The sequence below is a fragment of the Heterodontus francisci genome, chromosome 28 (assembly GCF_036365525.1).
Source record: "Heterodontus francisci isolate sHetFra1 chromosome 28, sHetFra1.hap1, whole genome shotgun sequence".
In the NCBI taxonomy this organism is placed as follows: Eukaryota; Metazoa; Chordata; class Chondrichthyes; order Heterodontiformes; family Heterodontidae; genus Heterodontus; species Heterodontus francisci.
In genome coordinates this window covers 10,249,607-10,393,785 of record NC_090398.1, presented here as the reverse complement: position 1 = coordinate 10,393,785, position 144,179 = coordinate 10,249,607, and the positions used below count along the sequence as shown (strand labels likewise).

The 144,179-nt window shown below is 47.6% G+C and overlaps 1 long non-coding RNA gene across 1 annotated transcript; it reads right to left on the bottom strand.

Annotated features, from left to right (window-relative positions):
- Window positions 1–27,919: 27,919 nt before the first annotated feature.
- Window positions 27,920–128,507, bottom strand: LOC137345282 (uncharacterized). Its single transcript, XR_010968554.1, has 3 exons — window positions 128,146–128,507; window positions 35,583–35,657; window positions 27,920–28,188 (listed from the first exon to the last, which is right to left on the bottom strand). It is a non-coding gene; the product is annotated as an uncharacterized lncRNA (long non-coding RNA).
- Window positions 128,508–144,179: the final 15,672 nt, after the last annotated feature.

Here is a 144,179-nt window from a genome sequence, read left to right as displayed (position 1 = left end):
TTTTGACAATATATAATTTGTGTTCACTTTCATACTAATGTCAAATTTATTTTATTTTCAGTCCAATAATAACAGGACATGTTTAAATATTCTTCATTCCAATAATCAGAGTGATTTGCAATTTACCGTTAACTCCAATAAACATGGTTTACATCCAATTTTTGTTTAGTTCAATAATTCCAGTAAATATCTAATTGTTGTTCATTTTAATGCACACAGAAAACATATAATTACTGTTCAGTGCAATACTCACAGTAAAGTCTAATTGTTGTTCAGCCCAATAATCACAGGAAACATCTCCTTATTCTTAAGTCCAAAAATCAAAGATACTATTTAATATTTTTAAGATATATTTTTAATATATTTTTCCATTCATGAATCGCAGTAATTACAGCCAGCTGAATAATCACAGTAAATATCATTATTGCTCAAACAAGTAATTAGAGTACAAATGTAAATTTTGGAAGTGCAATAAAACCAACAGATGTATCAAAATTATTCATTCCAATAATCTCTATAAATGTCTAAATTTTGCTCAGTCCAATAATCACAGGAAACCTCTTTGAATTGTCAATCGCGAAATCATAGTAAATATCTAATTATTTGTCATTCCAATGCATACAGTAAGTATCCAATCAGTTTTGTGTGCGATGAGGAGAGTAAACATCTAATTGCTTGTTCAGTTCAATAATCACGGTGAATGTCTAGTTATTGTTCAGTCCATCAATTGCAGGTCATATCTTTTAACATTTCAGTCCACAAATCTCAGTTCATATCTAATTATTGTCAGTCAAACTGCTTCGAAAACACCTATTGATTGCTCCCTTCAGTACTAACACTAAATACTTAGTTATTGTTATTCCAATAATCACACGTTATGTCTAAATGCTATCCGATCTAATGATTTTCAATTTAGTGCAAAATCTAATGAGCCATGTGAATACCCAATTATTGTTTAGTTCAACTATCACAGGAAATATCCAATTATTTTTCAGTCCATTCAATACAGAAAATATCCGCCTCTTTTTCAGTCCAATAAACATAGAGAACATCCAATCATCGTTCAGTCCAATAATCACAGTAAACATCTGATTATTGTTCAGTTCAATAACCACAGTAAAGATTTCAATATTGATCATTCCAATAAACAAAGTGAAGATCTTATTATGGTTCAATTGAATAAATGCCTTAAAAATCTGAATATGATTTGCCCAATAATCGGAGTAAAATTTCTAATTAATGTTTAGCCAATAATTACAGTTCTTTGCTGAATGTGATCCAGCCCATTAGTCACATTTTGTCTCTAACCATTGCTGAGCCCGCTCACCGCAGTTAATATCTTTTTTCCAGACATAAATTCTTGGATAACACCCAATATTCTTCAGTCACAATTTTCACAGTAAATATCTAATTATTCTCCCATCCAATAAACAGAATATATAAAAGCAAAATACTGCGGATGCTGGAAATCTGAAACAAAAGCAAGAAATGCCGGATTCACTCAGCAGGTCTGGCAGCATCTGTGGAAAGAGAAGCAGAGTTAACGTTTCGGGTCAGTGACCCTTCTTCGGAACAGAATATATATCTAATTATTGTCCAGTCCAAAGACCACAGTACATAGCTAATCATTTTTCATTCCAACAATCATTATAAGTATGTATATTTCACATTATTGCACAGCCAAATCACTGCAGTAAATATCGAATTCTTTTGTCAGTCCAAAATGCATCAAAATGATCTGATTGTTGTTCAGTCCAATAATCACAATAAACATAAAAATATTATCAGTTAAAACAATTTTGACAATATCTAATTATTGTACACTTCAATACTGACATTGAATATCCAATTATTTTCAGTCCAATAATAACACGATGATATGTGTTTTGAACCCATCAGAGTGCAAAGTTCACCCCTTCCCCACCCATCAGAGTGCAAAGTTCACCCCTTCCCCACCCATCAGAGTGCAAAGTTCACCCCTTCCCCACACATGAAAGTGCAGAGTTCACCCCTTCCCCAACCATCAGAGTGCAAAGTTCAGCCCTTCCCCATCTATCAGAGTGCAGAGTTCACCCCATCCCCCACCCATCAGAGTGCAGAGTTCACCCCTTCTGCTCCCATCAGAGTGCAGAGTTCCCCATTCCCCACACATCAGAGTGCAGAGATCACCCCTTCCCCCACCCATCAGAGTGCAGAGTTCACCCCTTCCCCCACCCATCAGAGTGCAGAGTTCCCCATTCCCCACACATCAGAGTGCAGAGTTCACCCCTTCCGCCACCCATCAGAGTGCAGAGTTCACCCTTTCCCCCACCCATCAGAGGGCAGAGTTCACCCCTTCCCCACACATCAGAGTGCAGAGTTCATCCCTTCCCCACCCATCAGAGTGCAGAGTTTACCCTTTCCCCCACCCATCAGAGGGCAGAGTTCACCCCTTCCCCACCCATCAGAGGGCAGAGTTCACCCCTTCCCCACACAACAGAGTGCAGAGCTCACCCCTTCCCCACCCATCAGTGTGCAGAGTTCACCCCTTCCGCTCCCATCAGAGGGCAGAGTTCACCCCTTCTCCACCCATCAGAGGGCAGAGTTCACCCCTTCCCCCACCCATTAGAGTGCAGAGTTCACCCTTTCCCCACCCATCAGAGTGCAGAGTTCACCCTTTCCCCACCCATCAGAGGGCAGAGTTCACCCCTTCCGCTCCCATCAGAGTGCAGAGCTCATCCCTTCTCCACCCATCGGAGGGCAGAGTTCACCCCTTCCCCCACCCATTAGAGTGCAGAGTTCATTCATTCCGCTCCCATCAGAGTGCAGAGCTCACCCCTTCTCCACCCATCGGAGGGCAGAGTTCACCCCTTCCCCACACATCAGAGTGCAGAGTTCACCCCTTCCCCACCCATCAGTGTGCAGAGTTCACCCCTTCCCCACACATCAGAGTGCAGAGTTCACCCCTTCCCCACCCATCAGTGTGCAGAGTTCACACCTTCCCCCACCCATTAGAGTGCAGAGTTCATTCATTCCGCTCCCATCAGTGTGCAGAGTTCACACCTTCCCCCACCCATTAGAGTGCAGAGTTCATTCATTCCGCTCCCATCAGAGTGCAGAGTTCACACCTTCCCCAGCCCATCAGAGAGCAGAGTTCACCCCTTCCCCACACATCAGAGTGCAGAGTTCACCCCTTCCGCCACCCATCAGAGTGCAGACTTCATCCCTTCCCCCACCCATCAGATTGCAGAGTTCACCCCTTCCCCACCCATCAGAGAGCAGAGTTCACCCCTTCCCCACCCATCAGAGTGCAGAGTTCACCCCTTCCCCAAACATCAGAGTGCCGAGTTCACCCCTTCCCCCACCCATCAAAATGCAGAGTTCACCCCTTCCCCACCCATCAGAGTTCATTCATTCCGCTCCCATCAGAGTGCAGAGTTCACACCTTCCCCAACCCATCAGAGAGCAGAGTTCACCCCTTCCGCCACCCATCAGAGTGCAGACTTCATCCCTTCCCCCACCCATCAGAGGGCAGAGTTCACCCCTTACCCACCCATCAGATTGCAGAGTTCACCCCTTCCCCACCCATCAGTGTGCAGAGTTCACACCTTCCCCAACCCATCAGAGAGCAGAGTTCACCCCTTCCCCACCCATCAGAGTGCAGAGTTCACCCCTTCCCCACACATCAGAGTGCAGAGTTCACCCCTTCCGCCACCCATCAGAGTGCAGACTTCATCCCTTCCCCCACCCATCAGAGGGCAGAGTTCACCCCTTACCCACCCATCAGATTGCAGAGTTCACCCCTTCCCCACCCATCAGAGAGCAGAGTTCACCCCTTCCCCACCCATCAGAGTGCAGAGTTCACCCCTTCCCCAAACATCAGAGTGCCGAGTTCACCCCTTCCCCCACCCATCAAAATGCAGAGTTCACCCCTTCCCCACCCATCAGAGTGCAGAGTTCACCCCTTCCGCCACCCATCAGAGTGCAGACTTCATCCCTTCCCCCACCCATCAGAGAGCAGAGTTCACCCCTTCCCCACACATCAGAGTGCAGAGTTCACCCCTTCCGCCACCCATCAGAGTGCAGACTTCATCCCTTCCCCCACCCATCAGAGGGCAGAGTTCACCCCTTACCCACCCATCAGATTGCAGAGTTCACCCCTTCCCCACCCATCAGTGTGCAGAGTTCACACCTTCCCCAACCCATCAGAGAGCAGAGTTCACCCCTTCCCCACCCATCAGAGTGCCGAGTTCACCCCTTCCGCCACCCATCAGAGTGCAGAGTTCACCCCTTCCCCCACCCATCAGAGGGCAGAGTTCACCCCTTACCCACCCATCACAGTGCAGATTTCACCCCTTCCGCCACCCATCAGAGCGCAGAGTTCATCCCTTACCCACCCATCAGAGTGCAGAGTTCACCCCTTCCCCACCCATCAGAGTGCAGATTTCACCCCTTCCGCTCCCATCAGAGTGCACAGTTCACCCCCTCCCCACACATCAGAGTGCAGAGTTCACCCCTTCCCCCCCCATCAGAGTGCAGAGTTCACCCCTTCCCCCACCCATCAGAGGGCAGAGTTCACCCCTTACCCACCCATCAGAGTGCAGATTTCACCCCTTCCGCCACCCATCTGAGCGCAGAGTTCACCCCTTCCCCACACATCAGAGTGCAGAGTTCACCCCTTCCCCACCCATCAGTGTGCAGAGTTCACACCTTCCCCCACCCATCAGAGAGCAGAGTTCACCCCTTCCCCACACATCAGAGTGCAGAGTTCACCCCTTCCGCCACCCATCAGAGTACAGAGTTCACCCCTTCCCCCACCCATCAGAGGGCAGAGTCCACCCCTTACCCACCCATCAGAGTGCAGAGTTCACCCCTTCCCGCACCCATCAGAATGCAGAGTTCACCCCTTACCCTCCCATCAGAGTGCAGGGTTCACCCCTTACCCACCCATCAGAGTGCTGAGTTCACCCATTCCCCACCTATCAGAGTGCAGAGTTCACCCCTTACCCACCCATCAGAGTGCAGAGTTCACTGCTTCCCACACTCATCAGAATGCAGAGTTCACCACTTCCCCAAACATCAGAGCGCAGAGTTCAGCCCTTCCCCATCCATCAGAGTGCACAGTTCACCCCTTCCCCAAACATCAGAGTGCAGAGTTCACCCCTTCCCACACCCATCAGAGTGCAAAGTTCAGCCCTCCCCCATCCATCAGAGTGCAGAGTTCACCCCTTCCCCCATCCATCAGTGCAAAGTTCACCACTTCCCCCACCCATCAGAGTGCAGAGTTCACCCCTTACGCACCCATCAAAGTGCAGAGTTCACCCCTTACCCACCCATCAGAATGCAGAGTTCACCCCTTACCCACCCATCAGAGTGCAGAGTTCACCCCTTCCCCAAACATCAGAGGGCAGAGTTCACCCTTTCCCCCACCCATCAGAGTGCAGAGTTCATCCCTTCCCCACCCATCAGAGTGCAGAGTTCACCCCTCCCCAAACATCAGAGTGCAGAATTCACCCCTTCCCCAAACATCAGAGAGCAGAGTACACCCCTTACCCACCCATCAGAGCGCAGAGTTCACCCCTTACCCACCCAAGAGAGGGCAGAATTCACCCCTTACCCACCCATCAGAGTGCAGAGTTCACCGCTTCCCCACCCATCAGAGTCTAGAGTTCATCCGTTCCCCACCTATCAGAGTGCAGGGTTCACCCCTTCCCCCACCCATCAGAGTGCAGGGTTCACCCCTTACCCACCCCTCAGAATGCACAGTTGACCCCTTCCCCCCACCCATCAGAGTGCAGAGTTCACCCCTTCCCAACACATCAGAGTGCAGTGTTCACCCCTCGCCCATCCATCAGAGTGCAGAGTTCATCCCTTCCCCCATCCATCAGAGTGCAGGTTTCACCCCTTACCCACCCCTCAGAATGCAGAGTTCACCCCTTCCCCCCATCCATCAGAGTGCAGAGTTCACCCCTTCCCAACACATCAGAGTGCAAAGTTCACCCCTTCCCCACACATCAGAGTCCAGAGTTCACCCCTTCCCCCACCCATCAGAGTGTAGAGTTCACCCCTCCCCCACCCATCAGAGTGCAGATATCCCCCCTTCCCCCACCCATCACAGTGCAGAGTTCACCCCTTCCCCACCATTCAGAGGGCAGTGTTCACCCCTTCCCCAAACATCAGAGTGCAGAGTTCACCCCTTCCCCCACCCATCAGAGTGCAGAGTTCACCACTTACCCACCCATCAGAGTGCAGAGTTCACCCCTTCCCCAAACATCAGAGTGCAGAATTCACCCCTTCCCCCACCCATCAGAGTGCAGAGATCACCTCTTCCCCACCCATCAGAGTGCAGAGTTCACCCCTTCCCCACCCATCAGAGTGCAGAGTTCACCCCTTCCCCCACCCATCAGAGTGCAGAGTTCACCACTTACCCACCCATCAGAGTGCAGAGTTCACCCCTTCCCCAAACATCAGAGTGCAGAGTTCACCCCTTCCCCACCCATCAGAGTGCAGAGTTCACCCCTTCCCCAAACATCAGAGTGCAGAGTTCACCCTTCCCCAAACATCAGAGGGCAGAGTTCACCCATCCCCCAATCATCAGAGTGCAGATTTCACCCCTTCTCCACCCATCAGAGTGCAGAGTTCACCCCTTCCCCACCCATCAGAGTGCAGAGTTCACCCCTTCCCCAAACATCAGAGTGCAGAGTTCACCCCTTCCCCCACCCATCAAAATGCAGAGTTTACCCCTTCCCCACCCATCAGAGTCCAGAGTTCACCCCTTCCCCAAACATCAGAGTGCAGAGTTCACCCCTTCCCCCACCCATCAGAGTGCAGAGTTCACCCCTTCCCCACCCATCAGAGTGCAGAGTTCACCCCTTCCCCACCCATCAGAGTGCAGAGTTCACCCCTTCCCCAAACATCAGAGTGCAGAGTTCACCCCTTCCCCCACCCATCAGAGTGCAGAGTTCACACCTTCCCCACCCATCAGAGTGCAGAGTTCACCCCTCCCCCCACCCATCAGAGTGCAGAGTTCACACCTTCCCCACCCATCAGAGTGCAGAGTTCACCCCTTCCCCCACCCATCAGAGTGCAGAGTTCACCCCTTCCCCAAACATCAGAGTGCAGAGTTCACCCCTTTCCCACCCATCAGAGTGCAGAGTTCACCCATTCCCCACCCATCAGAGTGCAGAGTTCACCCCTTCCCCAAACATCAGAGTGCAGAATTCACCCCTTCCTCAAACATCAGAGTGCAGAATTCACCCCTTCCCCCACCCATCAGAGTGCAGAGTTCACCCCTTACCCTCCCAAGAGAGGGCAGAGTTCACCCCTTACCCACCCATCAAAGTGCAGAATTCACCCCTTACCCACCCATCAGAGGGCAGAGTTCACCCCTTCCCCCACCCATCAGAGTGCAGAGTTCACCCCTTTCCCACCCATCAGAGTGCAGAGTTCACCCATTCCCCACCCATCAGAGTGCAGAGTTCACCCCTTCCCCAAACATCAGAGTGCAGAATTCACCCCTTCCTCAAACATCAGAGTGCAGAATTCACCCCTTCCCCCACCCATCAGAGTGCAGAGTTCACCCCTTACCCTCCCAAGAGAGGGCAGAGTTCACCCCTTACCCACCCATCAAAGTGCAGAATTCACCCCTTACCCACCCATCAGAGGGCAGAGTTCACCCCTTCCCCACCCATCAGAGTCTCGAGTTCATCCGTTCCCCACCCATCAGAGTGCAGGGTTCACCCCTTACCCATCCATCAGTGTGCAGAGTTCACCCCTTCCCCACTCCTCAGAGTGCAGAGTTCACCCCTTCCCCCCACCTATCAGTGTGCAGGCTTCACCCCTTACCCACCCCTCAGAGTGCAGAGTTCACCCCTTCCCCCCACCCATCAGAGTGCAAAGTTCACCCCTTCCCCACCCTTCAGAGTGCAGAGTTCACCCCTCGCCCATCCATCAGAGTGCAGAGTTCATCCCTTCCCCCATCCATCAGAGTGCAAAGTTCACCCCTTCCCCACCCATCAGAGTGCAGAGTTCACCCCTTCCCCACCCATCAGAGTGCAGTGTTCACCCCTTCCCTAACCCATCAGAGTGCAGAGTTCACCCCTTCCCTAACCCATCAGAGTGCAGAGTTCACCCCTTCCCCACCCATCAGTGTGCAGAGTTCACCCCGTCCCCCATCCATCAGAGTGCAGAGTTCACCCCTTCCCACCCATCAGAGTGCAGGGTTCACCCCTTCCCCCACCCATCAGAGTGCAGAGTTCACACCTTCCCCCACCCATCAGAGTCTAGCGTTCACCCCTTCCCCACCCATCAGAGTGCAGGGTTCACCCCTTCCCCCACCCATCAGAGTGCAGAGTTCACCCCTTCCCACCCATCAGAGTGCAGAGTTCACCCCTTCCCCCACCCATCAGAGTGCAGGTTTCACCCCTTCCCCCACCCATCAGAGTGCAGAGTTCACCCGTTCCCCATCTATCAGAGTGCAGAGTTCACCCCTTCCCTGCTTGGATAGAGGCCACTATCGAACGTCCCAAATATTCCTTTCAGGTGAAGCAGCGATTTACTTGTACTTCTTTCAATGTAGTATACTGTATTCGCTGCTCACAGTGTGGTGTCCTCTATATTGGAGAGACCAAACGCAGACAGGTGACCACTTTGCAGAACACCTCTGCTCAGTCTGAAAGTATGTCCCCGAGCTTCCGGTTGCTTGCCATTTCAACACTCCCCCCTACTCTCATGCTCATATCTCTTTCCTGGGATTGCTGCAGTGTTCCAGTGAACATCAACATAAGCCCGAGTAACAGCATTTCATTTACTGATTAGGCACACTACAGCCTGCCGGACTGATCATTGAGTTCAATAATTTCAGAGCATGACGCACACCACTTTTTATTTTTAGTTATTTTTTTATTTTTTATTTGTTCATTTTATTTTAATTTGTTTAGTTTGTTTCTACTGTGCCTAACCACAGTTTTTTTAAATGTTTGTGTTGGAGCCAGGGCTGTTCATTTTCTGTCCATCAACACCCTCTCTGCACTAATGCTTTGTCTTTCAGCACACCATTAACATACTGCTTGCCTTTGTCCTCCTGGTCAGTTATTCTCTGTGACCTTGTCCTATCTACACCTCTTTTGTTATCACTTGCCCGACCCCCCCCTTTACTTGCTTAAAACCTTTTACATTTCTAATATTTGTCAGTTCTGAAGAAGGGTCACTGACCTGACACGTTAACTCTGATTCCCTCTCCACAGATGCTGCCAGACCTGCTGAGTATTTCCAGCATTTCTTGTTTTTATTTCCGATTTCCCGCATCCGCAGTATTTTGCTTTTATTATCTGAATTTCAAATTCTTGTTCATCACAATTACCATCCCATTATTGTTCAGGGAGGCACAGTGGCGCAGTGGTTAGCACTGCAGCCTCACAGCTCCAGGGACCCGGGTTCGATTCCGAGTACTGCCTGTGTGGAGTTTGCAAGTTCTCCCTGTGTGTGCATGGGTTTTCTCCGGGTGCTCCAGTTTCCTGCCAAAAGACTTACAGGTTGATAGGTAAATTGGCCATTATAAATTGTCACTAGTATAGGTAGGGAAATATAGGGACAGGTGGGGATGTTTGGTAGGAATAGGGGATTAGTGTAGGATTAGTATAAATGGGTGGTTGATGTTCGGCACAGACTTGGTGGGCCGAAGGGCCTGTTTCAGTGCTGTATCTCTAATCTAATTCAATAACCACGTTAAATGTCTAATTATTTTTCAGTCCACTATGCGCAGGAACATTCAATTATTGTTTGGCAGGATGGAGTTTATTTTGTTCTCGGACTTTTAGAACTTAGTTGTAAGTATACCGGTTAAAATTGTACTTTGTCTGTAACGTAGCCACAAAACATGATGTTAGCTAAAGTTCTGGAGAAGTCATGACATGTCAAGAAGGGATGGAAAGGGTTAATTCAGACGATGTCAAAACCCTTTATTTGAAAGTTGTTAGACTGTGGATTAGCCAAGGGAGACTGTTAATTTTTTAATCCACATGGACTGCAGCAGTTCAAGAAGGCAGCTCACCACCACCTTCTCAAGGGCGATTAGGGATGGGCAATAAAACACTGGCCTGGCCAGCGACGCCCACATCCCATAAAATGAATTTTAAAAATGTAAATAATCCCTGTCTGGTCACAAAGCTGTAAAAAATGAGACAAGCCCATATCAATTCCATGTTCGCCCAGACTATTATTTAAATGGAGAGAGACTTCACAAAAGTACAGCACAAAGGGATCTGGGTGTTCTTGGACATGAAACACAAAAGGTTAGCATGCAGGTGCAGCAAGTAATTAAAAAGGCAAATGGAATATTTTCCTTTATTGCTCGGGGCTAAAAATAGGGAAGTCTTGTTCCAACTGTCCAGGGTGTTGCTGAGGCCGCACCCGGAGTACTGTGTACTGTTTTGGTACCTGTATTTAAGAAAGGATATTCCGGCATTGGAGGCAGTTCAAAACAGATTCACTAGGCTGATTCCTGGGATGAAGGGGTTGTCTTATCAAGAACGGCTAAACAGGTTAGGCCTTTATTCATCGCAGTTTAGAAGAATGAGGGGTGATCTTATCGAAATGTGCCAGACTCTGAGGGGGCTTGACAGGGTAGATGTTGAGAATATGTTTCCACTGGTGGGGGAATCGCGAACTAGGGGGCATAGTTACAGAATAAGGGGACACTCACTTAAAACTGAGATGCGAAGAATTTCTACTCTCTGAGGGTAGTGAATATCTGGAATTCTCTACCCCAGAGTGTTGTGGAGGCCAGATCGCTGAAAGTATTTAAAGAGGCGGTGGATGTATATTTGAAATATTGGTGAGTTGAGGGCTATGAGGAGCTGGCACGAAAGAGGAGTTGAGGTCTGGGGCAGATCAGCCATGATCTTATTGAATGATGGGGCAGGCTTGAGGGGCTGAATGGTCTACTCCTGCTCCTATTTCTTATGTTCTTATTCATTGGTGACTGTGGATGAATAACCACAGCAGGGTGACACCAGATAAAGATATGACCTTTTTGTAAAGGAATTCATAGAGACAAGAAAGCTCGAATCTGGAGCCTCCCCACACCGTCCCCCTCCCATCCCCGAATGACAAGCACAATGACCTAAACCAGGATCAAGGGTGGCACAGTGGCGCAGTGGTTAGCACCGCAGCCTCACAGCTCCAGTGACCCGGGTTCGATTCTGGTTACTGCCTGTGCGGAGTTTGCAAGTTCTCCCTGTGACCGTGTGGGTTTCCACTGGGTGCTCTGGTTTCCTCCCACAGCCAAAGACTTGCAGGTTGATAGGTAAATTGGTCATTATAAATTGCCCCCAGTGTAGGTAGGTAGGTAGGTGGTAGGGATGTGGGATTAATGTAGGATTAGCATAAATGGGTGGTTGTTGGTCGGCACAGACTTGGTGGGCCGAAGGGCCTGTTTCAGTGCTGTGTCTCTCTATAAAGTGCCATCATAGAAGGACAATTAGGTAATTACTGACCAATCAGATGGTCAGAAAGGGGGTTTTGCCTAATATGAGCCAAGCTGGGAAAGATGTATAAAACAAGGATTTGTAAAACATTAAGTGTGCATTGTTATTGGAAAGGTGGAAGATAGATTTCCACAAAGAGATGAGGTGTTCAGTTCACTGGAGGATGCGGACTGCTGTTTCATTGTGAACACCACTGCCCTGCGCTCAGTATCGCGATTTTGCACTTATTGTGGAAAATTTAATAAAGTCTGTGAAGCTTGTGAAAACACCCTCATACCCATGTGGTTTTGTATGCACTTTGAGCCGGACGTCTCTTTCAGATCTGCTCTCCCAACTTGGTCTTTCATTGTAATTGACCACAGTCTGACAACTAAATTAAAGCAAACCCCAGACCTTACAATTGGTGCCAAAACCCGGGACATTGACTCGTACTCAAATCAAGGGTGTTGAAGCAAGTAAAGGCCGGCTCGGGTTTGCAAATGAAACCCGACCCGAGCCCGACAGAAGCACATCCGACCCGAGCCCGACCCGTCCCGAGCACTTTCATTTTTTCCCGCACCTGACCCGACCTGACCCGACCAGCAGAATGCTCAGTTAACCTAGCTTCGGGTCCTGTCGGGTTTGGGTCGGGTAGCCATGCTGTAGAAGCACGTTTCACAAATATCGGGACTTTGTTTGGCCAGCGATAACTCTTACGGGGATAACCTCTCAGGAGGGGCGGAAGATTAAACTGACCCAGTGGCGTCTCTTTGAAGTCCAAGCTTTGTGGTGAAAGAAGGGAAAATTAGTCACTGAATGGAAATATAGATGGAATCCAGTCCCTGTTAGAAGAGTGCAGACAAAGGTATCAGCGAATTCCGTTCAGAGGAACAGTGGAGTTTATCCAGGTGCAGGTCTTGGCTAAATGTTGTCATAGTAACAGGGCTTTAAATCAAATCACAGATGCAGCATCACACTGTGTGCAGCGCGATGAGGAAGTGATACAGTCACAGGGGAAACAGACGGTCGCTCAAAGTGAACAGATCCAGCAGCAGCAGCAGACACAGCTGGAGATGTTGCAAAGCCTCGCTGCTCCAGCAGGGGGCAGACAAGCCCTATTCAGCCTCTGAACGACACCTCCTACAGAGAAACATCGAAAATAGGAGCAGGAGTAGGCCATTCGGCCCTTCGGGCCTGCTCTGCCATTCTCCCCATATCCCTTGATCCCTTTGGCATTAAGAAATATATCTACCTCCTTCTTATTTATTTTCTAAAAATTTTATTTAGAGATACAGCGCTGAAGCAGGCCCTTCGGCCCACCGAGTCTGTGCCGACCATCAACCACCCATTTATACTAATCCTCCGCTAATCCTATATTCCTACTATATTCTTGAATATATTTAATGACTTGGCCTCCGCTGCCTTCTGCGGTAGAGAATTCCACAGGTTCACCAACTTCTGAGTGAAGAAATTTCTCCTCATCTCAGTTCGAAATGGCACACCCCGTATCCTGAGACTGCGACCCCTTGTTGTGGACGCCCCAGCCATCGGGAACATCCTCCCTGCATCTAGCCTGTCTCGTCCTGTTAGAATTTTATAGGTTTCGATGAGATCCCCTCTCATTCTTCTAAACTCTAGTCAATGTAGGCCTAGTCAACCCAAATCTCTCCTCATACATCAATCCTGCCATCCCAGGAATCAGCCTAGTAAATCTTCTTTGCACTTCCTCCATGGCAAGAAAATCTATCCTCAGATAAGGAGACCAAAACTGCACACAATACTCCAGATGTGTTCTCACCAAGGCCCTGTATAACGGCAGTAAGACATCCTTGCTCCTGTACTCAAATCCTTTTGCAACGAAGGCCAACATACCATTCGCCTTCCTAACTGCTTGCTGCACCTGAATGCTTGCTTTCAGCGACTGGTCTACAAGGACACCCAGGTCTCGTTGCACCTCCCCCTTTCCCAATCTATCTCCATTCAGATAATAATCTGCCTTTCTGATTTTACAACCAAAGTGGATAACCTCACATTTATCCACGTTCTACTGCATCTGCCATGCATTTGCCCACTCACTCAACTTGTCCAAATCACATTGGAGCCTCTTTGCATCCTCCTCACAGCTCACAGTCCGCTCCCCAACCCCCCTCCACAGCTTTGTGTCATCTGCAAACTTGGAAATGTTACATTTAGTTCCCTCACCCAAGTCATTAATATATATTGTGAATAGCTGGGGCCCAAGCACTGATCCCTGCGGTACCCCACTAGTCACTGCCTGCCACCCGGAAAAAGACCCGTTTATTCCTACTCTCTGTTTCCTGTTTGTCAGCTAATTCTCAATCCATGCCAGTATATTACCCCCAATCCCATGTGCTTTAATTTTGCACACAAACCTCTTATGTAGGACCTCATCAAAAGCCTTCTGAAAATCCAAATACACCACATCCACTGGTTCTCCCTTATCTATTCTACTAGTTACATCCTCAAAATCTCCAGTAGATTTGTGAAGCAAATCTGACTGTGTCCAATCCCGTTTGTGCTTTCCAGGTGTTCTGCTATCACATCCTTTATAATAGACTCTAGCATTTTCCCCACTACTGATGTAAGGCTAACTGGTCTGTAATTCCCTGTTTCTCTCTCCCTCCTTTTTTAAATAGTGGGGTTACATTTGCCACCCTCCAATCTGTAGGAACTGCTCCAGAGTCTATAGAAGTTTGGAAGATGATCACCAATGCATTCACTATTTCCAGGGCCACTTCCTTTAGTACTCTGGGATATAGATTATCAGGCCCTGGGGATTTGTCAGCCTTTAACCCCATTAATTTCCATAGCACTTTTATTTACTAATACAAATTTCTTTCAGTTCCTCCTTCTCATTAGATCCTTGGTTCCCTAAAATTTCTGGGAGGTTATTTGTGTCCTCCTTTGTGAAGACAGAACCAAATGTGTTTAATTGTTCTGCCAATTCTTTCTTCCCCATTATAATTTCCCCCGTTTCTGACTGTAAGGCACCTACATTTGTCTTCACTAATCTTTTTCTCTTTACATGTTTACAGTCCGCTTTTATGTTCCCTGCAACTTTACTCTCATATTCTATTTTCCCCCGCTTAATCAACATCTTTGTCCTCCTTTGCTGAATTCTAAACTGCTCCCAATCCTCAGACTTGCTGCTTTTATTGGCAATTTTATATGCCTCCTCTTTGGATCTAATACTATCCCTAATTTCTTTTGCAAGCCACGGTTGAGCCACCTTTCCGGTTTTATCTTTGCGCCAGGCAGGAATGAATAATTGTTGTAATTCATGCACATGTTCTTTAAATATTATTCATTGCCTATCCACTGTCAACCCTTTTAGTAAAGCTCCCCCTCACAATGCCCTGCAGCCGCTCAGAGACATCCTTGAGCCTAGCACCAGGGAGGCAATCGACCATCCTGGAGTCTCTTTTGCAGCCACAGAAACACCTGTCTGTTCCCCTTACGATTGAATCCCCTATCACTATTGCACTGCCACTCTTCTTCCTTCCCTCCTGTGCAGCAGAGCCATCCATGGTGCCGTGAACTTGGCTCTTGCTGCTTTTTCCCCTGAGCCATCTCCCCCAACAATATCCAAAGCGGTATATCTGTTAGAGAGGGGATGGACACAGGTGACTCCTGCACTACCTGCCTTCCTCTACTCTGCCTGATGTCACCAATTCTCTTTCTGACTTTGCAGCATTTGCCTGCGGTGTGACTACCTCGCTAAACATGCTATCCACGCTGATCTCAGCACCGAGGATGCTCAACAGTGAATCCGCCCACTGCTCCAGCTTCATAATGAGGATTTCGAGTAGCTGCAGCTGGAGACACTTCCTGCACACATCTTCGCCCTGGCCTCCTAGCTACCTTTTGGGCAGTTAAGCATTTTATTATGTGACTGGCTGACAGAATCTATGATGAGGGAGTCCTCATCAGTATCCGCTACCCTCTTTCAAGATGGACCTGAGTCCGAGGACACAGAATCCTACAGCGTTTTATTGATCAGGGGTTTGATCGTATCAGTCTGTCCACTTATCAGTGTTCACTGTGTTTGATTGCTTAAGCCTACGGGTGGAGCTGCAGAGTTAAAAGTGAAACTAAAAGACACACAGCTCGGATCTTGTACAGGAACACTCACACTGGCTGCTATGCATAGGTATGTGCTGAGATCGTGAAAGAACTGGTATAGTTTAGACTGCTGTAAATAAACCAGTTGGTTATTCAATATTCAATACAAGTGTGATATCTGCATTGCACTGAGATCAATCAGCGATACATACTAAATTCAGCAACCTGGCGTAAACATAGAAAATCCCATTCCAGAAGCCTGAGATATTTACGCCGATTAATCACCGTATGTGCTGATGGAACATCGAAAACAGGATGTGCAATCGTAGACATGAAGAATCCTGATCAGTCTATGGAGTTCCAAATTCCTGTCCATTCATCACAACAGGCTGAACTAATCACAGTCCTCCTTGCCTCCCGCGAAACCCCATCAGATTCGACTAACATCTTGTCTAATATTGGCTATGTGTGTAATGCAGTTCTAGCATTACAACTCGATCACAAGAATGGGTACTGTTCATCAGATGGTAAAGCGCTACTAAACGCAAACCAATTACACACACCCTGGAATGTGCGCAAACAGCGGAAAGCTCCATGTCATGTGGGCAAGGTATCCGGGCATGGAGAAGCTTCCTCATCACACACGCAAAGTGACAACCAAGCTGGCAATCTAGCTAAAGAAGCAGCCGTGAAAGGTCTCACCGTTCCAGGGCGGGTTCGATCTAACCCGGCCGCAGAGGTTGCGGCTGTGTTGAAATAACTGAACCTGACATTTTTGAGTTACAGGACTCGGATGATACCCGACCGTAAAGACCTGGCTTCTGTCCGTTTCCGCAACCCCCACGCCATGGACCCATCTGACACGCATGCAAGCTCAGGGAGGTACTCCGCTCTGCTGATGGTTTGTCATAAAGAAGGAAATCTGGTTCTCTGAAGAGATTGGCATTGTTCCACTCTCACCCAGCAGCAAGTCATTCCTCAACTCCCACTGCACTCCAGAAGTTATCACATGTCTATTGGTGGAGGAGGATGTGGAGTAATACGTGAACCGATGTTTACAGTGTTTACAGATCAGTCCCCCATCTCGGTCCAACAGGGCCACGCTCAGGTCACAATCAGCCCGAGATGGACCCTGGACGCACTTGCAAATCGATTTTGCAGTCCCATTTTACTAAAGCTCAGGGGAATTATGAATATGCCTTCGCAGTCGCCGATCAATTCACGAAATGGGTCGAGGCATTTCCTACCAGGGATAAGGCGGCCCGAAGCGCGGCCTGCATCTCGCTCAGCGAGGTGTTCTGCAGGCGGGGAAATACCACTCCAAGTGGACAGCGAACAAGGTCCGCACTTTACGGGGGAGATTTTTTTAAAACCGGAGAACAACTGCTGCAGCTTCAGCATAAATTGCCACAGCCCACCATCCGTAATCCTCAGCGATTGTGAAAAGATGAAATAGGATTGTAACGACAATGCTGAGCAGGTTATGCACAGAAAACCCCACTAAATGGGCAGAGAAGCATTCGCTATGTCGAGCGGACAATAAGAATTTTCTTTGCTCGTTTGTGGGATGTGGACATCGCTGTCTCAGCCAGTATTTGTTGCCCATCCCCTAATTGCCCTTGAACTGAGTGGCTTCCTCGGCTTATTTCAGAGGGCAGTTGAGAGTCAACCACATTGCTGTGGATCTGGAGTCACATGTAGGCCAGACCGGGTAAGGGCAGAAGATTTCCTTCCCGAGAGGACATTAGTGACTCAGAAGGGTTTTTACGACAATCGACTTGAGACCACAGGTGCAGGCCCATGTGAGGCCATGACAACAAATGAAAATCCCAGGACACTTGACCGAGGGAGGGAACATCCGTTAACATTACAGCCATGCAGTCAGAAATGGCTACAGAATTTGACTGGGCGTGTAACCAATGTGCACAAACTGGTGGTGAGAAACACAGGCAAATCACAGAAACAAATCCGGACGTATTTTGACGGAAACGTGAACCCATTTGAGTATAAAGTAGGAGATCACGCGATGCTGTGAAACGACGCCCCCAAGAAACACTCATTTGATGTGAAATGGACAGAACCGTACACAACCATGGACAAATTCAATCTGGCCGTTTCCCTATTAAAGATTCCATTTGGGCCCAAGCAGGAACCAAAGTTGAAGTGGTCCCTCATTAATCCGTTAAAAACTGTGAAGAATGAATGCTGAACTCGGTTTTCTTTTGTAAGCAAGATGAAATGAGTTAACAATCTGGAGCAATCGCGGACAGGTTGTTATGCATCGGAATCAGGAGCCAAGGGGAAAACCTTCGATTGGGCCGACAGTTCGTCGTTGCTCCTAATGAAATACTGGGCTGGATTTAGTTCCCCACCAGGCGTTGGGGTCCGCGGTGGGAGGGCCTGAAGATGCCTCCGGGAGAGGGACGCCACGTCCCCCCGACGCCAGGGCTCGAGCAGAGGCGGCTGACGCCATTGCCCGGGGACGGACAGCCCACAACCTGCACGTGATCAGGCGGGGGTGGGGGGGTAGGCGGGGGGGGGCGCGGTCCGCCCCGGTTATTTAAATGAGCCGCCGCACGGAAGATTGCGGCGGCTCCGCGACATGCAGCCCGCACGGGTGGGCCACCGTTTCTCGCCCGTTGCCCTCATGGGCGGCGGGCACAGACGGCTCAGCCCACCCGCTTGTCACACCAACAGCCAAAGGGGTAGAGGACCTGTGGACGTTTGCAGGAGAAATGGGAGGTCCCAAAAGTCGTACGTGCACAGCAAGTGGTGAAAGAGTCCTCACATCGTGTACCGTTAACTGCACACTGAGATGTTCTACTCAGTCATGAGAAGCGAAAGAGGGACATGGAGTGGGAGTTTAAATGGGAAACCGAGAACAATTATGCCAAAATGTGAAGTAGTGAAGTATTTTTCTTCGGATAAAAACTTGGAAAAGGTGAACGGGAATCAGCAGGCTCCTGGCATCACTCCAACTCAAATTGTAATTTCATCCCCTATTGCTACCAGCTATGTATGCCTTCCAAATTACATTCTGCTAATTACACGTGTTGGCTTCGTGATAATTTTCCCCTCTCCATTACCTGAGAAATGGGCAATATTCAATGGGCTACCTTACACTTTGGAAGGTGATGTGAAGGGACAGACGGAGAGTGAGTAGCTGAAGGCCCCTGCCTTTTAAAATGGCCTATGTTAAGGGAAGCCTATCGCAACCAGAGGAGTCTCCTCCAGTAATGAAACGGGAGGATCGCAGCTCCTTTTAGCCCCCTCTATGCTGCTCCGTGAGCGAGGACTTTTGCACGGGCCTTGCCTGTCTGCAACCTCTCTTCATGGGTTACACAGGTAGTAAAGTTAGGAGCAGAACGGAAGCAATCAGCACGAGAGGGACAGACACCATTAGTAATGAATGCATCCAATGTACAGTACATCAACCTGGTCCACAAAACGTTGTTCTTCCCGCACACAAGACATTATGTAATAACGTACAGTACGAAGTTGGCCCCGTCATTGTCAATTTGACAAACCTGGGCCTACCAAGTTGGCGCCCCCGGGAACCTAGCGAGTCGTTACAACTCAGGCGGGAGGAGTGCACTGTTTATTTTAGTTCCACTTCTCCACGGGTCACAACATATATTTAAATTTACCCGCTGCTGATGCAATCAATCATCGACTCTATTTTTCCCCAGAATAAAATGCACCACCCAGGTTTCTTTAATGAACAAAAAAAAAATCATCAGTTTATTATAAAACAAATCTTAACCGGTAATGAAGTAAAGCATAAACACACAGATTGAAATATGAAAGTTCCCTTTTTACTTTGGCCCCTCACACTCACATTCACACACACACACACATTGGTTAACTGGGAAAATGAAAGGGATTTTTATTCAGAGCTCTGTAACAGACAAAAAACAAGACTTGGGCCGAATACTTGCTCATTCTTGAACAAAACAGCAGGTGAGATACATTGTGTTCCAAAATTGGCATATAGTCTAGCCTCCGAGTAAATGTAGATGGGTCACTAAGATCTTTTAGAACAGTTCTTTTCAGGCGGCGTTAAGAATTAATTTGGCAGGCTTTTCTTCAAAGACAGGAGATGAGATGAGTTGACACAGTGGACTTCTCAGGGTCTTTTAGAGAGGTGCTGGAAAGCTGAGCTGGGTTGTGGTCTTCTCTCCTTCTTTGGGAATTTTCTTCTCCTTCGGCAGACTTGGCTCTTAAACATTCAGCAAGAATCTGGTGTCTTCCTGTGTGACACTTCTTCAGCGCAGCTGCTAACTTTATCTCATTTCAGAAGGCAAGCATTGACAGAACAACCAAAAGCTTGCAAGCCTGCCACTCTCTCAGGTGCGCGCTGCTGCTCCCGAGCTTGTGCTGTAAAGGGGCGGGTGACTATCACTTCTCTGTACAGATCTTCCCAGTTACCAGGGTTTCTGTTCTATTTTTAACTTGAGTCATGCGACAACTAGCTATTGCCAAGCTAGTTATTTCAGTGTCCTCTTGACCCTTTTGAAAAGAAAACTGCTCTGACATTTCTTCATTTTGACTATGAATTCCTCAAAAAATATTTTTAACAAAAAACAGAAGCACTCTCATAACTGAGTTAATGGATAAAATGCTGAACGTATTATGAAAGGACTTTTGGGAACAAGCAGGCATCGCGGAAAAGGAAGATAAAGTAAAAGACATATATGGGGCTAGATTTTACACTGGGCAGACGGGAACTGGCCACCAACGGAGAAGCCAGTGGTGAACCCGCTTCTGCCCAGCCCGGGGATCCGACCCACATTTTACGGGTCCCCGGGCTTTAATTGTTCTGAGGCGGGACTTCCACCTGCTTGAGGGATGAAGTCTAGCCTCATCGAGCTGCCAGCCAATCATCGGCCCGCAGCTCTTAGTCCCAACAGCGCCACTGGGAGCGGTGGTCACTGCTGGCACTGCAGCCCTGCCGAGGACATGGAGCCAGGACTGGAGGTAAGTTTGGTTTGCCTGGCCGGGCAGATCGGTTGTGGCCATGCGAGGCAAGGGTGGTCATTTGGGTGGAAGGGAGGACATCGCGGGCTCTGAGGGTGGTTTGGGAAGCGGGGGCGGCCCTCAATCGCGCACCCTGTGCTCGATTGTCAGCCCCCCCACCACACTCCCTGGTGAGCTGAAAGGCCGCCAAGCATCACTGGATGGCCTTTCACGTCTACTGGACGCCCACTTGCCACAGGTAAAATACCCATGGAGGTGGGCAAAGGCCCTTTAGTGGTTGTTAAGTGGCCACTTAAGGGCCTTGATTGGCCTGGGGCGGGAAGCCCCCCCCCCCCATGGCCCATATAAAGTGTGGCAGAGGCGGGAGCGGGCCGGGAAAGTCTCCTGGAGCCCCCCCGCTCAATTTTACGCCAGCCCCCGCCACCATCCATCTCGCTGGGATGGCGGAAAAGTCCGGCTATCGCGTTTATCAAGCAGACAGACATTGTAACGTGAGTGGGTTGAATCTCACCAGAGTGAATAGAACTAGTAGTGTACAGAGAGGTCTTGTAAAGGATGTGGCCGCAGCCTTTAGCACCAGAGCCTCAGTATTTAATATCTGGGATATAGCATCATTAGATTATTCGGTTAAACATGTGAGAAATCGGTTAAAAAAAGTTAAACATCTGTTCAAAACACAAATGAATATGGTCGAAAATAAGAAACTGATTGAGGATGGAATCATGATAATACACTTAACAGATATTCTGGAAAGTCGAGAGTTCCACACACACAATCAATGAACTATTAAGGAGAGATAGAAATACATCTGATAAAGCAGTTGAAAGTGATGCGTGCAAAATGCATGGGTCATGGTTGAGAGAACAGACACGTTCTAACCTAAATAAAGTATTGAGTGGCTGATTGCCTTCTTGGATATCAATCATTTGAGGGCTTTACTGAAATTTAATCTCAGGAACACCATATGTATTACTGCTCAGTTCTATAATAAGAGGAAATGCTGACATACTCTCACTCCAATAACCAATCGATATGTCTCAACCTTGTTCAAGCTAACAATCATAATGAATTTCAAATTATTAAGTCCAATAAAAGCATTTAACATTCTATTCTTGTTTAGTTTAATAATCACAGTAACTACAATTATTTTGGGTCCAATAAACACAGAAAACATTGTTCGGTCCAATAATTGCAGTAAATATCTAATCATTTGTCAGTGCAATCCTTACTGTAAATATCTAACTTTGTTCAGTCCAATAATAATTACAGTTCATATATAAATATTATTTAGTGCAATAAGTGCAACAAATACCGAATTAATGTTCTGTTAAATAATAGCAGGAAATATCTAATTGTTGCTTTGCCCATCAATCAGTGGAAATCTGTTTTAATCATTCAGGCCATGAATCACAGTACATATCGAATTAGTTTCGGTCCAAACTGCTTTGATAATATTGAGTTATTGTTCAATTCATTACGAACATTAATTTCGAATTATTGTCAGCTGAACAATCAAAGTAAATCTCTTTTTATTGTTCAGTTTTATAATTACGGGAAATATCCAATTGTTTTCAATCCGATAATCAGGGTGAATTTCATCTTATTAAGTCCAATAACAGGTGAGCCGCATGGAAGATGGCAGGATCCCCAAAGACACATTGTACAGCGAGCGCGCCACTGGTATCAGACCCACCGGCCGTCCGTGTCTCCGCTTTAAAGAGGTCTGCAAACGCGGCATGAAGTCCTGTGACATTGATCACAAGTCATGGGAGTCAGTTGCCAGCGTTCGCCAGAAGCTGGCGGACAGCCATAAAGGCGGGGCTAAAGTGCGGCGAGTCGAAGAGACTTAGTAGTTGGCAGGATAAAAGACAGAGGCGCAAGGGAAGAGCCAACTGTGTAACAGCCCCGACAAACACATTTCTCTGCAGCACCTGTGGAAGAGCCTGTCACTCTAGAATTGGCCTTTATAGCCACTCCAGGCGCTGCTTCACAAACCACTGACCACCTCCAGGTGCTTACCCATTGTCTCTCGAGACAAGGAGGCCAAAGAAGAAGTAGTCCAATAAATAATATGAACATACAATTATTGTTTAGTTCAATAATCGCATTAAATAACTATGTTTGAGTCCAATAAACACAAAAATATCGAACGATTCATCAGTCCAATATGCACAGTAAATGTGAGTTTATTGTTCAGTTCAACAAATGCAGCACAAACTAATTCATTTTGAATCCAATAACTGCAGTAAATATCTAATTATTATGAACTACAGGTCCATTTTAATTATTGTTCAGTTCAATAATCACTGTAATTACAATTGTTTTCAAATGAACACACAGTAAATATGCAAATTTTTGGCAGTCCAAAGAAATCCTTGACTGACTAGTTATTGTTCAGTCCAAAAGTCATAGTAAGTATATAAGAACTGTCAGTCCAAAATGCATAGTAAATATCTAATTATTGCATAGTGGAATAATCACTGTAAATTGCGAGTTACTATTTGATCAAATAATCACAGTAAAATATATTATTGTTCTGCCCAATCATCACAGCAAATTTCAAATCAGGTTAGATCCAATAATCACTGTAAATACCAATTTGTTGACAGTCCAATAAACACAGTTCATATCTAATTATTATTCAGTTGAATAATCTCAGCAATAATCAGTCAGCTTTCCATGCAATACTCAAGGAAAATATCAAATATCTCTATTTTCTTTTAATCCTTCAATCTTATAATCTTTTTTATCATTAGTCCAATTGTCTGGGTGAATATCTAATCAATTTTGCTCCAATCATCACCGTTAATACCAATTGCCAGTCCAATATATGGACTAAAAGCCTAATTATTGTTTGGTGCAATAATCACAGATGATTTAGAAATTGTGTTCAATTCAAAGATCACTGTCAATATCTAGGAATTGTCAGATCAATGTTCAGTTCAACAACTGGGGGGCGGCACAGCGGCGCTGTGGTTAGCAACACGGGCTCACAGCTCCAGCGACCCAAGTTCAGTTCTGCGGAGTTTGCAAGTTCTCCCAGTGACCGCGTGGGTTTTCGCCGGGTGCTCCAGTTTCCTCTCACAGCCAAAGACTTGCAGGTTGATAGGTAAATTGGCCATTGTAAATTGCCCCGAGTGTAGGTAGGTGGTCAGAGAATGGTGGGGATGTGGTAGGGAATATGGGATTAATGCAGGATTAGTATAAATGGTGGTTGTTGGTCGGCACAGACTCGGTGGGCCGAAGGGCCTGCCTCAGTGCTGTATCTCTAAATAAATAAAATAAAAATAAATAAATAAAGAAGTGTCAGCCCAAAATCAAAGTAAATTTCTAATTACGGTTTGATCGAATAATTACAGTAAAATATGTTATTATTGTTCAGCCCAACCTTCCAAACCCGTGACCTCTACCAACTAGAAGGACAAGGGCAGCAGATGCATGGAAACACCACCAACTGCAAGTTCCCCTCCAAGCCACACACCATCCTGACTTGGAACTATATCACCGTTCCTTCACTGTCACTGGGTCAAAATCCTGGAATTCCCTTCCTCACAGCACTGTGGGTGTACCTACCCCACATGGACTGCAGCAGTTCAAGAAGGTAGCTCACCACCACCTTCTCAAGGGCAATTAGAGATGGGTAATAAATGCTGGCCTGACCAGTGCCACCCACATCCCATGGATGAATAAGAAAAAAATCACAGTAAATTTCGAATTATATTCCGTCCAAGAATCACTGTAAATACCAAATTATTGTCAGTCCAACAATCACAGTAAATATCTCATTATTATTCAGCTGAATGATCTCAGCAATAACAAGTCATAGTTCTAAGGAAAATATCTCTTTAATTTTCAGTCTTATAATCACAAAAAATATCTAATTACCATCAATCCAATCATCAGAGTAAATATCTACCAATTGTCAATCCAATTGTCAATCCTAGTCAAAAAGAAAAAGGAAGCATTTGTAAGGGCTGGAAGGCTAGGAACAGCCGAATCCCTTGAGGAATATAAAGACAGTAGGAAGGAACTTAAGCAAGGAGTCAGGAGGGCTAAAAGGGGTCATGAGAAGTCATTGGCAAACAGGATTAAGGAAAATCCCAAGGCTTTTTATACGTATATAAAGAGCAAGAGGGTAACTAGGGAAAGGGTTGGCCCACTCAAGGACAGAGAAGAGAATCTATGTGTGGAGCCAGAGGAAATGGGCGAGGTACTAAATGAGTACTTTCCATCAATATTCACCAAGGAGAAGGACTTGGGGGATGATGAGCCTAGGGAATGGAGTGTAGACAGTCTCAGTCATCTCATTATCAAAAAGGAGGAGGTGTTGGGCGTCTTGCAAAGCATTAAGGTAGATAAGTCCCCAAGGCCTGATGGGATCTACCCCAGAATACGAAGGGAGGCGAGGGAAGAAATTGCTGGGGCCTTGACAGAAATCTTTTCATCCTCATTGGCTACAGGTGAGGTCCCAGAGGACTGGAGAATAGCCAATGTTGTTCCTTTGTTTAAGAAGGGTAGCAAGGATAATCCAGGAAATTACAGGCTGGTGAGCCTTACGTCAGTGGTAGTGAAATTATTAGAGAGGATTCTTCGGGACAGGATTTACTCCCATTTGGAAACAAACGAACTTATTAGCGAGAGGCAGCATGGTTTTGTGAAGGGAGGTCATGTCTCACTAATTTGATTGAGTTTTTTGAGGAAGTGACAAAGATGGTTGATGAAGGAAGGGCAGTGGATGTTATCTATGTGGACTTCAGTAAAGCCTTTGACAATGTCCCTCATGGCAGACTGGTACAAAAGGTGAAGTCACACGGGATCAGCGGTGAGCTGGCAAGATGGATACAGAACTGGCTCAGTCATAGAAGACAGAGGGTAGCAGTGGAAGGGTGCTTTTCTGAATGGAGGGATGTGACTGGTGGTGTTCCGCAGAGATCAGTGCTGGGACGTTTGCTGTTTGTAGTATATATAAATGATTTGGAGGAAAAGGTAGCTGGTCTGATTAGTAAGTTTGCGGACGACACAAAGGTTGGTGGAGTTGCGGATAGTGTTGAGGATTGTCAGAGGATACAGCAGGATATAGATCGGTTGGAGACTTGGGCGGAGAAATGACAGATGGAGTTTAATCCGGACAAATGTGAGGTAATGCATTTTGGGAGGTCTAATGCAGGTGGGAAGTATACAGTAAATGGCAGAACCCTCAGGAGTATTGACATGCAGAGAGATCTGGGCGTACAGGTCCACATGTCACTGAAAGTGGCAACGCAGGTGGATAAGGTAGTCAAGAAGGCATACGGCATGCTTACCTTCATCGGTCGGGGCATAGAGTATAAAAATTGGCAAGTCATGCTGCAGCTGTACAGAACTTTAGTTAGGCCACACTTAGAATATTGCGTGCAATTCTGGTCGCCACACTACCAGAAGGACGTGGAGGCTTTGGAGAGGGTACAGAAGAGGTTTACCAGGATGTTGCCTGGTCTGGAGGGCATTAGCTATGAGGAGAGGTTGGGTAAACTAGGATTGTTTTCACTGGAACGTCGGCGGTGGAGGGGTGACATGATAGAGGTTGACAATGTTATGAGCGGCATGGACAGAGTGGATAGTCAGAAGCTTTTTCCCAGGGTGGAAGAGTCAGTTACTGGGGGACATAGGTTTAAGGTGAGAGGGGCAAAGTTTAGAGGGGATGTGCGAGGCAAGTTCTTTACTCAGAGGGTGGTGAGTGCCTGGAACTTGCTGCCGGGGGAGGTGGTGGAAGTAGGTACGATAGCGACATTTAAGAGGCATCTTGACAAATATATGAATAGAAAGGGAATAGAGGGATACGGTCCCCGGAAGTGCAGAAGGTGTTAGTTTCGGCAGGCATCAAGATCGGCGCAGGCTTGGAGGGCCGAATGGCCTGTTCTTGTGCTGTACTGTTCTTTGTTCTTTGTTCAATACACAGAGTAAAAACCGAATTATTGTTCAGTTTAATAAGGACATGGTCATTTTTTTAAATGATTTTACGTTGATAGGTTAATTGGCCATTGTAAAAATTGCCCCAAGTGTAGGTAGGTGGAGGAGAATTGGGCGAAGATGGGGCTGTGAGAGGGAAAATGGGATTCATGTAGAATTAGTATAAATGGTCGGCACGGACTCGGTGGGCCGAAGGGCCTGTTTCGGTGCTGTATCTCTCTATGCCTATTCTTCTTTGGCCTCCTTATCTCGAGAGACAATGGCTAAGTGCCTGGAGGTGATCAGTGGTTTGTGAAGCAGCGCCTGGAGTGGCTATAAAGGCCAATTCTAGAGTGACAGGCTCTTCCACAGGTGCTGCAGAGAAATTTGTTTGTCGGGGCTGTTACACAGTTGGCTCTCCCCTTGCGCCTCTGTCTTTTTTCCTGCCAACTACTAAGTCTCTTCGACTCGCCACACTTTAGCTCCGTCTTTATGGCTGCCCGCCAGCTCTGGCGAACGCTGGCAACTGACTCCCACGACTTGTGATCAATGTCACAGGATTTCATGTCGCGTTTGCAGACGTCTTTAAAGCAGAGACATGGACGGCCGGTGGGTCTGATACCAGTGGCGAGCTCGCTGTACAATGTGTCTTTGGCAATCCTGCCATCTTCCATGCGGCTCACATGGCCAAGCCATCTCAAGCGCCGCTGACTCAGTAATGTGTATAAGCTGGGGATGTTGGCCGCCTCAAGGACTTCTGTGTTGGAGATACGGTCCTGCCACCTGATGCCAAGTATTCTCCGGAGGCAGCGAAGATGAAATGAATTGAGACTTCGCTCTTGGCTGACATACGTTGTCCAGGCCTCGCTGCCATAGAGCAAGGTACTGAGGACACAGGCCTGATACACTCGGACTTTTGTGTTCCGTGTCAGTGCGCCATTTTCCCACACTCTCTTGGCCAGTCTGGACATAGCAGTGGAAGCCTTTCCCATGCACTTGTTGATTTCTGCATCTAGAGACAGGTTACTGGTGATAGTTGAACCTAGGTAGGTGAACTCTTGAACCACTTCCAGAGCGTGGTCACCAATATTTATTGATTGGGCATTTCTGACGTCCTGTCCCATGATGTTTGTTTTCTTGAGGCTGATGGTTAGGCCAAATTCATTGCAGGCAGCCGCAAACCTGTCGATGAGACTCTGCAGACACTCTTCAGTGTGAGATGTTAAAGCAGCATCGTCAGCAAAGAGGAGTTCCCTGATGAGGACTTTCCGTACTTTGGACTTCGCTCTTAGACGGGCAAGGTTGAACAACCTGCCCCCTGATCTTGTGTGGAGGAAAATTCCTTCTTCAGAGGACTTGAACGCACGTGAAAGCAGCAGGGAGAAGAAAATCCCAAAAAGCGTGGGTGCGAGAACACAGCCCTGTTTCACGCCACTCTGGATAGGAAAGGGCTCTGAGGAGGAGCCACCATGTTGAATTGTGCCTTTCATATTGTCATGGAATGAGGTGATGATACTTAGTAGCTTTGGTGGGCATCCAATCTTTTCTAGTAGTCTGAAGAGACCACGTCTGCTGACGAAGTCAAAGCCAGAAGCTGGCCGAGCGCGTCTACCCTGAGGCACAGTGTGGCTTTCCTGCAGAGAGATCGACCATTGACATGCTGTTCTCCCTTCGTCAGATACAGGAGAAATGCCGTGAACAACAGATGCCCCTCTACATTGCTTTCTATGACGATATGACTCTGTAATTGTTCAGTCTATAAAGCACAGTAAATATTTGAGATTGTAAGCCCAATTACCAAAGTACATACTTAAATATTGTCCGGTCCAAAATTAACATAAAATATATAATTATTATCAATCCAATAGTCACAGTAAATATGTAATTATTGTCCATTCCATGAATCATAATAAGTGCATTTTAATTGTTCAGTCCACTGATTACTGTGAACATTTATTAAACATTCAAACGGCTTTTATAATTATTGTTCTGTTCCCTCATCACAGTAAATATTATTATTTAATCAAATACTTGCATCAAATAGGATATATTTCTGCAATAAAACATGAAATTACTAATTATTGTTCAGTCCAATAGTCACAGTAAACATCTAAATAGTGTTCAATCAAATAATCATCGTAAATACTTGAATGAGCAAGGCATAGAGGGATATGGAATTAATGCGGGCAGGTGGGATTAATATCGGTAGGCATCATGGTCGGCATGGACGCGGTGGGCCGAAGGGCCTGTTTCAATGCTGTACGACTCTAAATAGTGAAGAAATTTCAATCCAAAATCACCGTAAATATCCAATTGTTGCATGTGGAATAATTACAGTAAATTGCTAATTACTGTTCGATCGAATAATTACAGTAAAATATGTGATTATTATTCAGGCCAGCAATCACAGTAAATTTCAAATTATATTCGATCCAATAATGAGTGTAAATATCAAATTATTGACGGGCCAGTAATCACAGTCAGTATCTAATTATTATTTGGTTAAATGCTCTCAGCAATAACAAGTCAGAGTTCCGTGCAATCGTTAAGGAAACCATCTCCTTATTTTTCATTCTTATAATCACAGGAACTTTCTTTTTTCCCATCAATCCAATCGTCAGGGTGAATATCTGATCATTTTTGCTCCAATCATCACCATAAATATCTACCAATTGTCAGTTCAATATACAGAGTAAAAACCGAATTCGTGTTCGGTGCAATAATCACAGTTAATTTATACATTGTGTTCAGTTCAAAGATCATTGTCAATATCTAAGAATTGTAAGATCAATTAATGTTCAGTTCAATAAGCATAGTAAATATTTAAAATTATAAGCCCAATTATCATGCTACATATCTAATTATTGCCCGGACAAGAAATAACATGAAATATCTAATTATTGTCACTCTAACAGTCACAGTAAACATATAATTATTATTCATTTCATGAATCGCAACAACTATGTTTTAATTATTCAGTCCACTAATGACAGTGAACATCTAACTATTATAAATTCAAACCACTTTGAAAATATCACTTTAATACCAACATTAAATGTATAACTATTGTCAGTCCAATAATCAAAGTAAATATTTAAATATCAACGCAAGCTCGAGGAACAGCATCTCATCTACCGATTAGGCACACTACAGCCTGCCGGACTGAACATTGAGTTCAATAATTTCACAGCATGACAGCCCCCCATTTTACTTTCATTTTTAGTTATTTTTTCTTTTTTTCTTTTTTACATTCTTTACAATCTTTTTTTTTGCATTTATTTCGTTTCATCTTAGTTTGTTCAGTTTGCTTACCCACGGTTTTTTTCATGTTTGCACTTGCTGCTGTTCAATATTCAGTGCATGAACACTTAATCTGTACTAATGCTTTGTCCTTCAACACACCATTAACATATTGTTTGCTTTTGCTCCATGACCTTTTGGTCAGCCATGTGGCCTTGTCCAATCAACACCTTCTCCTTTGTTATCTCTTGCCCCACCCCCACCTCACTTGCTTATAACCTGTGACATTTCTAATATTTGTCAGTTCCAAAGAAGGGTCACTGATCCGAAACGTTAATTCTGCTTCTCTTTCCACAGATGCTGCCAGACCTGCTGAGTGGTTCCAGCATTTCTTGATTTAATTTCAGATTTCCAGCATCCGCAGTATTTTGCTTTTATTTTAATATTTAAATATTGTTCAGTTCTATTGTCATGATCCGATTTTTTTTTCCGGGAAAAATGCGGTGTGTCTTTAAGACAGCAAAGGATCAGTACTGCTTTAAGAACAAGCAAGCCTCAGGAGTTACCGAGAAGGTGCATTGTGGTTGACGTTGGATACAACCATACTGAGAAGGAACCAACCAGTTTCAGAAGATGCATCCTGGTTGCCTTGGATACAGCCACTCAGAGATTGAGGACCGATATACAATGTTGACATTAAATTTTAAACTGGCTTTTTATCTGAGACAGACTGTTCTAACACACAGACAGCTGGGCCAACGTGACCTGAACAGAGATCTCTGTTAATTTAAACTGAAGGAAGAATTTAAAGTAACTATTTTTGACCCGAAAAATTATAAAGCCAGATTGATTCGATTAAAAGTGGTTGTGATTTGTTGATCTGAATTGCTGGAAGAAAGAGAAGTTTGTTTTCCTTTCCTCATCAGATCCTGGAAGAACGCGAGTGGAGTTTAATCAGTGGATTGTTCATCGGGAAGTGTAAATCTGTAAGGATGCTAATTTCTATTCCTATTTTTTTAAATGTTGTTTTTATCTTAGTAGTGTTTAAGAATTTATTTTTTTCTAATAAACAGTTAATTTGTTGATCGAAAGACACCTGGTTTGGTTTGCCTCATTCGGGGGTTAATAGATTGTTCAATTCGGCTGTGGTTTTGTTTAATTGGAAAGTTTAAAGTGATATGTTATGTGATCTGTGGAGTGACAGGACTGAATTCACAGTGCATTGCTCCCATTGCAATCAGAATCATATATTTTGATTGGGGGCTTTGGCTTGAGCGGTCGTGTCGTAACACAATAATTATAGGAAACATCTAATTTGTCTCAGTCCATTATTCAGACAATTTAGCCAAATATTATTCATTCAGAGCGAATTTCAAACTATATCTTTTCCTTTGGCCTCCTTGTCTCGAGAGACAATGGGTAAGTGGCTGGAGGTGGTCAATGCTTTGTGAAGCAGTGCCTGGTCAATTCTGGCCAATAAAGGCCAATTCTGCAGTGACAGACTCTTCCACAGGTGCTGCATTTAAAATTGGTTGTCGGGGCTGTTACACAGTTGGCTCTCTACTTGCGCTTCTGTCTTTTTTCCTGCCAACTGCTAAGTCTTTTCGACTCGCCACGCTTTAGCCCCACCTTTATGGTTGCCCGCCAGCTCTGGCGATCGCTGGCAACTGACTCCCACGACTTGTGATCAAAGTCACAGGACTTCATGTCGCGATTGCAGATGTCTTTAAAGTGGAGACATGGACGGCCGGTGGGTCTGATACCAGTGACGAGCTCGCTGTACAATGTGTCCTTGGGGATCCTGCCATCTTCCATGCAGCTCACATGGCCAAGCCATCTCAAGCGCCGTTGACTCAGTAGTGTATATGCTGGGGATGTTGGCCGCCTCGAGGACTTCTGTGTTGGAGATATGGTCCTGCCAGCTGATGCTAAGGATTCTCCGGAGGCAGCGAAGATGGAATGAATTGAGATGTCGCTCTTGGCTGACTTACGTTGTCTAGGCCTCGCTGCCATAGAGCAAGGTACTGAGGACACAGGCTTGATACACTTGGACTTCTGTGTTCTGTGTCAGTGCGCCATTTTCCCACACTCTCTTGGACAGTCTGCACATAGCAGAGGAAGCCTTTCCCATGCGCTTGTTTAATTCTGCATCGAGAGACAGGTTACTGGTGATAGTTGAGCCGAGGTAGGTGAACTCTTGAACCACTTCCAGAGCGTGGTCGCCGATATTGATGGATGGAGCATTTCTGACGTCCTGTCCCATGATGTTCGTTTTCTTGAGGCTGATGGTTAGGCCAAATTCATTGCAGGCAGCCGCAAACCTGTCTATGAGTCTCTGCAGACACTCTTCAGCGTAAGATTTTAATGCAGCATCATTAGCAAAGAGGAGTTCCCTGATGAGGACTTTCCGTACTTTGGTCTTCGCTTTTAGACGGGCAAGGTTGAATAACCTGCCACCTGATCTTGTGTGGAGGAAAATTCCTTCTTCTGAAGACTTGAACACATGAGAGAGCAGCAGGGAGAAGAAGATCCCAAACAGTGTAGGTGTGAGAACACAGCCCTGTTTCACGCCACTCAGGATAGGAAAGGGGTCTGATGAGGTGCTGCTATGCTGAATTGTGCCTTTCATATTGTCATGGAATGAGGTGATGATACTTAGTAGCTTTGGTGGACATCCAATCTTTTCTAGTAGTTTGAAGAGAGCCCGTCTGCTGACCAGGTCAAAGGCTTTGGTGAGATCAATGAAAGCAACATAGAGGGGCATCTGTTGTTCACGGTATTTCTCCTGTAGCTGGCGAAGGGAGAACAGCATGTCAATGGTGGATTTCTTTGCTCGAACGCCACACTGTGCCTCAGGGTAGATACACTCAGCCAGCTTCTGGAGCCTGTTTAAAGTGACACGAACGAAGACTTTCCCCACTATGCTGAGCAGGGAGATTCCACGGTAGTTGTTGCAGTCACCGCGGTCACCTTTGTTCTTATAGAGGGTGATGATATTGGCATCGCGCATGTCCTGTGGTACTGCTCCCTCGTCCCAGCACAGGCAAAGCAGTTCGTGTAGTGCAGAAAGTATAGCAGGCTTGGCACTCTTGATTATTTCAGGAGTAATGCTGTCCTTCCCAGGGACTTTTCCGCTGCCTAAAGAATCAATGGCATCACTGAGTTCCGATTTCGTTGGCTGTACAGTCCATTAAACACAGCAAACATCTGATTATTGTTCTAACAATAACCAGGGTAAATATCTAATTATTATTCAGTCCAATAATTACAGTTCTTTTCTAATTAATGTTCAGATCAATAATCTTGTTTGGCCTCCTTGTCTTGAGAGACAATGGGTAAGCGCCTGGAGGTGGTCAGTGGTTTGTGAAGCAGTGCCTGGAGTGGCTATAAAGGCCAATTCTAGAGTGACAGACTCTTCCACAGGTGCTGCAGAAAAATTGGTTGTCGGGGCTGTTACACAGTTGGCTCTCCCCTTGCACCTCTGTCTTTTTTCCTGCCAACTGCTAAGTCTCTTCAACTTGCCACACTTTAGCCCCGCCTTTATGGCTGCCCGCCAGCTCTGGCGATCACCGGCAGCTGACTCCCACGACTTGTGATCAATGTCACAGGACTTCTTCTCACATTTGCAGACGTCTTTAAAGCGGAGACATGGACGGCTGGTGGGTCTGATACCAGTGGCGAGCTCGCTGCACAATGCGTCCTTGGGGATCCCGCCATCTTCCATGCGGCTCACATGGCCAAGCCATCCCAAGCGCCGCTGGCTCAGTCGGGTGTATATGCTGGGGATGTTGGCCACCTCGAGGACTTCTGTGTTGGAGATACGGTCCTGCCACCCGATGCCAAGTATTCTCCGGAGGCAGCGAAGATGGAATGAATTGAGACGTTGCTCTTGGCTGACATACGTTGTCCAGGCCTCGCTGCCGTAGAGCAAGGTACTGAGGACACAGGCTTTACTCACAGTAAATATTATTATTCAATTGAATACTCGCAGCAAATATGATAAATTTAGGCAAAAAACATGAAACTACTAATTATTGTACAGTACAGTAGTCACAGCAAATATGTAAATTGTGTTGAAGCAAATAATCAAAGTAAATAGCTGAGAAAAGTGAATCCAAAATCACAGTAAATATCTAATTATTGCACGGTGAAATAATCACGGTAAATTGCTAATTACTAATTGCTAATAACATATGTAATTATTGTTCAGCCAAACAATCACAGTAAATTTCAAATTATTTTAGGTCCAATAATCACTGTAAATACCAAAGTATTGATAGTCCAATATTTACAATAAAGATCTAATTATTACTCAGTTGAATGATCTCAGTCATAACTCAGTTAGGCGGCATTGTAGACAGTCTAGACGATAGCACAAAATTGCAAAGAGATATTGACAGACCAGATGAGTGGGAAAAACTGTGGCAGATGGATTTCAATGCGGGCAAGTGTGTGTTTATCCATTCTGGACCAAAAAAGGATAGAGCAGGGTTCATTTTTAAATGGGAAGAGGTTACGTACAGTGGATGTCCCAAGAGACTTGGGGGTTCAGGAGTATAGATCTTTAAAATGCCATGAGCAAGTACAGAAAATAATCAGAAAGGCTAATGGAATGCTAGCCTTTATATCCAGAGGATTGGAGTAGAAAGACACAGAGGTTATGCTGCAGCTGTACAAAACCCTGGTTAGACCCCACTTGGAATACTGTGAGCAGTTCTGGGCACCACACCTTAGGAAGGATATATTGGCCTTGGGGGGAGTGCTACGTAGGTTTACAAGAATGATACCTGGACTACAGGGGTTAAGTTACGAGGAGAGATTACACAAATTAGGCCCGTTTTCGCTAGAATTTAGAAGGTTAAGGGGTGATCTGATCGAAGTCTTCAAGATATTAACAGGAAAAGACAGGCTAGATAAAGATAAACTATTTCCACTGGTTGGAGATTCTAAAACTGGGGGGAATAGTCTAAAAATTAGGACCGGACCGTTCAGGAGAGATGTTAGGAAGCACTTCTTCACGCAAAGGGTGGTAGAGGTTTGGAGCTCTCTCCCACAAACAACTGTTGAAGCTAGAACAGTTGTTAATTTTAAATCTGAGGTAGATAGATTTTTGTTAAGCAAAGATGTTAAGGGATATGGGCCCAAGGCAGGTATATGGAGTTAGGCCATGGATCAGCCATGATCTCATTGAATGGCGGGACAGGCTCGAGGGGCTGAATGGCCTGCTCCTGTTCCTATGTTCCGAGAGCTCAGTGTTCCATGCAATAATCAAGGAAAACGTCTCCTGATTTTTCAATCTTATAATCATAGGAGATGTCTAATTCACAGCAATCCGATAATCAGAGTAAATATCGAGTTATTTTTGCTCCAATCAGGAAATATCTACCACTTGCCAGTCCAATATACAGAGTAGAAATTATTGTTCCCGTCAATAGTCATTGTTAAATTCTAAATTGGGCTCAAGTCAAAGGTTTCTGCAAATAGCTAGAGATTGTCAGATCAATTAATGTTCACTTCAATAACCACACAGTCATTTTCTAGTTATTGTTCCATTCAATAAGCAGAGTAATTACCGAAGATTATAATTCCCATTATCAACATACATATCTATTTATTGTTCAGTCCAAAAACAACATGAAATATCTAATTTGTGCGTACTGGAAGCTACATACATTAAGATACAAAGCCTGTCTTTGCAGACTGAAAGAATATGTACACACATTGCGCCTGTTTCAGCTAAACAAAATAAGTGACAGCCATTCGTTGCTTCATTCCTCAGGGCAATGCCTTGACCAATCAGAGCCAAGCTGCCTGGTTTAAATTTCAAACAAAGCTTCACAGTTAACAGTCAGTCGCCATAAACTGGTGCATTCTCCATGGCAACACCTCTACCAATCAGAGTTCACTTACCAACCAATCAACACCCTTTTCTCGTACATTATAAAGTTGCTGCTTCTCCTGACAGTGGTATTCTTTCAGATTGTCCTGATGAGTGCAAGATGAAAAGTTTTGATAAAATCTCTATTTTCAGCAATACTCAAATATCTAATTATTGTTGTTCAAATAATCACAGTAAATTTTTAAATTAATTTTCATTCCATGAATTTCTGTAGCTATACATTCATTATTCAGTACACTAGTTACAGTAAATACCCAATTTTTATCAGTCCAAACCACTTTGAAAATATCTAATTATTGCTCACTTCAATAATAAGATTAGATATATAACTATCGACAGTCCAATAATCAGAGAGTCATAGAGTTATACAGCACAGAAACAGGCCCTTTGGCCCATCGTGTCTGTGCTGGCCATCAAGCACTGAACTATTCTAATCCCATTTTCCAGCACTTGGCCCATAGCCTTGTCGGCTATGGCGTTTCAAGAGCTTATCTGAACACTTCTGAAATGTTGTGAGGGTTCCTGCCTCTACCACATCTTCAGGTAGTGCGTTCCAGATTCCAACCATCCTCTGGGTGAAATTTTTTTTCCTCAAATCCCCTCCAAACCTCCTGTCCCTCTGACCCTCCGTACTTCCTAGGATCCTATTCCCTTTATAATCAAAGTAATTATTTCATTATTGTTCAGTTCTATAATGAGTTCTATAATGAAATATCTAACTATTCTCAGTCGGATAATCACACAATTTCTCTAAATATTATTCAGCCCAATAATCAGAGTGAATTTACAATTATTGTTAAGTAAAATAAACATCATTATCATCAAATTACTGCTCAGTTCAATAATCACAGTAAATAGCTAATTATTGTTCCATCCAATAAACACAGTAAATCTTTTCATTTTAGCACTACAACAAAGGCATGAAATGACAAGTTGTTGCTCAAACCAAGGGGACGGTAGGATCTTCTTTGGCCTCCTTGTCTCGAGAGACAATGGGTAAGCGCCTGAAGGTGCTCAGTGCTTTGTGAAGCAGCGCCTGGAGTGGCTATAAAGGCCAATTCTAGAGTGACAGACTCTTCCACAGGTGCTGCAGATAAAATTGGTTATCGGGGCTGTTACACAGTTGGCTCTCCCCTTATGCTTCTGTCTTTCTTCCTGCCAACTGTTAAGTCTCTTTGACTCGCCACTCTTTAACCCCGCCTTTATGGTTGCCCGCCAGCTCTGGCGATCGCTGGCAACTGACTCCCACGACTTGTGATCAATGTCACAGGACTTCATGTCGCGTTTTCAGACGTCTTTAAAGCGGAGACATGGACGGCTGGTGGGTCTGATACCAGTGACGAGCTCGCTGTACAATGTGTCCTTGGGGATCCTGCCATCTTCCATGCGGCTCACATGGCCAAGCCATCTCAAGCGCCGCTGACTCAGTAGGGTGTATATATTGGAGATGTTGGCTGCCTTGGGGAATTCTGCATTGGGGATGCGGTCCTGCCACCTGATGCCAAGGATTCACCGGAGGCAGTGATGATGGAATGAGTTGAGACGTCGCTCTTGGCTGACGTACGTTGTCCAGGCCTCGCTGCCATAGAGCAAGGTACTGAGGACACAGGCCTGATACACTCGGACTTTTGTGTTCCATGTCAGTGCGCCATTTTCCCAAACTCTCTTGGCCAGTCTGGATATAGCAGCGGACGCCTTTCCCATGTGCTTGTTGATTTCTGCATCGAGAGACAGGTTACTGGTGATAGTTGAACCCAGGTAGGTTAACTCTTGAACCACTTCCAAAGCATGGTCACCAATATTGATGGATGGATCATTTCTGACGTCATGTCCCATGACGTTTGTTTTCTTGAGGCTGATGGTTAGGCCAAATTCATTGCAGACAGCCGCAATCCTGTCAATGAGTCTCTGCAGACACTCTTCAGTGTGGGATGTTAATGCAGCATCATCAGCAAAGAGGAGTTCCCTGATGAGGACTTTCCGTACTTTGGTCTTCGCTCTAAGACGGGCAAGGTTTTTGTTTTGTTTTAGAGATACAGCAGTGAAACAGGCCCTTCGGCCCACACGCCTGTGCCGACCATCAACCACCCATTTATACTAATCCTACATTAATCCCATATTCTCTACCACATCCCCATAATTCTCCTACCACCTACCTACACTAGGGGCAATTTACAATGGCCAATTTACCTATCAACCTGCAAGTCTTTGGCTGTGGGAGGAAACCAGAGCACCCGGCAGAAACCCATGCGGTCACAGGGAGAACTTGCAAACTCCACACAGGCAGTACCCAGAATCGAACCCGGGTTGCTGGGGCTGTGAGGCTGCGGTGCTAACCACTGCGCCACTCTTGTTGAACAATCTACCATCTGATTTTGTGTGGAGGAAAATTCCTTCTTCTGAAGACTTGAACGCATGTGAGAGCAGCAGGGAGAAGAAGATCCCAAACAGTGTAGGTGCGAGAACACAGCCCTGTTTCACGCCACTCAGGATAGGAAAGGGGTCTGATGAGACGCCGCTATGCTGAATTGTGCCTTTCATATTGTCATGGAATGAGGTGATGATACTTAGTAGCTTTGGTGGACATCCAATCTTTTCTAGTAGTTTGAAGAGAGCACGTCTGCTGACCAGGTCAAAGGCTTTGGTGAGATCAATGAAAGTAACATAGAGGGGCATCTGTTGTTCACGGCATTTCTCCTGTAGCTGGCGAAGGGAGAACAGTATGTCAATGGTGGATCTCTCTGCTCGAAAGCCACACTGTGCCTCAGGGTAGATACGCTCAGCCAGCTTCTGGAGTCTGTTTAAAATGACAGTAGCAGAGCGATAACATTACTAGAGTAATAATTCAGAGACCTAATACAATACTCCAGAGGCTGGATTTTACAGGTCACCCAGACATCGGGGCTCTGGGCAGGAGGACCCTGGTAAATGGTTCCAGCAGAGGCCCACGATGGGCCTCGACCCTAGGAAGGCCCAACCCCATATTGCCGGTGGCAGCAAGGCCTTGTGGCGGCCTGCCCACCATTCGGCGACGGGAACAGCATTTCCATAATCAAAAACATGCAAATGAATGAATCAAATAACTACCTGCTCTCACCATCCCTTCCGGTGCCATACTGGTGGCTGCGGCCGGCACTCCCGCGTCTTCGGATCTCCGGAGATCCGATGCAGGACACTGGTGGGGAGTGGGGGAGGGGAAGAGGTAAGTATTTCAGTGCTGGGTTGGGGGAAGTTGTGGGGAAAGCGGGGTCATACTAATATGATTGGTGCAGGGGATTGTGGGCAGGGTTAAAGATAGAAGTTTGTGAACCTTGGGGGGGGTCGAAAGGTCAGTTTCACAAGTATTTTGGGGGACAGAGGGCAAGAAATGAACTGTCTGGTTGTTGTGGGGGTGGGGGGGAGGGAGGTGTGGGAGAGGGGATAGAAACATTTATTTAATTTTTTATTAACATTCACAATGCAGGCAGCTTTAAATGTTTATACAAAATGGAAGGCCTTAAAAATGGCACCAGACGCTATTGCTGGGGTGAACCACTCGCCCCCTCCACGTCATCAGGGGTTGGGGGTGGGGGGTAGGCGCGGCCATGTAAATGAGCTGCCGCATTTAATATTGTGGCGGCTCCGCAGAGTAAAGCCCCGCATCTGCGGGCTGATGCCGTAACATAAAATTCAGTCTTTGAATTCAATCCCCACCAGGGCAGCTCAGGGAATTTGAGCTCAATTATTTAATTAATCTGTAATAAAGTGCCAGTCTCATTAGTAATGATTATAAAATTGTCATTAAAAACCCACCCGGTTCACTAATGTCCTTCAGGGAAGGTAATCTGCCATCTGTACCTGGTCTGGCCTACATGTGACTCCGGACCCACAGCGATGTGGCTGACTCTTAACTGTCACGCAGTTGTATCGAACCACTACAGAAAAGAGCACTGTGGGTGTCCCCACGCCACATGGACTCACCTCACCACCACCTTTCTCAAGGGCAATTAGGAATGGTCAATAAATGCTGGCCTTGCCTGTGATGCTCACTTCACAAGAATAAACCAAAAACATTATTGTGAACGTCTGATTATTGTTTATTACAGTAAATATGCAATTATTTATTGGTCCAGGAGGCACAGCGAGTGCCTAATTATTGTTCAGTTCAATAATCTCAATAGTCATATTAAATATGTAATCAGTACAAATTGAATAACTACAGTAAATATCTACTTATCTAATGGGGCAGCACAGTGGTGCAGTGGTTAGCACCGCGACCTCACAACTCCAGGAACCCGAGTTCGATTCTGGGTACTGCCTGTGCGTAGTTTGCAAGTTTTCCCTGTGATCGCATGGGTTTTTGCCGGGCGCTCCAGTTTCCTCCCACTGCCAAAGACTTGCAGGTGATCAATAAATTGGCCATTGTCAATTGCTCCGAGTGGAGGTAGGTGGTCGGGAATAAGGGATTAATGTAGGGTTAGTATAAATGGGTGGTTCTTGGTCGGCACAGACTTGGTGGGCCAAAGGGCCTGTTTCAGTGCTGTATCTCTAAATAAAATAAAATTATTGTCCATCCCACTAATCACAGAAAATGTTAAGAACTATTGTCAGAAAAATAATCACAATAAGTAACTCGTTCTTGCTCAGTCCAATAATCACAATGATCAAATTAATGTTAGAAACATAGAATCAGAGCAAGTTATGGCACAGAAAGAGTCCACTTGGCCCATTTTTTCCGTGCTGGCTGAAAAAAAGAGCCACCCAGCCGAATCCCACTTTCCAGCATTTGGTCCGTAGCCCTGCAGATTATGGTACTTGAGGTGCATATCCAGACTCCTTTTAAATGAGTTGAGGGCATCTGCCTCAACTACCCTTTCTGCCCTTTCAGGCAGTGAGTTCCAGACCCCCACCGCCCTCTGGGTGAAAACCTTTTTCCTCATCTTCCCTCTAATCCTTCCACCAGTCATTTTAAATCTATGCCCCCTAGTCACTGAGCTCTCTGCTGAGGTGAATAGGCCCTTCACCTCCACTTTAGCCAGGCCTCCCACAATTTTGTACATCTCAACCAAATCTCCCCTCAGCCTTCTCTGTTCCAATGAGAACAACCCCAATCTATCCAATCTTTCCTCATTGCTGCAATTTCCCACTCCTGGCAACATTCTCATAAATTTCCTCTGTACCTGCTGAGTATTTCCAGCGTTTCTTGTTTTTATTTCAGATTTCCAGCATCTGCAGTATTTTGCTTTTGTATTTATTATTATTAAAGGATTCCATATGCCTTCTTAACCACCTTATCGACCTGTCCTGCTACCTTCACGGGCCTGTGGACATTCACTCCAAGGGGCCTCATTTCCTCCACACCTCTCAGTATCCTCCTATTGTTCATCATAATGAATGGCGGAGCAGGCTCGAAGGGCTGAATGGCCTACTCCTGCTCCTATTTTCTATGTTTCTATTTTTCAGTCTAATAATCACAGTTGTTGCAAAAGGTTTCTTTTTTGTACTAAAATCTTAGACTTCTGTGTGTTTAAAAACTGAAAAAAGGATCTTCAATAGATTTAGACACCTGCATCTAGCTGGAATTTTTGGATGTTGACTTTGTATGCAAGAAAGCAAGCAGTTTCAAGGAAACAGCCAGGGGTTTTGACCTCCTCTGAGCAACACTTTAAAGGACAGTGGAGACACTTTGTGTGGTCACATGATCAGCTCAGGAGGGCTTTTTTGCTTTCACTTTGGACTCTTAAAAACCAATAAATTGGACAAAGAGCAGGCATCTTTGAAACTCAGACATAACCAGCCTGGAGACCCAGAAAAACACCTCTCGCTGTAAGGGAGACTTACATCTCTTGAAAAGAAAGCTTGCATTTGAAAGGTCGCAGATTCCTATTGCCTCCTGTCTCTGAAGAATTTCTGCAACCAGTGAGATCCTTGTTGCCTCCTGTGTTTTGGGAAATCCTGGAACCTGAACAAATAAATCTTCTACTGCTGTGTTGCTGCTGTGAGTCCTTAGCAGATCAGTTGCTACACACCAGTGCAATGTCTGCTGTAGTTGAATTGCCTTAAACACCTACCCATCAAAGACTGTTCATCAACCTCACCTGGAGAGACTGCAAGTGGCATCTAATTATTCGACTCTGGGACACCTCACCCAACCGAAGATTTCCTACCAGAACGTGCCGAACTGATTTATTGTTATTATTCTTTCTATTTCTAAGAAACAGCTGTAAACCAAAAATCTTTTTTCCCTGTTAACCGTTTTTTAAAAATTTATGTGTGCATGCATGAGGACTAAGGAACTAAAGAGCTTTACATACATATATAGATTTATCTCATTAGTAATTAAAACATATTATTTCTTTTCTAATAAATAGTTAATGTTGTTGTTTAAAGAAACCTTGTCGATGTGCATTATTCAGGGGGACAAACAGAGTGTCTAATTTGGCTATTCTTCGCAAGGTGGGAAACTTTATTGATATGCTGTGACCTGTGGAGAAGTGGGACTGAATTAACAGTGCATTACTCCCACCTTGGCCATAATGCAGTTAAATATCTAATTGTCATTCAGTCTACTAAACAGAGCAAACAACCAATTACTGTTCTGTCGAATAATTACAGGAAATATCTAATTATTTTCCATTCATAAATCTAATGATTGTCAATCCAAAACACACAGTAAATACATAAATGGTATTCAGTCGAATAATCACACTAAATATTCCACAGTCCAATAATCACAGTACATCTGTTATTATGTTGCACTTCATCAATCGTAATAAATTGCAAATTTTTGTTCAGTCCATTACTCAGTAAATACCAAATTATTCAAAGCCCAATAAACACGGTAAATATCTAATTACTATCCAGTTTAATGATCTCTGAAATATCACTTCATTATTCTGTGCAATAATCAGAGAAAATATCTCTTCGTGCTTCAGTCTTATACTCAGGGGGAAATATCGAAATATTTCAATTTCAATCGGCAGTCCAAATACCTCATCATTTTTGCTCCAGTAATCACTGTAAATATCTGCCAATAGTCAGTCGAATGATCACAGTAAACAGATTATTGTTCAGTCCAATATGCAGAGTCAATGTAAATATTTAATTATTGCTCAATGCAATATTCACAGTAAATTTCTCAATTGTACTCAGTTCATGGATCACTGCAAATATCTGAGAAATATCAGATTAATTAATGTTCAGTTCGATAACCACACAACCATCTTCTAATTGTCGTTCAGTCCAATAATCACAATAGATATATAAGATTATAAGCCCAAATATTAATGTATATATCTGATCATTGTTCAGTGGGCGGCACAGTGGCGCAGTGGTTAGCACCGCAGCCTCACAGCTCCAGTGACCCGGGTTCAATTCTGGGTACTGCCTGTGCGGAGTTTGCAAGTTCTCCCTGTGATCGCGTGGGTTTTTGTCGGGTGCTCCGGTTTCCTCCCACAGCCAAAGACTTGCAGGTTGGTAGGTAAGTTGGCCATTGTAAATTTCCCCTCGTATAGGTATTGAGTTGGGGAATTGAAGGAAGGTGAGGATAAGAGAGGGTAATGGGATTAATGTAGGATTAGTATAAATGGGTGGTTGATGGTTAGTACAGACTTGGTGGGCCAAAGGGCCTGTTTCAGTGCTGTATCTCTAAATAATTATAAATAAATGAACAGGAAATATCCAATCATTGTCATTCCCTTGTAAATAACCAGTAATAAATAATCAGTAATCAAGAGTGCCAAGCCTGCTATACTCTCAGCATTACATGAACTGCTATGCCTGTGCTGGGACGAGGGAGCAGTATCCCAGGACATGCGCGATGCCAATATCGTCACCCTCTATAAAAACAAAGGTGACCGCGGTGACTGCAACAACTACCGTGGAATCTCCCTGCTCAGCATAGTGGGGAAAGTCTTTGCTCGAGTCGCTCTAAACAGGCTCCAGAAGCTGGCCGAGTGCGTCTACCCTGAGGTACAGTGTGGCTTTCGTGCAGAGAGATCGACCGTTAACATGCTGTTCTCCCTTCGTCAGATACAGGAGAAATGCCGCGAACAACAGATGCCCCTCTACATTGCTTTCATTGATCTCACCAAAGCCTTTGACCTCGTCAGCAGACGTGGTCTCTTCAGACTACTAGAAAAGATTGGATGCCCACCAAAGCTACTAAATATCATCACCTCATTCCATGACAATATGAAAGGCACAATTCAACATGGCGGCACATCATCAGACCCCTTTCCTATCCTGAGTGGCGTGAAACAGGGCTGTGTTCTCGCACCCACGCTGTTTGGGATTTTCTTCTCCCTGCTGCTTTCACATGCGTTCAAGTCTTCTGAAGAAGGAATTTTCCTCCACACAAGATCAGGGGTCAGGTTGTTCAACCTTGCCCGTCTAAGAGTGAAGTCCAAAGTACGGAAAGTCCTCATCAGGGAACTCCTCTTTGCTGACGATGCTGCTTTAACTTCTCACGCTGAAGTGTGCCTGCAGAGTCTCATCGACAGGTTTGCGGCTGCCTGCAATGAATTTGGCCTAACCATCAGCCTCAAGAAAACGAACATCATGGGGCAGGACGTCAGAAATGCTCCATCCATCAATATTGGCTACCACGCTCTGGATGTGGTTCAAGAGTTCACCTACCTAGGTTCAACTATCACCAGTAACCTGTCTCTCGATGCAGAATATCAACAAGCACATGGGAAAGGCTTGCACTGCTATATCCAGACTGGCCAAGAGAGTGTGGGAAAATGGCGCACTGACACGGAACACAAAAGTCCGAGTGTATCAAGCCTGTGTCCTCAGTACCTTGCTCTAAGGCAGTGAGGCCTGGACAACGTATGTCAGCCAAGAGCGACGTCTCAATTCATTCCATCTTCGCTGTCTCCGGAGAATACTTGGCATCAGGTGGCAGGACCGTATCTCCAACACAGAACTCCTCAAGGCGGCCAACATCCCCAGCTTATACACACTACTGAGTCAGCGGCGCTTGAGATGGCTTGGCCATGTGAGCCGCATGGAAGATGGCAGGATCCCCAAAGGCACATTGTACAGCGAGCTCGCCACTGGTATCAGACCCACCGGCCGTCCATGTCTCCGCTTTAAAGACGTCTGCAAACGCGACATGAAGTCCTGTGACATTGATCACAAGTCGTGGGAGTCAGTTGCCAGCGTTCGACAGAGCTGGCGGGCAGCCATAAAGGCGGGGCTAAAGCGTGGCGGGTCGAAGAGACTTAGCAGTTGGCAGGAAAAAAGACAGAGGCGCAAGGGGAGAGCCAACTGTGTAACAGCCCCGGCAAACAAATTTTTCTGCAGCACCTGTGGAAGAGCCTGTCACTCTAGAATTGGCCTTTATAGCCACTCCAGGCGCTGCTTCACAAACTACTGACCACCTCCAGGCGCTTACCCATTGTCCCTCGAGATAAGGAGGCCAAAGAAAAAAAAAAGTCCAATAATCCTATTAAGTATGTAACTATTGTTGAGTCCATTAATCACAGTGAATAACTAATTAAAGTTTCATCCATTAATCACAGTACATATCTAATTATTCTTCAGTCTGATCATCACAGCAAAAATCTAATAATTTTCAGAGTGAAATGCACAGTAAACATCGAAGGATTGTTCAGTTCAACAATCACAGCAATTTTTTTTTCCAGCCCAATAATCACTTGAAATATCTAATTACAGTTTATTCCAATAATCACTGTATATTCCTTATTCTCATTCAGTCCAGTTATCATTGTAAATATCTAAGTATTTTTTTGCCCCAATAGTCAAATAAATATCTATTTATTGTTACAATTAGAACAGTTATTTTTTAAATTATTGCTCATTCTACAAATCATAGTAAATATCTTAATACGTAACATTAAAATGGACTGTAAAAGCTTCTATCAATATGTAAAAAGGAGAAGATAAGCAAAAACAGATGTGGGTCCACACAATTGGTGACAGGACACTTTAAGATGCCCAATAATGAAATGGCAGAGAAGCTAAACAAATACTTTGTGTCTGTCTTCATGGAGGAAAATACTAAAAACTTCCCAGAAATAATGGCGAACCAAGGGACTAGTGTAAATAGGGAACTGCAAGATATAAATATTAGTAAATACAAATGTACTGGAGAAATTAATAGGACTTAAAGTAGACAAATGCCCTGGACCTGATGATCGACATCCCAAAATGTTGAAAGAGGCGGCAGTCGATATAATAGATGCAATGGTGGTCATCTTTCAAAATTCTATAGACTCTGGAATGGTTCCTGCAGATTGGAAGGTAGCAATTGTAACCCCACTATTTATGAAAGGAGAGAGAGAGAACACAAGGGACTACAGACCTGTTAGTCCAGCATCTTTCATAGGGAAAATGCTAGAATCTATAATATAGGATGTGATAAGTGGACACTTAAAAAATAATGGTAGGATTGGGCAGAGTAAACATGGATTTATAAAAGGGAAATCATGTTGAACAAACCTGTTGGAGCTTTTGAGGATGAAATTGCAGAATAGATAAGGGGGAACTGGTGGATGTGGTATATTTAGATTTTCAGAAAGGTTTTGATAAGGTCCCACACAAGAGGTTAGTAAACAAAATTAGAGCACATGGGATTGGGGAAATATACTGACATGGATTGGGAACTGGTTAATGGACAGAAAACCGAGACTAGGAATAAATGGGTCATTTTCAGATTGGCAGACTGTGATTAGTGGGGTACCACAAGGATCAGTGTTTGAGCCTCAGCTGTTCACAATCTATATCAATGATTTGGATGTAGAGATTAAATGCAATATTTCCAAGTTTGTAGAGGACACAAAACTAGGTGGAAGTGTGAGTTGTGAGGAGAATTCAAAGACGCTTCAAGGGGATTTGGAGATGCTCAGCGAGTGGGCAAAAATTGGCAGATGGAATACAATGTGCAGCAATGTGAGGTTTATCCACTTTGGTAGGAAAAACGGAAATACAGAGTATTTCTTAAATGCCAAGAGGCTGGGAAGTGTTGAACTTCAAAGGGACTTGGATGTCCTTGTTCATGAGTCACGAAAGCTAACATGCAGGTACAGCAAGCAATTAAGAAGGCAAATGGTATGTTGGCCTTTATTACAAGAGGATTTGAGTAGCGGGGTAAAAATATCTTACTACAATTATGCAGAGCCTTGGTGAGACCGCGCCTGGAGTATTGTGTGCAGTTTTGGTCTCCTTATCTAAGGAAAGATACACTTGCCATAGAGGGAGTGCAACAAAGGTTCAACTAACTAATTCTTGGATGGAGCGATTGTCTATGAGGAAAGATTAAATAGATTGGGCCTTTATTCTCTGGAGTTTAGAAGGATTGAGAGGTGATCTCATTTAAACATGCAAAATTCTTACAGGGCTCGACAGGGTAGATGGAGGAAGGATATCTCCCCTGTCTGGTCAGTCTAGAACCAAGGGACATAGTCTCAGAGTAAGAGGCAGGCCATTAAGGACTGAGATGAGGAGGAATTTCTTCACTCAGAGGGTGGTGAGCCTTTGGCATTCTTTGCCCCAGAAGCCTATGAAGGCTCAATCATTGAGTATGTTCAAGACTGAGATCGATAGATTTCTACATATCTAAAACATTAAGGGGTAGAGGGATAGTGCAGGAAAATGGTATTGAAGTAGAAGATCAGCCATGATCTCATTGAATGGCGGAGTGGAATCGATGGGCTGAATGGCCTACTCCTGCTCCTATTTCTTAAGTTCATATATTCTCATGCAATTTTAGACAAATTATCAATGCACGTATCTAATTATTGTTTGGTCCAAAAATCACTGTAAATGTCTAGTTATTGCTTAGTCTAATCTTCTTCTTTGGCCTCCTTGTCTTGAGAGACAATGGGTAAGCACCTGGAGGTGGTCAGTAGTTTGTGCAGCAACGCCTGGAGTAGCTATAAAGGCCAATTCTACAGTGACAGATTCTTCCACAGGCGCTGCAGATAAAATTGGTTGTCGGGGCTGTTACACAGTTGGCTCTCCCCTTGCGCTTCTGTCTTTTTTCCTGCCAACTGCTCAGTCTCTACGACTCGCTCCACTTTAGCCCCGCCTTTATGGTTGCCCGCCAGCTCTGGCGATCACTGGCAACTGACTCCCATGACTTGTGATCAATGTCACAGAACTTCATGTCGCGTTTGCAGACGTCTTTAAAGCGGAGACATGGACGGCCGGTGGGTCTGATACCAGTGACGAGCTCGCTGTACAATGTGTCTTTGGGGATCCTGCCATCTTCCATGCGGCTCACATGGCCAAGCCATCTCAAGCGGCGCTGGCTCAGTAGGGTGTATATGCTGGGGATGTTGGCCGCCTCGAGGACTTCTGTGTTGGAGATACGGTCCTGCCACCTGATGTCAAGGATTCTCCGGAGGCAGCGAAGATGGAAAGAATTGAGACGTCGCTCTTGGCTGACATACGTTGTCTAATAAAATTAGTCTAATAACCATAGTAAATATATAATTATGTTTTCACTGGAATAAAGACGAGTGAATGATTGTTCAGTCCAATAATCACAGTAAATATCTAATTATTGATAATTCAATAATCACAGTAAATATCATGATTGTTCAGTCTACTAAACAGAGCAGATATCTAATTAGATCACAGTTCAGACTAGTTTCCACTCTAAGTATCAGAGTAAATGTTTAATTTTAGTTCAGTCCAATAGAAATAGTCAATTTCTAAATTGCGTTGAGTCAAATGCTCACAGTAAATATGTAAAAATGATTGGTTGATTTATTACGGTAAATTTCTTATTATTGTTCAGTCCAATGATTGCAGTAAATGTCAAATTAGTGCTAAGCTCAACAATATCAATAAATCCCCAATTTCTGCCAGTCCGGTAATCGCAGTCGAGATCTGATTATATTCTTCAGTCCAATAACCACAGTAAATATCTCATTATTGCTCCATCTAATAATCACGGTAAACACCCAATTATTATTCAGTTCATAAACCATAGTAAGTAATTTAGGAAGAATGGCAATTCTCTGGAGTGGGTGCATGTGTGTTTCACTGAGATGACCCCGCTGAGGAAGCCACACTCCAGAAACTTGAGCGCAAAAACCCAAGCAGACGCTCCTGAGGCAAACTGGGGTTGTGTTGACTGTTGTAGGTGTCGACATTCAAAAGAGACCTTTTACGCGAGGCCCTGTCTACTCTCAAGTGAGTGTGAAAGATCCCATTGCACCATTCCAGCAAAGAGCAGGGGAGTTCTTCCAGGTGTCCTGGGGCTAGTATTTATCCTGTGACCGACATCACTAAAAAATAAACCTGGTCATTATTGCAGGCGTTTGCAGGAGCTTGCTGTGTGCAAATTGGCAATGGCCAGGCAATGACTAACTCAAACAAGAGAGTATCCAATCATCTCCCTTCACGTTCAATGGCATTACCATCGCTGAAACTCCACTATCAACATCCTGGGGGTTACCATTTGCCGGAAAATTAATCGGTCCAGCCACATTAATGCTGTGGCGACAAGAGCAGGTCAGAGGCTGGGATTTCCGCGGTGAGTAACTCACCTCCTGTATTCCCCAAAGCCTGTCCACCATCTACAAGGCACAAGTCAAGAGTGTGGTGGAATACTCTCCACTTGCCTGGATGGGTGCAGCTCCAACAACACTCAAGAAGCTCGACACCAAGAAGGACAAAGCAGCCCGCTTGATTGGCACCCCATCTACAAACATTCACTCCCACCGACGCACAGTGGCAGCAGTGTGTACCATCTACAAGATGCACTGCAGCAACGCACCAAGGCTCCTTAGACAGCACCTTCCAAACCCATGACCTCTGCCAACTAGAAGAACAAGGGCAGCAGATGCATGGGAACACCACCAACTGCAAGTTCCCCATCCAAGCCATGCAGCATCTTGACTTGGAACTATATCACCGATCCTTCACTGTCGCTGGGTCAAAATCCAGGAACTTCCTTCCGAACAGCACTGTCGGTGTACCAACACGCCAAGGACTGCAGTGGGGCCGAACTGCCTACTCCTGATGCTCGTTCATATGTTTGTACTTATGCTTAGCAGGTCAGGCATCATCTGCAGAGAGAGAAACAGCATTCATGTTTCATGTCCTTGACCTTTGATCAGAACGAGGAAGAGTTTGAAATCTATTGCGTTTTGAACAAGTGGGGGCAGGTGGTGGTGTTGGGAAGAAGAACAAAAGAGAAGTCTCCGACAGGATGAAAGGCAGGAGAGATTAAATGACAAGAGGTTAGATGGTGGAAGGTTAAAGGGAGTGGTACAGCCATCTGGACCCAACATTGATTTCAACTATTTAGAATCACAACCTCCATCTCCACTTGTTTGATATTTTCTTGCTGGTATTTTTTTCTCTTGTGTCTCTCCCATTTCCTTTTTTCATTCATTCATGGGATGTGGGCATCGCTGGCCAGGCCAGCATTTATTGCCCATCCCTAATTGCCCTTGAGAAGGTGGTGGTGAGCTGCCTTCTTGAACCGCTGCAGTCCATGTGGGGTAGGTACACCCACAGTGCTGTTAGGTAGGGAGTGCCAGGATTTTGACCCAGCGACAGTGAAGGAACGGCGATATAGTTCCATGTCAGGATGGTGTGTGACTTGGAGGGGAACTTGCAGGTGGTGGTGTTCCCGAGCATCTGCTGTTCTTGTCCTTCTAGTTGGTAGAGGTCGCGGGTTTGGAAGGTGCTGTCGAAGGAGCCTTGGTGCATTGCTGCAGCATCTTGTAGATGGTACACACTGCTGCCACTGTGCGTCAGTGATGGAGGGAGTGAATGTTTGTAGATGGGGTGCCAATCCAGCGGGCTGCTTTGTCCTTGTAGATGTTGGACAGGCTTTGGGGAGTCAGGTGGTGAGTTACTCATCACAGGATGCCTAGCCTCTGACCGGCACTTGTAGCCATGGCATTTATGTGGCTATTCCAGTTCAGTTTCTGGTCAATGGTAACTCCCAGGATGTTGATAGTGGGGAATTTAGCGATGGTAATGCCATTGAATGTCAAGGGGAGATAGTTAGATTCTCTCTTTGGGTTCGGATGGCAGCTATTCGAAACCCTGCCATTCACACCTCCTCCAGGCACATCTTTTGTTTCTTTACTTGTCCCATTACCACTCCCTTTGGCCTTGCACCATGACACTGTTTGCCATTTATTCTGTCCTGCCTTCCACCTGATCACAGCCCTTCCCTTTTGCTCTTCCTCCTATCCTCCCCGCTTTCACTTGCTCAAAACCTATTACATTTCCAACTTTTCCCAAATCTGACAAAAGGTCACAGACCTTGGGTGTCCAGGGCACAACTGCAAAATTTTCAGACGGCACTAAACTTGGGCGTATTGCGAACTGTGAGGAGGACAGATATAGACTTCAAGAGCACATCGACAAGCTGGTGGAATGGGTGGACAAGTGGCAGATGCAAGTTAATGCAGGAAAGTGTGAAGTGATTCATTTTGGTAGGAAGAACAAGGAGAGGCAATATAATTTAAAGGGTACAATTCTAAGGGGGGGTGCAGGAGCAGATAGACCTGGGGGTATACGTGCACAAATCATTGAAGGTTGCAAGTCAGATTGAGAAAGTGATTCGTAAGGCATACAGGATCCTGGGCTTTATAAACAGGGTCAGAAAGTACAGAAATAACGAAGTTATGATCAACCTGTATAAAACACTAGTTCAGCCTCAACATTCGCCACACTTTCAGAAGGATGTGAAGGCATTACAGAGGGTGCAGAAAAGATTCACGAGAATGGTTCCAGGGTCGAGGAACTTCAGTTACATGGGGATGGATTGGAGAAGCTGGGTCTGTTCTCCTTAGAGAAGAGAAGATCAAGAGGAGATTTGATAGAGGTATTCAAAATCATGAGGGGTATGGAGAGAGTAAATAGGGAGGGTTCAGGTTGATTGGGAAAAGCGAGCGCGACACGAGGGAAAGCTTTTTCTACGTAGCGAGTGTTTGGGATCTGGAACGCACTGCCTGAGAGAGTGATGGAAACAGATTCAATTGAGGCCTTAAAAAGGAAACTGTATAATAATCTGAAGGGGAGAAAGAAATTGCAGGGGCTGCGGAGAAAAGGCAGGAGAGCGGGGCTGGGTGAGCTGCTCCCGCAGGGAGCAGGAACGGACACGATGGGCCGAATGGCCTCCTTCTGTGCTGTAACCATTCTATGATTCTATGATCTATATGAAACGCTAGCTCTGTTTCTGTCTCCACAGATGTTGCCAAACCTGCTGATGACTTCCGGCATTTTCTATTCTTGCGGCCACGAATGGAAGAATTCCTTCAACAAGTGAGCACGGTGGGGGGAGGTGGGGGGGGGGGGTGGGTGATGTACATATAGAGGGCACAAGGACGAAGGGATGAATGGGGAAAGGGACTGAGGGGAGAGCTGTTTCAGAGAGAGGGCAGAGGGATGAAGGGGCCAAATATAGAGCAATGGGGCAAAGGGGAGAGCTCTTTAAGAGAGAAAGCAGCAGGGCCGAATGGAGCAATGGGTCGAAGGCGCGAGTTGTTTGAGAGAGCAAGCACTGAGGCCGTGGGCCGAATGGAGCCAGTGAACTAACGGGTGAGCCGTTCCAAAGAGAGGGGACAGAGGCAATCTGCGAAGTGGGAAAAGGGGAGGGGAGGGTGTCTCAGAGAGTGGGTCTGGGGAAGGTGGGTCAATGGGGCAATGGAGTTGAAGGGAGAACTGTTTCAGAGATAGACAACACAGAGGCTACTGGTTTACAAGACCTCTTGCAGAGAAAGAGAGAGAGAGAGAGAGTGCAAGTGCGATGGGCTGAAAGGGGAGATTGAAGGTTGCAGGGCAGGTTGAGAAAGTGATTCTTCAGGCATACGGGATCCGGGGCGTTATAAACAGGGGCATGAGGGAACAGATGCTGTAAAAGCCTCCAATTTGACGCTTCTATAAGCAGGGATTTGATTGCTACAGGGTTTGATACAGCTGGATTGCCCACCACAGACTGGGAGAGAGGACACTGGTGTAGCACATCCTGTATCACAAGTGTACATGCTAAGATATTTCACGGAATCACAAAATTGTTACAGCACAGAAGGAGGCCATTCGGCCCATCGTGTCCGCACCAGCTCTCCGAGTGAGCAATTCACTGAGTGCCATTCCCCCGCCTTCTCCCCATAACCCTGCACATTTTTACTTTCCAGGTAACTATCCAATTTCCTTTTGAATGCCTCGATTGGACCTGCCTCCACCGCACACTCAGGCAGAGCATTCCAGACCCTAACCACTCGCTGCGTGAAAAAAAGTGTTTCCTCTTATCGCCATTGCTTCTTTTACCAATTACCTGAAATCTGTGCCGTCTCATTCTTGATCTTTTCACGAGTGGGAGCCGTTTCTCTCTATCTACTCTGTCCAGACCCTTCATGATTTTGAATACCTCTATCAAATCACCTCCCAGCCTTCTATTCTGCAAGGAAAACAGTCCTAACTTCTCCAATCTACTTCACAACTGAAATTCCTCATCCCTGGAACCATTCTCGTGAATCATTTCTGCACTCCCTCCAGTGTCTTCACATTTTTCCTTAAATGCGGCACTCAGAACTGGACGCAATATTCCAGCTGAGGCCGAACTTGTGTCTTATACAAGTTCAACAAAACCTCCTTGCTCTTGTACTCGATGCCCCTATTAATAAAGCCCAGGATACTGTATGCTTTATTACCCGCGCTCTCAACCTGTCCTGCCACCTTTGTGAAACAGAAATTTGACCTTCTTTTAATCGAGTGTTAGCCATGACTCAGTGGCGAGCACTCTTGCTGTCGGCTCAGAAAGCTCTGGGTTTAAGACTCACTTCAAAAGACTTGAGCATAAAGTCCAGGCCAACACTGCTCAGTGTCAGTGCCAGTGCTGCTCTATCAGGGGAAAAAAAAAATCTATCACTATCAAAACTAAACTGAGGGGACCCTCTCAGGTGGATGCAAAAAGTCGTACAGCCGCTGCTCAAAAAAGAGCAGCAGAATTGTGTACCCTGTATCCTGGCTAATATTTACTCCTCGACCCTCATCACTAGAACGGATGATCTGATGGGAGCAGTTTGTGGCAGCTTGCTGTGCACAGATTGACTGGTGCGATTAGTAAAATGAGTGGACTTCAATAGTGGTAAAGCACCTTTTTGGCACCGGGAAAGGCCCATGAAAATGTAAATCGCTCTTTCTTTCTCTCTTGGACATCGCGGAATTTAAGTTCACTTGAACTTCCCGAGACCACCTTGTTCAACAAGTAGTCTGAGGGATTCTATTCCGAAAAGGTTTGCATTCAGCTTTCACGGTGCTGGGAGTTGCTGAATCGGGTAGGCCCGAGACTGGATGTGAACATGAGGCCTCAGTGTGATCGATGTCAGCACAGCCTTCGGAATTGTTTCCTTTTGAACTATTAGATAACTACGGTTTAGATATTCGGACTCTTGACCCAATTCACCTCCAAATGGTCTTTTTAAATCTAAGATTTCCAGTAAATTCTGTATATATTTTACTGTAATCTTTTTCTTTCTTTAAAAGTGTTTTTCTTTGTTATTCATCTAGTGAGGTGATTCAGTCCCAGGTGAAAGTGTCTCTCGGGCCTGATCACCGTGCATGAACAGCTTTCTCCGCCTGACAGATGTGTCACTTGCACTTGATAATGATGTAATCCTCATTATTGGCAGGCTTCGTGTTGACCTGAGCAAATCAGGCTTGCATTAAAGCGTTAACTATCTCGATGCCAAAGAGCAGCCACGTTGACAGGATAAGAATGATTTGAAAGGCCCAAAATTCTATCCATCAATAGACTTCCTCACTGTGAATGTCCAGAAACAGCCTTATTAATAACAAAGCCCTGTCAATCTCTACATTACGCCGGGCACTGTATCTCTCAGAGGGTTGAGAGTCTTTGAAATACTCTTCCTCAGAAGGCGGTGGAGGCAGAGTCTTTGAATATTTTTAAGGCAGAGGTAGAAAGATTCTTGAAAAGCAATGGGGTGGAACATAATCTGGGGTAGGTGGAAACGTGGAGTGATCAGTTCAGCCATGAACTTATTGAATGGCAGAGCAGGCTTCAGGGGTCACGTGGTCCACCCCTGCTCTAAATTCATATGTTCATTTGTTCGTATGGACACTACCCACCCTGCAAATACCCAGAACCTATCCCTATCTACACTACTGCCCCCAAGTTAATACCCAGACCCTATCCATCTCTACACTACTGCCCCCAAGTTAATACCCAGACCCTATCCATCTCTACAGTACCACCTGTTAAAACCCAGACCCTATCCTTCTCTACAATACCAACTGTTAATATCCAGAACCTATCCCTCTCTACACTACTGCCCCCAAGTTAATACCGAGACCCTATCCTTCACTAAAGTACCACCTGTTAAAACCCGGAACTTATCCTTCTCTACAGTACCACCTGTTAAAACCCAGAACTTATCCTTCTCTACAATACCACCTGTTAATACCCAGAACCTATCCCTCTCGACACTACTGCCCCCAAGTTAATACCGAGACCCTATCCATCTCTACAGTACCACCTGTTAAAACCCAGACCCTATCCTTCTCTACAATACCAACTGTTAATATCCAGAACCTATCCCTCTCTACACTACTGCCCCCAAGTTAATACCGAGACCCTATCCTTCACTAAAGTACCACCTGTTAAAACCCGGAACTTATCCTTCTCTACAGTACCACCTGTTAAAACCCAGAACTTATCCTTCTCTACAATACCACCTGTTAATACCCAGAACCTATCCCTCTCGACACTACTGCCCCCAAGTTAATACCGAGACCCTATCCATCTCTACAGTACCACCTGTCAAAACCCAGACCCTATCCTTCAGTAAAGTACCACCTGTTAAAACCCAGAACTTATCCTTCTCTACAATACCAACTGTTAATATCCAGAAACTATCCTTCTCTACAGTACCACCTGTTAATACCCAGACCCTATCCATCTCGACAATACCACCTGTTAATATCCAGACTCTATCCTTCTCTACGGTACCACCTGTTAATACCCAGACCCTATCCCTCTCTACAGTACCACCTGTTAATACCCAGACCCTATCCTTCTCCACAGTCCCACCTGTTAATACCCAGAACCTATCCATCTCTACACTACTGCCCCCAAGTTAATACCCAGACCCTATCCATCTCGACAGTACCACCTGTTAAAACCCAGAACTTATCCTTCTCTACAGTACCACCTGTTAATACCCAGAACCTATCCTTCTCTACACCACTGCCCCCAAGTTAATACCCAGACAATATCCATCTCTACAGTACCACCTGTTAATACCCAGAACACATCCTTCTCTACACTAATCCCCGTTAATACCCAGACCCTATACTTCTCTAAAGTACCAACTGTTAATACCAAGACCCTATCCTTCTCTACACTACTGCCTCCAAGTTAATACCCAGACAATATCCATCTCTACAGTACCACCTGTTAATACCCAGAACATATCCTTCTCTACACTACTCCCTGTTAATACTCAGACCCTATACTTCTCTACAGTACCACCTGTTAATACCCAGAACCTATCCCTCTCTACACTACTGCCCCCAAGTTAAACCCAGACAATATCCATCTCTACAGTACCACCTGTTAATACCCAGAACATATACTTCTCTACAGTACCACCTGTTAATACCCAGAACCTATCCCTCTCTACACTACTCCCTGTTAATACCCAGACCCTATACTTCTCTACAGTACCACCTGTTAATACCCAGAACCTATCCCTCTCTACACTACTCCCTGTTAATACCCAGATCCTATCCTTCTCTACAGTACCCCCTGTTAATACCCAGACCCTATCCATCTCTACAGTACCACCTGTTAATATCCAGACCCTATCCATCTCTACAGTACCACCTGTTAATATCCAGACCCTATCCATCTCGACAGTACCACCTGTTAATACCCAGAACCTTTCAATCTCTACAGTACCCCCTGTTAATACCCAGACTCTATCCATCTCTACAGTACCACCTGTTAATATCCAGACCCTATCCATCTCTACAGTACCACCAGTTAATATCCAGACCCTGTCCATCTCTACAGTACCACCTGTTAATACCCAGAACCTTTCAATCTCTACAGTACCACCTGTTAATATCCAGACCCTATCCATCTCTACAGTACCACCTGTTAATACCCAGAACCTTTCAATCTCTACAATACCACCTGTTAATACCCAGATCCTATCCTTCTCTACAGCACCAACTGTTAATATCCAGACCATATCCATCTCTACACTACCACCAGTTAATACCCAGAACCTTTCAATCTCTACAGTACCACCTGTGAAAACCCAGAACCTATCCTTCTCTACACTACCACCAGTTAATACCCAGACCATATCCTTCTCTACAGTACCACCAGTTAATACCCAGACCATATCCTTCTCTACAGTACCACCTGTTAATACCCAGATCCTATCCTTCTCTACACTACCAACAGTTAATACCCAGATCCTATCCTTCTCCACACTATCCCCTGTTAATATCCAGACTCTATCCATCTCTACAGTACGCCCTGTTAATACCCAGACCCTATCCATCTCTACACTACCACCTGCTAATATCCAGACCCTATCCATCTCTACACTACCACCTGCTAATATCCAGACCCTATCCATCTCTACACTACCACCTGCTAATATCCAGACCCTATCCATCTCTACAGTAGCCCTGTTAATACCCAGACCCTATCCTTCTCTACAGTACCACCTGTTAATACTCAGAACCTATCCCTCTCTACACTACTGCCCCCAGGTTAATACCCAGACCCTATCCATCTCGTCAGTACCACCTGTTAAAACCCAGAACTTATCCCTCTCTACAGTACCACCTGTTAATACCCAGACCCTATCCCTCTCTGCAGTACCACCTGTTAATACCCAGAACCTATCCCTCTCTACACTACTGCCCCCAAGTTAATACCCAGACCCTATCTTTCTTGACAGTACCACCTATTAATACCCAGAACCTATCCCTCTCTACACTACTGCCCCCAAGTTAATACCCAGACAATATCCATCTCTACAGTACCACCTGTTAATACCCAGAACATATCCTTCTCTACACTACTCCCTGTTAATACCCAGACCCGATACTTCTCTACAGTACCCCCTGTTAACACCCAGACCCTATCTTTCTCTACAATACCCCCTGTTAATAGCCAGACCCTATCCTTCTCTGCACTACTCCCTGTTAATACCCAGACCCTATCCATCTCTTCAGTACCACCTGTTAATACACAGACCATATCCATCTCTACAGTACCACCTGTTAATACCAGAACCTATCCTTCTCTACACGACTACCAGTTAATACCCAGACCATATCCTTCTCTACAGTACCACCTGTTAATACCCAGATCCTATCATTCTCTACACAACACCAGTTGATACCCAGACTCTATCCATCTCTACAGTACCCCCTGTTAATATCCAGACCCTATCCATCTCTACAGTACCACCTGTTAATATCCAGACCCTATCCATCTCTACAGTACCACCTGTTAATATCCAGACCCTATCCATCTCTACAGTACCACCTGTTAATATCCAGACCCTATCCATCTCTACAGTACCACCTGTTAATACCAGAACCTATCCTTCTCTACACTACTACCAGTTAATACCCAGACCATATCCTTCTCTACAGTACCACCTGTTAATACCCAGATCCTATCATTCTCCACACAACACCAGTTAATACCCAGACTCTATCCATCTCTACAGTACCCCCTCTTAATATCCAGACCCTATCCATCTCTACAGTACCACCTGTTAATACCAGAACCTATCATTCTCTACACAACACCAGTTAATACCCAGACCATATCCTTCTCTACAGTACCACCTGTTAATACCCAGATCCTATCATTCTCTACACAACACCAGTTAATACCCAGACCATATCCTTCTCTACAGTACCACCTGTTAATACCCAGATCCTATCATTCTCTACACAACAGCAGTTAATACCCAGACTCTATCCATCTCTACAGTACCCCCTGTTAATATCCAGACTCTATCCATCTCTACAGCACCAACTGTTAATATCCAGATGCTATCCTTCTCCATAGTACCACCTGTTAATACCCAGACCCTATCCTTCTCTACAGTACCACCTGTTAATACCTAGACCCTATCCATCTCTACAATACCCCCTGTTAATACACAGACCCTGTACTTCTCCACACTACCCCATGTTAATATCGAGACTCTATCCATCTCTACAGTACCACCTGTTAATACCCAGACACTATCCTTCTCCACACTACCCCCTGTTAATATCCAGACCCTATCCATCTCTACAGTACCACCTGTTAATACCCAGACCCTATCCCTCTCTACAGTACCACCTGTTAATACCCAGACCCTATCCTTCTCCACAGTCCCACCTGTTAATACCCAGAACCTATCCATCTCTACACTACTGCCCCCAAGTTAATACCCAGACCCTATCCATCTCGACAGTACCACCTGTTAAAACCCAGAACTTATCCTTCTCTACAGTACCACCTGTTAATACCCAGAACCTATCCTTCTCTACACCACTGCCCCCAAGTTAATACCCAGACAATATCCATCTCTACAGTACCACCTGTTAATACCCAGAACACATCCTTCTCTACACTAATCCCCGTTAATACCCAGACCCTATCCTTCTCTAAAGTACCAACTGTTAATACCAAGACCCTATCCTTCTCTACACCACTGCCTCCAAGTTAATACCCAGACAATATCCATCTCTACAGTACCACCTGTTAATACCCAGAACATATCCTTCTCTACACTCCTCCCTGTTAATACTCAGACCCTATACTTCTCTACAGTACCACCTGTTAATACCCAGAACCTATCCCTCTCTACACTACTGCCCCCAAGTTAAACCCAGACAATATCCATCTCTACAGTACCACCTGTTAATACCCAGAACATATACTTCTCTACACTACTCCCTGTTAATACCCAGACCCTATACTTCTCTACAGTACCACCTGTTAATACCCAGAACATATACTTCTCTACACTACTCCCTGTTAATACCCAGACCCTATACTTCTCTACAGTACCACCTGTTAATACCCAGAACCTATCCCTCTCTACACTACTCCCTGTTAATACCCAGATCCTATCCTTCTCTACTGTACCCCCTGTTAATACCCAGACCCTATCCATCTCTACAGTACCACCTGTTAATATCCAGACCCTATCCATCTCTACAGTACCACCGGTTAATACACAGACCCTATCCATCTCGACAGTACCACCTGTTAATACCCAGAACCTTTCAATCTCTACAGTACCCCCTGTTAATACCCAGACCCTATCCATCTCTACAGTACCACCAGTTAATATCCAGACCCTGTCCATCTCTACAGTACCACCTGTTAATACCCAGAACCTTTCAATCTCTACAGTACCACCTGTTAATATCCAGACCCTATCCATCTCTACAGTACCACCTGTTAATACCCAGAACCTTTCAATCTCTACAATACCACCTGTTAATACCCAGATCCTATCCTTCTCTACAGCACCAACTGTTAATATCCAGACCATATCCATCTCTACAGTACCACCTGTTAATATCCAGACTCTATCCTTCTCTACACTACCACCAGTTAATACCCAGACCATATCCTTCTCTACAGTACCACCAGTTAATACCCAGACCATATTCTTCTCTACAGTACCACCTGTTAATACCCAGATCCTATCCTTCTCTACACTACCAACAGTTAATACCCAGATCCTATCCTTCTCCACACTATCCCCTGTTAATATCCAGACTCTATCCATGTCTACAGTACCACCTGTTAATACCCAGAACCTTTCAATCTCTACAGTACCACCTGTTAATACCCAGACCCTATCCATCTCTACAGTACACCCTGTTAATACCCAGACCCTATCCATCTCTACACTACCACCTGCTAATATCCAGACCCTATCCATCTCTACACTACCACCTGCTAATATCCAGACCCTATACAGTAGCCCTGTTAATATCCAGACCCTAACCTTCTCTACACTACGCCCTGTTAATACCCAGACCCTATCCTTCTCTACACTACGCCCTGTTAATACCCAGACCCTATCCATCTCTACACTACGCCCTGTTAATACCCAGACCCTAACCTTCTCTACACTACGCCCTGTTAATATCCAGACCCTAACCTTCTCTACACTACGCCCTGTTAATACCCAGACCGTAACCTTCTCTACACTACGCCCTGTTAATACCCAGACTCTATCCATCTCTACACTACTGCTCCCAAGTTAGCCCAGACAATATCCATCTCGACAGTACCACCTGTTAAAACCCAGACCCTATCCATCACTAAAGTACCACCTGTTAAAACCCAGAACTTATCCTTCTCTACAATACCACCTGTTAATACCCAGACCCTATCCATCTCTACAGTACCACCTGTTAATATCCAGACCCTATCCATCTCTACAGTACCACCTGTTAATATCCAGACCCTATCCTTCTCTACTGTTCCACCTGTTAATATCCAGACTCTATCCTTCTCTACAGTACCACCTGTTAATACCCAGACCCTATCCTTCTCTACTGTTCCACCTGTTAATACCCAGAACCTATCCCTCTCTACACTACTGCCCCCAGGTTAATACCCAGACCCTATCCATCTCGTCAGTACCACCTGTTAAAACCCAGAACTTATCCCTCTCTACAGTACCACCTGTTAATACCCAGACCCTATCCCTCTCTGCAGTACCACCTGTTAATACCCAGAACCTATCCCTCTCTACACTACTGCCCCCAAGTTAATACCCAGACAATATCCATCTCTACACAACTCCCTGTTAATACCCAGACCCTATACTTCTCTACAGTACCACCTGTTAATACCCAGAACCTATCCCTCTCTACACTACTGCCCCCAAGTTAAACCCAGACAATATCCATCTCTACACTACTCCCTGTTAATACCCAGACCCTATCCTTCTCTAAAGTACCACCTGTTAAAACCCAGAACTTATCCTTCTCTACAATACCCCCTGTTAATATCGAGACCCTATCCATCTCTACAGTACCACCAGTTAATACCCAGACCCTATCCTTCTCTACAATACCCCCTGTTAACACCCAGACCCTATCTTTCTCTACAATACCCCTTGTTAATAGCCAGACCCTATCCTTCTCTGCACTACTCCCTGTTAATACCCAGACCCTATCCATCTCTACAGTACCACCTGTTAATACCAGAACCTATCCTTCTCTACACTACTACCAGTTAATACCCAGATCCTATCATTCTCTACACTACACCAGTTAATACCCAGACTCTATCCATCTCTACAGTACCCCCTGTTAATATCCAGACCCTATCCATCTCTACAGTACCACCTGTTAATATCCAGACCCTATCCATCTCTACAGTACCACCTGTTAATATCCAGACCCTATCCATCTCTACAGTACCACCTGTTAATACCAGAACCTATCCTTCTCTACACTACTACCAGTTAATACCCAGACCATATCCTTCTCTACAGTACCACCTGTTAATACCCAGATCCTATCATTCTCTACACAACACCAGTTAATACCCAGACTCTATCCATCTCTACAGTACCCCATCTTAATATCCAGACCCTATCCATCTCTACAGTACCACCTGTTAATACCAGAACCTATCCTTCTCTACATTACTACCAGTTAATACCCAGACCATATCCTTCTCTACAGTACCACCTGTTAATACCCAGATCCTATCATTCTCTACACAACACCAGTTAATACCCAGACCATATCCTTCTCTACAGTACCACCTGTTAATACCCAGATCCTATCCATCTCCACAGCACCAACTGTTAATATCCAGATGCTATCCTTCTCCATAGTACCACCTGTTAATATCCAGACCCTATCCTTCTCTACAGTACCACCTGTTAATACCCAGACCCTATCCATCTCTACAATACCCCCTGTTAATACACAGACCCTGTACTTCTCCACACTACCCCATGTTAATATCGAGACTCTATCCATCTCTACAGTACCACCTGTTAATACCCAGACACTATCCTTCTCCACACTACCCCCTGTTAATATCCAGACCCTATCCATCTCTACAGTACCACCTGTTAATACCCAGACACTATCCTTCTCCACACTACCCCCTGTTAATATCCAGACCCTATCCATCTCTACAGTACCACCTGTTAATACCCAGACCCTATCCTTCTCTACAGTACCACCTGTTAATACCCAGATCCTATCATTCTCTACACAACACCAGTTAATACCCAGACTCTATCCATCTCTACAGTACCCCCTGTTAATATCCAGACTCTATCCATCTCTACAGCACCAACTGTTAATATCCAGATGCTATCCTTCTCCATAGTACCACCTGTTAATATCCAGACCCTATCCTTCTCTACAGTACCACCTGTTAATACCCAGACCCTATCCATCTCTACAATACCCCCTGTTAATACACAGACCCTGTACTTCTCCACACTACCCCATGTTAATATCGAGACTCTATCAATCTCTACAGTACGACCTGTTAATATCCAGACCCTATCCTTCTCCACACTACCCCCTGTTAATATCCAGACCCTATCCTTCTCCACACTACCCCCTGTTAATATCCAGACTCTATCCATCTCTACAGTACCACCTGTTAATACCCAGACCCTATCCTTCTCTACAGTACCACCTGTTAATACCCAGACCCTATCCTTCTCCACACTACCCCCTGTTAATATCCAGACTCTATCCATCTCTACAGTACCACCTGTTAATACCCAGACACTATCCTTCTCCACACTACCCCCTGTTAATATCCAGACCCTATCCATCTCTACAGTACCACCTGTTAATACCCAGACCCTATCCATCTCTACAATACCACCTGTTAATACCCAGACCCTATCCTTCTCGACACTACCCCCTGTTAATATCCAGACCCTATCCTTCTCCACACTACCCCCTGTTAATATCCAGACTCTATCCATCTCTACAGTACCCCCTGTTAATATCCAGACCCTATCCATCTCTACAGTACCATCTGTTAATACACAGACCCTATCCATCTCGACAGTACCACCTGTTAAAACCCAGACCCTATCCTTCTCTACACTACTCCCTGTTAATACCCAGACCCTATCCTTCTCTGCAATACTCCCTGTTAATACCCAGAACCTATCCCTCTCTACACTACTGCCCCCAGGTTAATACCCAGACCCTATCCATCTCGTCAGTACCACCTGTTAAAACCCAGAACTTATCCCTCTCTACAGTACCACCTGTTAATACCCAGACCCTATCCCTCTCTACAGTACCACCTGTTAATACCCAGAACCTATCCCTCTCTACACTACTGCCCCCAAGTTAATACCCAGACAATATCCATCTCTACACTACTCCCTGTTAATACCCAGACCCTATACTTCTCTACAGTACCACCTGTTAATACCCAGAACCTATCCCTCTCTACACTACTGCCCCCAAGTTAAACCCAGACAATATCCATCTCTACACTACTCCCTGTTAATACCCAGACCCTATCCTTCTCTAAAGTACCACCTGTTAAAACCCAGAACTTATCCTTCTCTACAATACCCCCTGTTAATATCGAGACCCTATCCATCTCTACAGTACCACCAGTTAATACCCAGACCCTATCCTTCTCTACAATACCCCCTGTTAACACCCAGACCCTATCTTTCTCTACAATACCCCCTGTTAATAGCCAGACCCTATCCTTCTCTGCACTACTCCCTGTTAATACCCAGACCCTATCCATCTCTTCAGTACCACCTGTTAATACACAGACCCTATCCATCTCTACAGTACCACCTGTTAATACCAGAACCTATCCTTCTCTACACTACTACCAGTTAATACCCAGACCATATCCTTCTCTACAGTACCACCTGTTAATACCCAGATCCTATCATTCTCTACACTACACCAGTTAATACCCAGACTCTATCCATCTCTACAGTACCCCCTGTTAATATCCAGACCCTATCCATCTCTACAGTACCACCTGTTAATATCCAGACCCTATCCATCTCTACAGTACCACCTGTTAATATCCAGACCCTATCCATCTCTACAGTACCACCTGTTAATACCAGAACCTATCCTTCTCTACACTACTACCAGTTAATACCCAGACCATATCCTTCTCTACAGTACCACCTGTTAATACCCAGATCCTATCATTCTCTACACAACACCAGTTAATACCCAGACTCTATCCATCTCTACAGTACCCCATCTTAATATCCAGACCCTATCCATCTCTACAGTACCACCTGTTAATACCAGAACCTATCCTTCTCTACATTACTACCAGTTAATACCCAGACCATATCCTTCTCTACAGTACCACCTGTTAATACCCAGATCCTATCATTCTCTACACAACACCAGTTAATACCCAGACCATATCCTTCTCTACAGTACCACCTGTTAATACCCAGATCCTATCCATCTCCACAGCACCAACTGTTAATATCCAGATGCTATCCTTCTCCATAGTACCACCTGTTAATATCCAGACCCTATCCTTCTCTACAGTACCACCTGTTAATGCCCAGACCCTATCCATCTCTACAATACCCCCTGTTAATACACAGACCCTGTACTTCTCCACACTACCCCATGTTAATATCGAGACTCTATCCATCTCTACAGTACCACCTGTTAATACCCAGACACTATCCTTCTCCACACTACCCCCTGTTAATATCCAGACCCTATCCATCTCTACAGTACCACCTGTTAATACCCAGACACTATCCTTCTCCACACTACCCCCTGTTAATATCCAGACCCTATCCATCTCTACAGTACCACCTGTTAATACCCAGACCCTATCCTTCTCTACAGTACCACCTGTTAATACCCAGATCCTATCATTCTCTACACAACACCAGTTAATACCCAGACTCTATCCATCTCTACAGTACCCCCTGTTAATATCCAGACTCTATCCATCTCTACAGCACCAACTGTTAATATCCAGATGCTATCCTTCTCCATAGTACCACCTGTTAATATCCAGACCCTATCCTTCTCTACAGTACCACCTGTTAATACCCAGACCCTATCCATCTCCACAATACCCCCTGTTAATACACAGACCCTGTACTTCTCCACACTACCCCATGTTAATATCGAGACTCTATCAATCTCTACAGTACGACCTGTTAATATCCAGACCCTATCCTTCTCCACACTACCCCCTGTTAATATCCAGACCCTATCCTTCTCCACACTACCCCCTGTTAATATCCAGACTCTATCCATCTCTACAGTACCACCTGTTAATACCCAGACCCTATCCTTCTCTACAGTACCACCTGTTAATACCCAGACCCTATCCTTCTCCACACTACCCCCTGTTAATATCCAGACTCTATCCATCTCTACAGTACCACCTGTTAATACCCAGACACTATCCTTCTCCACACTACCCCCTGTTAATATCCAGACCCTATCCATCTCTACAGTACCACCTGTTAATACCCAGACCCTATCCTTCTCCACACTACCCCCTGTTAATATCCAGACCCTATCCTTCTCCACACTACCCCCTGTTAATATCCAGACTCTATCCATCTCTACAGTACCCCCTGTTAATATCCAGACCCTATCCATCTCTACAGTACCACCTGTTAATACACAGACCCTATCCATCTCGACAGTACCACCTGTTAAAACCCAGACCCTATCCTTCTCTACACTACTCCCTGTTAATACCCAGACCCTATCCTTCTCTGCAATACTCCCTGTTAATACACAGACCCTATCCATCTCTACAGTACCACCTGTTAATATCCGGACTCTATCCATCTCTTCAGTACCACCTGTTAATATCCAGACCCTATCCATCTCTACAGTACCACCTGTTAATACCCAGAACCTTTCAATCTCCACACTACCCCATGTTAATATCGAGACTCTATCCATCTCTACAGTACCACCTGTTAATACCCAGATCCTATCATTCTCTACACAACACCAGTTAATACCCAGACTCTATCCATCTCTTCAGTACCCCCTGTTAATATCCAGACTCTATCCATCTCTTCAGTACCCCCTGTTAATATCCAGACTCTATCCATCTCTACAGTACCACCTGTTAATACCCAGACCCTGTACTTCTCCACACTACCCCCTGTTAATATCCAGACGCTATCCATCTCTATAGTACAACCTGTTAATATCCAGACCCTATCCATCTCTACAATACCCCCTGTTAATACCCAGACCCTGTACTTCTCCACACTACCCCCTGTTAATATCCAGACTCTATCCATCTCTACAATACCCCCTGTTAATATCCAGACTCTATCCATCTGTACAATACCCCCTGTTAATACCCAGACTCTAACCTTCTCCACACTACCCCGTTAATATCCAGACCCTATCCATCTCTACAATACCCCCTGTTAATACCCAGACCCTGTACTTCTCCACACTACCCCCTGTTAATATCCAGACTCTATCCATCTCTACAATACCCCCTGTTAATATCCAGACTCTATCCATCTCTACAATACCCCCTGTTAATACCCAGACCCTGTACTTCTCCACACTACCCCGTTAATATCCAGACCCTATCCATCTCTACAATACCCCCTGTTAATACCCAGACCCTGTACTTCTCCACACTACCCCCTGTTAATATCCAGACCCTATCCATCTCTACAATAACACCTGTTAATACCCAGACCCTGTACTTCTCCACACTACCCCGTTAATATCCAGACTCTATCCATCTCTACAATACCCCCTGTTAATATCCAGACTCTATCCATCTCTACAGTACCACCTGTTAATACCCAGAGCCTATCCATCTCTGCACTACTCCCTGTTAATACCCAGACCCTATCCATCTCTACAATACCCCCTGTTAATATCCAGACTCTATCCATCTGTACAGTACCACCTGTTAATACCCAGACCCTATCCTTCTCCACACTACCCCCTGTTAATATCCAGACTCTATCCATGTCTACAGTACCAAATGTTAATACCCAGACCCTATACTTCTCCACACTACCCCGTTAATATCCAGACTCTATCCATCTCTACAGTACCCCCTGTTAATACCCAGACCCTATCCATCTCGACAATACCCCCTGTTAATATCCAGACTCTATCCATCTCTACAGTACCACCTGTTAATACCCAGAGCCTATCCATCTCTGCACTACTCCCTGTTAATATCCAGACCCTATCCATCTCTACAGTACCACCTGTTAATACCCAGAGCCTATCCATCTCTGCACTACTCCCTGTTAATACCCAGACCCTATCCTTCTCTACAATACCCCCTGTTAATACCCAGACCCTATCCATCTCTACAATACCCCCTGTTAATATCCAGACCCTATCCATCTCTACAGTACCACCTGTTAATACCCAGAACCTATCCATCTCTGCACTACTCCCTGTTAATACCCAGACCCTATCCATCTCTCCAATACCCCCTGTTAATACCCAGACCCTATCCATCTCTACAATACCCCCTGTTAATATCCAGACCCTATCCATCTCTACAGTACCACCTGTTAATATCCAGACTCTAACCATCTCTACAGTACCACCTGTTAATACCCAGACCCTATCCATCTCTACAATACCCCCTGTTAATATCCAGACCCTATCCATCTCTACAGTACCACCTGTTAATATCCAGACTCTAACCATCTCCACAGTACAACCTGTTAATACCCAGACCCTATCCATCTCTACAATAACACCTGTTAATACCCAGACCCTGTACTTCTCCACACTACCCCATTAATATCCAGACTCTATCCATCTCTACAATACCCCCTGTTAATACCCAGACCCTATCCATCTCTACAATACCCCCTGTTAATATCCAGACTCTATCCATCTGTACAGTACCACCTGTTAATACCCAGACCCTATCCTTCTCCACACTACCCCCTGTTAATATCCAGACTCTATCCATGTCTACAGTACCACCTGTTAATACACAGACCCTATACTTCTCCACACTACCCCGTTAATATCCAGACCCTATCCATCTCTACAGTACCACCTGTTAATACCCAGACCCTATCCATCTCTACAGTACCACCTGTTAATACCCAGAGCCTATCCATCTCTGCACTACTCCCTGTTAATACCCAGACCCTATCCATCTCTACAGTACCACCTGTTAATACCCAGAGCCTATCCATCTCTGCACTACTCCCTGTTAATACCCAGACCCTATCCATCTCTACAATACCCCCTGTTAATATCCAGACCCTATCCATCTCTACAGTACCACCTGTTAATATCCAGACTCTAACCATCTCTACAGTACCACCTGTTAATACCCAGAACCTTTCAATCTCTACAGTACCACCTGTTAATACCCAGACCCTATCCTTCTCTGCACTACTCCCTGTTAATACCCAGAACCTTTCAATCTCTACAGTACCACCTGTTAAAACCCAGAACTTATCCTTCTCTACAGTACCACCTGTTAATATCCAGACTCTATCCTTCTCTACAGTACCACCTGTTAATACCCAGACCCTATCCATGTCGACAGTACCACCTGTTAATATCCAGACCCTATCCCTCTCTGCAGTACCACCTATTAATACCCAGAACCTATCCCGCTCTACACTACTGCCCCCAAGTCAATACCCAGACAATATCCATCTCTACAGTCCCTCCTGTTAATACCCAGAACATATCCTTCTCTACATTACCCCCTGCCAATATCAGACCCTATCCATCTCATCACTACCCCAGTTAATATCAGACCCTTTCCATCTCTACACTACCCCATGTTAATATCAGACCCTATCCAACTCTACACGACCCCCTGTCAATATCAGACACTATCCATCACTACACTACCCCCAGTCAATATCAGACCCTATCCATCTCGACAGTACCCACTGTCAATATCAGTCCCTATCCATCTCTACATTACCCCCGTCAAAGTCAGACATTATCCATCACTAAACTACCCCCTCTTAATATCAGACCCTATCCATCTCTGCACTACCCCCTGTCAATATCAGACCATATCCATCTCTGCACTACCACAGTCAAAATCCGACCCTATACATCTCTACTCTACCCCCTGTCCATATCAGGCCCTATTCATCTCTACTCCACCCCCTGTCAATATCAGACCCTATCCTTCTCTACACTACTCCCTGCAAATATCAGACCACATCCATCTCGACAGTACCTCCTGTCAATATCAGACCCTATCCATCTCGACAGTACCACCTGTCAATATCAGTCCCTATCCATCTCTACATTACCCCCGTCAAGATCAGTCACTATCCATCACTACACTACCCCCTGTTAATATCAGACTCTATCCATCTCTACACTACCACAGTCAAAATCAGACCCAATCCATCTCTACTCTACCCCCTGTCAATAACAGACCCTATCCATCTCGACAGTACCTCCTGTTAATATCAGACTCCATCCATCTCTACAGTACTCTCAACAATATCAGACCCTATCCATCTCTGCAGTACCACCGGTCAATATCAGACCCTATTCATCTCTACTCTACTCCCTGTCAATATCAGACCCTATTCATCTCTACTCTACTCCCTGTCAATATCAGACCCTATTCATCTCTCCACTACCCATTGTCAATATCAGACCCTATTCATCTGTACCCTACCCCCCTGTCAATATCAGACCCTATCCATCTCTACACTACCACCTGTCAATATCAGACCCTATTCATCTCTACTCTACTCCCTGTCAATATCAGACCCTATCCATCTCTACTCTACCCCCTGTCAATATCAGACCCTATCCAACTCTACACTTCCCCCTGTCAATATCAGTCCCTATCCATCTCTGCACTGCCCCCTGTCAATATCAGACGCTATCCAACTCTACACTTCCCCCGTCAATATCAGACCCTATCAATCTCGACTCTGCCCCCTGTCAATATCAGACTCTATTCATCTCTGCTCTACCCCGTCAATATCAGACGCTATCCAACTCTACACTTCCCCTGTCAGTTTCAGACCCTATCCATCTCTACACTTCCCCCTGTCAATATCAGACCCTATCCATCTCTGCACTTCCCCCTGTCAATATCAGACCCTATCCATCTCGACACTACTCCCTGTCAATATCAGACCCTATCCAGCTCTGCACTACCCATTGTCAATATCAGACGCTGTCCATTTCTACCCGCCCCCCCCCGTCAATATCAGACCCTATCCAGCTCTACACTACCCCCTGTCAATATCAGACCCTATCCATCTCGACACTACCCTGTGTTAATATCAGACCCAATCCCTCTCTACACTACCCTGTGTTAATATCAGACTCTATCCATATCTACACTACCTCCTGTCAATATTAGTCCCTATCCATCTCTACATTACCCCCGTCAAAGTCAGACAGTATCCATCACTACACTACCCCCTGTTAATATCAGACCCTATCCATCACTACCCTACCCCCTGTCAATATCAGACTCTATCCATCTCTACTCTACCCCCGTCAATATCAGACACTATTCATCTCTATTCTACCCCCTGTCAATATCAGACCCTATCCATCTCTACACTACTCCCTGAAAATATCAGACCCTATCCATCTCTACAGTACCACCAGTCAATATCAGACCCTATCCACCTCCACACTACTCCCTGCCAATATCAGACCCTATCCATCTCTACAGTAACACTGGTCAATATCAGACCCTATCCATCTCTACACTGCCCCTCTTAATATCAGACCCTATCCAGCTGAACATACCCCCTGTCAATATCAGACCCTATCCATCTCTACACTCCCCCCTGTCAATGTCAGACCCTATCCATCTCTACAGTACCACCGGTCAATATCAGACCCTATCCATCTCTACAGTACCACCGGTCAATATCAGACCCTATCCATCTCTACAGTACCACCGGTCAATATCAGACCCTATCCATCTCTACAGTACCACCGGTCAATATCAGACCCTATTCATCTCTACAGTACCACAGTCAAAATCAGACCATAGCCATCTCTACACTGCCCCTCTTAATATCAGACCCTATCCAGCTCAACATACCCTGTGTCAATATCAGACCCAATCCCTCTCTACACTACCCTGTGCTAATATCAGCCTCTATCCATATCGACACGACCCCCTGTCAATTTCAGACCCTAACCATCTCTGCACTACCTCCTGTCAATATCAGACCCTATCCATCTCTACATTACCCCCGTCAAAGTCAGACAGTATCCATCACTACACTACCCCCTGTTAATATCAGACCCTATCCATCACTACCCTACCCCCTGTCAATATCAGACTCTATCCATCTCTACTCTACCCCCTGTCAATATCAGACCCTATCCATCACTACCCTACCCCCTGTCAATATCAGACTCTATCCATCTCTACTCTACCCCTTGTCAATATCAGACCCTATCCATCTCTACACTGCCCCTCTTAATATCAGACCCTATCCAGCTGAACATACCCCCTGTCAATATCAGACCCTATCCATCTCTACACTCCCCCCTGTCAATGTCAGACCCTATCCATCTCTACAGTACCACCGGTCAATATCAGACCCTATCCATCTCTACAGTACCACCGGTCAATATCAGACCCTATCCATCTCTACAGTACCACCGGTCAATATCAGACCCTATCCATCTCTACAGTACCACCGGTCAATATCAGACCCTATTCATCTCTACAGTACCACAGTCAAAATCAGACCATAGCCATCTCTACACTGCCCCTCTTAATATCAGACCCTATCCAGCTCAACATACCCTGTGTCAATATCAGACCCAATCCCTCTCTACACTACCCTGTGCTAATATCAGCCTCTATCCATATCGACACGACCCCCTGTCAATTTCAGACCCTAACCATCTCTGCACTACCTCCTGTCAATATCAGACCCTATCCATCTCTACATTACCCCCGTCAAAGTCAGACAGTATCCATCACTACACTACCCCCTGTTAATATCAGACCCTATCCATCACTACCCTACCCCCTGTCAATATCAGACTCTATCCATCTCTACTCTACCCCCTGTCAATATCAGACCCTATCCATCACTACCCTACCCCCTGTCAATATCAGACTCTATCCATCTCTACTCTACCCCTTGTCAATATCAGACCCTATCCATCTCTACAGTACCCCCTGTCAATATCAGACCCTATCCATCACTACCCTACCCCCTGTCAATATCAGACTCTATCCATCTCTACTCTACCCCTTGTCAATATCAGACCCTATCCATCTCTACAGTACCCCCTGTCAATATCAGACCCTATCCATCTCTACAGTACCACCTGTCAATATCAGACTCTATCCATCTCTACTCTACCCCCTGTCAATATCAGACCCTATCCATCTCTACAGTACCACCAGTCAATATCAGACCCTATCCATCTCCACAGTACCCCCTGTTAATATTAGACCCTATCCATCTCTGCACTACTCCCTGCCGATATCAGACCCTATCCATCTCTACACTACTCCCTGCCGATATCAGACCCTATCCATCTCTACACTACTCCCTGCCAATATGAGACGATATCCATCTCTACAGTACCACCGATCAATATCAGACCCTATCCATCTCTGCACTACCCCCTGCCAATATCAGACACTATCCATCACACCACAACCCCCTGTTAATATCAGACCCTATCCATCTCTACACGACACCATGTTAATATCAGACTCTCTCTAACTCTACACTGCCCCCTGTTTATTCCCAGACCCCATGCTTCTGTACACTACCCCCAGTCAATATCAGACCTCATCAATCTCTAATCTACCGCATGCTAATATCTGACCCTATCCATCTCTACACTAGCCGATTTTTATATCAAGACCCTATCCATCTCGACACAACCCCGTCAATATCAGACCCTATCCATCTCGACACAACCCCCTGTCAATATCAGACCCTATCCATCTCTATGTTACCCCACATTAAAAATCAGACCGTATCCATCTCGACACTACCACCTGTCAATATCAGACCATATCCATCTCCACACTTCTCCCCGTCAATATCAGACCCTATCCATCTCTACCCTACCCCCCTGTCAATATCAGACCCTATCAATCTTTCCACTACCCATTGTCAATATCAGACCCTATTCATCTGTACCCTACCCCCCTTTCAATATCAGACCCTATCCATCTCTACCCTACCCCCCAGTCAATATCAGACCCTATCCAGCTCTACACTTCCCCCTATCAATATCAGACCCTATACATCTGTACCCTACCCCCCTGTCAATATCAGACCCTATCCAGCTCTGCACTAACCCCTGTCAGTATCAGACTCTATTCATCTGTACCCTACCCCCCTGTCAATATCAGACCCTATCCAGCTCTGCACTACCACCTGTTAATATCAGACCCTATCCATCTCTACCCGATCCCCCTGTCAATATCAGACCCTATCCATCTCTACACTACCACCTGTCAATATCAGACCCTATCCATCTCTGCACTTCCCCCTGTCAATATCAGACCCTATCCATCTCTACCCTACCCCCTGTCAATATCAGACCCTATCCAACTCTACACTACCCTGTGTTAATATCAGACCAAATCCCTCTCGACACTACCTTGTGTTAATGTCAGACTCTATCCATATCTGCACGACCCCGTGTCAGTATCATACCCTCTCCATCTCTACACTCCCTCTGTTAATATCAGACCATATCCATCTCTACATTACCCCCTGCCAATATCAGACCCTATCCATCTCGTCACTACCTCAGTTAATATCAGACCCTTTCCATCTCTACACTACCCCATGTTAATATCAGACCCTATCCAACTCTACACGACCCCCTGTCAATATCAGACCCTATCCATCTCGTCACTACCCCAGTTAATATCAGTCCCTGTCCATCTCTACAGTACCCACTGTCAATATCAGACCCTATCCATTTATACATTACCCCCGTCAAATTCAGACACTATCCATCACTACACTACCCCCAGTCAATATCAGACCCTATCCATCTCTACACTAACCCCTGTCAATATCAGACCCTATCCATCTCGACACTACCCCCTGTCAATATCAGACCCTATCCATCTCTGCACTACCCCCTGTCAATATCAGACCATATCCATCTCTGCACTACCACAGTCAAAATCAGACCCTATACATCTCTACTCTACCCCCTGTCCATATCAGGCCCTATTCATCTCTACTCCACCCCCTGTCAATATCAGACCCTATCCTTCTCTACACTACTCCCTGCAAATATCAGACCCTATCCATCTCTACAGTACCTCCTGTCAATATCAGACCCTATCCATCTCGACAGTACCACCTGTCAATATCAGTCCCTATCCATCTCTACAGTACCCCCGTCAAGATCAGTCACTATCCATCACTACACTACCCCCTGTTAATATCAGACTCTATCCATCACTACACTGCCCTCTGTCAATATCAGACTCTATCCATCACTACACTACCACAGTCAAAATCAGTCCCAATCCATCTCTACTCTACCCCCTGTCAATATCAGACCCTGTCCATCTCTACACTTCTCCCTGCCAATATCAGACCCTATCCATCTCGACAGTACCACCGGTCAATATCAGACCCTATCCATCTCCACAGTACCCCCTGTTAATATCAGACCCTATCCATCTCTACACTACTCCCTGCTGATATCAGACCCTATCCATCTCTACAGTACTCCCTGCCAATATCAGACCATATCCATCTCTGCAGTACCACCGGTCAATATCAGACCCTATCAATCTCTCCACTACCCATTGTCAATATCAGACCCTATTCATCTGTACCCTACCCCCCTGTCAATATCAGACCCTATCCATCTCTACACTACCACCTGTCAATATCAGACCCTATCCATCTCTACCCTACCCCCCTTTCAATATCTGACCCTATCCATCTCTACACTACCCCCGATCAATATCTGACCCTATCCATCTCTACACTACCACCTGTCAATATCAGACCCTATCCATCTCTACACTACCCCCGATCAATATCAGACCCTATCCATCTCTACACTACCCCCTGTCAATAGCAAACCCTATCCATCTCTACACTGCCACCTGTCAATATCAGACCCTATCCATCTCTGCACTACCACCTAGCTGGGGGAAAAGGAAATTATGATGCGATTAGGCAAGATTTAGGATGCGTAGGATGGGGAAGGAAACTGCAGGGGATGGGAACAATCGAAATGTGGAGCTTATTCAAAGAGCAGCTACGACGTGTCCTTGATAAGTATGTACCTGTCAGGCAGGGAGGAAGTTGTCGAGCGAGGGAGCCGTGGTTTACTAAAGAAGTTGAAGCGCTTGTCAAGAGGAAGAAGAAGGCTTATGTTAGGATGAGATGTGAAGGCTCAGTTAGGGCGCTTGAGAGTTACAAGCTAGCCAGGAAGGATCTGAAGGGAGAGCTAAGAAGAGCATGGAGAGGACACGAGAAGTCATTGGCGGATAGGATCAGGGAAAACCCTAAGGCTTTCTATAGGTATATCAGGAATAAAAGAATGACTAGAGTTAGATTAGGGCCAATCAAGGATAGTAGTGGGAAGTTGTGTGTGGAATCAGAGGAGATAGGGGAAGTGTTAAATGAATATTTTGCGTCAGTATTTACAGTAGAGAAAGAAAATGTTGTCGAGGAGAATACTGAGATTCAGGCTACTAGGCTAGATGGGATTGAGGTTCACAAGGAGGAGGTGTTATCAATTTTGGAAAGTGTGAAAATAGATAAGTCCCCTGGGCCAGATGGGATTTATCCTAGGATTCTCTGGGAAGCTAGGGAGGAGATTGCAGAGCCTTTGTCCTTGATCTTTATGTCATCATTGTCGACAGGAATAGTGCCGGAAGACTGGAGGATAGCAAATGTTGTCCCCTTGTTCAAGAAGTGGTGTTGAAACAGCCCTGGTAATTATAGACCTGTGAGCCTTACTTCAGTTGTGGGTAAAATGTTGGAAAAGGTTATAAGAGACAGGATTTATAATCATCTTGAAAAGAATAAGTTCATTAGCGATAGTCAGCACGGTTTTGTGACGGGTAGGTCGTGCCTCACAAACCTTATTGAGTTTTTTGAGAAGGTGACCAAACAGGTGGATGAGGGTAAAGCAGTGGATGTGGTGTATATGGATTTCAGTAAGGCGTTTGATAAGGTTCCCCATGGTAGGCTTTTGCAGAAAATACGGAAGTATGGGGTTGAAGGTGATTTAGAGCTTTGGATCAGAAATTGGCTAGCTGAAAGAAGACAGAGGGTGGTGGTTGATGGCAAATGTTCATCCTGGAGTTTAGTTACTAGTGGTGTACCGCAAGGATCTGTTTTGGGGCCACTGATGTTTGTCATTTTTATAAATGACCTGGAAGAGGGTGTAGAAGGGTGGGTTAGTAAATTTGCGGATGACACTAAGGTCGGTGGAGTTGTGGATAGTGCCGAAGGATGTTGTAGGGTACAGAGGGACATAGATAGGCTGCAGAGCTGGGCTGAGAGATGGCAAATGGAGTTTAATGCGGAAAAGTGCGAGGTGATTCACTTTGGAAGGAGTAACAGGAATGCAGAGTACTGGGCTAATGGGAAGATTCTTGGTAGTGTAGATGAACAGAGAGATCTTGGTGTCCAGGTGCATAAATCCCTGAAGGTTGCTAACCAGGTTAATAGGGCTGTTAAGAAGGCATATGGTGTGTTCGCTTTTATTAGTAGGGGGATCGAGTTTCGGAGCCACGATGTCATGCTGCAGCTGTACAAAACTCTGGTGAGACCGCACCTGGAGTATTGCGTGCAGTTCTGGTCACCGCATTATAGGAAGGATGTGGAAGCTATGGAAAGGGTGCAGAGGAGATTTACTAGGATGTTGCCTGGTATGGAGGGAAGGTCTTACGAGGAAAGGCTGAGGGACTTGAGGTTGTTTTCGTTGGAGAGAAAGAGGAGGAGAGGTAACTTAATAGAGACATATAAGATAATCAGAGGGTTAGATAGGGTGGATAGTGAGAGTCTTTTTCCTCGGATGGTGATGGCAAACATGAGGGGACATAGCTTTAAGCTGAGGGGTGATAGATATAGGACAGATGTCAGAGGTAGTTTCTTTACTCAGAGAGTAGTAGGGGCGTGGAACGCCCTGCCTGCAACAGTAGTAGACTCGCCAACTTTAAGGGCATTTAAGTGGTCATTGGATAGACATATGGATGAAAATGGAATAGTGTAGGTCAGATGGTTTCACAGGTCGGCGCAACATCGAGGGCCGAAGGGCCTGTACTGCGCTGTAATGTTCTAATTCTAATTCTAATTCTAATTCAATATCAGAGCCTATCCATCTCTACACTACCACCTGTCAATATCAGACCCTATCCATCTCTACACCAGCACCTGTCAATATCAGACCCTATCCATCTCTACACTACCCCCTGTCAATATCAGACCCGATCCATCTCTACACTACCCCCGATCAATATCAGACCCTATCCATCTCTACACTACCCCTGATCAATATCAGACTCTATCCATCTCTACACTACCACCTGTCAATATCAGACCCTATCCATCTCTACACTACCCCCTGTCAATATCAGACCCTATCCATCTCTGCACTACCACCTGTCAATATCAGACCCTATCCATCTCTACACTACCCCCTGTCAATATCAGACCCTATCCATCTCTACACTACCACCTGTCAATATCAGACCCTATCCATCTCTACCCTACCCCCTGTCAATATCAGACCCTATCCATCTCGACCCTACCCCCCTGTCAATATCAGACTCTATCCATCTCGACCCTACTCCCTGCCAATATCAGATACTATCCATCACTACACTGCCCCCTGTTAATATCAGACGCTATCCATCTCTACCCTACCTCCCTGTCAATATCAGACACTATCCATCACTTCTCTACCCCCTGTTAATATCAGGCGCTATCCATCTCTACACGACCCCCCTGCTAATATCAGACCCTAGCCATCTCTAGACTGCCCCCTGAAATACAGAGACTCTTTCCATCTGTACACCGCTGTTTATACCCATGTCATATCCATCTCTACATTACCCCCTGTTAATACCCAGACCTTATCCATCACTGCACTATCCCGTTAATATAACACCCTATGCATCTCTACACTACCCCCTGTTTATTCCCAGACCCTGTCCATCTCTACATGACCCCATGTGAATATCAGACCCAATCCATCTCTCCACTACCCCCTGTTAATATCAGATCCTATCTAACTCTACACTATCCCCTGTTTAATCCCGGACCCTATGCTTCTGTACACTGCCCTCTGTCAATATCAGACCTTATCCACCTCTACTCTACCCCCATGTTAATATCAGACCTGATCCATCTCGACACTAGCCGATTTTTATATCAAGACCCTGTTTATCACTACACGACCCGCCTGTTAATATTAGACCCTATCGATCTGTCCACATTCCCCTATTAATATCAGACTCTATCTATGTCTACACGACCCCCTGTATATTCCCAGACCCTATCGTTCTCTGCACTACCCCGTTAATATCCAGACGCTATCCATCTCTAAACTACACAACTGTTTACACCCAGAACCTATCCATCTCTACATTACCCCCTGTTAATACACAGACCCTATCCATCTCTACACGACCCCCTGTTAATACCCAGACCTTATCCATCGTTACACTATCCCCTGTTAATTTAAGACCCTATGCATCTCTGCACTACCCCCTGTTTATTCCCAGACCCTATCTATCTCTACACTACCACCTGTTCATACCCAAACCCTATCCATATCTACATTACCCCCCGTTAATTCCCAGAGCCTATCCATCTCTACACTATCCCATGTTAAGACCCAGAGTTTATCCAAATCTACACTACTCACCCTGTTAATAACCAGATCCATCTCTACACTAACTTCTGTTAGTACACTGTCCCTATCCATTTATACACTTCACTACCTTTTAATACTCACTGACCCTATCCATCTCAACAATACCTGCCTGTTAATACTTAGACACTATCCATCGATGCTCCACCCTACGTTAATACTCAAACCCAATCCATGTATCCACTAACCCTGTGCTCATATCCAGATGCTATCCATCTCTACAATATCATCCTGTTAATTCTCAGACACTATCATCTATACACTACTCCCTGTTAATACCTGGACCCTAATCATGTCCACACTCCCCCCTTTTAAAACCTAAGCCCTATTTTTTTTCTACACTGTCATCCTTTTCTACCCAGACTTCTTTGGCCTCCTTGTCTCGAGAGACAATGGGTAAGCGCCTGGAGGTGGTCAGTGGTGTGTGGAGCAGCGCCTGGTGTGGCTATAAAGGCCAATTCTGGAGTGACGGGCTGCAGAGAAATTTGTTTGTCGGGGCTGTTACACAGTTGGCTCTCCCCTTGCGCCTCTGTCTTTTTTCCTGCCAACTACTAAGTCTCTTCGACTCGCCACACTTTAGCCCCGCCTTTACGGCTGTCCGCCAGCTCTGGCGAACGCTGGCAACTGACTCCCACGACTTGTGATCAATGTCACAGGATTTCATGTCGCGTTTGCAGACGTCTTTAAAGCGGAGACATGGACGGCCGGTGGGTCTGATACCAGTGGCGAGCTCGCTGTACAACGTGTCTTTGGGGATCCTGCCATCTTCCATGCGACTCGCATGGCCAAGCCATCTCAGGTGTCGCTGACTCAGTAGTGTGTATAAGCTGGGGATGTTGGCCGCCTCGAGGACTTCTGTGTTGGAGATATGGTCCTGCCACCTGATGCTAAGTATTCTCCGGAGACAGCGAAGATGGAATGAATTGAGACGTCACTCTTGGCTGACATACGTTGTCCAGGCCTCGCTGCCTTAGAGCAAGGTACTGAGGACACAGGCTTGATACACTCGGACTTTTGTGTTCCGTGTCAGTGCGCCATTTTCCCACACTCTCTTGGCCAGTCTGGACATAGCAGTGGAAGCCTTTCCCATGTGCTTGTTGATTTCTGCATCTAGAGACAGGTTACTGGTGATAGTTGAGCCTAGGTAGGTGAACTCTTGAACCACTTCCAGAGCGTGGTCACCAATATTGATGGATGGAGCATTTCTGACGTCCTGCCCCATGATGTTCATTTTCTTGAGGCTGATGGTTAGGCCAAATTCATTGCAGGCAGCCGCAAACCTGTCGATGAGACTCTGCAGGCACTCTTCAGTGTGAGATGTTAAAGCAGCATCGTCAGCAAAGAGGAGTTCCCTGATGAGGACTTTCCGTACTTTGGACTTCGCTTTTAGACGGGCAAGGTTGAACAACCTGCCCCCTGATCTTGTGTGGAGGAAAATTCCTTCTTCAGAGGACTTGAACGCATGTGAGAGCAGCAGGGAGAAGAAAATCCCAAAAAGTGTGGGCGCAAGAACACTGCCCTGTTTCACACCACTCAGGATAGGAAAGGGGTCTGATGAGGTGCCGCCATGTTGAATTGTGCCTTTCATAGTGTCATGGAATGAGGTGATGATACTTAGTAGCTTTGGTGGGCATCCAATCTTTTCTAGTAGTCTGAAGAGACCACGTCTGCTGACGAGGTCAAAGGCTTTGGTGAGATCAATGAAAGCAATGTCGAGGGGCATCTGTTGTTCACGGCATTTCTCCTGTATCTGACGAAGGGAGAACAGCATGTCAACGGTCGATCTCTCTGCACGAAAGCCACACTGTGCCTCAGGGTAGACGCGCTCAGCCAGCTTCTGGAGCCTGTTTAGAGCGACTCGAGCAAAGACTTTCCCCACTATGCTGAGCAGGGAGATTCCACGGTAGTTGTTGCAGTCACCGCGGTCACCTTTGTTTTTATAGAGGGTGACGATATTGGCATCGCGCATGTCCTGAGGTACTGCTCCCTCGTCCCAGCACAGGCATAGCAGCTCATGTCGTGCTGAGAGTATAGCAGGCTTGGCACTCTTGATTATTTCAGGGGTAATGCTGTCCTTCCCAGGGGCTTTTCCGCTGGCTAGAGAATCAATGGCATCACTGATTTCCGATTTGGTTGGCTGTATGTCCAGCTCATCCATGACTGGTAGAGGCTGGGCTGCATTGAGGGCAGTCTCAGTGACAGCATTCTCCCTGGAGTACAGTTCTAGGTAGTGCTCAACCCAGCGGTCCATTTGTTTGCGTTGGTCAGTGATTATGTCCCAATTTAGATTTGAGGGAGGCGATCTTCTTGATGGTTGGCCCAAGAGCTCTCTTAATGCCATCATACATTCCTCTGATGTTTCTGGTGTCTGAGGCCAGCTGAATATGACTGCATAGGTATTGCCAGTAGTCATTTGCGCAGCGCCTGGCTGTTCTTTGTGCAGCGCTTCTGGCTGCTTTAAGTGCTGCGGATGTTAAATCGCTGGGGGCTTTCTTGTAGTTCAACAGTACAATGCGCTTAGCGGCTATGACAGGTTCCAGCTCTTCATTATGAGATTGAAACCAGTCTGCATTTCTCTTTGCACGTTTGCCGTAGGTGGTCAAAGCTGACTCATCGATGGCATCTCTGATGTGGGCCCACTTGGTCTCAGCATCCCCTGTGGGAGTGTTTTGAAGGGCTGTTACAAGTGAATTTAGAAATTTTTGTAACAGCTGTGGGTGAGAAATTCTGCTCGTGTTGATGCGCGGGTGGACCTTCTGCTTGGAATGATGCAACTTCTTTGGTCTGAGTCTAACCTTGCTGCACACCAGGGAGTGGTCGGTGTCGCAGTCCGCACTGTGGAAGCTGCGTGTGATTTGAACACTGTTTAAGGCAGCTCGCCTTGTGACAATGAGGTCTAGCTGGCGCCAACGACGCGATCTTGGGTGCCTCCATGAAACCTGGTGACAGGGTTTAGTGTGAAAGAACGAGTTGGTGATGCAGAGGTTATGATAGGTACACAACTCAAGCAGTCTCTGCCCGTTCTCATTCATCCTTCCAATGCCATAGCGCCCAAGGCAGGAGGGCCATGAGTCATGGTCGGCCCCAACCCTGGCATTAAAGTCCCCCAGCAGGAATAGGTGTTCGGTGTTGGGGATGCTGCTAATGATATTATGGAGTTCCTCATAGAACTGATCTTTAGCTTCAGGTGGGGAGCAGAGTGTTGGAGCATAGATGCTGAGTAGGTGTACTGGACCAGAGGTGGTGAGCAGTCGGATAGACAGTATGCGGTCCGAGCCATTTGAGGGAGGCTCTATCATGCTGAGCAAAGAGTTTCTGATGGCGAAGCCCACTCCATGCTGTCTTGGTTCTTCAGGATCCCTACCCTGCCAGAAGAAGGTGTAGTCTTGCTCTGCTAGAGATCCACTCGCAGGAAGACGTGTCTCCTGAAGTGCTGCAATGTCTACATTGAGTCTACTGAGCTCGTTGTTCATGATGGCCGTCTTCCGAGAATCGTTGATTTATGTAAGGTCTTCCAACAGGCCAGGACACATAGTTCTGACGTTCCAGCTTGCAAAGCGAAGGGCTGGTACCTTCTTTCCTTTTTTCGTGTTGTTTGGTGCGGTGTATCAGTCCACCCTTCGGGCAATGACCCTGAGCTCCAAGCACCCATTGAAGCAGGTAGACTGTGGCGGGACAGAACCTTATTGACCGGGGGCCGCCCGGTTTGAGGCGGCGGTAGCTGTCCAGTGAGGTGCAATGACCTCTCCCACCGACAAAGGCAACCCGTGGCGCCCAGTTTCTACGCCAATTTATCTGGACTTATAACCCATAACTGCTGCCTTCCGTGTTGTTTCAGTCGCTGTGAGGCAACTATGGAGTGACCACTCCATGGCGCATGCCTGGGCGAATTTATGGAGGTTGGGAGTTGCCCAGTCGTCAAAACCCCCCTCTCGGCCTTTCTGGTGGGGTCCAAAGGAGTGCAGGGCACGACGTTTGGCACCAGTATGGCTGCAGGAACTGCCGGAAACATGCCAAAGGGGACACATGACCGCCTACGGGGTTCCGTTCCGGATTTTCTGTTCGGGTTTACTCCCTTAGCCTTGGTCTCTCCCGAGACGCCCACAAGGCAGTGGGGTTGTTCGGGCCCCTGCACAGGTGTCGGATGATGCCGGTGGGAGGAGGGGATGTGAGGGGGAGCTGGGAAGGGGGCTGTAAGGGGGTGGGGGGGGGGGTGCAGGGGAAGGGGGTGCGGGGGGGAAGATGGTGCGGGGGGGGCGGGGCTGGGACGGGATTGTGAGGGGGTGAGCTCAGAGGGTGGAGCAGGGAAGGGGATGGGGGGCTGGAAGGGGGGCCAAGGGGAGGGGAAGGGGAGGGGGAAGGGGGGGGGAAAGCGGGTGCAGTACCCAGCGGGTACGCAGACTATTTACATCTATACACTACCCCTCTGTCAATACCCAGAACATATCCATCAGTGCCAAAGATATTCTGTAAATAAATAAGCTACTTTTTAAACTGAACAGATCGGTGCAGCCTGGATAGTCTAGTGGTGGCCAAAAAAGAACAAAACTTTGTTTATTTTTATTTTTCAGGAAGAGAAAAGAAAAGGAGGAAAGTGTTAGCTTTCCTCTTGGGAATCGTGTGGACCGGAAGTGTGACCTGCGACCCAGTTTAGTGTTCTTCGATGGTCACCTACTGTGGAAAACAGACAAAGCTGAAGAATATTCTCAGGGACTGTATTTTTCATGTCCTTTTGACAGTAATAACATCTCTGAAAAAGGGGCAAAAGGACACAAGAATAATTTAGCTTTGAAAAAGGTGACAGCGGAAAAGACAGGGAGACCAAGTTTTGTAAAATGTAGCTTTGAGTCACCCAGGGATGGTAACAAGTGCACAAAACCTAAATGACATAATGCCACAGATTTTACACTGCTCGCGCTTGCACCGATAATGGAAAGGTTAAAGGTTAAATGTAGACCTGTCTGTATCTCTATGACGGTATGAGAACAGTCACTCTGTAAGTGATGGTATAGTCTACTGCTGGCTGAATTAGAATGGGCAACATGAAGGCAGATACATACGAACATACATGTGAACACACGAAGTAGGAGCAGAAGTAGGCCATTCAGCCCTGCTACCCTGCTCCGCCATTCAATAAGATCATGGCTGATCTGTTTGTGTCTCGAATTCCACACTCCCATCTACTCCTGATAACCTTCGATTCCCTTGCCTAACAAGAATCTATCTGCCTCCGCCTTAAAAATATTCAATGACCCCCACCTCCACCACCTTCTGAGGCAGAGAGTTCCAAAGTTGCTCAACCCTCAGAGAAAAAAAAAAGAAATTCCTCGTCTCTGTCCTAAAAGGGCAACTCCTAATTTTAAAACTGTGCCCCCTAGTTCTGGACTCACCCACAAGAGGAAACATCCTTTCCACATCCACCTTGTCAAGTCCGTTCGGGATCTTACAAACTTCAATCAAGTCTCCCCTCACTCTTCTAAACTCCAGTGAAAACAAGCCCAGTCTGTCCAACCTTTCCTCATAAGACAACCCGCTCATTCCAGGTATCAATCTAGTAAACCTCCTCTGAACCGCCTCCAACACATTCACATCCTCCCTTAAATAAGGAGACCAAAACTGCACACAGTATTCGAGATGTGGTCTCACCGATGCCCTGTATAACTGAAGCATAACATCCTTACTTTTATTTTCTATTCCTCTTTCATTCCATTCGCCTTCTTTATTACTTGCTGTACCTGTATACCAACTTTTTGCGACTCATGCACTAGAACACCTAGATCCCTCTGCACCTCAGAATACTGCAGTCGTTCTCCTTTTAAGTAACACTCTGCTTTTTTATTCATCCAGTTCCTTCCTAAGTCTTTCTTTTCGGGTTCTATTCACGCACTCTACACTCCCTGAGGACTGTGGATTATGACTTATCTGCCATTTCCCTTCAACACCCAGCAGTTTCAAAGTCACTTGCACTACTTGTCCAGTGAAGTATCTTCCCTGCACTGATCCCACAATCTGTGGTTGTTCCCATCTGGAGAAGACCTTCACCAGGATTTTCCAGGTAGTTAGGGTGGGAGCTGCCTTGCATGGAAACACCTCAACCCATTTGGAGAAGTTATCTCCTGGAACCAAACAACCCTTGTTCCCTCTGCTGGAAGTTGGGAGAGGTCTGTATCAAATCTATCTGCATGCACTGCCAGGGCCTGTCTGATCGTTGGTGCCTTTCTTCTCTGTGGGTCTTGATTATTGACAGCACAAATCAGATCATTCGGACCAAAAATCCTCCACGTCCTCTCTCTGATGAGGCCACCATCCCACTGCATTCACTCTTTTCCATGTTTCTTCTGCACTTGGATGTCCCATTTTCTGATTTAAATCCTCACTTTTCCCAAATTGCTGGAAACTCCGTCAGTGAGTTACAAACAAACATAGAATCCCAACAGACAGTATATGGTAGTGGGAATTTGGTTGGGTGGGTTCATAAATATGCTGTTTTTTTTCTATTCGTTCATTGGATGTGGGTGCCGCTGGCAAGGCCAGCATTTGCTGCCCATCCCTAATTTCCCTTGATCTGAGTGGTTTGCTCGGCCTTTGCAGAGGGCAGTGAAGAGTCAACCACATTGCTGTGGGTCTGGAGTCACATGTAGGCCAGACCAGGTAAGGACAACAGATTTCCTTCCCTAAAGGGCATTAGTGAACCTGATGGGTTTGACAACAATCGCAACTGAGATGAGCTTTTCAATTCCAGATTGTTATTAATTAACTGAATTTAAACTCCGCCAAGTTCCCATGGCGGGATACGAACCCCATGTCCCCTAATCTAGCAGGTTACCAATGCAGCAGCATTACCACTACGCCAACATCTCCCGCTGTGCTCACAGATGCGGCTGTCTCATTACTCAGATCCCAGATTTCCACATCCCGTCTGCCTTTTTCCCTTTCCCATATAACTGGATCCATCGACAAAGACGCCTCCACTCTGCGGGTGAATGCTATTCGCAAAGCCTCCATCTGTTTCCCGAGCCCCCTATAAAACACAATGATGTGGTTTTCCCCTCTCCCCCATATTTACTGCAAGGGCTGGGTGGTTCCATCTTCAGATCATAGGGTCCCACTAACATGGTACATCTAACAATAGGAGGGATGGGCACTGTCCCTTCTTAAACTCTCCCATCTACCAATAATCTCATTGGTGTACATCCCATTGTCCGGGTTATTGTGTGGCTCCCATAAATACAGCAAAGTGCCCGAGAAGATGTTTCGCACAGGATGTGTACGTCATTCCGACTGGAGCTCGTGTCCGATTGGTGTACGCTGCTGGTTTAAGTTTCCCATGGGACGTTTGTAAAAATTCTGCACTTAAACTAGCTTCTGTTGCTGTGCACTCCCGCCAGAAATTCAGTGAAGGGTCTATTGTTCCCAAAGGTGGGGCCGTTTGCCGCTTCTCCTGTAATGTGTGAAAAGCCCTCCGCCATTCCTCTGTCCACTCCCGTTTGGCTGACGTCAGTGTTAATGTACACAACGGTCGAGCTATCCCTGCGTAATTATCTAGAAACTCGGGGGAACATCCCGGCAGTCCTAAAAATGATCTTAAAGTCAAAAACAGCCTCCTGTGTTGCTAGCTCTTGTACCCCTCTCCTTTGTGCCTCATCTATGCCTCTCCCCCGCAGTCTCAGCATAAGCCCTAAAATGTTGTACCTCCTTTTGCCCTCGCTGGGCCTTCTTAGGACCTTCAACCCACATTGCAATAAGAGCTGCAGCAAACCCTTCAGCGGTAGCAGATATTGCTCAAGAGTCTGAGCGAATAGGAACAAATCACACACATACTGGATCAGCCTCTCCCTCCCACAGAATCCTTCTAAAGACTCAGCTATTTGCTGATGGACTATTGATGGGCTCTTTGAAACCCTTGTGACAGACGTGTCCACGTGTATTGTTGCCCATTAAAGATGAAGGCATGCTTGTACCAATCTGCTTGCCTCATTGGAATAGACCCAAACCCATTCTTCCTCTAATCTTTGGCCTCCTTGTCTCGAGAGACAATGGATACGCGCCTGGAGGTGGTCAGTGGTTTGTGAAGCAGCGCCTGGAGTGGCTATAAAGGCCAATTCTAGAGTGACAGACTCTTCCACAGGTGTTGCAGAGAAAATTGTTTGTCGGGGCTGTTACACAGTTGGCTCTCCCCTTGCACTTCTGTCTTTTTTCCTGCCAACTGCCGAGTCTCTTCGACTCGCCACGCTTTAGCCCCGCCTTTATGGCTGCCCGCCAGATCTGACGATCGCTGGCAACTGACTCCCACGACTTGTGATCAATGTCACAGGACTTCATGTCGCGTTTGCAGACGTCTTTAAAGCGGAGACAAGGACGGCCGGTGGGTCTGATACCAGTGACGAGCTCGCTGTACAATGTGTCTTTGGTGATCCTGCCATTTTCCATGTGGCTCACATGGCCAAGCCATCTCAAGCGCCGCTGGCTTAGTAGGGTGTATATGCTGGTGGTGTTGGCCGCCTCGAGGACTTCTGTGTTGGAGATACGGTCCTGCCACCTGATGCAAAGGATTCTCTGGAGGCAGCGAAGATGGAATGAATTGAGACGTCGCTCTTGGCTGACGTACGTTGTCCAGGCCTCGCTGCCGGAGAGCACGGTACTGAGGACACAGGCTTGATACACTCGGACTTTTGTGTTCTGTGTCAGTGCGCCATTTTCCCACACTCTCTTGGCCAGTCTGGACATAGCATTGGCAGCCTTTCCCATGCGCTTGTTGAATTCTGCATCGAGAGACAGGTTACTGGTGATAGTTGAACCTAGGTAGGTGAACTCTTGAACCACTTCCACAGTGTGGTCGCCGATATTTATGGATGGAGCATTTCTGACGTCCTGCCCCATGATGTTCGTTTTCTTGAGGCTGATGGTTAGGCCAAATTCGGTGCAGGCAGCCGCAAACCTGTCGATGAGTCTCTGCAGACACTCTTCAGTGTGAGATGTTAATGCAGCATCATTAGCAAAGAGGAGTTCCCTGATGAGGACTTTCCGTACTTTGGTCTTCACTCTTAGACGGGCAAGGTTGAACAACCTGCCCCCTGATCTTGTGTGGAGGAAAATTCCTTCCTCTGAAGACTTGAGCGCATGTGAAAGCAGCAGGGAGAAGAAAATCCCAAACAGTGTAGGTGCGAGAACACAGCCCTGTTTCACGACACTCAGGATAGGAAAGGGCTCTGATGAGGAGCCACCATGTTGAATTGTGCCTTTCATATTGTCATGGAATCAAATCCGCTGGGGCACGTACTGGAATGTTCTTATTTAACATCCTATAATCTATTGTCACTCTCCATGATCCATCTGGTTTCTTAACAGGTCAAATTGTTGAATTTACGTGTGTTGCCAGAGGTCTTTCCTTCATTGGCCGAGGTATAGACCACAAAAGCAGGGATGTAATGCTGGAACTGTATTCTTTCTTTGGCCTCTTTGTCTCGAGAGACAATGGGTAAGCACCTGGAGGTGGTCAGTGGTTTGTGAAGCAGCGCCTGCAGTGGCTATAAAGACCAATTCTAGAGTGACAGACTCTTCCACAGGTGCTGCAGATAAAATTGGTTGTTGGGGCTGTTACACAGTTGGCTCTCCCTTTGCACTTCAGTCTTTTTTCCTGCCAACTACTAAGTCTCTTCGACTCGCCACTCTTTAGCCCCGCCTTTACTGTATAAGAACTGTATAAAACGCTGGTTCGGCCACAGCTGGAGTATTGCGTACAGTTCTGGTCACCACATTACAGAAGTGACATAATTGCACCGGAGAGAGTACAGAGGAGATTTACAAAAATGTTGCCAGGGCTTGAAGGTTGCAGCAATGAGGAAAGATTGGATCGTCCAGGGTCGTTTTCCTTAGAATACAGGAGGCTGAGGGGCGACTTAATTGAGGTGTACAAAATTATGAGGGGCCGAGATAGAGTTGACAGGAAGCACCTGTTTCCCCTAGCGGAGAGGTCAATTACCAGGGGGCTACAGATTTAATGTGATTGGTAGAAGGATTAGAGGAAAAACGTTTTCACCCAGAGGGTGGTGGGTGTCTGGAATTCACTGCCAGGAGCGGTGATGGAGGCAGAAACCCTCGACTCATTGAAAAGGTACCTGGACATGCACCTGATGTGCTGTAATCTGCACGGCTAGGGACCAAGTGCTGGAAGATGGGCTTAGATTGGGCGGCTTGTTTTTTCAGCCAGCGCAGACATGATGGGCTTAATGGCCTCCTTCTGTGCTGTAACTTTTCTATGGTTCTATCCTTTGATCCATGATGGACTTTACTGCTACCTCTAAATCCCCGTCTGCTTCTTTGAGGTAAATATATTGCCTCTGTAGGGTTTTCATAGGTTCTCCTTCCACTCCTATCTCGACTCCTGGTCTTCTCCTGCAGTCATGTTTGCGTTGGACAAAAACTCCCTTCTCCTGTTTTACTTCACTCTGGACTGCTTTACACTAATGCCTTGCCGTCGTGTTCCCTCTTTCCTGAAATCTTTCCCTGCCCGTCCAGCAGACCGCACTATCCTTCATTCCCCATCCATGGTTGGCACCCTTCCATCTACAAAAAGATGGTGGACACACAGCAAACAATCCACTTCGGTGGGGGTGTCTTCTCCTGGTGCACCTTTGTTGATGGCTGTGAAGGCCAATCCTTGAGAGGCAGGTTCTCCCACAAGTGCAGCACGTGAAGCTGCCAAGTGACGTGGTGAGTTGTTTTTGACGTTGGCGCCTGTTGCCAAGCTGCTGTAGCACCTGGTCATCATGGTAGTGCACTCCAGTCCACAGGATGTGTCACCATTTCCCTCTTTCAAAGAACAAAGGGTGGCACAGTGGCGCAGTGGTTAGCATCGCAGCCTCACAGCTCCAGCGACCCGGGTTCAATTCTGGATACTGCCTGTGTGGAGTTTGCAAGTTCTCCCTGTGTCTGCGTGGGTTTCCTCCGGGTGCTCCGGTTTCCTCCCACAAGCCAAAAGACTTGCAGGGTGGTAGGTAAATTGGCCATTGTAAATTGCCTCTAGTATAGGTAGGTGGTAGGGAAAATATAGGGACAGGTGGGGATGTGGTAGGAATATGGGATTAGTGCAGGATTAGTATAAATGGGTGGTTGATGGTCGGAACAGACTCGTTGGGCCGAAGGGCCTGTTTCAGTGCTGTATCTCTAAACTAAACTAAAGAACAGTACAGCACAGGAACAGGCCATTCGGCCCTCCAAGCCTGTGCCGATCTTGATACCTGTCTAAACTAACACCTTCTGCACTTCCGGGGACTGTATCCCTCTATTCCCATCCTATTCATATATTTGTCAAGATGTCTCTTAAACGTCGCTATCGTATCTGCTTCCACCATCTCCCCTGGCAGCAAGTTCCAGGCACTCACCATCCTCTGTGTAAAAAAATTGCCTCGCACATCCCCTCTAAACTTTGCCCCTCTCACCTTAAACCTATGTCCCCTAGTAACTGACTCTTCCACCCTGGGAAAAAGCTTCTGACTATCCACTCTGTCCATGCCGCTCATAACTTTGTAAACCTCTGTCATCTCGCCCCTCCACCTCCGTTGTTCCAGTGAAAACAATCCGGGTTTTTCCAACCTCTCCTCATAGCTAATGCCCTCCAGACCAGGCAACATCCTGGTAAACCTCTTCTGTACCCTCTCCAAAGCCTCCACGTCCTTCTGGTAGTGTGGCGACCAGAATTACACACAATATTCTAAGTGTGGCCTAACTAAGGTTCTGTACAGCTGCAACATGACTTGCCAATTTTTATACTCCATGCCCCGACCGATGAAAGCAAGCATGCCGTATGCCTTCTTGACTACCTTATCCACCTGCCTTGCCACTTTCAGTGACCTGTGGACCTGTACGCCCAGATCTCTCTGCCTGTCAATACTCCTAAGGGTTCTGCCATTTACTGTATACCTCCCACCTGCATTAGACCTTCCAAAATGCATTACCTCACATTTGTCTGGATTAAACTCCTTCTGCCATTTCTCCACCCAAGTGTCCAACCGATCTATATCCTGCTGTATCCTCTGACAATCCTCGTCACTATCCGCAATTCCACCAACCTTTGTGTCGTCTGCAAACTTACTAATCAGACCAGCTACATTTTCCTCCAAATCATTTATATATACTACAAACAGCAAAGGTCCCAGCACTGATCGCTGCGGAACACCACTAGTCACATCCCTCCATTCAGAAAAGCACCCATCCACTGATACCCTCTGTCTTCTCTGAACGAGCCAGTTCTGTATCCATCTTGCCAGCTCACCTCTGATCCCGTGTGACTTCACCTTTTGTACCAGTCTGCCATGAGGGACCTTGTCAAAGGCTTTACTGAAGTCCATATAGATAACATCCACTGCCCTTCCTTCATCAATCATCTTCGTCACTTCCTCAAAAAACTCAATCAAATTAGTAAGACACGACGTCCCCTTCACAAAACCATGCTGCCTCTCGCTAATAATTTGTTTCCAAATGGGAGTAAATCCTGTCCCGAAGAATCCTCTCTAATAATTTCCCTACCCCTGACGTAAGGCTCACGGGCCTATAATTTCCTGGATTATCCTTGCCACCCTTCTTAAACAAAGGAACAACATTGGCTATTCTCCAGTCCTCTGGGACCTCACCTGTAGCCAATGAGGATGCAAAGATTTCTGTCACCAGCTAGTGACTCCCAGATGCGATATTCGGCGCTTAGGGCCTTCACGTCAGGCTTGCAAGCATTCTCGAAGCAGAGTTCAGGGCGTTCCACTGGTCGAGCGGCCCCGGCGACCTCACCGTACAGAAGGTCTTTGGGTACGCGACCACCTTCCATCCTGCGGATGTGTCCGATCCACTGAAGCCACCTCTGTTTGATTAGTGCTAACACACCTGGGAGCTCTGCCTTCGAGAGGACTGCCACAATTTGTGACTCTGTCCTGACAGGATATCCCCGTAATGGGCCACAGCCAGCAAAGATAGAAATTATTGAGCTTCTTTCCCTGGTAGCTGTAAGTCGCCCAGGTTTCACAGGCATACAGCAAGGTGCTGAGAACACAGGCCTAAGGGTCAGCTTGGTGTTATCCCATGCGCGTTCCGCCAGTCGGCCAAAGGTGGTAGCTGCTTTCCCTCTGCGTGTATCAAGCTCTGCATCAAGGGACAGATTGCCTGTCACTGTGGACCCAAGGTAACAGAATTTAATAACCACTTCCAGTGGGGTGTAATTTAGTGCGCTCGGGGGGGCGGAGATGCCACACCTTGTCACATGACCATGTTTTTCTTCTTGTTGAGCATCAAGGAGAACAGGTTTACATGCACGGGAGAGACGGTCCATGAGCCTTTGCAGCTGAGTTTCTGTATGACGAGCGTCTTCTTCTTCTTCTTTGGGCCTCCTTATCTCGAGAGACAATGGATACGCGCCTGGAGGTGGTCAGTAGTTTGTGAAGCAGCGCCTGGAGTGGCTATAAAGGCCAATTCTGGAGTGACAGGCTCTTCCACAGGTGCTGCAGAGAAATTTGTTTGTCGGGGCTGTTGCACAGTTGGCTCTCCCCTTGCGCCTCTGTCTTTTTTCCTGCCAACTACCAAGTCTCTTCGACTCGCCACAATTTAGCCCTGTCTTTATGGTTGCCCGCCAGCTCTGGCGAATGCTGGCAACTGACTCCCACGACTTGTGATCAATGTCACACGATTTCATGTCGCGTTTGCAGACGTCTTTATAGCGGAGACATGGACGGCCGGTGGGTCTGATACCAGTGGCGAGCTCGCTGTACAATGTGTCTCTGGGGATCCTGCCATCTTCCATGCGGCTCACATGGCCAAGCCATCTCAAGCGCCGCTGACTCAGTAGTGTGTATAAGCTGGGGGTGTTGGCCGCTTCAAGGACTTCTGTGTTGGAGATATAGTCCTGCCACCTGATGCCAAGTATTCTCCGAAGGCAGCGAAGATGGAATGAATTGAGACGTCGCTCTTGGCTGGCATACGTTGTCCAGGCCTCGCTGCCGTAGAGCAAGGTACTGAGGACACAGGCCTGATACACTCGGACTTTTGTGTTCCGTGTCAGTGCGCCATTTTCCCACACTCTCTTGGCCAGTCTGGACATAGCAGTGGAAGCCTTACCCATGCGCTTGTTGATTTCTGCATCTAGAGCGTACTCTTCCATAAACTAGGTCCATCACGAATCCAGTTGCTCCCATACAGTCTGATCCCAACACTCCTCACTCCTCATCCCAGCTCATTAATATGCATAACTACTTCCTTTCGACTGGCCCCACTCGTACAAGAAGAGCTTTTGACATCATGCCAGCCGCCGTATTTTGCGCCAATCCCCCCAAAATGTATGGCTCACTGTTGGACCAAATGCTACTTTGCATGGACCACAGTGTGCGATGCCCCTGTATCTACCAGGTCTTCCTCTTTCTTGCCTTCTACTATTAAATCTACGGTCGGTTTTCCATGGCTGTCATACCTGAGTGGGCACAGGGATAATAACTGGCTGATAAAGCCCTTTCATTGCTCAGAAGTTGCGGCGGGTTCCAGCCTAGTTTCCCCTTCGTCTCCTCCCTTGGTGGAACCACACTCTCCAGCATGGTTCACTACTTTCTCCGAGGCAAGGGCGAGTCACGCTATTACACCCCGAGATCCCCCACCCTCAGGATTCATTCCTGATCCTTCCCGATTCCTCAATAGCATTCCCGTGCCAGATGACCGAACTTCCTGAAATTATAGCGTTCCCAGCTATCTCTACCTGGCTGGGCACCTACCTTCGCTTTTCCGGCAGGTTTTGCTCCCTCATATCTCCACCGCCACCCCCGGCTCTGTTTAGGTTCTGGGTCTGGAGTTTGCTGGGGTTTCAGCTGCTGGACTTTTTCCTTTTGTCACCCCCCCCCCCACCCCACCCACTCCCAACTTTCTACCTTGATTCCTGTCCTGCTCGTCCTGTTTATCCACCCAAAGCCTAACCGACTTCCTCAGCCCCAGAGCTTCTGTCGTTCCTGCGTCTCCCAAGCCAAACCCAGACATGGCTGCATTCGTAAGGGCTTCTGTGGATCACCCCTTTCGTAGCCACAAGCTTCTCTAAAGTGTCACTTAGTATTGTCCCAAGTTACCGTCACTTGCCATCCTGGGTGTAGTACAGCCGGGACCGCCCTGCACAGATGCAAAAGCAAACACCTTTTTTATTCCTCGGGTTTGTTGAGACCTTGCATCTCAGCCATAATCTCTAAATGCAAAAAAGTGCCCTTCCACATCCCCAGCGAGTGGTGGTAAACAGTTACTTTTCAGACTGGAGGATGGTAGACAGTGGTGTTGCCCAAGGGTCAGTGCTAGGACCACTGCTGTTGTGATATATGTAACTTGGATCTTGGAATACAGAATTGAACCTCAATCTTGATAAGCAAGAAGGGGAGGGGGGAGGGTGAAAGGTTATCGGGGGTAGGCGGGAATGAGGCGTTGAGGTGACAATCAGATCGGCCATGATGTTGTTGAATGGCGGAGCAAGCTCGAGGGGCCGAGTGCTCTACTCCTGCTCCTAATGCGTATGTTTATATCTTCAAAACTTGCCGATGGCACCGAACTTGGAGGTGCGGCAAAGTGCGGAAGATATAAACCGCATGCAAGATCACACCGATAGGCTAGCAGAATGGGCAGAGAGGTGACAGGTGGAATTTAATACTGACCACTGTGAGGTGATGCATTTTGACAGAAGGAATAGGGGGAGACAATATATACTTAATGGCACTTTTTTTAAAGAGTGCGCAGCACTGTGGCCTCACAGCTCCAGGGACCCGGGTTCGATTCTGGCTACTGCCTGTGCGGAGTTTGCAAGTCCCCCCTGTGACCGTGGGGGTTTTTGCCAGGTGCTCCGATTTCCTCCCACAGCCAAAGACTTGCAGGTTGATAGGTAAATTGGCCATTGTAAATTGCCCCTGGTATAGGTAGGTGGTAGGGGAATTGAGGGAAGGTGGGGATGTGGTAGGAATATGGGATTAGTGTAGGATCAGTATCAATAGGTGGTTGATGGTCGGCACAGACTCGGTGGGCCGAAGGGCCTGTTTCAGTGCTGTATCTCCAGCTAAAATAAAATAAACAGAGGGTGGCGCAGTGGTTAGCACCACAACCTCGCAGCTCCAGCGACCCAGGTTCAATTCTGGGTACTGCCTGTGCGGAGTTTGCAAGCTCTCCCTGTGACTGCGTGGGTTTTTGACGGGTGCTCTGGTTTCCTCCCACAGCCAAAGACTTGTAGGTTTATCGGTAAATTGGCCATTGCAAATTGTTCCTAGTGTAGGTAGGTGGTAGGAGAATTGAGGGAAGGTGGGGATGTGGTAGGGAATATGGGATTAAATGTAGGATTAGTATAAATGGGTGGGTGATGGTTGGCACAGACTTGGTGGGCCGAAGGGCCTGTTTCACTGCTGTATCTGCATGTGACCTGGGGCTGCATGTGGATAGAGCTTTGAAGTTGGCAGGACATATTGAGAGAGTAATTAGTGAAGCATATGAGATCTTGGGCTTCACAAATAGAGGCAATGAGTATTGAAGCAGGGAAGTTATCCTGAACCTTTATAAAGCGCCGGTTAGGCCCCAACTGGAGTATTGCATCAAGTTCTGGTTACCACACCTCAGGAAGGATATGAGAGTCCTTGAGAGGGTGCAGAGGAGATTTACTAGAAGGGTTCCAGGGATGGAGGATTTTAGTTACCAGTTTAGGTTGGAAAAACTGGGTGCATTCTCCTTGGAACAAAGCAGATTGAGGGGAGATTTCATAGAAACGTACAAGATGATGACATGCTTAGACAAGTGAGACAAGGAAAAACTGTTCCCATTAACTAAGGAGTAGCGGACACAGATTGTAAGTTTTGGGTAAAAGATGCAGGGACAATCTGAGGAAGCATTTTTTTTTATGCAGCGGGTGATAATGACCTGGACCACAAGGGTGGTGGAAGTGGAGACGATCGATGGGTGCAAGAGGAAGTTGGACGGCCAGCTGAGAGAAATAGACGTGCAGGGACATGGGGATCGAGCTGGGGAGTGGGACTGACAGCAGAGCTCCGTGGAGAGCCGGCAGGGACTCGATGGGCCGAATGGCCCCCTTCGGTACCGTAAATGGCTCCTCCTGCCTGAGGATTCCTAAATCTCTTGCTGCCTCCCTTAATTGCGGGGGTGTATAAACTTCATCATAATCCCCCGGCTAACAGTGTTGTTTTTTGTGGGCCGTGACAGGCACATTACACCTCGCCCTACGTTCCAACCATCTTTCTCCTCACCTTCCACAACTTTGTCATCTCCCTTCTCCCACCATTTATCTAATGCATTCCCTTCTTCCACGGCTGCTGCCAGAGCCCAGGCAATAACGCTCTGTCTCTGCAGCTTGTGCTGAGGCCATTCTATTTCTTCCTTGCGTGGGGAACGATCAGCGCAGTTCCCAAAGTTCCTTGTGCTGCCCTTTCAGCCCTGGGAGCACTGCCTTTCAGCCTCCACAATCCTGAGACACTCGACTATTTTCTTCCCGTCCACTCTCCACTTCTTCCTGCCTTTGGCTGCACTCCTGTTGCAAATCAACTGCCTGCAGTTGCAGGTAGCTGCACCTTTTCTCCGTCTTGTCCCTTTCTCCTTCTCTCTCCTGTCAAGCCTCTGACAATCCTTTCGTCAATCCCGCTACGACTGCATCCTTCTCCTGCAAACCTTCCTTCATATCGCTGATGTTCCTGTGCGAACTGTTCCATTTTTCACCAGGATGCCAAACAACCACACATGATGTACCCATTTTGCCTTCCACTTGGTCATGGGAGTTTCCTCCTGTCCCTCAGTTTCTTTCAGAGGGTCGGACACAGCCATGGTGACTCGTACCCGTCCCTCTTTCAAAAGCAGTTTCATACCCACAGACTGCGCTTCCCTCTTTTCCATTTTCCCCGAATAGGCCCCATGTTGGGCACCACTAAATCTGTCAGTAGGTGAACCTGTACCTTGCCTCTTATACTCTTAAACACTGAAGTCTAACCTGAAACCGTCCCAGAGGGGAAAATGGTCAAGAAACACGACTCAATGCTCTGGGATGTTTTTTTTTTGTTGAACAGTTTATTGCACCAGCGATAACTCAGAATCAGTATGCTACTCCCTTCAGGTTAAATCAACACTCACGGACACTGTCCCATAATTTCTGAACTGCACTCACCCTGTCGATCACTCAGAGGACTATGTTCCTATCTGTGCAGTATGGTCCCACCTATGGTTCTCTTGATTTGTTGCTGCTCTTGTCCCTGAACACAGGTTCCTTATCCAACAAAAATAACACCAGAGACAATGATTGCCGCAAATCCCACCTGCTTTCCATTGTAACTTCTTAAATCTTGCAACAATTCCACATCCTGGTTCATGAATAGCTCTTTAACAAATGAAGGTATTTCAATAGGGAAGATATTGGTTTATCAGCACCATCAGACTGGTGGGCACATTTCACTCCATTGAAACAGAATTCAGGATTTTCATCTCCAAGGGGTGTGGCTGTCCACCCAGACATACTGGAACCCACAGCTTGTGAGCTCGCAAGTACTACTTACAGTTTGGCGACAGCGTTCAATTCTCACTTCAATCTGGAAAGATGCATACCGTTGTGTGGTCTGACTTCGTCAGCTGTCTCCTCACTGGCAGGTTCAGGAGGTCACTCCATTGTGTCAGTGCTTTATTTCAATTTCCAGCTTGTTTCTATCCCCCGCAAAGGTTGTGTTACAAAGTCTCGTGGGATCCTTGGCGCAAAACTTGGCCAATTCCTGACAATTATCTATTACAAACAGCCTTTTTGCAACACCATTACTTGAATGTTAAATACGGTATTGCTGAAGGAGTGATTACAATCAGACCCTATCAATCTGCACACTACCCCCCGTTAATACCCAGACCCTATCAATCTGCACACTACCCCCATTAATACCCAGACCCTATCAATCTGCACACTACCCCCATTAATACCCAGACCCTATCAATCTGCACACTACCCCCATTAATACCCAGACCCTATCAATCTGCACACTACCCCCATTAATACCCAGACCCTATCAATCTGCACACTACCCCCATTAATACCCAGACCCTATCAATCTGCACACTACCCCCATTAATACCCAGACCCTATCAATCTGCACACTACCCCCCATTAATACCCAGACCCTATCAATCTGCACACTACCCCCATTAATACCCAGACCCTATCAATCTGCACACTACCCCCATTAATACCCAGACCCTATCAATCTGCACACTACCCCCATTAATACCCAGACCCTATCAATCTGCACACTACCCCCCATTAATACCCAGACCCTATCAATCTGCACACTACCCCCATTAATACCCAGACCCTATCAATCTGCACACTACCCCCCATTAATACCCAGACCCTATCAATCTGCACACTACCCCCATTAATACCCAGACCCTATCAATCTGCACACTACCCCCCATTAATACCCAGACCCTATCAATCTGCACACTACCCCCATTAATACCCAGACTCTATCAATATGCACACTACCCCCATTAATACCCAGACCCTATCAATCTGCACACTACCCCCATTAATACCCAGACCCTATCAATCTGCACACTACCCCCATTAATACCCAGACTCTATCAATCTGCACACTACCCCCATTAATACCCAGACCCTATCAATCTGCACACTACCCCCTGTTAATACCCAGACCCTATCAATCTGCACACTACCCCCATTAATACCCAGACCCTATCAATCTGCACACTACCCCCATTAATACCCAGACCCTATCAATCTGCACACTACCCCACATTAATACCCAGACCCTATCAATCTGCACACTACCCCCCATTAATACCCAGACCCTATCAATCTGCACACTACCCCCATTAATACCCAGACCCTATCAATCTGCACACTACCCCCATTAATACCCAGACCCTATCAATCTGCACACTACCCCCATTAATACCCAGACCCTATCAATCTGCACACTACCCCCATTAATACCCAGACCCTATCAATCTGCACACTACCCCCCATTAATACCCAGACACTATCAATCTGCACACTACCCCCATTAATACCCAGACCCTATCAATCTGCACACTACCCCCCATTAATACCCAGACCCTATCAATCTGCACACTACCCCCATTAATACCCAGACCCTATCAATCTGCACACTACCCCCCATTAATACCCAGACCCTATCAATCTGCACACTACCCCCATTAATACCCAGACTCTATCAATCTGCACACTACCCCCATTAATACCCAGACCCTATCAATCTGCACACTACCCCCATTAATACCCAGACCCTATCAATCTGCACACTACCCCCATTAATACCCAGACTCTATCAATCTGCACACTACCCCCATTAATACCCAGACCCTATCAATCTGCACACTACCCCCATTAATACCCAGACCCTATCAATCTGCACACTACCCCCATTAATACCCAGACCCTATCAATCTGCACACTACCCCCATTAATACCCAGACCCTATCAATCTGCACACTACCCCCATTAATACCCAGAACCTATCAATCTGCACACTACCCCCTGTTAATACCCAGACCCTATCAATCTGCACACTACCCCCATTAATACCCAGACCCTATCAATCTGCACACTACCCCCATTAATACCCAGACCCTATCAATCTGCACACTACCCCCATTAATACCCAGACTCTATCAATCTGCACACTACCCCCATTAATACCCAGACCCTATCAATCTGCACACTACCCCCATTAATACCCAGACCCTATCAATCTGCACACTACCCCCATTAATACCCAGACCCTATCAATCTGCACACTACCCCCATTAATACCCAGACCCTATCAATCTGCACACTACCCCCATTAATACCCAGAACCTATCAATCTGCACACTACCCCCTGTTAATACCCAGACCCTATCAATCTGCACACTACCCCCATTAATACCCAGACCCTATCAATCTGCACACTACCCCCATTAATACCCAGACCCTATCAATCTGCACACTACCCCCTGTTAATACCCAGACCCTATCAATCTGCACACTACCCCCATTAATACCCAGACCCTATCAATCTGCACACTACCCCCTGTTAATACCCAGACCCTATCAATCTGCACACTACCCCCTGTTAATACCCAGACCCTATCAATCTGCACACTACCCCCTGTTAATACCCAGACCCTATCAATCTGCACACTACCCCCTGTTAATACCCAGACCCTATCAATCTGCACACTACCCCCATTAATACCCAGACCCTATCAATCTGCACACTACCCCCATTAATACCCAGACCCTATCAATCTGCACACTACCCCCCATTAATACCCAGACCCTATCAATCTGCACACTACCCCCATTAATACCCAGACCCTATCAATCTGCACACTACCCCCTGTTAATACCCAGACCCTATCAATCTGCACACTACCCCCCATTAATACCCAGACCCTATCAATCTGCACACTACCCCCTGTTAATACCCAGACCCTATCAATCTGCACACTACCCCCCATTAATACCCAGACCCTATCAATCTGCACACTACCCCCTGTTAATACCCAGACCCTATCAATCTGCACACTACCCCCCATTAATACCCAGACCCTATCAATCTGCACACTACCCCCCATTAATACCCAGACCCTATCAATCTGCACACTACCCCCTGTTAATACCCAGACCCTATCAATCTGCACACTACCCCCTGTTAATACCCAGACCCTATCAATCTGCACACTACCCCCCATTAATACCCAGACCCTATCAATCTGCACACTACCCCCCATTAATACCCAGACCCTATCAATCTGCACACTACCCCCTGTTAATACCCAGACCCTATCAATCTGCACACTACCCCTATTAATACCCAGACCCTATCAATCTGCACACTACCCCCCATTAATACCCAGATCCTATCAATCTGCACACTACCCCCATTAATACCCAGACCCTATCAATCTGCACACTACCCCCATTAATACCCAGGCCCTATCAATCTGCACACTACCCCCATTAATACCCAGACCCTATCAATCTGCACACTACCCCCATTAATACCCAGACCCTATCCATCTCTACACTATCCCCTATTAATACCCAGACCCTATCAATTTCCACATTACCCCTGCTGTTAATACCCAGACCCTATCCATTTCTACAGTACCCCCATTAATACCCAGACCCGATCCATCTCTACACTACCCCCTGTTAATACCCAGACCCTATCAATTTCCACATTACCCCTGCTGTTAATGTTCAGACACTATCCATCTCAACACTTCCCCCATTAAAACCCAGACCCTCTCCATCTCTACACTACCCCCCATTAATACCCTGACCCTATCCATTTCCACATTACCCCTGCTGTTAATGTTCAGACACTATCCATCTCAACACTTCCCCCATTAAAACCCAGACCCTATCCATCTCTACACTACCCCCTATTAATACCCAGACCCTATCAATTTCCACATTACCCCTGCTGTTAATGTTCAGACCCTATCCATTTCAACACTTCCCCCATTAATTCCCAGACCCTATCCATCTCTACACCACCCCGTTAATACTCAGACCCTATCCATCTCAACACTTCCCCCATTAATACCCAGACCCTATCAATTTCCACATTACCCCTGCTGTTAATACCCAGACCCTATCCATTTCTACAGTACCCCCATTAATACATAGACCCTATCCATCTCAACACTTCCCCCATTAATACCCAGACCCTATCAATTTCCACATTACCCCTGCTGTTAATACCCAGACCCTATCCATTTCCACGTTACCGCTGCTGTTAATACTCAGACCCTATCCATTTCAACACTTCCCCCATTAATACCCAGACCCTATCCATCTCTACACTACCCCCTATTAATACCCAGACCCAATCCATTTCCACGTTACCGCTGCTGTTAATACCCAGACCCTATCCATTTCAACACTACCCCCATTAATACCCAGACCCTATCCATCTCTACACCACCCCGTTAATACTCAGACCCTATCCATCTCAACACTACCCCCTGTTAATACCCAGACCCTATCAATCTGCACACTACCCCCATTAATACCCAGACCCAATCCATATCCACGTTACCCCTGCTGTTAATACTCAGACCCGATGCATTTCAACACTTCCCCATTAATTCCCAGACCCTATCCATCTCTACACTTCCCCCATTAATACCCAGACCCTATCAATCTGCACACTACCCCCATTAATACCCAGACCCAATCCATATCCACGTTACCCCTGCTGTTAATACTCAGACCCTATCCATTTCAACACTTCCCCCATTAATTCCCAGACCCTATCCATCTCAACACTACCCCCTGTTAATACCCAGACCCAATCAATCTGCACACTACCCCCTGTTAATACCCAGACCCTATCAATCTGCACACTACCCCCATTAATACCCAGACCCAATCCATATCCACGTTACCCCTGCTGTTAATACTCAGACCCTATCCATTTCAACACTTCCCCCATTAATACCCAGACCCTATCCATCTCTACACCACCCGTTAATACTCAGACCCTATCCACCTCAACACTACCCCCTGTTAATACCCAGACCCTATCAATCTGCACACTACCCCCATTAATACCCAGACCCAATCCATTTCCACGTTACCCCTGCTGTTAATACTCAGACCCTATCCATTTCAACACTTCCCCCATTAATACCCAGACCCTATCCATCTCTACACCACCCCGTTAATACTCAGACCCTATCCATCTCTACACTACCCCCATTAATACCCAGACCCTATCCATTTCCACATTACCCCTGCTGTTAATACTCAGACCCTATCCATTTCAACACTTCCCCCATTAATACCCAGACCCTATCCATCTCTACACCACCCCGTTAATACTCAGACCCTATCCATCTCTACACTTCCCCCATTAATACCCTGACCCTATCCATTTCCACATTACCCCTGCTGTTAATACTCAGACCCTATCCATCTCAACACTTCCCCCATTAATACCCAGACCCTATCCATTTCTACACTTCCCCCATTAATACCCAGACCCTATCCATTTCCACATTACCCCTGCTGTCAATATTCAGACCCTATCCATCTCTACACTACCCCCTATTAATACCCAGACCCTATCCATCTCTACACTACTCCCAGTTAATACCCAGACCCTATCAATCTCCACATTACCCCTGCTGTTAATACCCAGACCCTATCCATTTCTACAGTACCCCCATTAAAACCCAGACCCTATCCATCTCAATACTTCCCCCATTAATACCCAGACCCTATCCATCTCTACGCTCTTCTTTTGGGCCTCCTTATCTCGAGAGACAATGGATACGCGCCTGGAGGTGGTCAGTGGTTTGTGAAGCAGCGCCTGGATTGGCGATAAAGGCCAATTCTCGAGTGACAGGCTTTTCCACAGATGCTGCAGAGAAATTTGTTTGTCGGGGCTGTTGCACAGTTGGCTCTCCCCTTGCGCCTCTGTCTTTTTTCCTGTCAACTACTAAGTCTCTTCGACTCGCCACATTTTAGCCCCGTCTTTATGGCTGCCCGCCAGCTCTGGCGAACGCTGGCAACTGACTCCCACGACTTGTGATCAATGTCACAGGATTTCATGTCGCGTTTGCAGACGTCTTTAAAGCAGAGACATGGTCGGCCGGTGGGTCTGATACCAGTGGCGAGCTCGCTGTACAATGTGTCTTTGGGGATCCTGCCATCTTCCATGCGGTTCACATGGGCAAGCCATCTCAAGCGCCGCTGACTCAGTAGTGTGTACAAGCTGGGGATGTTGGCCGCCTCGAGGACTTCTGTGTTGGAGATACGGTCCTGCCACCTGATGCCAAGTATTCTCTGGAGGCAGCGAAGATGGAATGAATTGAGACGTCGCTCTTGGCTGACATACGTTGTCCAGGCCTCGCTGCCATAGAGCAAGGTACTGAGGACACAGGCTTGATACACTTGGACTTTTGTGTTCCGTGTCAGTGTGCCATTTTCCCACACTCTCTTGGCCAGTCTGGACATAGCAGTGGAAGCCTTTCCCATGCGCTTGTTGATTTCTGCATCTAGAGACAGGTTACTGGTGATAGTTGAGCCTAGGTAGGTGAACTCTTGAACCACTTCCAGAGCGTGGTCGCCAATATTGATGGATGGAGCATTTCTGACATCCTGCCCCATGATGTTTGTTTTCTTGAGGCTGATGGTTAGGCCAAATCCGGTGCAGGCAGACGCAAACCTGTCGATGTGACTCTGCAGGCACTCTTCAGTGTGAGATGTTAAAGCAGCATCGTCAGCAAAGAGGAGTTCCCTGATGAGGGCTTTCCGTACTTTGGACTTCGCTCTTAGACGGGCAAGGTTGAACAACCTGCCCCCTGATCTTGTGTGGAGGAAAATTCCTTCTTCAGAGGACTTGAACGCATGTGAAAGCAGCAGGGAGAAGAAAATCCCAAAAAGTGTGGGTGCGAGAACACAGCCCTGTTTCACGCCACTCAGGATAGGAAAGGGCTCTGAGGAGGAGCCACCATGTTGAATTGTGTAACTCACCTCCTGAATCCCCAAAGCCTGTCCACCATCTACAAGGCACAAGTCAGGAGTGTGATGGAATACTCTCCACTTGCCTGGATGGGTGCAGCTCCAACAACACTCAGGAAGCTCGATACCATCCAGGACAAAGCAGCCCGCTTGATTGGCACCCAATCGACAAACATTCACTCCCTCCACCACCGACGCACAGTGGCAGCAGTGTGTACCATCTGCAAGATGCACTGCAGCAATGCACCAAGGCTCCTTCGACAGCACCTTCCAAACCCGCGACCTCTGCCAAATAGAAGGACAAGGGCAGCAAATACATGGGAACACCACCACCTGCAAGTTCCCCTCCAAGTCACACACCATCCTGACTTGGAACTATATCGCCGTTCCTTCACTGTCACTGGGTCAAAATCCTGGAACTCCCTTCCTAACAGCACTGTGGGTGTACCTACCCCACATGGACTGCAGCGGTTCAAGAAGGCAGCTCACCACCACCTTCTCGAGGGCAATTAGGGATGGGGGATAAATGCTGGCCTGGCCAGCGCTGCCCAAATTCCACGAATGAAAAGAAAAGGCCCTATTCATCTCTACACTACCCGCTGTTAATACCCAGAACCTATCCATCTCCCCACGACCCCCTTTTAATACCCAGACCCTAACCATCTCTACACAACCTGCTGTAAATACCCAGATCCTATCCATCTCTACACTAACCCTTGCTAATCCCCAGATCCTTTCCAACTCTACACTACCCCCTGTTAATAACCAGACCCTATCCAGCTCTGCACCACCTCCTGTTAATTCGCAGACCCTATCAATGTCTACACTACCCCCTGTGAATACACACACCCTATCCATCCTCTACTAACCCTTGCTGATACTCAGATCCTATACATCGCTACACTACCCCGTTAATACACAGACCCTATCCATCTCTACACTACCCCCTGCTAATACCCAGACACTATCCATCTCTGCACTAACCCCTGTTAATATCCAGATCCTTTTTTTTTATTCATTCATGGGATGTGGGCGTCACTGGCTATGCCAGCATTTATTGCCCATGCCAGCATTTATTGCCCATCCCTAATTGCCCTTGAGAAGCTGGTGGTGAGCTGCCTTCTTGAACCGCTGCAGTCCATTTGGGGTAGGTACACCCACAGTGCTGTTCGGAAGGGAGTTCCAGGATATTGACCCAGCGACAGTGAAGGAACGGCGATATAGCTCCAAGTCAGGATGGTGTGTGATTTGGACGGGAACTTGCAGGTGGTGGTGTTCCCATGCATTTGCTGCTCTTGTCCTTCTAGTTGGTAGAGGTCGCAGGTTTAGAAGGTGCTGTCTAAGGGGCCTTGGTGCATTGCTGCAGTGCATCTTGTAGATGGTACACACTGCTGCCACTGTGTGTCGGTGGTGTAGGGAGTGAATGTTTGTGGATGGGGTGCCAATCAAGCGGGCTGCTTTGTCCTGGATAGTGTCAAGTTTCTTGAGTGTTGTTGGAGCTGCACCCATCCAGACAAGTGGAGAGTATTACATCACACTCCTGACTTGTGCCTTGTAGATGGTGGACAGGCATTGGGCAGTCAGGAGGTGAGTTACTCACCTCAGGATTCCTAGCCTCTGACCTGCTCTTGTAGCCACGGTATTTATATGGCTACTCCAGTTCAGTTTCTGGTCAATGGTAGCCCCCAGGATGTTGATAGTGGGGGGATTCAGCGATGGTAATGCCGTTGAATGTCAAGGGGAGATGGTTAGATTCTCTCTTGTTGGAGATGGTCATTGCCTGGCACTTGTGTGGCGCGAATGTTACTTGCCACTTATCAGCACAGGCCTGGATATTGTCCGGGTCTTGGGAAGAGAAGCAGAGTTAACGTTTCGGGTCACTGACCCAAAACATTAACTCTGCTTCTCTTTCTACAGATGCTGCCAGATCTGCTGAGTGGTTCCAGCATTTCTTGTTTTCATTTCAGGTTTCCAGCATCCGCAGTATTTTGCTTTTATTTTATTGTCCAGGTCTTGCTGCTTTTCTGCATGGACTGCTTCAGTATTTGAGGAGTCACGAATGGTGCTGAACACTGTGCAATCATCAGTGAACATCCCCACTTCTGACCTTATGATTGAAGGAAGGTCATTGATGAAGCAGCTGAAGATGGTTGGGCCTAGGACACTACCCTGAGGAACTCCTGCAGTGATGTCCTGGAGCTCAGATGATTGACCTCCAACAACCACAGCCATCTTCCTCTGTGTTAGGTATGACTCCAGCCAGTGGAGGGTTTTCCCCCTGATTTCCCATTGACCTTAGTTTTGCTAGGGCTCCTTGATGCCATATTTGATAAAATGCTGCCTTGATGTCAAGGGCTGTCACTCTCACCTCACCTCTTGAGTTCAGTTCTTTTGTCCATGTTTGAACCAAGGCTGTAATGAGGTCAAGAGCTGGGTGGCCCTGGCGGAACCCAAACTGAGCAGGTTATTGCTAAGCAAGTGCTGCTTAATGGCACTGTTGATGATACATTCCATCACTTTACTGATGATTGAGAGTAGGCTGATGGGGCGATAATTGGCCGGGTTGGACTTGTTCTGCTTTTTGTGTACAGGACATACCTGGGCAATTTTCCACATTGCAGGGTAGATGCCAGTGTTGTAGGTGTACTGGAGCAGCTTGGCTCGGGGCACAGCAAGTTCTGGAGCACAGGTCTTCAGTACTATTGCCGGAATATTGTCAGGGCCCATAGCCTTTGCAGTATCCAGTGCCTTCAGTCGTTTCTTGATATCTTGCAGAGTGAATCGAATTGGCTGAAGTCTGGCATCTGTGATGCTGGGGACCTCAGGAGGAAGCCGAGATGGATCATCAACTTGGCACTTCTGGCTGAAGATTGTTGCAAATGCTTCAGCCTTATCTTTCGCACTGATGTGCTGGGCTCCCCCATCATTGAGGGTGGGGATATTTGTGGAGCCACCTCCTCCAGTTAGTTGTTTAATTGTCCACCACCATTCATGACTGGATGTGGCAGAACTGCAGAGTTTAGATCTGATCCATTGGCTATGGGATCACTTAGCTCTGTCTATTGCATGATGCTTATGAAGTTTGGCATGCAAGTAGTCCGTATCCATCTCTAGTATACCCCCAATTAATACCCAGACTTTATCCATCTCTACTCTGCCCCCTATTAATACCCAGACCCTACCCATCTCAACACCAACCCCTGGAATTACCCAGATCCTGTCCATCACTGAACTGCCCCCGTTAATACCCAGATCCTATCCATCTGTACACTGACCCGTTAAGGCCGAAACACTATCCAACTCTGCACTACCTCCTGTTAATCCCCAGACCGAATCCATCGCTACAATAACCCCGGTTACTACCCAAATACTATCCATGTCTAAATTACCCCCTAATAATACCCAGACTCTATCCATCTCTACACTACCCCCAGTAATAGCCAGAACCTTTCCAACTCTAGATTAACCTCTGTTAATACCGAGACACTATCCATCTCTACTCTACCCCTGATAATACACAGACCATTTCCATCTCTGCACTACCACCTGTTAATACCCAAACACGATCCATCTGTACACTACCCCATTAATATCTAGAAGCTATCCATCTTTACACTAACCCCTGTTACTATCCAGACACAATCCATGTCTAAATTACCCCCTCTTAATATCCAGACCCTATCTATCTCTACAGTACCTGATGCTAATACCCAGACCCTATGCAGGTCTACCCTATCCCCTGTTAATACCCAGATGCTATCCATTTCTGCACTACACCCTGTTAACAGCGAGAGACTATCCACCTCAACACTAACCCCTGTTTATCCCCAGACACTATCCATCTCCACACTCCCCCTGTCAATATCCAAATCACGTCCATCTCCACACTCCCGCTATTACTACCCAGACCCTATCCATCTCTACCTGAACTCATGTTACTACCCAGACACTTTCCATCTCTACACTACCCCCTTTAAATCCATATACACAATCCACCTCTACACTCCCCCTGTTAATACCCAGACCCTATCTATCTCTACACTCCCCCTGCTAATACCCAGAACCTATCCATCTCTACACTCCCCCTGCTAATACCCAGAACCTATCCATCTCTACACTCCCCCTGCTAATACCCAGAACCTATCCATCTCTACACTCCCCCTGCTAATACCCAGACCCTATCTATCTCTACACTCCCCCTGCTAATACCCAGAACCTATCCATCTCTACACTACCCCCTTTAAATCCCCATACATAATCCATCTCTACACTCCCCCTGTTAATCCCCAGATCCTATCCATCTCTACACTACCCCTGCTAATACCCCGACCCTATCCATCTCTACACTCCCCCTGCTAATACCCAGAACCTATCCATCTCTACACTCCCCCTGCTAATACCCAGAACCTATCCATCACTACACTACCCCCTTTAAATCCCCATACATAATCCATCTCTACACTCCCCCTGTTAATCCCCAGATCCTATCCATCTCTACACTCCCCCTGCTAATACCCAGAACCTATCAATCTCTACACTCCCCCTGCTAATACCCAGAACCTATCCATCTCTACACTACCCCCTTTAAATCCCCATACATAATCCATCTCTACACTCCCCCTGTTAATCCCCAGATCCTATCCATCTCTACACTACCCCTGTTAATACCCAGACCCTATCCATCTCTACACTCCCCCTGTTAATACCCAGACCCTATCCATCTCTACACTCCCCCTGTTAATACCCAGACCCTATCCATCTCTACACGACCCCTGTTAATACCCAGACCCTATCCATCTCTACACTCCCCCTGTTAATACCCAGAACCTATCCATCTCTACACTCCCCCTGTTAATACCCAGACCCTATCCATCTCTACACTGCCCCCTGTCAATACCCAGACCCTACCTATCTCTACACTGCCCCCCGTTATTGCCGAGACCCTACCCATCTCTACACTACCCCCTAATACCCAGACCCGAAACACCTCTACACAAATCCATGTTAATTCCCAGACCCCACCCATCTCCACACGACACCGTTAATGCCCAGACCCCACCCATCTCCAGACGACACCGTTAATGCCCAGACCCCACCCATCTCCACACGACACCGTTAATGCCCAGACCCTACCCATTTCTGCACTTCCCCCCGTTAATGCCCAGACCCCACCCATCTCTACACTGCCCCCCCGTTAATGCCCAGACCCGACCCAACTCCACACTACACCCTAATACCCAGACCCTAACCATCTCGACACAAATCCGTTAATTCCCAGACCCCATACATCTCCACACTGCACCGTCAATGCCCAGACCCCACCCATCTCTACACTGCCGCCCGTTAATGCCCAGACCCTACCGATCTCTAAACTGCCCCCCCGTTATTGCCCAGACCCTACCAATCTCTACACTACCCCCCAATACCGTGACCCGAACCATCTCTACACAAATCCATGTTAATTCCCAGAGCCAACCCATCTCTACACTGCCCCCCGTTAATGCCTAGACCCCACCCATCTCTACACTGCCCCCCGTTAAGACCCAGACCCTACCCATCTCCACACTACCGCCTAATACCCAGACCGTAACCATCTCTACACAAATCCATGTTAATTCCCAGACCCCAGCCATCTCTACACTGCCCCCCGTTAATGCCCAGACCGCACCAATCTCTGCACTGCCCCCCGTGAATGCCCAGACCCCACCCATCTCTACACTGCCCACCATTAATGCCCAGACTCCACCCATCTCTACACTGCCCCCCGTTAATGCCCAGACCCCACCCATCTCTACACTGTGCATCGTTAATGCCCAGACTCCACCCATCTCTACACTGCCCACTGTTAATGCCCAGACTCCACCCATCCCTACACTGCCCCCCGTTATGCCCAGACATTACCCATCTCTACACTGCCCCCCGTTAATGCCCAGACCCTACCCATCTCTACACTGCCCCCGTGAATGCCCAGACCCTACCCATCTCTACACTGCCCCCCGTTATAGCCCAGAGTCTATTCATCTCTGCACTACCCCCTAATACACATACCCTAACCATCTCTACACAAATCCATGTTAACTCCCAGACCCCACCCATCTCCACACTACACCGTTAATGCCCAGACCCCTCCCATCTCTACACTGCCCTCCGCTAATGCCCAGACGCGACCCATCTCTACAATGCCCAACGTTAATGCCCAGACCCCACCCATCTCTACACTGCCCACCCTTAATGCCCAGACCCGACCCATCTCTACACTACACCCTAATACCCAGACCCTAACCATCTCGACACAAATCCATGTTAATTCCCAGACCCCACCCATCTCCACACTACACCGTTAATGCCCAGACCCCTCCCATCTCTACACTGCCCTCCGCTAATGCCCAGACGCGACCCATCTCTACAATGCCCAACGTTAATGCCCAGACCCCACCCATCTCTACACTGCCCCACGTTAATGCCCAGACCCTACCTGTCTCTACACTGCCCACCCTTAATGCCCAGACCCGACCCATCTCTACACTACACCCTAATACCCAGACCCTAACCATCTCGACACAAATCCATGTTAATTCCCAGACCCCATCCATCTCCACACTGCACCGTCAATGCCCAGACCCCACCCATCTCGACACTGCCCACTGTTAATGCCCAGACCCTACCCATCTCTGCACCTCTCCCCATTAATGCCCAGACCCGACCCAACTCTACACTGCCCTCCGTTAATGCCCAGACCCTACCCATCTCTACACTGCCCCCGTTAATGCCCAGACCCGACACATCTCTGCATTGCCCCCGTTAATGCCCAGACCCGACACATCTCTACACTACCCCCGAATACCCAGACCCTAATCATCTCTACACAAATCCATGTTAATTCCCAGACCCCACCCATATCCACACTACACCGTTAATGCCCAGACCCCACCCATCTCGACAGTGCCCCCGTTAATGCCCAGACCCCACCCATCTCCACACAAATCCATGTGAATTCCCAGACCCCACCCATCTCCACACTACACCGTTAATGCCCAGAACCCACCCATCTGTACACTGCCGCCCGTTAATGCCCAGACCCCACCCATCTCTACACTACCCCCTAATACCCAAACCCTAACCATCTCTACACTACCCCCTAATACCCAGACCCCACCCATCTCTACACTACACCCTAATACCCAGACCCTAACCATCTCCACACAAATCCATGTTAATTCCCAGACCCCATCCATCTCCACACTACACCGTCAATGCCCAGACCCCACCCATCTCCACACTACACCGTCAATGCCCAGACCCCACCCATCTCTGCACAGTCCCCCGTTAATGCCCAGACCCCACCCTATTCAACACTGCCCCCCGTTAATGCCCGGACCCCAAACATCCCTCCACTGCCCGCCGTTAATGCCCAGACCCTACCCATCTCTGCACTGCCCCCCATTAATGCCCAGACCCTAAACATCTCTGCACCGCCCCCCGTTAATGCCCAGACCCGACCCATCTCTACACTGCCCCCCGTTAATGCCCAGACCCTACCCATCTCTGCACTGCCCCCCGTTTATAACCAGGCCCAACCCATCTCTACACTGCCCCCCGTTAATGCCCAGACCCCACCCATCTCTACACTGCCCCCCGTTAATGCCCAAACCCGACCCATCTCTGCACTACCCCCTGTTAATACCCAGACCCGATCCATCTCTGTACTGCCCCCCGTTTATACCCAGGCCCGACCCATCTCTGCACTGCCCCCCGTTAATGCCCAGACCCCACCCATCTCTGCACTGCCCCCCGTTAATGCCCAGACCCGACCCATCTCTGCACTGCCCCCTGTTAATGCCCAGACCCCACCCATCTCTACACTGCCCCCCGTTAATGCCCAGACCCGACCCATCTCTACACTGCCCCCCGTTAATGCCCAGACCCTACCCATCTCTGCACTGCCCCCCGTTTATAACCAGGCCCAACCCATCTCTACACTGCCCCCCGTTAATGCCCAGACCCCACCCATCTCTACACTGCCCCCCGTTAATGCCCAAACCCGACCCATCTCTGCACTGCCCCCTGTTAATACCCAGACCCGATCCATCTCTGTACTGCCCCCCGTTTATACCCAGGCCCGACCCATCTCAGCACAGCACCCCGTTAATGCACAGACCCGACCCATCTCTGCACTGCCCCCCGTTAATGCCCAGACCCAACCCATCTCTGCACTGCCCCCCGTTAATGCCCAGACCCGACCCATCTCTGCACTGCCCCCCGTTAATGCCTAGACCCCACCCATCTCTACACTGCCCCCCGTTAAGACCCAGACCCTACCCATCTCCACACTGCCGCCTAATACGCAGACCGTAACCATCTCCACACAAATCCATGTGAATGCCCAGAACCCACCCATCTCTACACTGCCCCCCGTTAATACTCAGACCCGACCCATCTCTGCACTGCCCCCCGTTAATACCGAGACCCCACCCTTCTCTAAAGTGCCTCCCGTTCATACCCAGACCCTACCCATCTCTGCACTGCCCCCCGTTAATACCCAGACCCGACCCATCTCTGCACTGCGCCCCGTTATTGCCCAGACCCGACCCATCTCTGAACTGCATCCCGTAAATGCCAAGACCTGACCCAGCTCTGCACTGCCCCCCATTAATGCCCAGACCCGGCCCATCTCTGCACTGCCCCCCGTTAATGCCCAGACCCTAAACATCTCTGCACTGCCCCCCGTTAATACCCAGACCCGACCCACCTCAGAACTGCATCCAGTTCATGCCCAGACCCGGCCCATCTCTGCACTGCCCCCCGTTAATGCCCAGATGCTAAACATCTCTGCACTGCCCGCCATTAATACCCAGACCCGACCCATCTCTGCACTGCCCCCCGTTAATGTCCAGACCCCACCCATTTCTACACTGCTCCCCGTTAATTCCCGGACCCCACCCATCCCTCCACTGCCCCCCGTTAATGCCCAGACCCTACCCATCTGTGCACTGCACCCCATTAATGCCCAGACCCTAAACATCTCTGCACCGCCCCCCGTTAATACCCAGACCCGATCCATCTCTGCACTGCCCCCCGTTAAGACCCGGACCCGACGCATCTCTGCACTGCCCAGCGTTAATGCCCAGTCCCGACCCATCTCTGCACTGCCCCCCGTTAAGACCCGGACCCGACCCATCTCTGCACTGCCCCCCGTTAATGCCCAGACCCTACCCCTCTCTACACTGCCCCCTAATACGCAGCCCCTAACCATCTCTACACAAATCCATGTTAATTCCCAGAGCCCACCCATCTCCACACGACACCGTTAATGCCCAGACCCCACCCATCTCTACACTGCCCCCCGTTAACGCCCAGACCCCACCCATCTCTACACTGCCCCCCGTTAATGCCCAGACCCTACCCATCTCTACACTGCCCACCGTTAATGCCCAGACCCCACCCATCTCTGCACTGCCCCCCGTTAATGCCCAGACCCTACCCCTCTCTACACTGCCCCCTAATACGCAGACCCTAACCATCTCTACACAAATCCATGTTAATTCCCAGACCCCAGCCATCTCTACACTGCCCCCCGTTAATGCCCAGACCACACCAATCTCTGCACTGCCCCCCGTGAATGCCTAGACCCCACCCATCTCTACACTGCCCCCCGTTAAGACCCAGACCCTACCCATCTCCACACTACCGCCTAATACCCAGACCGTAACCATCTCTACACAAATCCATGTTAATTCCCAGACCCCACCCATCTCTACACTGCCCACCATTAATGCCCAGACTCCACCCATCTCTACACTGCCCCCCGTTAATGCCCAGCCCCCACCCATCTCTACACTGTGCACCGTTAATGCCCAGACCCTACCCATCTCTACACTGCCCCCGTTATAGCCCAGAGTTTATTCATCTCTGCACTACCCCCTAATACACATACCCTAACCATCTCTATACAAATCCATGTTAACTCCCAGACCCCACCCATCTCCACACTGCACCGTTAATGCCCAGACCCTCCCATCTCTACACTGCCCTCCGCTAATGCCCAGACGCGACCCATCTCTACACTGCCAACGTTAATGCCCAGACCCCACCCATCTCTACACTGCCCCCCGTTAATGCACAGACCCTACCTGTCTCTACACTGCCCACCCTTAATGCCCAGACCCGACCCATCTCTAAACTACACCCTAATACCCAGACCCTAACCATCTCGACACAAATCCATGTTAATACCCAGACCCCATCCATCTCCACACTGCACCGTCAATGCCCAGACCCCACCCATCTCGACACTGCCCACTGTTAATGCCCAGACCCTACCCATCTCTGCACTTCTCTCCATTAATGCCCAGACCCCACCCATCTCTACACTGCCCCCCGTTAAGGCCCAGACCCGACCCAACTCTACACTGCCCTCCGTTAATGCCCAGACCCCACCCATCTCTGCACTGCCCCCCGTTAATGCCCAGACCCTACCCCTCTCTACACTGCCCCCTAATACGCAGACCCTAACCATCTCTACACAAATCCAAGTTAATTCCCAGACCCTACCCATCTCTACACTGCCCCCCGTTAATGCCTAGACCCCACCCATCTCTACACTGCCCCCCGTTAAGACCCAGACCCTACCCATCTCCACACTACCGCCTAATACCCAGACCGTAACCATCTCCACACAAATCCATGTGAATTCCCAGACCCCACCCATCTCCACACTACACCGTTAATGCCCAGAACCCACCCATCTCTACACTGCCCCCCGTTAATGCCCAGACCTCACCCATCTCTACACTGCTGCCCGTTAATGCCCAGACCCCACCCATCTCTACACTACCCCCTAATACCCAGACCCTCACCATCTCTACACAAATCCATGTTAATTCCCAGACCCCACCCATCTCCACACTACACCGTTAATGCCCAGAACCCACCCATCTCTACACTGCCCCCCGTTAAGGCCCAGACCCGACCCAACTCTACACTGCCCTCCGTTAATGCCCAGACCCCACCCATCTCTGCACAGTCCCCCGTTAATGCCCAGACCCCACCCTATTCAACACTGCCCCCCGTTAATGCCCGGACCCCAAACATCCCTCCACTGCCCGCCGTTAATGCCCAGACCCTACCCATCTCTGCACTGCCCCCCATTAATGCCCAGACCCTAAACATCTCTGCACCGCCCCCCGTTAATACCCAGACCCGACCCATCTCTGCACTGCCCCCCGGTAATACCCAGACCCGACCCATCTCTGCACTGCCGCCCATTAATGCCCAGACCCGACACATCTCTGCACTGCCCCCAGTTAATGCCCAGACCCGACACATCTCTACACTGCCCCCCCTTAATGCCCAGACCCCACCCATCTCTACACTGCCCCCCGTTAATGCCCAGTCCCTACCCATCTCTGCACTGCCCCCTGTTAATACCCAGACCCGATCCATCTCTGTACTGCCCCCCGTTTATACCCAGGCCCGACCCATCTCTGCACTGCCCCCCGTTAATGCCCAGACCCCACCCATCTCTGCACTGCCCCCCGTTAATGCCCAGACCCGATCCATCTCTACACTGCCCCCCGTTAATGCCCAGACCCGACCCATCTCTACACTGCCCCCCGTTAATGCCCAGACCCCACCCATCTCTGCACTGCCCCCCGTTAATGCCCAGACCCGACCCATCTCTACACTGCCCCCCGTTAATGCCCAGACATTACCCATCTCTGCACTGCCCCCCGTTTATAACCAGGCCCGACCCATCTCTGCACTGCCGCCCATTAATGCCCAGACCCGACACATCTCTGCATTGCCCCCAGTTAATGCCCAGACCCGACACATCTCTGCACTGCCCCCCGTTAATGCCCAGACCCGACACATCTCTACACTGCCCCCCGTTAATGCCCAGACCCCACCCATCTCTACACTGCCCCCCGTTAATGCCCAGTCCCTACCCATCTCTGCACTGCCCCCTGTTAATACCCAGACCCGATCCATCTCTGTACTGCCCCCCATTTATACCCAGGCCCGACCCATCTCTGCACTGCCCCCCGTTAATGCCCAGACCCGACACATCTCTGCACTGCCCCCCGTTAATGCCCAGACCCGATCCATCTCTGCACTGCCCCCTGTTAATGCCCAGACCCCACCCATCTCTACACTGCCCCCCGTTAATGCCCAGACCCGACCCATCTCTACACTGCCCTCCGCTAATGCCCAGACGCGACCCATCTCTACACTGCCCAACGTTAATGCCCAGACCCGACCCATCTCTACACTGCCCTCCGCTAATGCCCAGACCCTACCCCTCTCTACACTGCCCCCTAATACGCAGACCCTAACCATCTCTACACAAATCCATGTTAATTCCCAGACCCTACCCATCTCTACACTGCCCCCCGTTAATGCCTAGACCCCACCCATCTCCACACTACCGCCTAATACCCAGACCGTAACCATCTCTACACAAATCCATGTTAATTCCCAGACCCCAGCCATCTCTACACTGCCCCCCGTTAATGCCCAGACCGCACCAATCTCTGCACTGCCCCCGTGAATGCCCAGACCCCACCCATCTCAACACTGCCCACCGTTAATGCCCAGACTCCACCCATCTCTACACTGCCCCCCGTTAATGCCCAGCCCCCACCCATCTCTACACTGCCCCCCGTTATAGCCCAGAGTCTATTCATCTCTGCACTACCCCCTAATACACATACCCTAACCATCTCTATACAAATCCATGTTAACTCCCAGACCCCACCCATCTCCACACTACACCGTTAATGCCCAGACCCCTCCCATCTCTACACTGCCCTCCGCTAATGCCCAGACGCGACCCATCTCTACACTGCCCAACGTTAATGCCCAGACCCCACCCATCTCCACACTACACCATTAATGCCCAGAACCCACCCATCTCTACACTGCCCCCCGTTAAGGCCCAGACCTCACCCATCTCTACACTACCCCCTAATACCCAGACCCTAACCATCTCTACACAAATCCATGTTAATTCCCAGACCCCATCCATCTCCACACTGCACCGTTAATTCCCAGACCCCACCCATCTCCACACTACACCGTTAATGCCCAGACCCCACCCATCTCCACACTACACCGTCAATGCCCAGACCCCACCCATCTCTGCACAGCCCCCCGTTAATGCCCAGACCCCACCCTATTCAACACTGCCCCCCGTTAATGCCCGGACCCCAAACATCCCTCCACTGCCCACCGTTAATGCCCAGACCCTACCCATCTCTGCACTGCCCCCCATTAATGCCCAGACCCTAAACATCTCTGCACCGCCCCCCGTTAATACCCAGACCCGACCCATCTCAGCACTGCCCCCCGGTAATACCCAGACCCAACCCATCTCTGCACTGCCGCCCATTAATGCCCAGACCCGACACATCTCTGCACTGCCCCCCGTTAATGCCCAGACCCGACACATCTCTACACTGCCCCCCCTTAATGCCCAGACCCCACCCATCTCTACACTGCCCCCCGTTAATGCCCAGTCCCTACCCATCTCTGCACTGCCCCCTGTTAATACCCAGACCCGATCCATCTCTGTACTGCCCCCCGTTTATACCCAGGCCCGACCCATCTCTGCACTGCCCCCCGTTAATGCCCAGACCCCACCCATCTCTGCACTGCCCCCCGTTAATGCCCAGACCCGATCCATCTCTGCACTGCCCCCCGTTAATGCCCAGACCCGATCCATCTCTGCACTGCCCCCTGTTAATGCCCAGACCCCACCCATCTCTACACTGCCCCCCGTTAATGCCCAGACCCGACCCATCTCTACACTGCCCCCCCTTAATGCCCAGACCCCACCCATCTCTGCACTGCCCCCCGTTAATGCCCAGACCCGACCCATCTCTACACTGCCCCCCGTTAATGCCCAGACATTACCCATCTCTGCACTGCCCCCCGTTTATAACCAGGCCCGACCCATCTCTACACTGCCCCCCGTTAATGCCCAGACCCCACCCATCTCTACACTGCCCCCCGTTAATGCCCAAACCCTACCCATCTCTGCACTGCCCCCTGTTAATACCCAGACCCGATCCATCTCTGTACTGCCCCCCGTTTATAACCAGGCCCGACCCATCTTAGAATTAGAATTAGAATTAGAATATTACAGCGCAGTACAGGCCCTTCGGCACTCGATGTTGCGCCGAGCTGTGAAACCATCTGACCTACACTATTCCATTTTCATCCATGTGTCTATCCAATGTCCACTTAAATGCCCTTAAAGTTGGAGAATCTACTACTGCTGCAGGCAGGGCATTCCACGCCCTTACTACTCTCTGAGTAAAGAAACTACCTCTCACATCTGTCCTATATCTATCACCCCTCAACTTGAAGCTATGTCCCCTCGTGTTTGCCATCACCATCCGAGGAAAAAGACACTCACTATCCACCCTATCTAACCCTCTGATTATCTTATATGTCTCTATTAAGTAACCTCTCCTCCTCCTTCTCTCCAACGAAAACAACCTCAAGTCCCTCAGCCTTTCCTCGTAAGACCTTCCCTCCATACCAGGCAACATCCTAGTAAATCTCCTCTGCACCCTTTCCATAGCTTCCACATCCTTTCTATAATGCGGTGACCAGAACTGCACGCAATACTCCAGGTGCGGTCTCACCAGAGTCTTGTACAGCTGCAGCATGACCTCGTGGCTCCGAAACTCGACCCCCCTACTAATAAAAGCTAACACACCATATGCCTTCTTGACAGCCCTATTAACCTGGTTAGCAACCTTCAGGGATTTATGCACCTGGACACCAAGATCTCTCTGCTCATCTACACTAACAAGAATCTTCCCATTAGCCCAGTACTCTGCATTCCTGTTACTCCTTCCAAAGTGAATCACCTCACACTTTTCCGCATTAAACTCCATTTGCCATCTCTCAGCCCAGCTCTGCAGCCTATCTATGTCTCTCTGTACCCTACAACATCCTTCGGCACTATCCACAACTCCACCGACCTTAGTGTCATCTGCAAATTTACTAACCCACCCTTCTACACCCTCTTCCAGGTCATTTATAAAAATGACAAACAGCAATGGCCCCAAAACAGATCCTTGCGGTACACCACTAGTAACTAAACTCCAGGATGAACATTTGCCATCAACCACCACCCTCTGTCTTCTTTCAGCTAGCCAATTTCTGATCCAAAGCTCTAAATCACCTTCAACCCCATACTTGCATATTTTCTGCAATAGCCTACCGTGGGGAACCTTATCAAACGCCTTACTGAAATCCATATACACCACATCCACTGCTTTACCCTCATCCACCTGTTTGGTCACCTTCTCGAAAAACCCAATAAGGTTTGTGAGGCACGACCTACCCGTCACAAAACCGTGCTGACTATCTCTAATGTACTTATTCTTTTCAAGATGATTATAAATCCTGTCTCTTATAAACTTTTCCAACATTTTACCCACAACCGAAGTGAGGCTCACAGGTCTATAATTACCAGGGCTGTCTCTACTCCCCTTCTTGAACAAGGGGACAACATTTGCAATCCTCCAGTCTTCCGGCACTATTCCTGTCGACAATGATGACATAAAGATCAAGGACAAAGGCTCTGCAATCTCCTCCCTAGCTTCCCAGAGAATCCTAGGATAAATCCCATCTGGCCCAGGGGACTTATCTATTTTCACACTTTCCAAAATTGCTAACACCTCCTCCTTGTGAACCTCAATCCCATCTAGCCTTGTAGCCTGAATCTCAGTATTCTCAACAACATTTTCTTTCTCTACTGTAAATACTGACGCAAAATATTCATTTAACACTTCCCCTATCTCCTCTGATTCCACACACAACTTCCCACTACTATCCTTGATTGGCCCTAATCTAACTCTAGTCATTCTTTTATTCCTGATATACCAAGAGAAAGCCTTAGGGTTTTCCCTGATCCGATCCACCAATGACTTCTCGTGTCCTCTCCTTGCTCTTCTTAGCTCTCCCTTTCGATCCTTCCTGGCTAGCTTGTAGCTCTCAAGCGCCCTAACTGAGCCTTCACGTCTCATCCTAACATAAGCCTTCTTCTTCCTCTTGACAAGCAGAAGTAACTTCTTTAGTAAACCACGGCTCCCTTGCTCGACAACTTCCTCCCTGCCTGACAGGTACATACTTATGAAGGACACGCAGTAGCTGCCCCTTGAATAAGCTCCACATTTCGATTGTGCCCATCCCCTGCAGTTTCCTTCCCCATCCTACGCATCCTAAATCTTGCCTAATCGCATCATAATTTCCTTTCCCCCAGTTATAATTCTTGCCCTGCGGTATATACCTGTCCCTGCCCATCGCTAAGGTAAACCTAACCAAATTGTGATCACTATCACCAAAGTGCTCACCTACATCTAAATCTAACACCTGGCCGGGTTCATTTCCCAGTACCAAATCCAATGTGGCATCGCCCCTGGTTGGCCTGTCTACATACTGTGTCAGAAAACCCTCCTGCACGCACTGGACAAAAACTGACCCATCTAAAGTACTCGAACTATAGTATTTCCAGTCGATATTTGGAAAGTTAAAGTCCCCCATAACAACTACCCTGTTACCCTCGCTCCTGTCGAGAATCATCTTCGCTATCCTTTCCTCTACATCTCTGGAACTATTCGGAGGTCTATAAAAGACTCCCAACAGGGTAACCTCACCTCTCCTGTTTCTAACCTCGGCCCATACTACCTCAGTAGACGAGTCCTCAAATGTCCTTTCTGTCGCTGTAATACTCTCCTTGATTAACAATGCCACACCCCCTCCTCTTTTACCATCTTCTCTGTTCTTACTGAAACATCTAAATCCCGGAACCTGCAACATCCATTCCTGCCCCTGCTCTACCCATGTCTCCGAAATGGCCACTACATCGAGATCCCAGGTACCAACCCATGCTGCAAGCTCACCCACCTTATTCCGGATGCTCCTGGCGTTGAAATAGACACACTTTAAACATCTCTGCACCGCCCCCCGTTAATACCCAGACCCGACCCATCTCTGCACTGCCCCCCGGTAATACCCGGACCCAACCCATCTCTGCACTGCCGCCCATTAATGCCCAGACCCGACACATCTCTGCATTGCCCCCAGTTAATGCCCAGACCCGACACATCTCTGCACTGACCCCCGTTAATGCCCAGACGCGACCCATCTCTACACTGCCCTCCGCTAATGCCCAGACGCGACCCATCTCTACACTGCCCTCCGTTAATGCCCAGACCCGACACATCTCTACACTGCCCTCCGCTAATGCCCAGACGCGACCCATCTCTACACTGCCCAACGTTAATGCCCAGACCCCACCCATCTCTACACTGCCCCCGTTAATGCCCAGACCCTACCTGTCTCTACACTGCCCCCCGTTAATGCCCAGACCCTACCTGTCTCTACACTGCCCCCCGTTAATGCCCAGACCCTACCTGTCTCTACACTGACCCCCGTTAATGCCCAGACCCTACCTGTCTCTACACTGCCCACCCTTCATGCCCAGACCCGACCCATCTCTACACTACACCCTAATACCCAGACCCTAACCATCTCGACACAAATCCATGTTAATTCCCAGACCCCATCCATCTCCACACTGCACCGTCAATGCCCAGACCCCACCCATCTCGACACTGCCCACTGTTAATGCCCAGACCCTACCCATCTCTGCACTTCTCCCCATTAATGCCCAGACCCGACCCAACTCTACACTGCCCTCCGTTAATGCCCAGACCCTACCCATCTCTACACTGCCCTCCGTTAATGCCCAGACCCTACCCATCTCTACACTGCCCTCCATTAATGCCCAGACCCCATCCATCTCCACACAAATCCATGTGAATTCCCAGACCCCACCCATCTCCACACTACACCGTTAATGCCCAGAACCCACCCATCTCTACACTGCCGCCCGTTAATACCCAGACCGTAACCATCTCTACACAAATCCATGTTAATTCCCAGACCCCATCCATCTCCACACTACACCGTCAATGCCCAGACCCCACCCATCTCTGCACAGCCCCCCGTTAATACCCAGACCCCACCCTATTCAACACTGCCCCCCGTTAATGCCCGGACCCCAAACATCCCTCCACTGCCCGCCATTAATGCCCAGACCCTACCCATCTCTGCACTGCCCCCCATTAATGCCCAGACCCTAAACATCTCTGCACCGCCCCCCGTTAATACCCAGACCCGACCCATCTCTGCACTGCCCCCCGGTAATATCCGGACCCGACCCATCTCTGCACTGCCGCCCATTAATGCCCAGACCCGACACATCTCTGCACTGCCCCCCGTTAATGCACAGACCCGACCCATCTCTGCACTGCCCCCCGTTAATGCCCAGACCCAACCCATCTCTGCACTGACCCCGTTAATGCCCAGACCCGACCCATCTCTGCACTGCCCCCCGTTAATGCCCAGACCCGACCCATCTCTGCACTGCCCCCCGTTAATACCCAGACCCGACCCATCTCTGCACTGCCCCCCGTTAATAGAGAGACCCCACCCTTCTCTACACTGCCTCCCGTTAATACCCAGACCCTACCCATCTCTGAACTGCATCCCGTAAATGCCAAGACCCGACCCAGCTCTGCACTGCCCCCCATTAATGCCCAGACCCGGCCCATCTCTGCACTGCCCCCTGTTAATGCCCAGACCCTAAACATCTCTGCACTGCCGCCCGTTAATACCCAGTCCCGACCCACCTCTGAACTGCATCCAGTTAATGCCCAGACCCGGCCCATCTCTGCACTGCCCCCGGTTAAGACCCGGACCCGACGCATCTCTGCACTGCCCACCGTTAATGCCCAGTCCCGACCCATCTCTGCACTGCCCCCCGTTAATGCCCAGACCCGGCCCATCTCTGCACTGCCCCCTAATACGCAGACCCTAACCATCTCTACACAAATCCATGTTAATTCCCAGACCCTACCCATCTCTACACTGCCCCCCCGTTAATGCCTAGACCCCACCCATCTCTACACTGCCCCCCGTTAAGACCCAAACCCTACCCATCTCCACACTACCGCCTAATACCCAGACCGTAACCATCTCTACACAAATCCATGTTAATTCCCAGACCCCAGCCATCTCTACACTGCCCCCCGTTAATGCCCAGACCCTACCCATCTCTACACTGCCCACCGTTAATGCCCAGACTCCACCCATCTCTACAGTGCCCCCCGTTAATGCCCAGCCCCCACCCATCTCTACAGTGCCCCCCGTTAATGCCCAGACCCCACCCATCTCTACACTGCCCACCGTTAATGCCCAGACTCCACCCATCTCTACAGTGCCCCCCGTTAATGCCCAGCCCCCACCCATCTCTACACTGTGCACCGTTAATGCCCAGACTCCACCCATCTCTACACTGCCCACTGTTAATGCCCAGACTCCACCCATCCCTACACTGCCCCCCGTTATACCCAGACATTACCCATCTCTACACTGCCCCCCGTTAAGGCCCAGACCCGACCCAACTCTACACTGCCCTCCGTTAATGCCCAGACCCTACCCATCTCTACACTACCCCCTAATACGCAGACCCTAACCATCTCTACACAAATCCATGTTAATTCCCAGACCCCATCCATCTCCACACTACACCGTCAATGCCCAGACCCCACCCATCTCTGCACTGCCCCCCGTTAATACCCGGATCCGACCCATCTCTGCACTGCCCCCCGTTAATGCCCAGACCCCACCCATCTCTACACTGCCCCCCGTTAATGCCCAGTCCCTACCCATCTCTGCACTGCCCCCTGTTAATACCCTGACCCGACCCATCTCTGCACTGCCCCCCATTAATACCCGGACCCGACCCATCTCTGCACTGCCCCCCGTTAATGCCCAGACCCCACCCATCTCTACACTGCCCCCCGTTAATGCCCAGTCCCTACCCATCTCTGCACTGCCCCCTGTTAATACCCAGACCCGATCCATCTCTGTACTGCCCCCCGTTTATACCCAGGCACGACCCATCTCTGCACTGCCCCCTGTTAATACCCAGACCCGATCCATCTCTGTACTGCCCCCCGTTTATACCCAGGCCCGACCCATCTCTGCACTGCCCCCCGTTAATGCCCAGACCCGACCCATCTCTGCACTGCCCCCTGTTAATACCCAGACCCGACCCATCTCTGCACTGCCCCCCGTTTATACCCAGGCCCGACCTATCTCTGCACTGCCCCCCGTTTATACCCAGGCCCGACCCATCTCTGCACTGCCCCCCGTTAATGCCCAGACCCGACCCATCTCTGCACTGCCCCCCGTTTATACCCAGGCCCGACCCATCTCTGCACTGCCCCCCGTTAATGCCCAGACCCGACCCATCTCTACACTGCCCCCCGTTAACGCCCAGACCCCACCCTTCTCTACACTGCCTCCCGTTAATGCCCAGACCCTACCCATCTCTGCACTGCCCCCCGTTAATACCGAGACCCCACCCTTCTCTACACTGCCTCCCGTTAATACCCAGACCCGACCCATCTCTGCACTGCCCCCCGTTATTGCCCAGACCCGACACATCTCTGAACTGCATCCCGTAAATGCCAAGACCCGACCCATCTCTGCACTGCCCCCCGTTAATGCCCAGACCCGACCCATCTCTGAACTGCATCCAGTTAATGCCCAGACCCGGCCCATCTCTGCACTGCCCCCCGTTAATGCCCAGACCCGACCCATCTCTGAACTGCATCCAGTTAATGCCCAGACCCGGCCCATCTCTGAACTGCCCCCCGTTAATGCCCAGATGCTAAACATCTCTACACTGCCCCCCATTAATACCCAGACCCGACCCATCTCTGCACTGCCCCCCGTTAATGTCCAGACCCCACCCATTTCTACACTGCTCCCCGTTAATTCCCGGACCCCACCCATCCCTCCACTGCCCCCCGTTAATGCCCAGACCCTACCCATCTGTGCACTGCACCCCATTAATGCCCAGACCCTAAACATCTCTGCACCGCCCCCCGTTAATACCCAGACCCGACCCATCTCTGCACTGCCCCCCGTTAAGACCCGGACCCGACCCATCTCTGCACTGCCCACCGTTAAGACCCGGACCCGATGCATCTCTGCACTGCCCCCCGTTAATGCCCAGTCCCGACCCATCTCTGCACTGCCCCCGGTTAATGCCCTGACCCGACCCATCTCTGCACTGCCCCCCGTTAATGCCCTGACCCGACCCATCTCTGCACTGCCCCCCGTTAATGCCCAGACCCGACCCATCTCTGCCCTGCCCCCGGTTAATGCCCAGACCCGACCCATCTCTGCACTGCCCCCCGGTTAATGCCCTGACCCGACCCATCTCTGCACTGCCCCCCGTTAATGCCCGGACCACACCCTATTCAACACTGCCCCCCGTTAATGCCCAGACCCTACCCATCTGTGCACTGCCCCCAGTTAATGCCCAGACCCGACCCATCTCTGCACTGCCACCCGTTAATGCCCAGATCCGACCCATCTCTGCCCTGCCCCCGGTTAATGCCCTGACCCGTCCCATCTCTGCACTGCCCCCCGTTAATGCCCAGACCCGACCCATCTCTGCACTGCCCCCAGTTAATGCCCTGACCCCACCCATCCCTCCACTGCCCCCCATTAATGCCCGGACCCCACCCTATTCAACACTGCCCCCCGTTAATGCCCAGACCCTACCCATCTGTGCACTGCCCCCCATTAATGCCCAGACCCGACCCATCTCTGCACTGCCCCCCGTTAATGCCCGGACCCCACCCTATTCAACACTGCCCCCCGTTAATGCCCAGACCCTACCCATCTCTGCACTGCCCCCCGTTAATGCCCGGACCCCACCCATCCCTCCACTGCCCCCCATTAATGCCCAGACTCTACCCATGTCTGCACTGCCCCCTGTTAATAGCCAGACCCGATCCATCTCTGTCCTGCCCCCCGTTTATACCCAGGCCCAACCCATCTCTACACTGCCCCCATTAATGCCCAGACCCCACCCATCTCTAAACTGCCCCCCGTTAATGCCCAAACCCTACCCATCTCTGCACTGCCCCCCGTTAATACCCGGACCCGACCCATCTCTGCACTACACCCCGTTAATACCCAGCACCTACCCATCTCGACACTATCCCGTTAATACCCAGGCCCTATCCATCTCTGCACTACACCCGGTTAATACCCAGACCCTGTCCATCTCAACATTAATCCATGTTAATTCCCAGACTGTATCCCTCTCTGCACTACCCCCTTTTAATACCCGGAGCCTATTCATCTCTCCACTACCCCTTGTTAATTCCCAGACCCTATGCTACTCTACACTACCCCCCTTGTTAATATCCACAAACTATACATTTCTACAATACCCCGGCTGTCTTGAGTGAGAGATCCAAAAGAGACACCTTCAAAATCCGAATTGGGGTCAAGCAAAGCTGTGTGATGGAGCCCAATCTATTCCCAATCTGCCTGACAGTGACTATTCACCTCACAGAATCACAGAAGTACAGAATTATTACAGTGCATAAGGCGGTACAATGGTTAGCACCGCAGCCTCACAGCTCCAGGGACCCGGGTTCGATTCTAGGTACTGCCTGTGCGGAGTTTGCAAGTTCTCCCTGTGTCTGCGTGGGTTTTCGCTGGGTGTTCCGGTTTCCTCCCACAGCCAAAAGACTTGCAGGTGATAGGTAAATTGGCTGTTGTAAATTGCCCCCCGTGTAGGGAGGTGATAGGGAATATGGGATTACTGTAGGGTTAGTATAAATGGGGGTTGTTGGTCAGCACAGACTCGGTGGACCGAAGGGCCTGTTTCAGTGCTGTATCTGTTAAAAAAAAAATAAGGAGGCCATTCGGCCCGTCATATCCGCTCCAGATTTCCGAAAGTGCAATTCACCACATCAAAGTTCACCTGCCCGCTGGGGCGAGTATTAAATACTATCTAGCTGGAAAGCTCTTTAACCTCGGTTGCCTTTGTGTCAAAACTAAACCGACCACCACAGATATCGAGGAGCTACAGTTTGTGGATGACTGCAGTGTCATTGCCCACTCTGCACCCGATTTGCTCACCACTGTCGATCTCTTTGATTGAGCTTCCAAGAAACTCGGCCTGTTCTTCAATGTTGTCCAAACAAAACTCGTATTAACCCACACCAGGACAGTCAAATATTTCACCTCCCATATATGTTGAAGGTGAGTCTTTGGAATATGTTGAGCATTTCCCATACCTTGGCAGTTACCTCTCTCAGAAGGCCACCATTGATGAGGAGAACCAAGACCAGATCAGCTGCACTCCGAGGTGGGCTTTGGAGTGTCGTTGGTGCGTTGTCTTTGTCCTCACCTGGAACGCTGGCATTGAGGGTTGTGAGAACAGGACCTGGCGTGGGAGATTTTCAGCCATGCAGACACAGTGCCCACGCCATCGGAGTTGAATTTGCCGGAGTATTGCCTGAATGCCTGAGGATGCGGCTTCAAGAAGGAGATGAATGTTTGTTCGCCAGTCCTCCCACTGAATCCGGAGGATGTGCTGGAGGCATTCCGAATGGAACTTCTCTAGTGCTCTTATGTGTCACTGAAAGACAGTCCAGGTCTCACTGCAGTACAGGAGTGTGGTGACAACAATTGTCCTGTACACTAGGACTTTTGTTGATTTGTGGTGAAGCACTTGCTGTCGTTGACCTTTATGACTGGGAGGAGCTTGTTAGCAATTGCTGAGAATGGTGACAACCTGCCCAGCAAGCTGCAGCAATCTCCGAGAACCAGCAGCAGCAGAGAAGGGAAAAAAGGAGAAAATTCTTCACTCCGGATCCCACTACCTTGTTAGATGTCCTGTCCCATCTGCCCAAAGATCCGGGGGTTACAATTTGGCCTGAAGACCCATGACAGAAAATCACAATGAGGAGTAGACATCATTCTCGAGGGACAGCTGACGAACCCCTGTTAATACCCAGACCCCATCCAAATCTACATAACCCTCTGTTAATACCCAGACCCCATCCAAATCTACATAACCCTCTGTTAATACCCAGACCCTATCCAAATCTACATAACCCTCTGTTAATACCCAGACCCCATCCAAATCTACATAACCCTCTGTTAATACCCAGACCCCATCCAAATCTACATAACCCTCTGTTAATACCCAGACCCTATCCAAATCTACATAACCCTCTGTTAATACCCAGACCCTATCCAAATCTACATAACCCTCTGTTAATACCCAGACCCCATCCAAATCTACATAACCCTCTGTTAATACCCAGACCCTATCCACATCTACATAACCCTCTGTTAATACCCAGACCCTATCCACATCTACATAACCCTCTGTTAATACCCAGACCCTATCCACATCTACATAACCCTCTGTTGATACCCAGACCCTATCCACATCTACATAACCCTCTGTTGATACCCAGACCCCATCCAAATCTACATAATCCTCTGTTAATACCCAGACCCCATCCAAATCTCCATCACCATCTGTTAATACCCAGACCCCATCCAAATCTACATAACCCTCTGTTAATACCCAGACCCCATCCAAATCTACATAACCCCCTGTTAATACCCAGACCCCATCCACATCTACATAACCCTCTGTTAATACCCAGACCCTATCCACATCTACATAACCCTCTGTTAACACCCAGACCCTATCCACATCTACATAACCCTCTGTTGATACCCAGACCCCATCCAAATCTACATAACCCTCTGTTAATACCCAGACCCCATCCAAATCTCCATCACCATCTGTTAATACCCAGACCCCATCCAAATCTACATAACCCTCTGTTAATACCCAGACCCCATCCAAATCTACATAACCCCCTGTTAATACCCAGACCCCATCCACATCTACATAACCCTCTGTTAATACCCAGACCCTATCCACATCTACATAACCCTCTGTTAACACCCAGACCCTATCCACATCTACATAACCCTCTGTTGATACCCAGACCCCATCCAAATCTACATAACCCTCTGTTAATACCCAGACCCCATCCAAATCTCCATCACCATCTGTTAATACCCAGACCCCATCCAAATCTACATAACCCTCTGTTAATACCCAGACCCCATCCAAATCTACATAACCCCCTGTTAATACCCAGACCCCATCCAAATCTACATAACCCTCTATTAATACCCAGACCCCATCCAAATCTCCATCACCATCTGTTAATACCCAGACCCCATCCAAATCTACATAACCCTCTGTTAATACCCAGACCCCATCCAAATCTACATAACCCCCTGTTAATACCCAGACCCCATCCAAATCTACATAACCCTCTGTTAATACCCAGACCCCATCCAAATCTCCATCACCATCTGTTAATACCCAGACCCCATCCAAATCTACATAACCCTCTGTTAATACCCAGACCCCATCCAAATCTACATAACCCCCTGTTAATACCCAGACCCCATCCAAATCTACATAACCCTCTGTTAATACCCAGACCCCATCCAAATCTACATAACCCTCTGTTAATACCCAGACCCTATCCAAATCTACATAACCCTCTGTTAACACCCAGATCCCATCCAGATTTGCCTAACCTCCCAGTTAGTGCCCAGACCCTATCCTCAGATGCATCTCATCTGGTCCTGGTGTTTTATCCACTTTAAGTGCCACCAGCCTATCCAATACTTGCTCTTTTATCAATTTTAAACCCCTTTCGTGTCTGACATACCTTTGGTCGGAAGGATGAGTGAGTGGCACTGTCAATGGCTGAGCGATTGAAAGGTCTGCTGTTTGGTCAGGTTGTTGAGTTTTTTCAGAAGGATATTTGGAAGGTCTGCTGGATGGGAAGTTGTTGAATGGATGAATGATTGGTTGGCCCAATGGATAGGTGAATAATGAATTATTGAACAGAGAAGATGAGTGGATGGGTGAGTGCTTGAATAAGTAGGGAATATTGGATGATTGGAAATCATTGGATGAATTGATGAGTGGGGGGGGGGGGTGGGGGGGTGATGTTGGATGGTGAGGTTTTTGAATTTATGGAGGGATGAAAGAACAGAGGGTGTGCTGGGTGGATTGAGAGTCAAATTAATAGAGTGTAGAATTGAGAAGTGGGTGGATGATTGATTTCAAGTTATTGTGTGATGGGCAGGTAAAGTTGCCTGAATAAGGGGATGACTGATTTAAGGGAGTGATGGTTGGAGGTTTGTTTATGTGTATGGAAGAATGAATGAATCGAGATCATGTTGGATAATTGGGTTCTTTAATCAATGGCATTGTCAATGAATGGATATAGAATTTAATGGATAATTGCTTGAAGTGAACTATCCTTTCCCATTCAATAATCAATCTATCCACTGAAAGTTCCATTTATCAAACTTTGCCTCCAATAATCAATACATCCAATAATTTCCAATCATCCGATGCTCACCGCAACCATATATGTGGCCATTGAACAATTCATCCATCCAATACCTTTCATTCAATAATCCATTAATCTATCCATTAGCACAACCATCCAGTCACTCAACGCCTCTCCATCCAGTACACATTCCAAATGTCCATCTATCCACAACCACCTGTTCATCCAGCCATTGAACCACCCATCCAACCCTGCAGCCATCTATTCATCCACTCAACCAGTCTCCTACCCAACAAAATCCATTGCTTCAATCAATTCTGCATTAAGCTCTCCACTTACCACCTTAAATATTCAATTCCCTCATTCAGGAGTGTGACGGAATACTCTCCACTTGCCTGGATGGGTGCAGCTCCAACAACACTCAGGAAGCTCGATACCATCCAGGACAAAGCAGCCCGCTTGATTGGCACCCAATCTACAAACATTCACTCCCTCCACCACTGTCGCACAGTGGCAGCAGTGTGTACCATCTACAAGATGCACTGCAGCAACGCACCAAGGCTCCTTAGACAGCACCTTCCAAACCCGCGACCTCTACCAACTAGAAGGACAAGGGCAACAGATGCTCGGGAACATCACCACCTGCAAGTTCCCCTCCAAGCCACACACCATCCTGACTTGGAACTATATCACCGTTCCTTCACTGTCACTGGGTCAAAATCCTGGAACTCCCTTTCTAACTGGCACTGTGGGTGTACCTACCCCACATGGACTGCAGCGGTTCAAGAAGGCAGCTCACCACCACCTTCTCAAGGGCAATTAGGGACGGGCAATAAATGCTAGCCTGGCCAGCGATGCCCACATCCCATGAAATTAATAGAACAAAAATGTGATCACATGGCTAATATTACATCGATTAGAATGGAACTAGGCAACAGCAATCCCACCCAGGTGGGCAATAGTGGTGAGGCGTTGGAGTAGGATGGTGTACTCAACTGTGTAAAGACTGTAGACAGGTCAAGAAGGACGAGGTGGGAAAGTTTACTGCAGCTGGATGTCAATTGAGACTTTGATAAGAGCCATTTTGTTGCTGTGGCAGGAACAGAATCATGACTGGACGGATTCAAACATGGAGTTCTGGGAAAGATGGGAACGGATTTGGGAGGCAACGGGTTCTGATGAAAGGTCATCGACCTGAAATGTTGGCTCTGTTTCTCTCTCCACAGACACTGCCTGACCTGTTGCACGTTTCCAGCATTTTCGGTTTTTACAATGCATTTGAGGACTTTGGAGAGGAAAGAGGGATTGGACAGGAGATGAGGTTTGCAAGGACGGTGGGGCAAGGATTGTTTTTATTTTGAGGAGAGAGGTGCTGGTGGCAGATTTGAAGGAGGGAGAAAGAGAGAGAGAGACTGTAATTGAAGACAGAGAAAGTTAATGCGATCAGCTAAAATGGGAATCAGGAGGGGACGTTGGGCTATCAGCAGTTCAGTGGGAATAGGGTCGAGGGAGCAAGAGGTGGGTCTCATGAGCAAGCTGAGATCTGAGAGGACATGAGGAGAGACAGGATAGAAACTGGAGAACAATGAGAATTCAGGGTTAGGGGGAGGGGGGGGGGGGAGCTTTAGAGGACGTTTGGCCTGGTGCACTATGGGAAGTGACAGAGGCAGCTGATTGGATGGTTTCTAGCTTAGTGATAAAGATGTCCATGAGCTCCAGCGAGGGTCCCTATGCCGCCAACCTCCACCGCTGGGACCTCAGGACGAACCCGTTATCCGCTTGTGGGGAGACACAAACAATGCTGCACATTACCGAGGAATGTCCCCTCTACAAAGTGGCGAAATAATCAGCTGAAATTCAGCAAACGCTTGGCTCTGGAGATACGCATTTGTTAAATAAATAAATAATGAGCTCCTCAGCTCCATGAGTTTATTGTTAGGGGTGAGGGTGGAGGGGAGAGGGTTTTAAGAAGATGGCTTGCAACAGAGAAGCAAAGCCAGATTGATCCCGGAATAGTGAGCAGTTTTAGCGGATGACAGCAGGACCCAAAATTGCTTCAAGTGGTCCAGCGAGAGCTGGCACAGACTGGTTAAACCAGTCTTCCGCCACATACCATTCAATTCTGCGTCCCTTGGACTTAATGGAGCGGAGGTGAGGCCCGTACTGGGCGAACAGCCAGGGTGAGGTTGATAGAGGTGTTCAAAATCGTGAGAGGTCCGGCGAGAGTAGATAGGGACAAACTGTTCCCACTCGTGAAAGGATCGAGAACGAGAGGGCACAGATTTAAAGAGTTTGGTAAGAGAAGCAGAAGCGACATGAGGAAAAACCTTTTCACGCAGTCTGGAATGAGCTGCCTGAGAACGTGGTGGAGACAGATTCAATTGAAGCATTCAAAAGGGAATTAGACAATTGTATGAAAAGGAAGAAAGCGCATGGATACGGGGAGAAAGCGGGGGAATGGCATTAAGCGAATTGCTCTTTCGGAGAGCCAGTACTGACACGATTGTCTGAATGGTGATGTAACAGTTCTGTGATTCTGTGAGAGAGAGAGTGATGGTTTTACTGGAGGCTAGGGCATCAAAGTTGGAGGTGAGGGTGTGGTTGAGCAAAACAATAGCTGCAGAATTGTTGTGGTAAATGGAGGGCCAAAGGCATATCCTTGTATTCCTTTCTCCCTCTGTACTTAAAGTGGATAAGACACCAGGACCAGATGAAATGCATCCAAGGATACTGAGAGAAGTGAGGGTGCAAATCGCAGAGGCACTGGCCATAATTCTTTGGGCTTACTTAGACTCGAGGGTGGTGCCAGAGGACTGGAGAATTCCAAACGTTACACCCTTGTTCAAAAAAGGGTGTAAAGATAAACCTAGAACTACAGATCAGTCAGTTTGACTTCAGTGGTGGGAAAGCTTCTAGAAAAAACAATTTGGGACAAAATCAATAGTCACATGCACAAACGCCAGTTAATTAAGGAAAGCCAGCATGGATTTCCGAAGGGAAAATCATGTTTAACTAACTTGCTGGAGTTTTGTGAGGAGGCAACAGAGAGAGTTGATGAGGGCAATGCTGTTGATGTGGTGTACATGGACTTTCAAAAGGTGTTTGAGACAGTGCCACACTACAGACTTGTGAGCAAACTTGGAGCTCATGGAATAAAAGGGACGGTAGCAACATGGGTACGGAATTGGCTGAGTGACAGGAAACAAAGAGTAGTGGTGAATGGATGTTTTTCGGGCTGGAGGAAGGTTTGTAGTGGAGTTCCCCAGGGATCAGTGTTGGGACCCTTGCTTTTCCTAATATAATGACCTAGACCTTGGTGTACGGGGCGCAATTTCAAAGTTTGCAGATGATACGAAACTTGGAAGCATTGTGAACTGTGAGGAGGATAGTGTAGAACTCCAAAAGGACAGAGACAAGTTGGTGGAATGGGCAGACAGGTGGCAGATGAAGTTCAATGCAGAGAAATGTGAAGTGATTCATTTTGGTTGGAAGAACATGGAGACACAATATAGAATGAAGGGTACAATTCTATAGGGGGTGCAGGAGCAGAGGGATCTGGGTGTATATGTGCATAAGTCATTGAAGGTGGCAGGGCAGGTTGAGAGCAGTTAATAAAGCATACAGTATCCTGGGCTTTATTAATAGGGACATAGAGTACAAGAGCAAGGAAGTTATGTTGAACTTGTATGAGACACTAGTTTGGCCTCGGCTGGAGTATTGCGTCCAGTTCTGGGTGCTGCTCTTTAGGAAAGATGTGAAGGTATTGGAGAGAGTACAGAAAATATTCATGAGAATGGTTCCAGGGATGAGGAATTTCAGTTCTGAAGATAGATTGGAGAAGTTAGGACTGTTTTCCTTGGAGAAGAGAAGGCTGAGAGGTGATTTGATAGAGGTATTCACAATCCTGAGGGGTCTGGACAGAGTAGATAGAGAGAAACTGTTCCCACTCACGAAAGAATCGAGAATGAGAGGGCACAGATTTAAAGTATTCGGTAAGAGAAGCAGAAGTGAGATGAGGAGAAACTTTTTCCCGCAGCGAGTGGTTAAGGTCTGGAATGAGCTGCCTGAGAACGTGGTGGAGGCAGGTTCAAATGAAGCATTCAAAAAATGAATTAGGCTGTGATATGAAAAAGGAAGAAAGTGCAGGGTTACAGGGAGAAGGTAGGGGAATGGGACTGTGTGAATTGCCCATTCAGAGAGCCGGTGGGGTCACGACGGGCCGAATGGCCTCCTTCTGTGCTGTAACAATTCTGTGATTCTCTGAGAGAGAGCAGTGGTTTTAATGTGGACTAGTGCATCAAAGTTGGAGGTGAGGCTGTGGTCGAGCAAATCAGTAGCTGCAGAAATGTCGTGGTAAATGGAGGGCGAAAGGCCCAAAGAATTTTGAAAATGCAGTTGTAAGTGAATTGGGGATAGTTTTATTCCAGGTGCCTTTCAGCATATCCTTGTATTCTTGTCTCCCTCATGTACTTAGCTTGCCTCTTCTTAAATCCAGCTATGCTATCCACCTCAACCACTCCGTGTGGTAGCGAGTTCCACAATCTAATCACTTCATCAGTTAAAGAAGCTTTTCCTGAATTCCTTATTAGATTTAGCAGTGACTATCATATGTCGGTCAACAGGAGTATTGCATCCAATTCTGGGCACCATGCTTTCGGAAAGCTGTGAGAGATTTAGACAAGGTGCAGAAAAGATTTATGACAATGGCACCAGGGATGAGGAACTTCAGTTGCCTGAATAGATTGGTGAAGCATGGGTCTACATCCTTCGAGAAAAGAGGGTTGAGAGGAGATTCGATCGAGGTGCTCAATACCGTGAGGGGTCGAGAGAGGGTAGCAAGGGAGAAACTGTTCCCGTTGGCCTGAGAGTCGACAAGGAACCAACTGGAGGAAACATTTTGTTATGCAGCGGGTGTTTAGGATCAGGAAGGCACTGGCTGAGATTGCTGTGGAGGCAGATTCAATCGAGGCCTTCAAAAGAGAATTGGATAAGCTGCTGAAGGGACAAAAGTTGCAGGGGTACGGACGGGGAAAGGGTGGACGACTGGGGCTAGCTAAATCACTCAACAGGGAGTCAGCAGGGACCCAACCAGCCAAGTGGCCCAACCAGCCATTCTATGCCTTCCTCTAGGCTTAGGATTTGCTCAATATTTCAGTGCCATTTAGCTGAGTGGATAAGTTCTGGCAGTTATCTGGTTAACGCTCTCTCTTTGCCTGCACTGAGCCTCCCCGATGGTGTAATCAGCGTTAGGTAATCGCCTGAGTGAGACGTGGCAAGCCTTCAGGGCTCCAGTCCGGGCCGACTCGGAGAAACAGGAGCCAATCAGCACTCAGCTCCGCGCGGACTGGGAACTGATTGATTGGGCCCAGTGGGAAAGCAAGCGAGAGGCAAACATGTTGACTTGCAAAAGTTTGAGAAAAGAGAGCAGATGTGCCCTCTCAAACTTTCTATTTCAAATACAGATATTAAAACCTTTAGCTTTTTATGTACTGATAACTGTAGAATGTGCTTCCACTGTAATAGGGCTCAGTTCTAGGTGGTCAGTAATACAGTGATCAAGGAATGACAGCTCCTTGTCTGTTAACATTGGGTTTTACAGTCTTAAAGTTTCAAGTCCGGTTACTGTAAACAAGAGGCCTTGTTTAAAAGGCATTCACAATGTCTGATTTGTAAGGGTGATCTGTCGCTTTAAAATATGCATTAAGCTTCCTTTGAAATGGCCCATTCAACACTGCCAGGGTAGGTAGAGCATGGGGGAGAACATAAGAACATAAGAAATAAGAGCAGAAGTGGACGACATGACCTTCCAGCCTGCTCTACCATTCACTAAGATCAGGCCTGATCTTCTATGACAAATTCATTTCCCCCCCACCGCCTTGTCTCTTGTTTCCCTTTTTGTCCACTAAGTTAGAAACAGAGTAGGGCTGCCTCTACACTGTCCTTTCAAAGGTGCCCAGGACAGGCCGAGCATTAGTTAGATGTAAACATCCCTCATTAAAACCGCCTAACTTTTCTTCAGTCTCTCCCCATAACTCAGTATGAATCTCAAAGTAATCTCACTGTCCCCAACACTCTCCATAGCCCTGTACTAATGCTAAACTAATACTGCTGCTCCACTCTCCCCCCATATCCCTGTATCAATCCCAAATTAATCCCACTGCCCCACTCTCTCCTCATAGCCCTGGATCAATCCCAACCTAATCCCACTACCCTGCTCTCTCCCCATAGCCCTGCAACAATCCCAAACTAATCTCACTGCCCCACTCTCTCCCCATAGCCCTGTACCGAAAACCAAACTAATCCCACTGCCCCACTCTCTCCCCATAGCCCTGTACCGAAAACCAAACTAATCCCACTGCCCCAGTCTTCCCATGGCCCTGTATCAATCCCACACTAATTCCACTGCCCCGCTCTCTCCCCATATCCCTGTATCAATCCCACACTAATCCCACTGCCCTGCTCTCATCCCATAGCTTTATATCAATCCCAAACTAATCCCACTGCCCCACTCTCTCCCCATAGCCTTATATCAATCCCAAACTGATCCCACTGCCACCCTGCAAAGCCCTGTATCAATCCCAAACTAATGCTACTGCCCCGCTCTCTCCCCATAGCCCTGTACCAATCCCAAACTAACGCCACTGCCCCACTCTCTCCCCATAGCCCTGTACCAATCCCAAACTAACGCCACTGCCCCACTCTCTCCCCATAGCCCTGTACCAATCCCAAACTAATCCCACTGCCCCGCTCTCTTCCCATAGCCCTGTATCAATCCCAAACTAATCCCACTGCCCTGCTCTCTCCCCATAGCTCTGTATCAATCCCAAACTAACGCCACTGCCCCACTCTCTCCCCATAGCCCTGTACCAATCCCAAACTAATCCCACTGCCCCGCTCTCCTCCCATAGCCCTGTATCAATCCCAAACTAATCCCACTGGCCCGTTCTCTTCCCATATCCCTGTATCAATCCCAAACTAATCCCACTGCCCCGCTCTCTTCCCATATCCCTGTATCAATCCCAAACTAATCCCACTGGCCCGTTCTCTTCCCATATCCCTGTATCAATCCCAAACTAATCCCACTGTCCCGCTCTCTTCCCATATCCCTGTATCAATCCCAAACTAATCCCACTGCCCACCCCGCATAGCTCTGTATCAATCCCAAACTAATCCCACTGCCTCAATCTCTCCCCATAGCCTTATATCAACCCCAAACTAATCCCAATGCCACCCCGCATAGCCCTGTACCAATCCCAAACTAATGCCACTGCCCCGCTCTCTTCCCATAGCACTGTATCAATCCCAAACTAATCCCACTGCTCCGCTCTCTCCCCATAGCCTTGTATCAATACCAAACTGATCCTACTGCCCTAGTCTTCCCACATAGCCCTATATTAATCTCAAACTAATCCAACATTCCCACTCTTTCCACAGAGCCCTGTATCCATCCCAAACTAATCCCACTGCCCCACTCTCTCCCCATAGCCCTGTATCAATCACAAACTAATCCCACATTCCCACTCTTTCCACATAGCCCTGTATCAATCCCAAACTAATCCCACTGTCCTAGTCTTCCCACATAGCCCTGTATCAATCTCAAACTAATCCCACATTCCCACTCTTTCCACATAGCCCTGTATCAATCCCAAACTAATACCACTGCCCTGCTCTCTTCCCATAGCCCTGTATCAATCCCAAACGAATCCCACTGCCCTGCTGCCTCCCCATAGCTCTGTATCAATCCCAAACTAATCCCACTGCCCTACTCTCTTCCCAAAGCCCTGTATCAATCCCACACTAATACCACTGCCCTACTCTCTTCCCATAGCCCTGTATCAATCCCAAACTAATCCCACTGCCCTACTCTCTTCCCATAGCCCTGTATCAATCCCACACTAATACCACTGCCCTACTCTCTTCCCATAGCCCTGTATCAATCCCAAACTAATCCCACTGCCCTACTCTCTTCCCATAGCCCTGTATCAATCCCAAACTAATCCCACTGCCCTACTCTCTTCCCATAGCCCTGAATCAATCCCAAACTAATCCCACTGCCCTACTCTCTTCCCATAGCCCTGTATCAATCCCAAACTAATCCCACTGCCCTACTCTCTTCCCATAGCCCTGAATCAATCCCAAACTAATCCCACTGCCCTACTCTCTTACCATAGCCCTGTATCAATCCCAAACTAATCCCACTGCCCTGCTCTCTTCCCATAGCCCTGAATCAATCCCAAACTAATCCCACTGCCCTACTCTCTCCTCATAGCCCTGTATCAATCCCAAACTAATCCCACTGCCCTACCCTCTTCCCATAGCCTTGAATCTATCCCATACTAATCCCACTGCCCTACCCTCTTCCCATAGCCCTGTATCAACCCCAAACTAATTCCACTGCTCTACTCTCTTCCCATAGCCCTGTATCAATCCCAAACTAATCCCACTGCCCTACTCTCTTCCCATAGCCCTGTATCAACCCCAAACTAATCCCACTGCCCTACTCTCTTCCCATAGCCCTGTATCAACCCCAAACTAATCCCACTGCCCTACTCTCTTCCCATAGCCCTGAATCAACCCCAAACTAATCCCACTGCCCTACTCTCTTCCCATAGCCCTGAATCAATCCCAAACTAATCCCACTGCCCTACCCTCTTCCCATAGCCCTGAATCAATCCCAAACTAATCCCACTGCCCTACTCTCTTCCCATAAACCTGTATCAACCCCAAACTAATCCCACTGCCCTACTCTCTTCCCATAGCCCTGTATCAACCCCAAACTAATCCCACTGCCCTACCCTCTTCCCATAGCCCTGAATCAATCCCAAACTGATCCCACTGCCCTACTCTCTTCCCATAAACCTGTATCAACCCCAAACTAATCCCACTGCCCTACTCTCTTCCCATAGCCCTGAATCAACCCCAAACTAATCCCACTGCCCTACCCTCTTCCCATAGCCCTGTACCAATCCCAAACTAATTCCACTGCCCTACTCTCTTCCCATAAACCTGTATCAACCCCAAACTAATCCCACTGCCCTACTCTCTTCCCATAAACCTGTATCAACCCCAAACTAATCCCACTGCCCTTCTCTCTTCCCATAGCCCTGTATCAACCCCAAACTAATTCCACTGCCCCACCCTCTTCCCATAGCCCTGTACCAATCCCAAACTGATCCCACTGCCCTACTCTCTTCCCATAAACCTGTATCAACCCCAAACTAATTCCACTGCCCCACCCTCTTCCCATAGCCCTGTATCAACCCCAAACTAATTCCACTGCCCCACCCTCTTCCCATAGCCCTGTACCAATCCCAAACTAATTCCACTGCCCTACTCTCTTCCCATAAACCTGTATCAACCCCAAACTAATCCCACTGCCCTACTCTCTTCCCATAAACCTGTATCAACCCCAAACTAATCCCACTGCCCTACTCTCTTCCCATAAACCTGTATCAACCCCAAACTAATCCCACTGCCCTGCTCTCTCCCCATTACCCTGTGATCTTATTGAAATATATAAGATCCTGGGGGGGGGCTTGACAGGGTAGATGCTGAGAGGATGTTTCCCTTCATGGGGGTTTCTAGAACTAGGAGGCACAGTTTCAGAATTATTCGTCTCCCATTTAAGATGGAATGAGGAGGAATTTCTTCTCTCAGAGGATCAGCAATCTTTGGAATTCTCTACCCCAGTGAGCAGTGGAGGCTATATATTCGATGCTGAGCTACAGACGTTTGATCGACAAAGGAGTCAAGGGTCATGGAGAGCTTGGGTTGCGATTAAAGTGGAGTTGCGGCCGTGATCAGACCAGCCATCGTCTTATTGAAGGCACAGCAGGATCGAGGGGCCAAATGGCCTTCCACCTTCTCCTCCTTCTTATGTTCTTATGTTAACATGATCACACACATTGACGCCAATGATTTCACAGTCACGGAGCCTCGCTGACTCACACGCACACAACTTTACACACTCGTCCTCTCACTATTTCTCTCACACTTTCTCGCTCTCTCCCACATTCTCACTCTCGCTCTTATGCACACATGCTCCAGTAGAGGTCGCTGGTCCTCGCACGGATATTCCCTCCATTGCTGCAGGTGGGGGGGGGGGGGGTGGGGAATGAGGTTAATTAGATGAAACAGGTTGTGCGTGTGTTGATTGTGTACGCACTGCCAAGATGCCTCCAATGCTGCATATCCAGTTACTGTTTTTCTTCGAGTTAGTAATTACCTCTCAGCACCTGGCGTGTTTACTGCTCAAGGATTAAGACAGAGAACAGATTGCCAGCGTCAGGAAATCTGACACCATTGTCACCTCAGAGACACGACGACCAGAAGCCTGAGTTGGAACACGATCAAAATATTCCTGTTCCTAGCCGTTAAGAATAGCTGGCAATCTGCACTGTGTCCTCTGACATCTCATCGCCTGGGGTACAGCGATCGGAAGAAAGCCCCTGGATGGCGACTTCCATTGAGATCAAAAAAGTAAGAAATAGGAGCAGGATTGACCATCCCGGCCTCGGTCATGGCTGATCTGGGACCTAACTCCATGGGCGGATCTTGTGCTCGGCCTGCTGTCAGATTCTGAGATGGTCGGGGGAGAGCGGGGCGGCGGGGGTGGGGGGTGGGGGGGCGGTGGTTTAGCCGGAGAATCAGAGCGGCAGTGGACGCCGTGGAATCCGATGCCGTGATTGCCGGTTCCGATCTTCCCGGGAGGGGACGGGGAAACTCCGTGGTGGCCCCTCCGCCGCTCCGCGACGGGGCCCCGAGTTAGAAGATTTAAAATACCTCCCTGCATAAACTTCAATGTCATCCTCCCCGATCTTCCCATCTGTTCCCGACCCTCAGCGCAGCGTGCGGCACTCAGGGGCTGTCATTTTCCCACCCACCAGAAGCTGGCGCCACCGAGGAGGGGAAGGGAAGGGATTGCCTGCATTCTGTGTAGAGATGGGAGGCGGGGAGGGGCCAACTCTACATTCTGTGTATTGTCATGCTCAGTCCCCGCCTGCCAAGAATGCGGCACATTAATTTTGCCATAAACTTTGATTTTAAACTGTTACTGGAGTGAAGAAAGGACTTGTTAAACTGATCAGCCGTGGCTGGAAAAGTCATTTGCATATTAACCGACGGCGATTGGAAGGACAAATACCATTCCCTGACACATTCAGCCCACATTGGACCTTAACCACAAGGTATTGTGTCAGAGGAGCATTCCAGAGACTGCTAAGGTGATACAATCCAGGACATGGTCCGATCAGTTGGTCACATAACTAACCTGCTTGGGAACCTGGGTTTTTCTGAATTGTACAAACAGTTTGAACTGAGAGTGTCTGTTTGCTCCTGGACTGAGAAAATCTCTCCTGTCTGCTCCCATGCCTTTCTCACAAGCCTCTGAATACACTGAAGACACATGAACCCCAATAGAGAAAAGTCTGCTAAAGCGAACAAGGTTTAAGAAGAATACAGGGCCCCAATGAAAAGCAAGATCTACCTACAATCAAGGATTCTGCAGTGAGCTCGAAGAACTACAATAAAACTCTTCAGAGGTTGCCTCAAACTTTTCCGCTTTATTTTTCTTCTCTTTTCTGTCTCTATTTGCATGTGTGTATCACATATGCATGCTAGCGTGGGCACATCGTGTATCCGTAGGCATTAACCGAATTAGAGTTTAAGTTTAATAAATTCCAACTTTTCTTCTTTAAACCGAAGAAAACCTGTTTGTGCTGTTTATTTTCCTTAGAATTGGAAAGCGGTGAACAAGACTTCACCAAGGCGGAGCGAAAACACGGTGTGTTTAAAATTATACCCTGTTACGGTGAGACCAGGTGAAGGTTGAGAGGAACCCCTTAGATACCTTTCTCACCTGATGGTAACAGTATAGATGGAGGGGGAAAGGGATCAACTCTGCATTCCGTGTATAGATGGACAGGGGAAGGGATCAACTCTGCATTCCGTGTATAGATGAATGGGGGAAGGGATCAACTCTGCATTCTGTGTTTAGATGGACAGGGGAAGGGATCAACTCTGCATTCTGTGAATAGATGGACAGGGGAAGGGGTCAACTCTGCATTCCGTGTATAGATGGACGGGGGAAGGGGTCAACTCTGCATTCCGTGTATAGATGGAGGGGGAAAGGGATCAACTCTGCATTCCGTGTATAGATGAACGGGGGAAGGGATCAACTCTGCATTCCGTGTATAGATGGACGGGGGAAGGGATCAACTCTGCATTCCGTGTATAGATGGACGGGGGAAGGAATCAACTCTGCATTCCGTGTATAGATGGACGGGGGAAGGGGTCAACTCTGCATTCCGTGTATAGATGGACGGGGGAAGGGGTCAACTCTGCATTCCGTGTATAGATGGACGGGGGAAGGGATCAACTCTGCATTCCGTGTATAGATGGACGGGGGAAGGAATCAACTCTGCATTCCGTGTATAGATGGACGGGGGAAGGGGTCAACTCTGCATTCCGTGTATAGATGGACGGGGGAAGGGGTCAACTCTGCATTCCGTGTATAGATGGACGGGGGAAGGGGTCAACTCTGCATTCCGTGTATAGATGGAGGGGGAAATGGATCAACTCTGCATTCTGTGTCTAGATGGACGGGGGAAAGGGGTCAACTCTGCATTCTGTACATTGCTCCATAATCACTTAATACCTATGTTTCACAAAAATCTATCAAGCTCAGATTTAAAATTTATAATTCACCGAATGTCAACTGCCAGTTGTGGAACAGACTTCCAAAATTCTATCACTAAGAAAGAAAATGATGTCAAAGTCAAAATGAGGGAGGAGGCAATTGAGGAACCGTTCACACTGAAAATTGATTTAAAAATAGAGGTACCAGCAAGGTTGGCTGTACTTAAATTTCAAAAGTCACAGTCATAGAATCATAGAGTTATACTGCAGAGAAACAGGCTCTTCGG